This window comes from Musca autumnalis, unplaced genomic scaffold (genome assembly GCF_047663935.1).
Source record: "Musca autumnalis isolate F117 unplaced genomic scaffold, ASM4766393v1 scaffold_2, whole genome shotgun sequence".
Classification (NCBI taxonomy): Eukaryota; Metazoa; Arthropoda; class Insecta; order Diptera; family Muscidae; genus Musca; species Musca autumnalis.
Window position 1 is genome coordinate 181,916,096 of NW_027411755.1, and position 144,179 is coordinate 182,060,274.

General features: G+C 36.4%; 1 long non-coding RNA gene across 1 annotated transcript; it reads left to right on the forward strand.

Moving 5' to 3' along the window:
* The first annotated feature begins 123,605 nt into the window (after positions 1–123,605).
* LOC141393235 (uncharacterized) lies at positions 123,606–125,292 on the forward strand. Its single transcript, XR_012410035.1, has 5 exons — positions 123,606–123,661; positions 123,766–123,931; positions 123,992–124,085; positions 124,154–124,292; positions 125,049–125,292. It is a non-coding gene; the product is annotated as an uncharacterized lncRNA (long non-coding RNA).
* Positions 125,293–144,179: the final 18,887 nt, after the last annotated feature.

The window sequence follows — 144,179 nt, forward strand, 5'->3', positions numbered from 1 at the left end:
ATGTTATTTTTTACATTAATAATGAAAAATTATATCAGTTAAATGAGAACCATTTTCTTTAACGCAAAAATGTGCCACACCAAACGGTAACACGAATTGCGTGTAAAGATTTCTGATGAAGATTTTTGGGATTTTGGGATCCCCAAAATTTGTTGTTTTGTTTATTTACGAAACCGTTCAAGTGAAAATGCTCTTCGTCGGTCATCATTAAATTTGACAAAAAATTTTCATTTTGATCAACGAGATTTAAAACTGCTCTAGCATATTCCAAGCGCAATACGAAGTCCTCAAGATTTAGTTTTTGGACTAGTTGGATTTTGTAAGGGAAGAGGTGCAAATCGTGTTTTAAATTCGCCGAAGAGTGCGGTCAGAAAGCTGCAACTGGGAAGATCGTCTTCTCGTTGATGTCTCCGGATTTTCTTCGACGCTCTGTCGCACAGCATCAATATTTTCGGCCGATCTGCCAGTTCGAGGTCTGCCCGTACGTCTTGAATCTCCGACAGTCCCATATTCAGCAAAATTATTCACCAACGAACGAATAGTTGGATCCGTTGGAGCAGTTCTTACACCATAAAATCTTCTGCATGCACGTTGAGTATTAATTATCGAACGATGATTTTCAATGAATAGAAAAACAATCTTAGTTCTTTGCGCAATTGTATAGCGTTCCATTTTTAAATATTCTCCCAAGTTTAATTTCTGAAATAGGAAAAAAGAAAAAGTTAAATACTCGCAAGCAAAGAAGTTACAATTGTTTTACATCATATAGTAACATTAGCCGCACCCTGTACAAGTAGTTGGTTTTAAAATAGTAGTAAAATTCTCAAAATACCTGAAATTGCGTGGTACTATTATATCTAGGATATATTAAAACATGGACCTAGGTTATTAGACCACACCGGTGCCGCATAGTTTACCACTGACCATGGAGTTATAAAATATTCCAGAAGAGAATTATCTGTATAGGTCCGCTTATATCCCCCACAGAAGCGTCCCACTTAATTTTTGGTATTTTGAAGATTTTAAGGAAATATCGGAGATTAGGTATTTAGTCTTCTTTGAGTCTATAAATTTTCCGCCAGAAATTTTTAGGCATAGATCGAAGTTTTGATATTGCTTCCAGGGAACTGTACCTCCAGAATTTCGGTATTTTGCCACATTGTTTTACCGAACTTGCTGAAATGTGGTATTTAGTCTTCTTTAAACACGAAAGGAAACTAATTGTTCCATTTTACTTCAAGAAGAAGAGTCATAACCCTAATGTACACATCGAGCATTTCTGCCTCGACAGTTCCCTACCATGCGGGATAAGTTTGTGCTGGATTAACTGATGCATAAAGTAGGAATATGGCTAACAAAGCCCACAGATGTTCGTCAACCTGTAGAAGGACGATAGGCTCAAAATGGGTACTTTATCCTGGGATGACACACTGTTTATACAAAACCGTAATTACACCGATCCTAGCGTACGTAGCTGTAGTATGGTGGAAAATGTGAAAATATTACACGAAATCCAAAGTATGTGTTGTTTAAGTATTACCGGGGCGGGGCAGGACAGCACCTACAACGGCTTTAGAAACAATTTATATTTGTGCAAAATGTGGAGATAGGAAAAACATCCAAATCCGATAGGGGAGCCCAGATGAGGACAAAACAAAGAACCTACTTTTAATGAGTAAAATAGATATCAGTAGACTGACAAACATCGTTACTGGACACTTTGTGCTCCATGCGCAACGGTATAAATTGGCTTGTGTAGGAAATAGTGAATGCAGAGCATGCAGAGAGGACGACAAAACGTTGTAACATTCCCGCTGTCATTACCCAGCCTTTGCGACCATCAGAACAAAATCCTGGGAAACGACACAATTCAATAACTTAAACAAGGGTATTTGAGTTCAAAAACTTTAGAAAATTTGTCAGCGGCACAGAATTTCTAGTTGTAACACTCACGTTTGAATTTGGTATCCTCGCAAAGCTGAATTGTGCAGTACCAAAAGAGGTTTCATATGTATAAAGAGACAGGCTTTTATGTGATCTCTGCAACATTCTTCTTTAAACGGTTATACGAGATGCAATCTTCAAAAAAATGACAAAATATTGTTATGAGTGTAACTGATTGATTTAAGTTAATTTAATTTCGTTTCATTTAAGATTTGAATTGTAACGGAAATTTTTATTAAGCATTTAGTTTATTCGAATAATTTTTTCAACAACAACTAGTACTGCAATCATGAAATTATTGCTTAGTCTTAATTTACATTCTTTACTTGGCAACATTGTTTTTGTCCTCCCTCTCTCTCTCACTCTCATTAATTCTGTCTATTCATTTATGCTTCTAGTATGTGTGTATGTGCATCTGGATCTCGTTTGAACATTGGAGAACCTCCCAGATAAAGGATGCTGGAACAGTCTATGCATACGCAAGCGGGTATAAATACGGCTGTGTAGCGGTTGGGAGTTTAGTTGTAAATCTATTCGGGAACTAAGTCGTCAGTGTAATCCAAAGAGTAAAGAAGTAACCTCAATGGAGTAAAGCTGTATGCTTACTAGTTACTTGAGATAAGCTGTGTGCTAGTAGAGTGATAAAGTCCTGCGTGAATAACTGAAGTGAATAACTCTAATAAAGCATTGTAGAATCGTAATCCAGACCGGACCATCGTTTATTTGGTTCAAATAGTATCAAGAAATAAAACAACGTATATACGGGATTAAGTCAAACCCTAATTCCGTAACAATATAAACCAATAGCTACATGTTACGTGCTTATAGTGACGATATTAACATCATAGGTCGATCAGTGAAAAAGTATTTGCTATATTTAAGAAGGTCGATGGAGAATCTGCTAAATTGAGTCAGGCTGAAAACGGCGACAAATCCAAGTCGATGGTATCGATGCGCAACGTGTCCATTAGGCTGGTTTTAACTCAAAAAGGGGAAAAATCAATGTCGGATTATGGTAAAATTTTCTCATCTATTGAACAATAAAAAAATGTTGCCAGTTTTAAAACAAAGCGACATCTCGCCAAACGAAACTGACACTTTACAAAACGCAGATACTATCCGTGCTAATGAATGGTTCTGCGTCGTATGAACCACAAGCTGGACCACGAACAGGACCACTAGGAAAACCTTCGGTAAAAATGTCCAAAAGATTTTCGAACCACACAAAACTGTTGAACATTTGCGTGGGTGGTACCACAAGGATTGGACATATAGGGCCCAAATTTGAACATAAACTAAGTTTCGACAATATTTAGAGATCCAAAGTTTGGACCAATCGGTTGCTATATCTATGAGAAATCGCGTGTAGCATTTTAGCGAGTATTTTCGAACTTTTGTGGGGGAGGTACCGGAAGGAGTGGACCTATAAGCACCACGATCGAATTTCATCTAATATTAGAAGAAATATTACAATATCCAAGGTGTGGACGAACGCAGTATTCGGTTCGAGCTTTCCAGCCACTACATATGGTGCCATATGGGTTTTTACAACTTTCGGGCTGTTTTCTCAAGAAGTATGGACTTGCCCCTGAAAAAACTTTTACTGCCGTAATTGAGGCAGCGAATGCACTTTGCTTCAACAAAACTCAGTGATTCGAGAGCAGGTCTTAAAGTGAATTTATCCAAAATTTTGTGTGGGAGGTACCCGAAGGAGTGTACAAATATAGTCCATATTCGAACCTGAAATATATCTGGTAGAAATATTATGATGTGCAAAGTATGAACCAAATCGGTCACTCCCATCAAGAGTTATCGTGCGCACAATTTTTCCGAACATTTTTGAACTTTTGTGGGGGTTGTACCTGAAGGAGTGGACCGATATGGCATATGTATCTTTGAACTTAAACTAAGTTTGCACAAAATATTACGAAGGCAACATTTGTGGACCCAATCCGTTCGAGTGTTATCTTGGGCCATCTTTTGTAAAGAGCTAACCAGACAACAGTACTAAATTTCTGTACAAGATTAAGCATGATTTGAATTGTTTTAGTGCTCAATAAACTCAAAACACTATTTTGTTGATTTATGCCAAACTCCTAGAAAATAAGTTGTTACTCATTGAGGTTTAGCAATATCACCATGAAAATTTGACACAAGATAAAGTAGAGGTCCTAGAAAAAATACTGACTCCAAAAAAAGCGCATTATTTGAGTATAAATGAGCGACCTGTTCTCTTGTGGGCCAACTAAGTAAATAAATATTGTGCCGTTAATATGGATCTTCAAAGCAAAAATCATAATCAATAGAACAAAAACTCTATGTCCCACTTTTATCTATTCTTCTTACATATACATTATTATTTTTTATTTAACTTCATTTTGTTTTTATCAGTTCATAATGGTTTTTAGCAGAAAACATTTTAACATACTAAAAATGATGATTATGAAAAAAATATAAACAAATTTAATTTATTTTCAAGTGCTCATATGAATGGAGCTGAAAACGCATTTCTGTACATTCTGACAATATGTAATGGTATGGAAGGAAAGTCTCAACTCATTTGTGATGAAAACAAACACATGAAACACTTAACACAGCATTTTACATTTAGAAGTTGCTACTTTTTCATCTAACACAACTACACCCAACGAACATCCATCCGTCACTCACTCGCTGCTTACACGCATCAAATACAAAACAAGAGCTGGTGTTGAAATTGAATTCAAATTCAATTTGAACTTTTCAATTTACTCAGGTCCTATAGATGAAAATACGGACATACATATGAAGGAACATTAATGCCATGACTCCTTCCAGTTAGTGCCTCATTTTCTGCACTTAACTTGTAACAACAAAATTGTAACAACTGGCATTTTGTGGAAAAAAGAACTCGAGAAAACAAGTTCAACTAAAAACATTTACCCTCGCCACTTGGAAAATAAAGTAATAAAACATTAATTTAATTTGTTCAAAATATATATTAAAATGATTTTTAATATTTTTTCAATTCCTGAAAACACTTCAAAGTTTCATTTCAATTTTATGCACTTTTGAGCATTTATATAAAATGAGAACATTGTGGACTGTGAACATGAAACGTTATCAAATAACTGAAAAATGTAAGGTTGTCATCATTCATATTCGTCATTTGTGTGACAACAACACTACCATCACCACTACCGTCATTGCCATTTCCACCATATCCCTTGGCAAGGAAGAAGGTCCTTTTGGCAAACAAACCTAAACCTAATGCGTGTTCATTTTTATTCTTGTCGTTGTTTGTCCACAGTGTTTTTGTATTTCTGCCCCGAGGCATTATGTGACGCCTTGATGACGAATTATATTTACTTTTGAAAAACGTTTTGTGTCGTCAAGTGTCATTTGCAACACCCTTAAATTTTTGAAATTGAAAACAAAACAAAACCTTGCAAAGAACTCATAATGTGAATGTCGTATTTAATATCTGAGTAGAAATGATGATTGCTTAAAGGGATAGGCAGTTGGGAATGATGGGAAAAGTGAAAAGAAAATAAGTAACAAGTAAAAAATTGTTAAGTTCGGCCGGGTCGGGTTTGTCCTCAACCATAAAACATTCTGAACTAATATGGAATAATTAGTTTTCATTCTTGTTCACAATTGTAGATGGAGATATTTATGACCACGGATACCCTAAATGCCAAAATTAAGCCAGCAAATGTATTATGTATGGGGCCTAAATCAAAGTGTGGATCTATGTTGGCAATTTGTGATGCAGAAGTTTTGTAACCACTTTGATCATCAAATGTCAAATTAAAAGTAGTTCGGTCAACAAATGTGTATAAACTTCTCAAAACACATTAAATCGGGAGGTACCGTTAGGTGGGGGCTATACCAAAACATTGAGCTATGTTGATTTTTTGGTGAAGAAGTTAAAAGTTGTAGCTAAAGTCCTCAAAATGTCGAAAGTCGGGATGTACCCTTATATGAGGGCTATAACAAAACATGGACCTATGTTGACAATTTGTTGTGGAGAAGTTTTGTGACCACTGCGAGCCTCAAATATCAAATGACATTCGTCAGTAGGTAGCAATTAGTTTTAAGGTTCAAGGCGATCAGACTTTATCACAGCATAGCCATCCTTCTTGAGGAATGACTGTGATTGTTGGGTCCATGCTTGATGGGTAGAAGACAGACGAAAACCTATAGTCACCAAAGAGTATGTGCCTAGTGTTGTTAACCGTTGGACACTGATATAATTCAATGGTATGTGTCTCATATTCACGTATCCTGCAGTAATCGGCATCGGTTTTATCACATTAACAAATTCTGGATCTTACACCGCGGAAGTTCTACCACTCGATATAACCGGTGAAATATTTCGATGTGTGTAGAAATTGTTGAGCTGTTTGGTGAAATTACTCAGTTAGGATGTACAGATTCTTCAATTGTAATACTAGGAGCATGTGTTGCCACACATGCTAGCTAATCGACAATCACGTTCCAGGTCCCCAATGCATGTTAGTAACCTATCTTGAATAGGCCCAAACTGTAATTAAGCCAAACCATCGTCGAGAGGATACTCCAAGAATTTGTCTGATCTATTTTCCAACTTTATTTATTTTTATACGCTACACAACTATGTGGGGAGGATATTATAAGTTGGTTTTGGCCAAAAAGTTTGTAACACATCGAAATAATTATCGTAGACCCATACTTATATATAATAATGAATATCTCGACGAGTTGAGTGGATCTAGATATGTGTATCCGACCCTTCGTCCGTCTGTCCATCTAAACCTTGTAATCACACTACAGGTGGCAATTGTGATCTGACGATCCGAACACAATTGCAACCTGTAGTGTGATTACAAAGTTTAGATGGACAGACGGACGAAGGGTCGGATACACATATCTAGATCCACTCAACGCCAAATTTTTGGTGTTGATGGGGGTCCCGGAGGGGAAGAAGCCTATTGATTATGGTGAAGGTCGGACAATACTTGTTCGGAAAGGGCAAAAAACTTATTTGGAGAAAAAGTCAACGTTTTCTTCCAAAGCGAATACCTTAGCTTCTATAAAGGTTATACCAAAATCAAAACCTGACAATGAAAGTAGAAAATATCACCTTTCTATCGACGTAAAGTAGGTTATCGTAGGTGGTCAAACAACGAATATATCGCAATAGTCGCAAATAAAATCCATCTTTTTCATTTTTGCGATTTTAATTATAATGACGAATATCACAGCTTTAGTTCGGGACTTTCCAAAAGCAAAGCCTGGATATGAAAGAAGAAAGTCCCATATTTACAATGATGCAAAGTGGGTTGGTGTAGATGGCCAAACAACGAAGATATCGCAATAGTCGATAATACATCCCATTCTTCCATTTTTTTTAAAATCACGCTACAGGTCGCAATTTTGATCGGATCGGAGTGGAAGAAGACTTCGGATTTTGGTGATAGCCGGATAATATTTAGGGGTCGGAATGGTCAAAAAACTCATTTGGAGAAAAAGTTAACGTTTTATTCCAAAGCAAATATCTCAGTGTCTATAAGGGGTATACCAAAAGCAAATACCATTTTCCATTTTTGTTAAATCACGCTACATGTCGCAATTCTGATCGGATCGTTACGAAATTTTGAGGGTTGATGGGGGTCCCATAGAGAAATAAGCTTATTGATTTTGGTCGGATAATATACAGGGATCCGATTATGCAAAAAATGTATGTGAAGAACATTCTCCGCTTCCAGTAGGCGTATTCCAAAAGGAAAGCCCTTCGATGAAAGAAGATAAAATTTCCTTTTCATTGTTGAAAAGTAGGTTGGGAAGCAGGTCAAACAACGGAGATAACGCAAAAGTCGGTAAAACATTCCATACAGGTCGACATTTTGAGAGGAACTTCACGAAATGTTGGTGGGTAATAGAGCTCCCAGAGAGGAAGAAACATATTGAGTTTGGTGACGGTCGGATAATATTCAAAAGTCAGGATGGGCAATAAACTTATGTAGGCAAAAATTTAATTTTTTTCATATGCGAATATCCCCGCTTTCGTAGTCGTAACCCTCAGCATTTATGCTGACGAGTGTATATACACTTTCGCACGGTCAAAATTTGCCTCGTCGAAATAATGGTTTTAGACCCCAAGTATGTTTGGACGAAATCCGTTTCAGACAATTTGGAGTTGATTCAACCATGTCCGTCCGTCTGTCTGTCTGGCTGGTTCGCACGATAACTCTAGAACGGATGAACCGATTTGGTCCTAAATTTGGATTTCGTAATATTTTGTCCAAACTTAGTTTAAGTTCGAAGATGGGCCATATCGGTCTACTCCTTCAGGTACCTCCCCCACAAAAGTTGGAAAATGTTCGGAAAATTTGTGCGCACGAATTTGTTCGCACGATGAAGGGAGTAACCGAGTCCATAATTTACACATCGTGAAATGTGTACCAGACTTAGATAAGGTTTCAATATGGACTCAATCGGTCCACTCCTTCGGGTATCTCCCACAGAAAATTTCGGAAAAGTTCAGTTTAGGGACTGCTCTCGAATCGCTTTGATTTTTGTTGTAGCAACTTATATTCACTGCCCCCCATACGACGGTACAAGTTTCAAGATAACTCTCGAACGGATCTGCAGGTTCGGTCCAAAATTTGGTCTTCGTAATACTTTGTCCAAACATAGTTTAAATTCGAAGATAAGCCATATCTGTCCACTCCTTCAGGTACCTCCCCCACAAAAGTTGAAAAATTGTGCGCACGATAACTTTTGAAGGGAGTGACCGTTGTAATCCATATTTTGCACATCCTAATATATCTACCAGATATAAATCAGGTTCGAATATGTACTATATTTGTCTCCTCCTTTAGGTACCTCTTACACAAAATTTCGGATAAGTTCACATTAAGACCTGCTCTCGAACCACTTTGATTTGTGTTGAAGCGATTTGCATCGCTACCTCCATTAGACTGTAAACGTTTCTTCAGGGGCGAGTCCATATTTCTTGGGAAGACAGCCCGAAAGGTGTAAAAAGCCCCTATGTCACCATATGTGGAGGTCGGAGAGAACGATAACTCTCGAACTGTTCACCCGATTTGGTCCAACATTTCTTCTTCGTCATATTATATCCAAACTTAGTTTCATGGGGCAATACCGGTCCACAACTTCGGGTACTTCTCCCCAATATTTAAAAATGTCACTAAAATGCTAGGACGATATCACTTGAACGGAGCAACCAATTCGGTCCAAACTTTGGATCTCCTAATATTTTTTCAAAATTTAGTTTAACTTCTAAAATGGCCCATATCGCTCCTCCCTAAGGGTACCTCCCCCACAAAAGGTCAACATTTGTGTCTTAGTGCAGTTAATTCCTAATCCACCTTTTTGTCGGCAAGTTCAAATGTCCAAAAAGGGCCACAAAATTCAGAAGAGACCTAAAACATTCACCTACGGACAGACCGAATGTATTGTCTGTCCGTAGGTGAATATTTCACTTCACATTGGCTGAGGGTATATGTATATCTGTCGGCAAAGCCGACTGACACTTTTTTACTTGTTTGAATTGTACTGAAAAGTATCTCAGCTTTGGTTGGATGCGTTTCAACAATGAAGACATTCTGAGCTTTAAAATGTTCCCAATTGCGTTACCAAAATTGGTGAAATGCTTCTGTTGGACATATATCAAGGAGAGAGCTTGATAAGGAAACTAAACCATCTGAGCTTTAAATTAATACAAATTGTAGCATTTATGGTAAAATATCAAAGTTATTGCAAAAGTCGCTAAGCTATCACAATTTTAATATGTATTTTGAAGTTTTTACTTTAAAGACAAAAAACTTCTGCTTCTACTTGTTGTAATAAAGACATGTAAAATGCTAATCAAGAAGACCAGCAAAGCTTTCAATCAGTACCAAACAGATATCTACAGTAGTCAAATATAAAATTAAATAATGAATTATTTTGGTTCAGTTCGCCTTAAGTCATTTGGTATAAAATCCAGATAGGTTAAAACTTTAGTATCTCCCTCAAAAAATGATTACGAGTGAAAAGCTTATTCACAGGGGTAGTGATGTAGGGTATCACATAGTCGGCATCGTACCGACTATAGCCTGTACTCACTTGTTAAGTTTAGACCAATGTTAGCCACTCCCTTAGCGCCCACAAGCCATTTTAGCTGGTCACAGTAGGATTTTTTATAACAAGGATTACCTTCAGTGAAAATTTACAAGCGATCCTCGTACTGCCCTTAAACTACACCTAACGGTCATTTTTGAAATTTTATGACGCGGGTACCCAAAGGGTTGTTCGATAAAGAGCTTGAAGAAATATTACGATTCCATGAAAAAGTGGATAGATATACCCTCTGTAGGCATAAGATTTGGTTTAATATTCAAAAAATAGCTGTAAACGACTGGAAGACTGCTGGTACTCTAAATAATTGGTGAATGTAAATAAATCAAGGTAAGAGGCAAATACATCTACGATGACTACTTTTTTGCAATGTGGTTTTCATTAGCCTGGGAATACCGCAAAAATGTAAAAATATCAAATTTTTCACAAGGTATTGTTTTGACATGTGTTTTTCCAGACAAACTGACGTGACTGTTATTTGTGAATGAAAGGTATACCCCAAAACAGGGACGTACGCAGGATTTCATTTCGCGATGGGGGGGGGGGGGGATGGGGACCAACATGACAAAAAATCATGAAAGTTAAAAATGTTGTGCAGCGTTACGTAAAGCTATTTTGAAGGTTTTTAGTTGGTTTTATGTATATGCAATATTGATACAAGATTGAAATTTGGAACAGAGTTGGATGTTTAGAATTGAAAATTAACTATATCAGACCACGTTCGATGGAGTCCCCATACAAAATATGTTAACCAAATTCTCCAACGGAATTGAAACAATAACTAAAAAATCTTTCAAATGAATGTTACCCATATAGGTTTAAATTTTTGTATATGCTAGAACCACATTAGCTCTTATTTGGCATTTTGTGATCTAAATCCCGCAGAGAATTGATTTCGAAAGATTTTCTATAATTCGCGAAAATATGGATTTGGGAAATCTTTTGCAAAAAGTGGCGAAAACAGATCTCCGTTTGAATACAAGGATTGCATTCGCGAATATATCGAATATGGATAGACAGTGTTTGGAGGATATAAACAGTTCGGCCCGAACATAACGCCTTTTCTTCTTTAAAGTGCATATCCAGATTTCACACACTAATTGCAGTCCCAATAAAAAAGTTTTGTATTATTGTAAGAAGTGATAGTGTCCGTGAAAACCAACTAAAAATTCAGAAAATTACATTAAGAAAAAAACATTTTTATCAGGAATCGTGCGATACAAACTACGACTCATAGACTCCAAATCGTACTCGCAGTACTGTTTGAGACTACGCAAAAATATGGTCCAAAAATATCGCTAAAAAATGCTCGGCAACATTTTAGCTGAGTCCTAAAAAATAGGTTAAGTCAAAAAAAACTCTATCTGATACCTCAATGGTTGTTGTTTTCCCGCTTATTTCTATCTTAATTGTATTTATTTACTCGATGGCATTAAAACAGGACTATACCCAAAAACCAATCACTTTTGTTTTTGGAAAACAAGTAAAAAAGTATCAGCCGAGTTTGCCGACGGAGATATACCCTCTGCCTGTGTGAGTCTGTAGAGAGATCGAATACGGGACACATAACCAAAACAGAAATGCAAAAGAGAAACATAAAAAGACTTTATTTTAGTTGTAAAATACTCGTGCAAAAAACAAGATGACGTATTTGACAGTCGTTAAGAAAAGAATAAGAAAATGTAATTATTGCTAAACATATTTTTGTTTAATCTATATATGGGGATTTCTGAGTGAAATCGGACACTTTTTCAAAGGTATTAAGGAAAAATTGTATTGACAAATTTTTAAAAAATTCAGAAAAAATAGTAATCGTCCGAATCCCATTACCATATAGGACTTAAAATTTTTGTAATTGAACGTAGTTTAATACAAAAAAAAATTAAAGAAAATCGAAGGGGTCGAACATCTTTAAAAATTGATTTTAAATATTAAATCGCGAAAATAGCATCCAAGCCTACTGTGCAAAGTTTTGTGCTATTTTCGATTTAATAGCTGATAAAACAACAAAACATACAAAAAAAGATTTTTTCCATTTGGACCAATATTAAAGAAGTTATGAGTACTTCTTTGCATGTAGTTTTTACAAAATTTAACTTTTTCAGGGCGCGATATCTCTGGAACCATTAGTCAAAAAAAATCTGAAAATATACTAAAATGTTTTGTTAATCAGCAGCATCACCACAGCAAAAAATAACGGAAATCAAAAACCTCATCTTGAAAAAGTGTCCGATTTCACTCAGAAATCCCCATATATATAAAATTCTTCGAGACTGCCATGGTGTTCGAAATTAAAATCCTCCGAAACGGCTGGACCGAATGCGTTGAAATTTTGTATGTGGAGTTTTTAGGTCTGAGAATAGGTTTTTAGCTATTTTTTATACTGGTCAGTGGAGTGACCAGAGTACCTCCCGCACAAAATTTTTTAAGAAAACGTGAAATCAAAGATAATTTTGAACGTATTGTTTAAAAATTGATTGCAATACAATGGTAATAACTGTCCTGATCCTGAGTGGTCATCTCGGAAGTGGAACATCGCGGTCAGCCCAATTTTTTAAAAATGTATAGTTATCGGTAATATCCTTACTTTTAGTAAGCGTGACTACAAAAACGCTACAAACACTGGCTTCAATAATTGGGAAAGCGCGATCAACCCCACATTTTGGAATACAGTACAACCCAAATAACGTTAAATGTCCCTTGACCGAAATTCCACAAAATCGATTGAGAAATCAGGCAAAACATAATTTCAAAGATGGTTAAATAACTAGAACGTCTAAAAAATTTACATTGGTCACTAAAGCGATGGACCAGCAATTCGGTGCATCTATAACCTATCTAAATGTATTTAGGGTTCTTTAAGACTGACATGATTTTCTAAATTAAACTTCCGAATCGGCTGGACCGAATTGGATGAAATTGTGTGTAGGTTTATAGGTGGGAATACCGAAAATGGAGAGTGTGGGGGACCTCTCCAAAAACGGGTTTTAACAAATCGCTAAATATCATAGATTATTAGACGTATTGGTACTTAATACAATTGCAATTGTGGCCTCTGCCGTTAATGGGTGTTTTGGAAGCAGAATACCGCGATTGCGTCCAATTTTTGAAAGCTTTATTCTTACTGATTAGATTTACAAATATAGTAAGTAAGACAGCAAACATGGCATGAACATTGATTTCAGTGCTTGGAATAACTCGATCAAGACCACGTTTTTTAATACAGCAAAGTCTAGATAAACCCAATAGCATTTTGAAGTCATTTTTTATGAATCACAGATGTTTTCATGTTTGGGAGTGCAAAATAATAACGTGTTCAATGAAACATCTCTCTGTTAACAAGAAGTAAAAACGACGTTAAGTTCGACCGGCCCCATCTTTTATGCACACCACCATAAATTATATTGAAATAATGGCTAAAACATTCAAAATCTCCAAAAATTGGTAGGTATCGTTTTATGAATGAAAACATGGACTTATACCGACAATTCTCTGCTAAAATATTTGATACCTCCAAGGAAGGCTAAATACCAAATATAGCCATTTCTGTTGAATAATGCCGCTAAAGCCTTGAAAATATTGAAAATCGGAAGGCTACATAAAACCGTCTACCGAATATTCTATGCGGGAATATTTTATACCCACAATGAACACAACACTCCAAAGTGCCATAGCCATTTCGGTGGGATAATTAGACTAAAACCTCCAAATTATCGAAACTCGGGAGGTACCGTCCTATATGCCGGTAATTCTCTGCAGAATTGGTTTATACCCCCAATTGAGACTAAGTACCAATTATAGCCATTTCGTATGAATAATGTGGCTATAAACTTGAAAATACCGAAGATCGAGAGGTACCGTTCAATGAAGTCTATTTAGAAACCTGGACCTGTACCGAAAATTCTATGTTTTATACCCACACTAAATACTTAATATCAAATTGCAGCCATTTCGGTGGGATAATGAGACTAAAACCTCCAAAATATAGACACTAGGGCGGTACCGTTCTAGGGTAGTTTTATCAAAACGTGGACCTATGCTGATAATCCTTTGTAAAAATTCTTTATGCCTCTAACGGAGACTAAATTCCAAAGTATTGTCATTTCGGTAGGATAAGGCGGCTAAAACCTTGAAGATTCCGAAAATCAACCGCCCGAATCGGTGCTATATCAAAATGTGGACTGATATAACAAATTTTCAATACCAAACATGCTACGAGAAAAAAAACTTCTGTACCAAATTGAAAAGCTCTATGTTAAATATCGCGAGCTGTATCTTGATTTCAACATATAGACGGACATCGTTATATTCACTCATTTTTTATGTTGATCACGAATATATACTTTATAGGTTCTCCGACGAATATTCCGATGTGTTACAAACAGAATCATAAAGTTAATTATACCCTTCATATTATGGTGGAGGCTTTAATTAAAGTAATTTTCTATTTTACATCTGGAGACACCATTGCATGAGGGTTATACCAAAACGTCGATTTATCGTCAATTCGGTTCGGAAATCCAAAACGACGGGCCAGCAACGCGGAACCGGGTCAGCTAGTATTTATATAAAAATTGTTAATTGTTCTTTTAAAGTCAATTTCCCTGATGATGACCTTCGGAGGGGGTCGAAATATTGGAAAAATAAAACTAAAATAAAAAAATCCTATTGTTTCTATTTTCTAACCTAAAGCCAAACGAATCAAGAAGTTAATATAGTCCAAAGGCCAACAATAATTCAAACAAAATCTTTCTCCTAAACATTGTGTAGTCAGGGAGTTTCAGAACTTCGTTATCATTTTTGGACGTATATAATTTCCGACCAAAATATCGAAACATTTAGGATACACAACTTCGCGATTGTGGGCGTTGCGAATAAATGCTCATAATTTTGACTTCGATAAAAGCGCAAAAGTTTTGCACTTTTGTACAGAATATACCTGAAATAAGCTACCGATATAGTCCATTTTAGAAGTGGACCTAATTATGGAAGCATTCCTTTTAATAGTTATGGTGTCAAACCGTAAGATTTAGAGAGATTTGGATCATTCCTGACAAAACCATGGACTTACCGTATTTGAACCTAATATGTGTCTCGAAAAAGTCAATTGGGCTTTCGAGAGTTATTGTGCGCATGATTTTGGGAAACATTTTGAAGTCTTGTGGGGTAAGTGCACAAAGGAGTGGACCGATATGACTTAAAGTTTGGACAAAATATTGCAAGATCCAAAATTTGGACCAAATATGTTGATCTGTTCTAGAGTTATAATGCGCTCGAGCCAGACAGACGGACGAACTGGTCTAAATCGACTCCAAGTTGTTTGAAGCGGATTTCGTCGAAACATATGATTGTCTAAGACCATTATTTCGGTGAGGTAAATTTTTATCGTTAGCCTAACGGCTGGGGTTACAATATACAATACAAATTAAAGCAAATTTTATTTAATATCATATAACCAATGTTTGAGCATTAATTTCGTTTTCGGATATTTTTAGCTACAAATTTGTTACTGATAGGAAAAAATTCAGATGGGTATGATATTTTTAGCAGATTTTATCACTTTATGATGCACAACAATAATTTGTTCTCCATTATTTTCTCCTACTATATAGAAACAAGTTGATATAAAATAGGAATACAAAATTTTGATTTAGGCTGTAAAACAATTTTCTAATTGGTTTTCGAGATATACTCAACGGAAATCCCTTGATATGTCGAACATTTTGTCCAATAGACATTTAATTCCATGTACTTCTAATCCGCACAATACTGAACTTGTACCCTTTTTGAATACAGCATGAGTTTAAAGCCTAGTGTCCCCCCTGCGTACGTCCCTGCCCCAAAAATATACAATATATATCAACATTCATTTGTTTCTAGTTATCACTTGAAATTCTCATCACCCGTCATCAAACACACCCTTCACTAAATCATACATCTAGATTCGAATAGAAAACGTTTATGTGTGCGGCATGGTAATTTAAGTGTTTGATGTATTTTAGTTATTAGATTAAAATTAGCCCAAAAGGCATATTTTGCACAAAAATTCATAAGCGCAAATTATGTAAAACAACAACAGTACTCAATTATACAGTCAGTCAGCCAGTCAGACACTTAGACATTCACTCAGTCGTTTTAATATATTCATAGGAAAATATTTGAATTGCTGTGAATAAACATTTGTCTGGAATTGTATGTCATTTATGTTGTAACAACCATCGTATAGTCAGTCATTCGTTTGTTGGCCAACGACACACCTAAATGAAAACAATTATAAAATTTTCAATTTAGAAATTGTTAAAAATATGCAAACTTAGTTAACAGCTAAACGATAAAACAAATTTTCGTTTGTTGTGTTTTCTCCGAGCACTGAATTAGAGGTTACTGAATTAGAGAAAATAGAACGATCACAGGGGAAATTATAAACGATATGTTTGATATACAATCGAAATTGAAATTAGTGATAGAAAATTGAGATAGTGAGAGATCCAAACAAATGAAGCTAGAATTTTTCTCCTTGCTTCATGATAAGTTGTCAACATCGCAAAAATATAATCGGGGAATAATTCTTTTAATATTTTTAAAATTATACCCGCTATGTACACTTAATGCCCGTGTTCGATTCACAACGGTGGCAATAATACCCCAGCGTTTGTTAGGAAGAATGACCTTGCCACAAAAATAATATCAAATAGATAACCTTGTAAACAGGACAAAAAGTCTATCTTCCGTAAGAGTTTCCTTTGGTTGGGAAATATTCGAAGGACTAATTCGATACTGCCCATCTTCGAACTTAATTTAATTTTAAGAGAAATATTTGGATGTTGAAAGGATGTTCGAATGTCAGTTACTCCTATCGATAATTATAGCGTCACTCAGCCTTTTTCGTTGGTCGTCATCGGATTTTTAGTGTATTCGGACCACTATGGCAGGAAAGATGTGCATGCAACAAAATAAATTATCATGTGTAAATTTAGACTTAGTCTAATCGGGCTATAAGGTCATTTGAGTTATTAATGAATATAAAGACTATTTATTTCATTTTTCATCCGACGTTTCGTTGGGATTTTCCAACATTTTCAGGGATAAAGTTTTATTCAATCTGGTAATGACAACAATAATACATCAAAATAATTATTTTTCATATTTACATTCTGTTTCTCTTAGCACTAAGGAATTGTATACTTACAAATAATCTTACGTCAGTTTTCACATTTAAAAATTGTCAATTGATGGTATTAAAAAAACAACACAACAATTAAAAAAGTGTATAATTGCAAAAATAATAAAAAAATTAAAAATAAATATCACAAAGCTCCTTAACACTAGAAATCACAGACTGTTTAATAAGACTAAATTATTGCTAGACTGCGGAATCCTATGCAAATGCATATATGGTTAGGATGGTCGTAGAGAAAATCTGATTAGACAGAAACTCGTTTTATTACAAAATAAAACGAATTATGCCCAGAAATTTTTGCATATTTTGCATATTCTGCATATCGTGCATATTTTGACATATTTGTACATATCTGCATAAAATGAGCATATGCAAAACCATATGCAAAAATATATTCAAGGGTTTGTGGTCTAAATATCCCACCGAAATGGCTGAAATTTGGTATTAAGTCTTCGTTAGGGGTATGCAACTTTACAACAGAAATCTGTCCGCATAGGTCCACGTCTTCACATAGCCCCCATAGAACGGTACCTACCGATATTCGGTATTTTGAAGGTTGTGCCCTCAATATCCCTCCGAAATGGCTGAAATTTGGTATTAAATCTTCGATGTGGGTATAAAACTTTCCACCTGAAATTTGTCGGTATAGGTCCACGTCTTCATATAGCCCCCATAGAACGGTACCTCCCAAATTCCGAAATTTTGAAGGTTGTGGCCTCAATATTCCACCGAAATGACTGAAATTTGGTATTTAGTTTTCGTTGGGGGTAAAAAACTTCCCAATTGAAATTTCTCGGCATAGGTTCACGCCTTCATATAGCCCCCATAGAACGGTACCTCCGGATTTCTGGTATTTTGAAGGTTGTGGCCTCAATATCCCTCCGAAATGGCTGAAATTTGGTATTAAGTCTTCCCTGGGGGTAAAAATCTTTCCACCTAAAATTTGTCAGTTTGGGTGCAGGTATTTTGAAGGATGTTGCTGTGGTTATACATTTCTCTATTTTATTGACTTGTCTGCAGAGAATTTTAAACAGAAAAATTTTACACACAAACATTTTTGTACCTATTATTGAAATATTTGTTGCATAAGAAAATATGTAAAATGGATAAATTTTGCATATGCAAAAATTTATGCATTTTGCATAATTTTGCATATGTCATATGTTTCGATTGCAATGTAATCAGAAGCCAAAAATATGCCCAGTCTCAAAATTTGACATGAATCGGACCAAAAATAGGGGTTGCATAAAATTCCGCTGTCTAATTATTGCTAATGTATATATTGCGTTGGTGTTGTCTTTGTCTTCTTTTCTGTTGATTGCACTTTCCATTTTCTGTTGTATTCTTAGGCTTTCGAGAGTGTATCTCTTATTTTCTATCCTCTCTTTGTCAAGTATGTACAAGTATATTCCTGTAATCGAAAATAATTTAAAAATGACCATTTAATTTAAACTGTACTTAACCAAAAATGTTGAACTTTTGCGAGAGTGATACTCGAAGGAGTTGTTCGATAAACACCTTCTTAATGGTTGAAGAAAATATTGCGATTTGTCAAGTTTCGAACAGATCGGATACTAAGTTTGTAAGTTGAGTCATTTTAGTTGGTGTCGGTTAAAATTCCAGAATGATTCTAGAGCTAATGAAGCGATCATTTTGAGATACCGAGAGAATCGTACGAGAAGTCCGTGGTCTTCCCCACGATGAGTTTCTGCATTAGATTACATAAAATCGTAATTATAAGTTGATTCTGTGACAAAAAAACTCACGCACAAAATAATTTCAAAATTTGCATTTATCAGAATTATGTGCAATTTTGTGAAGTCACTGTAAGCAGATATATAATTGAAAATAAATTTTAGAGCCGGGGCGACCACAGGAATACAAACAAAACGAATGTATGTGTAAAAGTATGAGCAACAAAAGCAACAACCAAATGATGTTTTCTGTTCGTTTTTGTTCACGCATAGTGTACGTAAGGGGAGAAAAGCAAATGCAAAGACAACTCAGAGGGGTCGCTGAGTATACTGTCTTTTCAAAAATGAGCAGCTCTGCTTTAGAGCCACGTGAGATAAACAAACTGACATTTGTTTCTCACTAATTTTCTTTAATTCTGAGAATCATAAAAATGTCGTAAGCGCTTTTTCTTCAAATATATAATTTTTTTAACAAAAAAAAAATTCAAGATTTTTTCAAAGTGGTTCGTGCATGAAATCTTTCAACATAACATTTGTTTCTCACTAATTTTTAATTCTGAGAATCATAAACATGTCGTAAGTGCTTTTTTCAAATATACAATTTTTATAACAAAAAAAATTCAAAATTTTTTCGAAGTGGTGCATGAATTTTTTTAATATTTCAAGGGAATAAACGTTATTTCAGTTATTAGTAGGCCTAAGTTTATTCATTCGTGCAACGGAAATAATTTTTGAGAATCTTTTTTAATTTCATACAATTTTTCAAAAAAAAATTGTTTTTAAATCGATTTGTACGTGAACCAGTTTTAAATTTCAGTGAAATAAACGTTAGTTTTGTAATTAATGTTACGTACTGCACCGTTGACTTCCCACGTTGTGGATTGTTCTTAGCTTCGGCATTCACCTTCAACCTTATTTTAGAGCGCCAAATTCTCGCCTCGTAAATCAGAGATCTTAGGCACTCGGACATTTACTCCGAGACTCTCCCCCAACTCCGCTGAGCTGTCAGCGACTGCTTACTTGATTTGCAGCTGTACAGTATATCTACTGGGCGTCCCACTATCCACAACCCGTGCTGACGCGTCCGGCAGCACCCAGCTATGCTCCCCGAAGGCGGAATTGGCACTATGCAAAAATAATAAAAGCAATAAATAATAAAATAATTGTGATTAATATGCAAAAGTACATTCATTCCTGTTACAGGAAATCATTTTTGAGAAAAAATGTCGAAAAGTCATAACCCTAACCAACATATACATACATATGTATAACAATCATGTGTACCAGCATAATAGGAAAAATGCGAAAATCGAACATAACTTAAAGAAATTTGACAATAACGTCTACTTTTTGATCAGACCTCGACATGTTTTTTTTTACTATCCCTCACCGAAGTATTAGAATACCAATGCCGATAAAGTACAAGAGAAATATACCAAAGGCTCGTCCGCATGATGTTTCTAGTTAATCAAGTCTTCGATCCTGCGCTTAGCATTCTTTATGCTCTTTAGCAAGCTTTCAGCGCTTCGCTTCGCGTAGCAAGTGATATGGATACGCCAGCTCCAAAATCATTGTCATTTCCCCCGTCAACGTCCCAGAATGAATACTACGAACAGTTAGATGTATCCCGAAATCTACCTTACCGTCAGTAACTACCAGATTGCCTTAACCCAATCCCTACAGTGGTACCGTATGGTATAGAATAACAAATATTGGTATTTTTCGAACTGTAAAGGAATCCCGCTTTCATTTGTTTTTAAGTTTCAGTCATTCGAGTTCTACTTCATGTCCTAAATGGACTATAAAGTAAAAATTTAATTTAAAATTTGTTTCTAAAAATTTCCGCAGGGATTGGGTTAATACTTTCTTTACGACCTTTTAAGCCGAACATTTTCGAACCAAGTCGTATTACAAGATAACCCCCAGAGCAGCCGAACACGTTTGTGCTGGACCTACTCAAACGAAACGCCTATGATACCATATACAAGTCGAACCCAGTCCGATGAAAACATATAAAGTAGCCGATAACTGCGCCGAGATCTATTCCACAGCTGCATGGTCTGAGAGGCCGATTGAGCACTAAAAACATATTGAAATCACCTTGAAATTGTAAAAGCTAGTGTATCACAAATGGCTTGAGGGTCTTTAATTAATATCTCTATCCTAAACAAGAGGATTTCGCCAACAACAAGGTTACCAAGCATACCCCTAACGAAGTACAATCCAAATTATTATGAAACCAAGAGTACGATTTCGATGCCGCTAAAAGAAGTTGTCCATTGAAAACACTGACCCTTTGTGCCAATTGAAAGAATCTCAAGATTCTTAGCTGCCTCTAACTATCCAATTGGATTGAAGCATCCTTTCTTCCAGAAAAGGTATATTGAAGAATCCTTTCATTCAGAAAGTGTCTACCGAAGCACCCCTTCTTTCAGGATGGCTCTATCGACGCACCCTTTCTATCAGAAAAGTCGAATCACCTTTTCGTTCAGCTAGGGTCAGAAAGTGAGTATTGAAGCGCCCTTTTTTCCAGAAAGGGTCTACCGAAGCACCCTTTCTTTCACAAGGGGTATACGGAAGCACCGTTTCTTTCAGAAGGGGTATACGGAAGCACCCTTTCATTCAGAAAGTGTCTACCGAAGCACCCTTTCTTTCAGAAAGGGTCTACCGAAGCACCAGAAAGGGTCTATCGAAGCACCCTTTCTTTCAGGATGGGTCTATCGACGCACCCTTTCTATCAGAGAGGTCGAAGCACCTTTTAGTTCAGCTAGGGTCAGAAAGTGGGTATTGAAGCGCCCTTTTTTCCAGAAAGGGTCTATCGAAGCACCCTTTCGTTCAGGTAGGGTCAGAAAGTGTGTATTGAAGCATCCTTTCTTCCAGAAAGGGTATATCGAAGCACTCTTTCGTTTAGATAGGTTCTACCGAAGCATCCTGTCTTTCAGAAATTGTCTTTCGAAGCACCCTTTCATTGAGAAAGTGTCTATCGAAGCACCCTTTCATTCAGAAAGTGTCTATCGAAGCACCCTGTCTTTTAGGAAGGGTCTACCGAAGCACCCTTTCTTTCAGAAAGGGTCTATCGAAGCACCCTTTCTTTCAGATAGGGTCTATCGAAGCAACTTTTCTTTCAGAAAGGATCTATCGAAGTACCCTTTCTATCCGAAAGTGTCTATTGACGCACCCTTTCGTTCAGAAAGGTCTACTGAAGCACCCTTTCTTTCAGCAAGTGTATTACCCTTTCGTTCAGATAGAGTCTACCGAAGCACCCTTTCTTTCAGAAATTGTCTATCGAAGCACGCTTTCCTGCAGAGAGGGTATCGATGTACCATTTCTTTCTGAAAGGGTATATCAAACAACCCTTTCTTTCCGACAGGGTATATCGAAGCACCCTTTTCTTCAGGTAGGGTCTACCGAAGTTCACTTTTCTCAGAAATTGTATATCGGAGCACTATCTTGTGCGAAAAAAATATATAACAGAACCGCAAAAAACAAGATTTAGTGTATTACCTATGACCATAGACCGGATAATAATACGAATATCCACGTTGTATATGCTGAGGCCTTTAAAACATATTTCATCAATAAATTTGTTAGGAGTTAATTCTTTATATTCCTACATATGGATATTTTACTACGGAATTCTCTAAAACCTTTACACTGCATCTTTCTACACATACAAATCAAATTCCCCTCTGATGAAACCAACCAAATACCGCAATAAAAACAATTTGCATTTCAAACAAATTGCATTTATGAACCTCAGTCCACTCGATTCTGGAGGTAGTGTCGTATGAAGTTTATCCATTATGTTGCAACTTAAATGCAATTGGAATTTAATTGAGTGCAACAGCCTAAACATATGCAATAAAATATGATATTCTAACAGGCTGTTAACATATGCAATGACTTTTTGGGCGGCAGACAGTCAATGGACAAAACATAACGAACAAATTGCAAAAATATTTCAATAAAATGAACAAAGACTGCAAAAAGAGCATTCCTCTATACCCGACAAAATGCATTAACAATGACACGGTCATTTGCATAGATAACTTTCGTAACGACCATATGATATTTTTGTGGTATTTTAATATTGCATTGAACAAATTGACATGAATGCATATCCCGGCAAGAGTGGGTGGAAGTAAGCCTGCAAGGTGATAGAGGCGCTGCAAATTGGCATCAAGTGAAACATTTCATAGGATAATATTTAACAATTGTTTGTATTCTTCTTTCTTTTTGCTTACACAAACGTACTGCATCTGCATGTGGTTGGTTACAATGTGGTGGGTAAACACCACTACCACTGACTGACCACCACCATCCATGATAGTAGGAAAGTCCCTAGTACCTCTTATTTCGGCACTTACTTTGTGAGGCATGAGTGCAGTGACTGAGTGAGTAAGTCCATTGTGTGCAACGACCGTCGAACGACAAGTGCATAATGGCTTATTGCATGCAATTTTGGGCCATCGATATGTATACGTTTTTCTTTGTGTTTGGCTGTTTGTGTGTGTGTGTGTGTGTCGGTGTCTGTCAGTGTGTTCGCTTGCCATTTAATTAATTGTTCAATAAAATTAATAAACATTTAAACGACAGCATTGAACAAACAACAAAGACAAGGAGTACGGCTAACATGCAAGTTGCTCTTGTTTCTGTGAAAAATATGAATAAAAATTGGAACTGCAGTTACCACAAAAATATGCATACAAAAATTTAACAACAAACCTTGTCTTCATCGACCTTTTTTGGTCCACGTTACCATTTGAGACAATTGGGGTGATAGAATATTACACAAAGTTCGCACTATTTGAAGGAGAACTTTGCCATGTATTGGTTGGTTTTTGTAGTGGCGTTAACCTTTTCGATAAACCGGACACTGGTTAATCTGGACAACGCGGTAATTCGGACACTACAAATATATACGCTGTAGACTCTGTAATCCGGACACACTGCAATTTGTTTACCCCAATAATCGGGACACTCATTTTTATACCCTACACTACTATGTAGAAAGGGTATTATAAGTTTGTTTTGGGAAAAATTCATGTAACACCGCGAAATATTCGTCTGAGACCAATCTTCATATCTCGGCGAGATAAAGCGATTTTGAGATGTGTGTCCGTCCGTCCGTCCGTCCGTCCGTCCGTGTGTCCGTCTGTCCATTATAAATTGTAATCAAACTCCAGGCCGCAATTATGGACCGATCGTCACGAAATTTGGTATGGAGGTCGGTTTCACATCAGAATAGATCGCTATTTTAATTGGTGATGATCGTGAAATATTTAGCGGGTGAAATGGACCAAAAACATAATTTTTATCCGATTTTGTAGTTGCTCTGTAGGTCGCAATAATAGTCCGATAGCCTCGAAATTTTAAATAAGATAAGAGTATATGGCAAAGAAGAAGCTTGCGATTTGAGATGGCGATCAGATGATATTTAGAGGGTTAAATGGACCACAACTTTTGTGTGAAAATTGTGAAATTTTTTTATAAACAGCTTATATCTTTATTCCTGAAAGACACATTCCCCACTCGTGAGTTACATTTGGAAGACGATCTCTTGACCTTTCAATTGATGTCAATTATGTTGATGTACGTGATCAGATAACAGAGTTACAGCCTAATATATCCAGTTTTTTGTTTGTAGTATAATTACAAACCCGCTAGAGGTCGCAATTATAGTTCAATAGTCACGAAATTTCGCACGTGGTAAGAGTTTAGGTAGAAGAAAATGCCTATAATTTTGAATGATGATCTGATATTATTTAGCGGGTGACATTGATCATTAATTTTGTATGAAAAATATTCAGATTTTATTTTGGGTTCATGTTTTAATTTCTGGAAGGCATATACCGGCAAAGTAGCCTACATATGGAATAATAACTACTGACCTTTCCCCTGATGCAAATTGCAATAATGTGTCTGCCAGATAACGGGAATAATGCCTAATATGTAATGGGGTTTCTGTAGAGAACCATAATTTCCTCCCATGCTACCAATTGTCTTATATCATGACAGAGAAATTTTCAGTTCCGTTCTTCTGTCTCTCTTACTGTCTAGCTGGCTGGTGCGCACGATAACTCCCGAACAGATCTACCGATTGGAACCAAATTTTGCACTTCGTAATTTTTGCCCAAACTTAGTATAATTTCGAATATGGGCTTCATCGGTTCACTCCTTCAACACCTCCCCCACAAAAGTTCAAAATTTGTCTGAAAAATTGTGTGAACGATAATTGTAGAAGTGCGAAATCGATTTGGTCCAAACTTTCCATATATTAGTATTAATTCCAGATATAGATCCGGTAAGACTATATCATTCCACAACTTCAAGTATCTCCCACACAAAATTTGGAAAGGTGAAATTTAAGAGTCCTATCGAATCGTTTTGATTTTCTTCAGCAGATTGTCCTTGCGGTACCCTTTGCGATGGTACAATTGCAGTGGCAAGTCCATACCTCCAGAGATTATGGCCGAAAAAGTCCAAGAAACCCTGAAAAACAAGCAAGAAACCTAACTAAAATGGCAAATCCGGAAGATAACTCTCAAGGGGATTTTCTGATTGGTCCAAACTTTGCACATCCATCCAGTCATGTATCAGGTTGGAATATGGACTATATCGGTCCCGTTCTTCGAGTACCTCCTACACAAAATTTGGGAAAAGTGCAATTTAAGGACCATTTTCGGATCTATTTGAATTTTTTGAAGAAGGTTCTTTTCACGGTACCTATTGCAGCGGTACAATTTTTCCGGAGTAAGTCCATACTTCCTGAGATAATGGTGCAAAATTTCCAAAAAATAATTCTCAAACTTTTTCAAAAATCAGAAGTTAGATTTGGTAAAGCCTTACATTACGATACCAACAAAATATATATTTTTATACGGCATAATTATTGTGTTTGCTTCTTTTTTGGTCAGATGCTGAGGGTATATCACCGTTAGCGGAGCTGACTTATAAGTACTATCTTACTTAGTGTGTAATTGAATATGAATAATTTTGGGATTTATAAATTTGTTTGCATTCAAATTATTTGAATTTCTTTTCATTATTATTAGTTATTTCTATCGGTATTAAATATGTATATAACCACAATTAACTATTTTCGAAATGCCCTGGAAATCACCATTACCAAGACCGATAGGTCTTCAATAAACCCACAATCAATGTGCATTTTCCAATTTTGGCATATTGTTTAGAAATGTATAATTTAAAAAATTGTTCCACAAAATCCCAGTGGGACAAGGGAGGGAATGAATTCATGTTATGTCATTGATATGTGACGTATTTTTATCGCCGAATCCGAAAGGCGTGTACAAGTTGCCACTTGTAGAGAAGTTTTTCATGGCTGAAATAATCAGGAAATATCGGCAGCATTACAAAGGGGTATTATGCCACCGTTGAAAATTTGATGTGGCCAGGCCTGGGAATCATACCCGGACATTCAGCGTGCAATGCGGTTGCACATAGCTAATTCCTAGAGGTTGTGGTGTAGGGTATCACATGGTCGGCTCCGTCCGACTATAGCCTTTGCTTACTTGTTTTCTTCTACATTCTGTTATTATACCCTCCAGCACAATATGGAGGGTATAATTAAATTTGTCATTTCGTTTGTAACACATCGAAATATCCGTCGGAGACCCTAAAAAGTATACACACAGAAAAAAGGCATATCTAACATATGTCCCAAACATATTTCGCAGCAAACATATATTTGTTTGCAAAAAGTCCCAAACATAACATATGTTTGGGTCCTGCGAACAAATATATGTTTGGGTATTTATAAAGAAGAATGCGCCCTAGTCCATCCATAAAATACTCGAAAAATCTGAGTAAATGGCGTGAACAAAATGCTTGAGGCTTGAAGTGAGAGGTGAAGTGTGTCTCAGAACATACCCGATTCCTCTTGGCTTGCTACGTTGGTTAACAACAACAAAGCACGAAACACAAGTGTTTTACGCATACACATCACAAAACTTCTGCGTCCCTATTACACTATCCACACAGCTCTTTATTATAAACCGGCATTCCGCATCCGCGAGAGCTCTGTTGTCACTGCCTTTGACAAACATCCTCTCTCCACCCATGGAAAATATGTTCTAACATAAAAAATATGTTGGTACCCAAAACAAATAAAATTGAGATATGTTACAAAATGTTGCTAACATATATTTGTTTGCAATCAGTCCCAAACGTGTATATATTCTTGATCAGGGTAAAATTCTAAATCGATATAAACATGTCAAGATACAGCTCGCAATTATTAGCATAGAGCTTTGTAATTTGGTATATAAGTTTCTATTACTCCTAGGATGTTCGGCATTGCAAATGGGCTATAGCGGTCCACGTTTTAATATAACCGCCATAAAACGATACCACCAGGTTTTCGGTATTTTGAAGGTTTTATATTCATTATCCCACCGAAATGGCTGAAATTTGGTACATAGTTTTCTTTTGGGGTACACAACTTTCCCCTAGAATTTTGTTGGTATATATATAGCCCCCATAAAACGCTACCACCCGATTTTCGGTATTTTGAAGGTTGTAGCCTCAATATTCCTCCGAAATTGCTGAAATTCGGTATTTAGTCCTCATTTGAGGTATAAAACACGTTTCGATATAGCCCCCATAGAACGGTACCTCCCGATTTTCTTAATTGTGAAAGATGTGATGTCAGTATACCACTGAAATGACTTAAATTTGTTATTTAGTCTTTAGTCTTTCATGGGGTTATAAAATGTTCCAGAAAAGAATTATCAGTATAGGTCCACGTCTTTCTATATCCCCCACAGAAGTGTAACTCTTGATTTACGGTAGTTTGTAGGTATTAACAACATTATCTTACTGAAATATCGGAAACTTGGTATTTAGTCTTCTTTGAGTCTAAATCTTTACGCCAGAAATTTGTCGGTATAGATCGACGTTTTGATATAGTCCACATATAACAGTACCTCCCGAATTTCCGTATTTTGAAGGTTAGCGATATTGTTTTATCGAAATTGCTGAAATTTGGTATTAAGTCTTTTTCGTAAACCAAAGAAAACCAATTGTTCCATTTTACTTTAATAGCACTCCTGGTGTAGGGTATAACAAATTATAAAGCCGTTCTTACTTGTCTCTTTTGTTTTCGTATGGCGTTATCTACTTTTTTGTTTTTCTCAAGTGTTTTTGGTGAATCGCTAAATATAAGGTGATATTAAAGAAGAATTCTGATAATTCATACATCTTTGACACAATTTTCTTGAAAACGTCGATCCCTTATTATACTGAATAATTTTTACAACACACGTTTGTAGTTTTGACCAAAACTATTCTGAATTCTATCAATGTTTATGGTCCATTTGGCCAAAACTATTATAAATTCTAGCAATAAATATTGTTACTTTTGAAAAACCTCTTATGATTTCTAACCATATTTATTGTCCATTTTTACCAATACTATTTTGCTTTGTTGTTTGAAACAACCTCTTTTGAATCTCTTCTTCTACTAACGTATGTAACTTGTTATGTGTGTGTGCATGTTTTTGTGGAGTCTAATAATTTTTGCAATGCATGCCCAATGAAAACCAAAGAAACTATTACTGCTGACACTTGTTTTTTATTGCATAGTTTTTTGTTTCCTTTTGTGTGTTTGTTATTAACTTACTTCATGTTTCTATTTTTTTAATATAGCGGGTTGATGATTGTTTGGCTTTTTAAATTTATTTAAGAAAACATAAAACTAATCACCGGCAGCTGAAGTGGACATTTTTTATAAGAATTCTCTCTAAAACCAGTTATATTCAGTAATTTGGTACAACAATAGAATTCTTCAGCCGATTTTGTTGTGGACATAAAATTAATTAGTAATTATCTTTTGTTCGTACTTTTTATATACAGTTAATTTTTCTTCTTCTTCTTTTAGCTGCAAATTCTACTAACGACTTGGAATCATAATTTCCCTGACCAAATAAATCAAATAGTTTACCAACATGCTTTAAATGCACATCAAGAGACGACACTTTGTTAAACTAAATAAAACAAGTAAAAAAGTATCAGTCGGCTTGGCCGACAGAGATATACCCTCAGCCTGTGTATATTGAAACAATTTTTTTTCCAAAAAACTTATGTATATATAGGTTTTAAAAATTGTCGGCGTATAAATGGACAACAATGTTGATTAGGATTAAAGAGCAAAAGTTTTGCGGATGAGATACTTAAAGGAATGGATCGACATTGACCATTATGGAAGGGGGTTTTTACACCCTTCGGGCTGTTTGCTCATGAAGTTTGGACTTGCCCCTGACAAAAAAAAAAAAAAAAACGTTTACTATCGTAATTGAGGCAGTGAATATAAGTTGCTTCAACAAAAATCAAAGTGATTCGATAGCAAGTCTTAAAGTGAACTTATCCGAAATTTTGTGTGGGAGGTACCGGATGGAGTGGACAAATATAGTTCGTATTTGAACCTGATCTATATTTGGTAGATATATTGGGATGTGTAAAGTGTGGACCAATTCGGCCACTCCCTTCAAGAGTTAAAGTACGAACAATTTTTCCGAACATTTTTAAACTTTTGTGGGGGAGGTACCTGTAGGAGTGGACCGATATGGCTTATCTTCGAACTTAAAGGATTTGCAAAGTATGGACCTAATCGGTTACTTCCTTCAAGAGTTATCGTACGTACAAATTTTCCGAACATTTTCGAACCTTTGTAGGGGAGGTAGCGGAAGGGGTGGACCGATATAACCCATCTTCGAACTTAAACTAAGTTTGGACAGAATATTACGAAAGCCAAATTTTTGACCGAATCGGTTGATCCGTTCGAGAGTTATCGTGCGCTCCAGCCAGACAGACGGACAGACATTGCTCAATCGACTCCAAATTGTCTGAAACACATTTCGTCCAAACATACTTGGGGTCTAAAACCATTATTTCGATGAGGTACATTTTGCCCATATGAAAGTGTATATACCCTCGTTAGCATAAATGCTTAGGGTACAATTAGCGTCAGTCCAAATTAAAATTATCTTTCAGGTTTTAAATCAGTGTTATTTTATTTTTTAAAAATGATATATGAAATAAATAATAAAATTAATCTTTTATATATGTATAAATTTTTTGTTTAATGTAACACATTAAAAAGGTAGGTATACAATTTTTATTCCAACCATTTCGCATTGCAACAATAAATATTGTTACTTCTGTCAATTGTCAATTGCAAAAATAAATATTGTTACTTCGGACCGAAACTATAGTAAGTTCTAACAATATTTATTTTGCATTTTGCCAAGACTATTGTGAATTGTAACAATAAATATTGTTACTTCTGACCAAAACTATTATAAAATGTAACAATATTTATTGTCCATTTTGAGCAAAACTATTGTGAATTGTTAAAATCAATATTGTTACTTTTTACCAAAACTATTGTTAACAATATTTATATTCTAACAATATTCTAACAATATTTATTGTTCATTTTGACCAAAACTATTGTTAATTGTAAAAATAATTATTGTTACTTCTGACCAAAACTATTGTAAGTTCTAACAATATTTATTGTCCATTTCGACCAAAACTATTGTAAATTGCAACAACAAATATTGTCACCTCTGACAATACACATTTATAACGATTGTTGGATTGACAATACTACATAAGGAATCCAACAATATGTTAACAATATATATTTTGCTCTTGGAATATTGTTGGATCAATCATACATAGGCTATAAAATTCTATGGTTTATGCTGTAAAAAACCTAGGTTTTTGCAAGGTTTAGGACGTTTCTGACGTATGTAATATACGTCTGAAATGTATGTTAGATAAGTCATCATTTTCGACAGACCATCTACGATAAGGAGACGATACAGTCAAAAAATTGTAAAACCTACGTAAAATATCATAAAGGACAATGTTGTAGTTCTTTAGTTCCATTTTGAAAGGCTTTGCGGTTTTCCAGCAAAATCGTGAAAACATAAAAAAAACTAAAAATGTGAACTTTGACTGCGATTTATTTAAAAGGCGCTTCGGCGATTTCTGCTTTGTTTTTTTTTGCTTTTCTCATCTATGAACATTTTAGTTTTAGAATCTACAAAAACCTTCCCAGGTGTAAGCACCTTCCATTTAAAGTTGGTTCAAAAGCACCGTGTGGGGCATGCACGGACGACTTATAATACAAACTATTGAATGTGACCACGGGGTTTGAACTTCATGTTTCTGAATCAAATGATTGGCGTCCACACATATAGTTCGCAATATCTACCCATTATCTAAGCGTCTGGATATCTCTAATCCTGATACACCAGGTGTTTCAACATCACCTTTTAAATTCAGTCACCTCAGTTTCATTTGTAGCATTCGATCAACAAGAATAATGCGGTGGCCAGCAGCATTGCATATCTCTTCGAAACTTCTTTTTGCTAGACGAATATCAGAAGAATTCGGAAAATTTTTGAATCGTTGTTTTTTTTTTTTTTGAATTCTCTGAAACTTTGTCAGTTGGATCCGCCATGATTAAGTGACGTACGGCATTCAGAGGCTATTTAGTCGGGTGGAGTAATAATGACGATGAGTATGTTGATGTGATCAGACGTTATGGAAAAAACAAGAATTTTCAGACCAGGCAAAACGTTGGATATGCCCGTAACCACTAATTTTAGTGGGGGTCTCCTCGTTCACCGTACAAAATGTAGAGCTGTCGAATTACACTGACAGCGCTTTACCCGACATTGAAGTCTCCTTGCACCAAATGGCCATGGTCCTCCAAAAGCCATTTAATGATAAACGAATAACTCGAGTTAAAGCTATTAATTAGCAGGATATACATACAATTTGAGCACATCTAACTCCAGTGTTCAACACTTGTTCGTTATACCCCGTTTGCAATTAAGCGGATTTGGGTTTCAAATGTAAATTCTATAGCGCAAACGTAAAATAAATTCTCATAAAGAAGGTTAACCCGTCAAAAAGCTCTAATGCAAAAGCTGTTTTAGCCCTTTAAACACCAAAATATGATTGCAAGTCCACCACCCCCGCTTTTTCTACGATCATTTGATTTGTGTCCATCACAACCATGACGACTGCAAGTGCTGCTCATCTTCCTTTCGTGGATCGTCGTGACAACAATTTTTCTTCTTCGACTCATACAGTATACAATGTCATTGTCAATGATTGCGAGTGGTACTGATGTAATAGAGTTGCGGAAGAATTTAAAATTCAGGCAACAATGAAAAATTTACTGGGGATCTTATTAGGGGAGCTCAGTGCAATGTCATCCCTGTCGATGGAATAACACAGCCGGTTCAAACCGGATCCTGAAGTGTAGGGGTTTTTCTCAAACCCAGCACGAACCAACAGCACTCGGAACAGGCATTCGGGGACATTCCAATTCCATAGCATAAAAATAGACAACACGAGCATCTTGTTTCTGAGTTGGCACTCCTTGGTCGGCGCGATGAGCCGCCGATGCAATCAGTGAATCATGAATCGATTATCCGGGTACCTCCATTATCCGTGAAAAGAAAACACAGTAGTTTTGTCTATTTTACATCGATTAATCGTGAAAACCTTCATTATCCGTAATATAATTTATTCGACCAATTTTCAGTCGATAAAGACAATGCAACAATTAATTATTTTTGAAAATTTACAGTCTATTCATCTTCACATTAAGTGCATAATCGTTTTAATTTATAAATAATAATAATAACGAATATTTTTGATTAAAAATATATGAGAAATAGTTCTAAACATTAAAATTCCATTATCCGGCAAAATCGATTATCCGTAATGACTCCGGTCCCGACCATCACGGATAATCGAGGTTCGACTGTACTTAAATTTTGTCTAAGTTGATCTGGAGACAGCCATGTATCATTTTATATGTACGTATTGGTCTATTTACTTCATTCCGTTGTTAGATGTTTCATTTTGGAATCTGAATTTGTTGACAGTTGGTCCGAAGATATTCTCCTGTCCAATTGAGACATTTAAAGAGTTTTGGAAAATTGTAATTGGCATTGACAGGACATCAGTCATATGTCTTTCTCGGTGTTTATGTTTAGTCTGTTGATCTCTGTTTTTGATAGGGGCATGGTCGCAGCCAAGACTGATGCTGAAGTGTTTTGGTTTTACCCAAATTGTCGCTGGTCTTTCATTCAACGTGGTGAAACTGGATATCACTCGCTCCCATGATCCACAGAATTTTCCGCGGCTGTTTCTCTAACTTGCCTTACGCTATATGTGGATGCGTCCCTTAGACCCCACCTGCGCATCTCCGAACAATAGATTTTTATTCCCACTTCATACAAACCGACATTTCTCAAGAGTTATTTTTTGTCATTCCAATTGATAATAACAAATTGTTTACCACATTCCAATTCATTGTTGCAGTACTCCGATTATATGCGGACATTTTCATATGAAAAACTCGATGAAACAAACCATCATCATCAGCAGAATCTCCTGCTACAACATATGCGCGACAACGATGCAATTGTGTGCATTATGAACATAAAATGTAATGACTCTCTTTCTCTCTCTCGGTCTTGTGTTCATTTATACTAGATGCACTCCTTTTTTTCTGCAGATGTTTTCGTATGGCGTCATCAGCAGTAGCAGTAGCATGCATTTTCAGGCATTTGCCATAACATAAAATTCAAATTATATTTTTCATTAAATGGCATCTGAATGTTGTCTCTATGGCTGGCAGCAACTTCATCCACATCCGAAAAAATTGGGGTATTTCTTTTTGGTGGTTCGGTTATTGTCTCTTATATCTTCACATAGGCACCCATAAGAGATTGAAGACAAGTTTTTTGCAATTCTGCCCTCCCTCCCGCCTTTGTTGTTGGTCGACAAACAATAACAGCCGTTGCATTTTATGCAATTTTCAATGCATTTTTTCCTGAACCCTTGGGCCAGTAGCCACTAAAAATGGTTATGGCCCCCAGAAGGAAGTCAGACCAATTGTGCCTTCTTGCCACAAATTGAATGCACTTGTATGTCGATGTTGTTGTTTTTGTTGTTATTGCTGTGAAAACGAAAACACGCAAAATGGAAAAACATTTCATAAATGACTTCATAAATATCAATTTTGGAAAATAAAAATTGTTGTTAACAGATTTTACAAATTTTCGTTATTGCATTGGAGTGCAGTTCAGAGTGAGTGCATGCAGTGCAGTGTGGCAATGAAAACCCATTCCAAGAATTGAATTGAACAAATTATAACGACTTTGTTAAATTTGAAATTGTTGTTAGGGTATGTTTGTTAGCGATATTAGAAGTGCATATTGCAATTGCCAGCAAATTGGTGCAGTTTACTTTTATCGATATTGACTTAATTGGTGTATATGGTACACGTTTGGTATAGGGTTTTATATTCAAAGTAAATTTTATTGAAATTCTGGTCCCAAACGATGTTTATTGTTATGAATTATAACGGTTGCCACGTTTTGAAATAGCCCTCATAGAAGAGGTATGTGGGTTCTCGACTGAAGCGACATAGTTTTTCGTATTTTCAACGGATAGAAAACCTCCACGCAGAAAATAATTAATTTAGGTTCATCTTTTAGTATCTATATATATAAAAAAGGATGATGTTAGTTACTACGCTTATAACTCAAGAACGGCTGAACAGATTTTGACAATTCGCACCAATTCGGAATGGTCTCATGGCAGAAAAGGATAAAACCTAAAAAAATCGCGAAAATTTGCGAAAAATTTGCAAAAATATTTTTTCAATAAAGTCAATTTTTCCACAAATTTCTATCGAGCTTCGCGTTTGGAGTAATTCTTGGCACTTATTTGGACAGTTTTTGGCGAAAATAGTATTTGCACCTACTGTGAGGGTCCATTGTACGCCTCTGCTTTGTAAATTTTTGAAAGTAGTTTAGAAATTTTTATTCACAATCAAATCGATTCACATTTATTTTCAAGCGTCTTTATAGGAAATTAACAGCGAAAAATGGTTAAAAGGGCTTAGTTTAGAGTTTGTAAAGATTAGGTCAGATACCGATTGAAAAGACTAAGATGATAATGCCAAAAGTGGTTTCCACAGTTTTGAGGAAAAAGGTACAAATCCAAAAAAATTGTGGGTTAATTGAAACATCAAGAGCTCCGAGGCAATTTCATTGGAAGTGAAGTTGTGGCATATATGTATACTTTTAAACCGTAGGTAAAAACATCTTCGAAAGATAAACTTCCGATGTTTGTGGTATAATATTTTAGCTGTACCAGATATATTTTGATACTGTATAGATTCTGTCAAGATACAAAAAAAATGATGCCCCCACTGTAAAAGGAGTATGAATTCAATCAATTTAGTTCCCGCAGAGCTGGAAGGCAATTACAAACGGGCAAATACAAACACACATATGTACATTGGTACTGTTGGTACACTGTATGTATGTATGTTATTCGAAAAAAGGATGATATTCAAAATTGGAAAAAAAACAAGAAATCGGAGGTACTGGACATTTTTTTGGTCGAATTATCTGACAAATATTTTTTATCGGCGCCATAAATAGGTAAATACTTATTAATCGTTAATTAGTTTGTGATATTAATTTGACTATGTTATTTACGTCGAAATTAAATATAGGGTGACCAAGTAATCGACAACAGTCACGGGTTAGTGTGACAAGACTTCAAGCATCCGAAACACACAAAGAACGCAACTAATAGAAAAGCTCTGTCCCTGTTACCAGAGCCATTGCACCTAATACCGAATTTGCAGTGCAAATACCATTCGGGAGATCACATTAAATAGAGAAGTCAGAAAAAATAAGTAAAAAACCGTTAAGTTCGGCCGGGCCGAACTTTTTATACCCTCCACTATAAAATATTCTGAACTAAAACGGAATAATTATATGCTCTCCTGTCCACAATTTTAGACGAAGATATTTTGTGATCTCTGATACCTAAATAAGGTAAAAAACATAAAAAATGTATTCAATCGGTAATTAACCTTATATGGGGCTATATCAAAGTGAAAATCGGGAGGTACAGTTATATAGGGGCTATACCTAAACATGGACCTATGTTGACAGTTTTTGGTGGAAATATTTTGTGATTACTAGAAACCTCAACGGTATAATTGCAGGTAGTTCGATCAAAAATTTTAGCTAAAATACTCAAAATACCAAAAATCGGGAGGTACCGCTATATGAGGGCTACACTAAAACATGGACCTATGTTGACGGTTTCTGATGGTGATGTTTTGTGACCACTGGGAACCCCAAACGTGAAATTACAGGTAGTTCATCAAAAAATGTAGTTAAAATCCCCAAAATACCGAAAATCGGGAGGTAGCGTTATATGGGGGCTATACCAAAAAGTGTTCCGATATAACCCACCTTCGAACTCGACCTGCCTATGGAAAAAAATACGCTCGGGTGCAAAAATATTGCGCTCTAGCTCAATTATTGCGAACGCTAGAGTGATTACAACAGACGGACAGACAGACGGTCATGGCTAGATCGTCTTAGAATTTTATCCTGATCAAGAATATATGTGCAAATAATTAGTTCGATGTGTTACAAACAGAAAAACAAACTAAATATACCCTCCATACTATGCTGGAGGGTATAAAAACAGACGAAGGTGGTTACCTGATAACGATCGGATCAAATGGGTAAATAGGTTAAAATGGGTTAATTGATTAAAACGCAAATTTAAATAAGCACTATATTCAGCATTAAATTCAAATTCATATTCAATTGCATGAGTGAAATATCGTGTTCAGTGGTGGAAACAAGAATTGCAGAAAACCATCGATTGTGAAACGAGTTATGATATTTTTTTGCTTCAACTGCGCTACAAAATATTTTTAATTACATCGCAAAACGTGTTATTTGCTTAAAAAATATATCTTAGTCCCGATTTAGAGTCACCTAATTTTTTAGCGGCTATTTTCAGCTTATAGAAGAGTGAGTCGAGGAAAATAGAAACATTTTGCCTCTTAGTACCTTCTCTCTTCGTCAAACTGACAATTGTCGAAAGTACAAAACAATGAAATATTTGTCATTGAACAAGGTGATAGCAATAATAGTATTATAGGTTTGAACCAAAGCCATAAAGATCTGTACCTAACAAACTGCGAGACGAAGTTCGCCGGGTCCCCTAGTATCTATATAAATAAAAATCAAATGTCGTTCGTTGGTAATGGTATCAGTTGAGAATGGCTGCACCGATTTCGATAATTCTTTCTTTCGTAAAATGTGCGCCATAACCCGACTTGGGTTTTTGTGCAAAGAAATTTTGACCACACCCACTTTTACGCCCACTTTTTTAAATTTTTGTCATTTCTACAAAACTACTGTACCGATTTTCCTGAAACTGCCAGGGAATGCACAGGGATGGGCCCCGGTTAAAATGGGCTACAAATTTTGTTGAATTTCAGAAGGGGCGGGGTACTTCCTCTATACCCTATTTCTTTAAAAATGCTATATCTTCTATATAAATAAAAATCAAATGTCGTTCGTTGGTAATGGCATCAGTTGAGAACCGCTGTAAAATGTGCGCCATAACCCGACTTGGGTTTTTATGTAACGAAATTTTGACCACGCCCACTTTATTTAATTTTCAATTTTTATCATTTCTACAAAAACTACTGTACCGATTTTCCTGCAATTGCCAGGGAATGTAGAGTGATGACCACGCGTTAAAATAGGCTACAAATTTTGTTGAATTTCAGAGGGGGCGGAGTACTTCCCCTATACCGTATTTCTTTAAAAATCCTATATCTATATAAATAAAAATCATATGTCGTTCGTTGGTAATGACATCAGTTGAGAATGGCTGGACCGATTTCGATAATTCTTTCTGTAAAATGTGCGTCATAACCCGACTTGGGTTTTTATGCAAAGAAATTTTGACCACACCAACTTTTACGCCCACTTTTTTCAATTTTTGTCATTTCTACAAAAACTACTGTACCGATTTTCCTGAAACTGCCAGGGAATGCACGGGGTTGGGCCCCGGTTAAATAAGGCTACAAATTTTGTTGAATTTCAGAAGGGCGCGGGGTACTTCCCCTGTACCTAACCGTACCACATAACCCGACGTGGGTTTTTATGCCAGGAAATTTTGACCACGCCCACTTTTACGCGCATTTTTTTCAATTTTCAATTTTTGTAATTTCTACAAAAACTACCTATTTTTCTGAAATTGCCAGGGAATGTACAGGGATGGGGGTACTTCCCCTGTACCGTAACCGTACCACATAACCCGACGTGGGTTTTTATGCAAAGAAATTTTGACCACACCAACTTTTACGCCCACTTTTTTCAATTTTTGTAATTTCTAAAAAACTACTGAACCTATTTTTCTGAAATTGCCAGGGAATGTACAGGGATGGCCCCCGGTTAAAATAGGCTACAAATTTTGTTGAATTTCGGAAGGGGCTCTAAAAAATGCTCTATCTATGGTGAAAATAGGCTATATATTTTTTTGCCATTCCGTTTGTAACACATCGAAAGATTCGTCGAAGACCCTATAAAGTATATAAATTATTGATCAGCATAAAATTCTATGTTGATTTGACCATGTCCGTCCGTCCGTCAGTCCGTCCGTCTGTCTGTCTGTTGAAAACAAGATACAGCTCACAATTTAAAAGATAGAGAGTCAAAATTTGGTACAGAAGTTTTTATTACTTGCAGGATGGTTGGTATTGAAAATGGGATATATCGGTGTACGTTTTGATATAGACCCCATAGAACGGTACCTCCCGATTTTCGGTATTTTCAACTTTGTGGCCTCAATATTCCACCGAAATGGCTGAAATTTGGTATTTAGACTTCGTTAGGGTACTCAAACTTCCCCTTTAAATTTGTCGGTATACGTTCACACCTTCATATAGCCCCCATAGAAAAGTACCTCCCGATTTTTCGTATTTTGAAGGTTGTGTCTTCATGCGCTTTCATATTGCCCCATTTCTGACTAAAATTCGTCGGTATAGGTCCACGTTTCGATATAGCCCCATAGAACGGTACCTCCCGATTTTGGTAATACTGAAAATTGTGACGTCAATATCCAACCGAAATGGCTGAAATTCGTTATTTCGTCTTCCAAGAGTTATAAAATATTCCAGAAGAGTATTATCAGTATAGGTCCACGTCTTCCTATATCCCCATAAAATCGTACTTCTTGATTTTCGGTATTTTTTAAGTTTTAGCTTCATTATCCTACCAAAATGGCTGAAATGGCGGGTATAAAACTTTCCCCCAGAATTTTGTTGGTATCGGTCTACACCTTCATATAGCCCTCATAGAACGGTACCTCCCGATTTTCCGTATTTTGAAGGTTTTAGATTCATTTTCACACTGAAATGGCTGAAATTTGGTACTTAGTCTACGTTGGTGGTATAAAACTTTCATATAGCCCCCATAGAACGGTACCTCCCGATTTTCGGTATTTTGATTGTTGTTGGCTCAATATTCCACCGAAAGATCGACGTTTTGAAATAGCCCCCATAGAATGGTGCCTCACATTGTTTTACCGAAATTGCTGAAATTTAGTATTAAGTCATATACGAAAGGAAACTAATTATTCCATTTTACTTCAATACAACTTGTTGTAGAGGGTATAACAAGTTCGGCCCGGTGGAACTTAACGCCGTTCTTACTTGTCTTAATTTCGGAGAGGGCGGGGTATCTCCTCCTTGCCCTATTTTTATAAAAACCCTATTTTATCACGCCCACTTTTTAAATACGTTACATACCCAAAACTACTGAACCGATTTTCTTGAAAATTTCAGAGAATGTACAGGGAGGACCCGTGGTCTGTCTGATTTTATAATCACCGTTCCGAACCACCCCGCTCCGAACTTCCACCCTCCGAACCACCCCACCCCGAACTTCCACCTTCCGATCCACCCTGCTTCGACCTTCCACCCTGCTGCGGATTTCCACCCTCGGAACCAACCCGCATTGAACTTCCACCCTCCGATCCACCCCGCTTGGAATTTCCACCCTCCGAACCACACCCTCCCATCCACCCCGCTCCGAACTTCTACATATCGAACCACTCTGCAACGAACAACCCTGCTCCGAACATCCACCCTTCGATTCCACGACCCTAGGTACTCATTTTGGCACCTTAAAACCCGACCACGCCCGAGGGACTTATTTGTGGCTATAAACCCGGCCACGCCCACTTTTTTAAGTGTGTTATATCTTCAAAACTTCTAAACCAATTTCCATGTAATTTTCAGATGATGTACAGGATTGGTCCTTGGTGGAAAAATGCTATAAATTTTGTTAAATTTCGGAGGTGATGGTTATACCCTGCGTCCTACTTTTTTAAATGCGCTGTATATGTAAAATGTACAAACCATAAGACCCGACCACTCCTACTTTCTTAAATATGTTACACATCAATGGAAATACCAGATGTTATGCATAGCGAAGTGTTGGGCTTATTGGAAGCAAGTATTTAAATTAGAAGGCGACATATCGATAGCTATAGCTTCCTCAGGTATATAAGATGTACATTATAAGAAGGTGGAAGGACGACACTGTTGGCCCTTAAGCCACTGAACATTCATGTGAATGAAGGACACATATGCAATATTACATATAAGTTATCGCCTGGAACGAATTTACAATGGCACATAATAATTTAAGATGCAATTCACCTCTAAATTTTAAACAAACACTTCCAGTTATACTATTCCAGCAGATGAAATAAATGCATGCCTCAAGTCATCAGCTTTTTGGCGTTATGTTAAAAGTACATATCGACACAAACAAATCTGAAGATTTTTTATTTATAATCACTTGCAGATCTCGACTAATTAGCGATGCAATACAAATACAATCGCTGACTTAAGGTACAATAAAATTGCTTCCAGGGCCAGCAACGCGGACCGGGTCGGCTAGTTCCAAATATAAATGTATCTCCAGATTTTACGAAGTTTGAAAATTGTACACTAGACTGGACCAAAACATTTTTTTTTGAAACTTCTACAACTCGACTGCAGCCCTTTGGCTCCTGCTGCATTAGTATGCATTAGTCGGTAACTGATGTTTTGATCCCGTCAAAGCTATAACTTAGTGGGGGCTTGGTGCTTTGGTGTCGTCGTCATCGCTACTGCTCGATATCACCAGCTTAGGGAAGTGTTCCTTCCATATCCTGAGCACGGTATGTGTATTTGTTACCAGATAACCTTGCTGATCGCTGCAGGTGGGTAGGTACATTTGTGTAAAAGCCCTAAGTCTGATGTTCCATTTTATTGTATAGCTTTCGGACTTCATACTGATTCCTGTATATTCTGATTTCTTCTTACCATCGCTTTTCCATTTCCCTCTTTTTTCCTGAAGAAAAGACATTTCCAGTTCCTTCTCTTCTCTCAATACTTCTCTCGTATGCTATGTGTTGCTGGTACTTTTAGGTTAACTGTATATGCTGAATTCTTCCATTCGGTACCAGCACAACACTCCTAGACGTACCATAAGTTCTTATATACTGGACAACAATGGAATACTTAGTTTCCTTTCCTGATCACAATTTTAGGTGGAAAAGTTTTTCGACCTAAGATGTCCCAAATGCCAAATGTATCTAAAAAATGTCTTCAATCGCATGGTCATATATTGACTATTGACATAACGTTGACAGAGAGGATCCAAATTTCAAATTACGTGTTGTTCAGTCTAAAAATTTAGCTAAAATATGCGAAATGGGGAGGCTATACCAAAACTTGGACCTATGTTGACAATTTTTATGAAGAAGATAAGAGACTGGCCGAGGTTTCCGAATTTCATATAGCGGGTACTTCCGTCGAAAAATATAGCCAAACCCATCAAAATATCGATAATCGGGAGGTATTGGTATATGATGGCTATATCAAAACATGGGCCTATCGGCACCGGCGGATATTGCGATTTCTCAATTCATCAGGCTTGGATTTAATTGCGAATTTACTACAACGAAATAGCAATCCTTCAACGAGTGGCGTGGTTTTCAAAACGGTGTTTTTTACATACATATTAATTGAGGCTAAAAAGTATAGCCGCCATGTAAGCCAAATAACCAACCTAGGTTTTTGGATCTAATAGGAAAAATTTAGGAGGGAAAGTTCCAAAAAAATTTGTTCTTATTCAGTCTGGTGCACAACCTTCAAACTACATAAATACATTCATTATTGAAATATACCAAAAGATGACCCTAAATTCATCATTTTCTGCGTGGAGGTTTTCTACCCATTAAGAAACCGAAAAACTAAGGAACAGTCGTTACAGTGGCATCGAGCGGTATCGTTGTACCTTCCAATCTGAGAACCCACAATACCTCTTCTATGAGGGCTATATCAAAACGTGGATTAGAATCGATAATTCTCATCGGGAATGGATTATTCGGCTTACGATTGTTCATGTTACTTCCCCTTGGGAGCATAGGATTTCCACAAAGGATTGCCATATTACACGATTAGTTGCGTTTGTTTTTGCATTTTCCCACACAAGGTTGCTTTTTCTTAGTTCCTGCGTTATTGTTCGTCGCCGGGTGTTTCTTCGTCGTGGTTATGTTATACACAAGTTGTTACAATGCTCCCTATATAGAAGATGATGTGGATATATTCAATTGATTGGCCTTAAATCATGGTGTACTGTTATTTTCAATTCTAATTCCAATTCTTGATGTTTTTCTCTAGTCCAAAAAAGGAGACATCCTGGCGTACCTTGCGTCTGCACCGCTTATATTTGATCTGAAACCAACATGTTCATCTCTCAGAGTGTTTTTAATTTGCCTTATGTGGCTCACAAAAAATTTGCTGAGTAAGTACACACACTCCCGCCATTCACTGCGATTTACACATCATAAAATAAAATTGATTGAATTTCATAATTTCGGAACACCATGCAATTCGACGTCAACTACATACAGAAAACCATTATTTTTATTAGGCATCTAAATTTTATACCTGTTCTTCATCTTTGCAGTCCAGTTCATCAACATTACAAAACATGTTTTCACAAGTTTGGTCAACGCTAGACACTCGTTGGTGGTGTTGGGCAAAAACGCATAGCAATACATTTTCATTTCACGAAAAACAACCGTCATTCAGAAAAGTGTCGATTGTTGACTTTGTGTTTGATATTCATTGAGTAGAAGCATCCATTCAAAAAGAAATTGCCTTGATGCAGTGGAAAACACGATGCACAGTGGAGTTTCAGTAAGCAATATTTATTTTGAATGTACATCTGCTGGTGAAATTAAATAGGGAATTGATAACCTACGATAAACGATACATTAATGTACATTACGGTGACCTAAAAAACTGAAATTGATTTTTATACCCTCCACCATATTATGGAGGGTATACATAAGTTTGTCATTCCGTTTGTAACACATCGAAATATTCATCGGGACCCTATAAAGTATATATATTCTTGATCAGGGTAAAATTCTGAGTCGATATAACCATGTCCATCTGTCCGTCCGTCCGTCTGCTGAAATCAATATACAGTTCGCAATTTTGAAGATAGAGCTTTGTAATTTGGTATAGATGTTCCTACTACTCCTTGTAACTTCGGTACTGCCAATGGGCTATATCGGTCCACGTTTTCATATAGCCTCCGTAGAAAGGTATCTCCCTACTTTCGGTATTTTGCAAGTTTTGGCCTCATTTATCCACCGAAATGGCTCAAATTTGGTATTTAGTCTTCATTTGGGGTATACAACTTTCCCCCAAAAATTTGTCGGTACGGGTCGACGCCTTCATGTAGCCACCGTAGAATGGTACCTCTCGATTTTAGGTATTTTGAATGCCTTCGCCTAAATATTCCACCGAAATGGCTCAAATTTGGTATATAGTCTTCGTTGTTGGTAATTCAACTTTCCCCTCTAAATTTGTCGGTATAGGTCCACGCCCTCATATAGTCCCCATAGAACGGTACCTCCAGATGTTGGGTATTTTGGAAGCCTTCGACTCAATATTCCACCGAAATGGCTCATATTTGGTATTTAGTTTTCGCTGTGGGTATAAAAATTTCCCCCAGAAGTTTGTCGGTACAGGTCCACGCCCTGATATAACCCCCACAGAACGGAACCTCCTGATTTTTCGGTATATTGAAGGCCTTGGCCCCAATATTCCACCGAAATGGCTCATATTTGGTATTTAGTCTCGGTTGGGGTATTCAACTTTCCCTCCTAAAATTCTCGGTATAGGTCAACGCCTTCATATAGCTCTCATAGAACGGTACCTCCCAATATTCGGTATTTTGAAGGTTATGGCCTCAATATACCACCGAAATGGCTGAAATGTTTTATTTAGTGGCTGAAATGGCTGTAATTTGGTATTTAGTGTTTGTTGGGGGTATACAACTTTCCCCCAGAAATTTCTCGGTACACGTCCACGCCTTAATATAGCCCCCATAGAACGGTTCCTCCCTATTTCCGGTATTTTGAAGGTTGTGGCTTCAATATTTCTCAGAAATGGTTCAAATTTGGTATTTAGTTTTCGTAGGGGGTATTCAACTTTCCCTATTAAATTTGTCGATTTTAGGTCCACGCCTTCATATAGCCCCCATAGAACGGTACCTCCCAATATTCGGTATTTTGAAGGTTATGACCTTAATATTCCACAGAAATGGCTGAAATTTCGTATTTAGTGTTTGTTGGGGTATACAACATTCCTTAAGAAATTTGCCGGTACGTGTCCACGCCTTCATGTAGCCCCATAGAACGGTACCTCACGATTTTCTGTATTTTGAAGTTTGTGGCCCCAACAACCCACCGAAATGCCTAAAATTTGGTATTTAGTCTAGGTTGGTGGCAAAAACCTTTCCGATTGAAATTCATCAGTATAGGTACACGTTTCAATATAGCCCTCATAGAACGGTACCTCCCGATTTGTATACCCTCCACCATAGTATGGAGGGTATATTAAGTTTTTCATTCCGTTTGTAACACATCGAACTAATCATTTGCGACCCTATAAAGTATATATATTCTTGATCAGGATAAAATTCTAAGATGATCTAGCCATGTCCGTCTGTCCGTCCGTCTGTTGTAATCACTCTAGCGTCTGCAATAATTGAGATAGAGAGCTGAAATTTTGCACCCGAGGGTCTTTTTTCCATAGGCAGGTCAAGTTCGAAGATGGGCTATATCGGTCCACTTTTTGGTGTAGCCCCCATATAACGGTACCTCCGGATTTGAGGTATTTTGACGTTCTTCGCCACATTTGCAGACCGAATTAGCTATAATTTGGCACTTAGAGTTCATAATGATCAACAAACTTATATCCCAAAGGATATGGGGATAGGTCCATGTTTTGGTATAGCCCCCATATAACGGTACCTCCCGATTTTCGGTATTTTGAGAATTTTAGCCACAATTTGTAACCGAACTATCTGCAATTTGACATATGAGGTTCTCAGTGGTCAAGAAAACATCTCCATCAAACATCTTCAACATAGGTCCATGTTTTGGTATAGCCCCCATATAACGGTAACTCCCGATTTTCGGTATTTTGAGCATTTTAGTTACAATTTTTAACCGAACTAGCTGTAATTTGTCATTTGAGATTCTCAGTGGTCATTAAACATCCCCACCAAACATCGTCAACTTAGGTCCATGTTTTGGTATAGCCCCCATATAACGGTACCTCCCAATTTTCGGTATTTTGAGAATTTTAGCTGCAATTTTTAACCGAACTAGCTGTAATGATCGGTATTTTGAGAATTTTAGCTACAATTTTGTCTATTCAAAAATTATCGTCAACTTATGTAGGTCCATGTTTTGGTATATAACTGTACATCCCGATTTTCGGGAATTTTTTTAGTGGTCACGAAATGTCTTCATTAAAATTCGACAACATGGGTCCATTTTTGAGGGTCTACATTGTTTTGATGAAACAACCCTCAATTTGACTCTTGAAGTTAACTGCAGCTATAAAACTTTTCCGCCAAAAAATTTAAAAATAGGTTGACTCTTTGATATAGCCCCGTATGTGGTACCTTTCACCTCGCTGAACACATTTTTTTAGATTAGATTAGATAACACTGTGCAACAAAATGGAGGTGAAAGTCTGGGGCACGGAAAATTCCTCTTGGGGAAGAGGCGTTATGGGGTGATGAAATTTTTATTAGAGACCCTCTGGGCCATCAGGAATTACCGTTATATCTTTTTCACTGTTGCTTAAGTGCTCTACAAAAACAACAAACAAAGATATAATGCTAATTGATGATGGCTTACAGGGTCTCTTGCAAAAACTTCATCACGCCATAACGCTGAAATTCGACTCACGGCGCATCTGTCCTTCGGGGTTTTTAATATACATACACCAAGGGCTTTCATCTCCAAAAGGAATTATCGCTGCCCCAACATTTGTCTTCACAGTGTAATTCAAGCAATAGTGGGAGGCAGTAGGAGTCTATCCATTGTCGAAAAGTTGTTCCACCTAATAATTTTAATTAAGACTATTTTATGGTGGAGGGTATAAAAAGTTCGGCGCGTCCGAACTTAACGACTTTTTACTTGTCATAATTATGAAGGTTGTGGCATCAATATCCCACCGAAATGACTGAAAATTTTTTATTTAGTCTTCCATGGTGCAATAGAATATTCCAAAAGATAATTATGAGTATAGGTCCACATCTTTCTATATCCCCCATAAAAGCGTACCTCTTGATTTTCGGTACTTTGAAGGCACATTATATTACCGAAATATAGGAAATTTGGTATTGAGTCTTCTTCCGCCAGAAATTTGTCGGTATAGATTGTCGTTGTGATATAGCCCCTACAGAGCGGTACCTCCCGAATTTCGGCATTTTGAGTTACCGAAATTGCTGACATTTGGTGTTCAGTCTCATTCATAAACAAAAAGAAACTAATTGTTACATTTTACTGCAACTTCGACCCGGAGGAACTTAACGCCCTTCTTATTTATTTTTTTTTTTTTTGGATTTTCTACCCCCGATCCAATTTTAAATTTTTTTGTAGAAATCGTTTTTTAGCCACAATAATGAGCTGGAAAAATTTTATCATCGATCGGATCATAAATGTGGCATTTAGGGAATTTTGGTGAAAATGCGCCTTTGGCCCCATACAAAGTACCATGGAAACAAAGATTGCTAGGTTGGCATGGGTTAACGTTAACCGATCGCCATAAAATTTCGTATATAAGGTTTTTAGATTAAATGGAAAAAATAAGGGGGTAGGTTAGATTAGGTTTAAGGATGCGCAGCCCTCTATTATAAAATGTGACTGCTTCACTCGGAGACCGTTGGTTCATTGTGTTCATCCTGTATAGGCTATTTGAGATGCTGTAAATGATGATTTAAAGATGATGGTGTATTGCTTAGATCTTTGAAGATTAAGAAGATGATAGAGTGTTGATTCAGCTCGATGCAATGAGGATGATGGATAAAGGTGAAGAGATGATGGTGAGTGTAGGAGGTGTGTCTGGAAAAGTGAAAAAGACATTTTTTATTAAGGGTTGCTAGTGATCTTTGCCAAGCCATGCTATATGTCTGGTAAAGTTGAGTAGGACGATGGGATCTATGTTAGACAGGAAGGTCAGAGTGTCTATCTCATATCTGCCTAATGTACGATATCTCCTTGTTTGCAACATGGGGCACCTACAAAGCAGATGTTCGACAGTCTCTATCTCCTCCGCATCTTCACATAGTCTGCAGTAGTCAATGCCACTGTCGTCCCATTTTGAAGTTAGGGATCTCACTCTGCAGTGACCTGTTATAAATCTAACCGCGATTTTCATCCCTAACTTGACAAGTGAGAGGATGGAAGCCGTTCTTCGACGAGAAACCACAGGCCAGGTTGCCTTGGATACCCTACAACCAGGTTCCAATAGCCATCTTTGATGTGCTTTCTCATTGAAGAACTCCCGAAGTATGCCGATGTAGTGACACATCGGCGACCGGACGGTTTCATCAACTGATAAGTCGATAGACCTAGAGCCACTTCGAGCCAGTTCATCTGCTACCTCGTTTCCCATGACGTTGCTGTGCCCCGGAATCCAACATAGCTTTACGACATCGTGTATATCCTGCAGAGCTCTCCTGCAATCAAGAATAGCTCTTGAATTTGTGGTCCATGACTTGAGAGACTTGAGGGCCGCTTGACTATCGACATATAGAGTCACCGGTCCTGTAAGACTGCTTTCAAGCCCTTTAACCAATTCAGCTGCTTTCCTGATAGCAAGAATTTCCGCCTGAAAAACACTACAATTATCGTCCAGCTTATATAAGTTTTTAATTAGTGGATTCTCGCAGTAGACGCCAGCGCCAGTACCAGTCGAAAGGTTCATTTAGAGGTTTTTGGGTTTTTGGTTGTTTGGTTTTTGGTTGTTTAGTTTTTATACCCTCAGCCTTTAGGCTAAAGAGGGTATTTACACTTTGATACGACCAAAAATGTGCCTCATCGAAATAATGGTTTTAGACCCCAAGTATTTTTGTACGATATCCGTTTCAGACAATTTTGAGTAGATCTACCAATGTCCGTCCGTCTGTCTGTCTGTCTGTCTGTCCGTCTGTCTGGCTGGCTGGTGCGCACGATAACTCTCGAACGGATCAATCGATTCGGTTCAAATTTTGGTTATCGAATTATTTTGCCCAGATTTAAGTTCGATTTAGGTCCATATAGGTCCACTCCTTCAGGTACCTCCCCCACAAATGTTCAAAAATTGTCGCAAAACTTGTGCGCACGATAACTCTTGTAGGGAATAACCGATTTGGTCCATACTTTGCACATCGTGTAATTTCTAACAAACTTAGATGAGGTTTCAATATGGACCCAATCGGTCCACACCTTCGGGTACCTCCCACACAAAATTTCGCAAAAGTTCAGTTTAGGACCTGGTCTCGAATCGCTTTGATTTTTGTTTACGCAAGTTGTATTCGCTGCCCCCAAATACGACGCTGTAAGTTTCATTAGGGGCAAGTCCATACTTCCTGAGGAAATAGCCTGAAAGTTACAGAAAGCCCTATAACACCGTGTGTAATGGTTGGAGCGCAAGATAACCCTCGAACGGTTCTGCCGATTCTGTCCAAAATTTGGCTTTCGTAATATTTTGTCCAAACTTAGTTCAAGTTCAAAAATGGATTATATCGGTCCACTCCTTCCGGTACCTCCCCCACAAAAGTTCGAAAATGTTCTGAAAATTTGTGCGTCAGGTAACTCTTGAAGGAAGTTACCGATTTGGTCATTACTTTGCACATTATGAAATTTCTACCAGACTTAGATGAGGTTCCAATATGGACTCAATCGGTAAACTCCTTAGAGTACCTCCCACACAAAATTTCGGAAAAGTTCGGTTTAGGACCTGCTCACGAATCGCCTTGGTTTTTGTTGTAACATCTTATATTCACTGTCCCCTATACGAAGGTACAAGTTTCCTCAGGGGCAAGTCCATACTTCCTGAAAAATAGCCTGAAAGTTGAAAAACAAAACATGGTTCATACTTTACACATTCTCATAATATCTAGCAGATATAGATCAGGTTCGAATACGGACTATATTTGTCCACTCCATCCCGAACCACCCACACAAAATTTTGGATAGGTTCACTTTAAGGCCTGCTATTGAATCACTTTGATTTTTGTTGAAGCAACTTTCATTCGCTGCCTCAATTACGATGGTAAAAGTTATTTCAGGGGCAAGTCCATACTTCATGAGAAAACAGCCCGAAGGGTGTAAAAACCCCTATGGCACCCCCATGGTCTATGTCGGTCCATTCCTTTAAGTATCTTTTCCGCAAAAATTTTAAACTTTAATTCTAATCAACATTTTTGTCGTTTCAAACAACAAAAAAAAACATTGTTCCACAACATCCCATACTTCTCTCATTTTTGTCGTTTCATACGACCAAAATTTTGAAACCCCCTAACTACATAAGTTTTTTGTGAAAAAAGTGTTTCAATTTGCCCATGCTGAGGGTATATCTCGGTCGGCAAAGCCGACGGATACTTTTTTACTTGTTTTGTTTAAATTTCGAATGTCCATGAGATATTGAGTTCTGGAGGAGCTAAGGTCTACCGCGGCATAGCCTCCTTAACACGGAAAAGACATGACAATTACTCGTTCAGCCGCCCAGGTATCAACGAGGCTCCGTTCAAATACAGTTGGTACACTAACTGCAAACCTTGAGAAAGCCGATGGGCACGTGGTCGCTTAACACTCCGGTGTTAGGGGATCTCAGCAATTTTTATTTGGTAGAAGATCACTACCAAATACGAGGGCAGTTCGGAAACTTTTTAGCCTAGCACAAAAAGCGCGGTATAAACAGAAAAAAGTTAAGTGTTCTGGAAACTTCCATCTCTGTTATGAACACGTGTTAAATTTTGTTTCGATCTGGCAACTCCTTCATATAGAAACAGGTGTTCAAAAAAGACGCATCCGCAATTTTTTTACAATGGAAAATTAGAAATGCATGCTGTCGTTAAATATTTACATAAAAAGGTTTATCGGGACAAGGAATTCATAATGATATGGTGAATGTGTTAGGTGAAAGTGCTCCTTCATATGCAATAGTAAAAAATTGGGTTGCTGAATTTAAACGTGGTCGTACAAGCATAGAAGATGAACCACGTAGGGGACGTCCAAAAACAGCAACAACAACAGAAATTGTAGCCAAAGTGCATGATATGGTATTAAATGATCGACGAATAAAAGTGCGTGATATTGCTAGTATCATGGGCATCTCAAATGATCGAGTCCATTTCATTTTGCATGAAAAACTACAGATGAAAAAGTTTTCTGCAAGATGGGTGCCGCATTTGTTAACAGTAGATCAAAAACGCATAAGAATGAACATTTCTCAAGCTTGTTCGGATCGTTTTAAGCGAAATAAAATGGATTTTAAGCGTCGTTTCATAACTCTTGATGAGACATGGATCCACCACTATACTCCAGAGACAAAAGAACAATCCAAACAATGGACTGAAGCTGGAGGAAGTGCCCCAAAGAAGGCAAAAACAATTCAATCGGCTGGTAAGATTATGGCAACGTTTTTTGGGACTTCTAAGGTATTTTATTGATTGACTATCTGCAAAAGGGTAAAACAATAAATTCAGAGTACTATTGCAACCTTTTGGATTAATTAAATGTAAAAATTCGAGAAGAACGTCCTGGCTTACAACACCAAGAAATAATTTTTCATCAAGACAACGCACCTGCGCACAAGAGTGTTTTAACAATGGCTAAAATCAACGAATTAAAGTACGAGTTGCTTGACCACCCACCTTATTCTCCTGATTTAGCTCCCAGTGATATTTACTTGTTCCCAAATCTAAAAAAATTCCCGGCTGGCAAGCGTTTTACCTCAAATGAAGATGCAATTACAGTTGTAAACCACTTTTTTGAAGACCTTGAGGAAAACTATTTTAATCAAGGGATAGAATTGCTAGAAAAGCGTTGGACTAAGTGTATTGAAGTTTCAGGAGATTATATTGAAAAATAAAAATATTTTTGAATAACTATTCTCTTTCATTGATAGGCTAAGAAGTTTTCGAACCGCCCTCGTATGTTCATATGTACATTCCAGAGATACACTGTGGGTGTTCAGTAGTGCACTGTATTGGTCGGTGAAAACCCCCAAATCAACACTATAAAAAGCTGAGTGAACATTGTGACGTCTAGTCCCCGCATCGCACCAAGATCGTTATCCCCGGAGGCGGTAGGAAACCCAAAAAAAGGAAATGTTGTTTTTTGGGTCACCCTAATTTACATCTATTAATTTTTAACCGGATGTTACTGAATCGTGGTGGAGAAAGTAGCTTATTGTAAGAATTAGCTACGAGGGAATGGAGCTCAAAATTGAAAAATAAAATGTTTTTCCCGCTTTGTAATTTGTAATCTCACGCGGAAATAAACCATTTCAAACCAATGTGCCGCATAAAACATTTAATCAACATTGAGCTGAGATACTTTTAGCTGAATGATTTTTGGCTGATGATGTTCTGGCGCTGACGTTGATTTCGTAGGTAATTTTCATTTATGCGTACATCCAACAACATTTGTTTTTATATTTGTTTAACAATGTGGAACCTGCAACATCGTCCATTTGGACATGTTAACCCCTCCACTTATGCCTTGGTTCTGTGCTACCCATGCAGCTGAGTGAGCAAAATTGCACAAATGGAAGACAAAGCAGCAACAAAAACAACAGAAAAATACGCGTACATAACGTCGTTGTGAGTCCACTCAATAGTAGCAGATTTCGGAACAAAAGTGTTGAAACGTTAAAAGTCGCAGCAATATAGCTGAGTGGTAATAACCACGAGCTGGTTGGTACTACCAATGATTATGACTACATTGACGATGTTCTTTTTCGGGTGATGTTGATGTATATTGACGATGTTTTTACAACATTTTCATGTTTTCTTCTTTTTTTGGTTATGTCGTGCTATCGCGATTTCCAACAGGATGTAGTATGTTCTCGTCATATTAATAGCATCCTTTTTGGGGAGAAAGGGATGGAATAAGTGAACCCCACCGAATGAAGGTAAACTTAAACGATGATGTTCGCATGGTCAGCTAATGGTGATGATGAGGTACAATTGTAAATGACTTTTGATGTCCAGAACAGAATATTTGCTGATGTCAACGAAATGTAAAAGGAAATGAAAGTGTGCGCGAGTTTTCATAATGAAAATTGACTGCCTTTCTTTAAAGGTGGGCAACAGAAAGAGTCACAGCCACTACTTCGGCTCATGAATGAGGATGTTATTACAACATAATCATTGCGATGATTTGACTTCGTTTCAGAAATATTGCGTGTATAGCCGCATACAATGAATGACTATACTGGTGTTCATAACAGCAATTTACCGGTTACCGGGGCTATGCACCGGATGGACTCGAAGGAATTTTCGCCTCAACAATTATGTGTTTGTGTTCGAATATTTTGTTCACCGGAATGCCTACTCCGAGCACTTTTGGTACGTGCCGGGATAGAAGAGAACCCCGTGTCATGGATCTGTTCCCATATGTCAAGTTCGGTGAGATTTAATGGATGTAGGGAACGGGTGCACTTCCAGACCATCTTCCAACGTTTCTCCAATTTCGTCGTCGTCGGAATACGAGAAAACCCCGCAGTCTCCCAACATAGTGCCGCCCAAGAAGAGAGCGCAAAAAATGTGAACGTATTCAAAATTTTGGAAACTGTTGGCAGTATGTTAAAAGTGTGCATGTGCGAATTATCGAAAAACTTCGAAACCAGACAACCGTATGTTCGGCACTAATCTAACACAACATGTTGTTGTTCAGCCCCCTCTCGTCACACGGCGCATCATTTCTGCTATTCAACTGCAATGGCCTACGCAACACATTAAAATATGAATCAGAGGAACATCATGATCGCCGAGATGCAGGAAACGAAGTTCACCGTCACCGGTAGCTCGCAACGATGCAATGGTTTCAACGTTTTCCGGAAGGATCGTACAAGAAACGGAGGAGGAAGACTTACTTATACACCAGTCTGTCCAGTACAAACCTATCTCGCTAGTCCTTGACTCTAGTAGCCATATATAGAATGTATGGGGGTAGCATTAAAGTGTAGGACTGTCGAGGTAGAGTTGCTGAATGTGTTCATACCGCTGATCTGCTTATCTTATATGCCCGGCATTAATTCGCTTTTTGGAGGTCAATAATCATCTGGTGCTAGAGAACTTCAATGCTCATAATAAACTTCAGCATTCCTTCCTAGCCAATGAACAATTTGATTCCTTGACACGGTGAGCGAAAATGCTCCCACGAGGATAAGAGTAGATTGCCACATATCACCAGACATCTCCATTGTGACATCCTCGGCACAGACCATATTCCGATCATCGTCTCCGTAAACAGACGACCCGACTTAATAACCTTTGATCGCCGTGTTTTTGTGATCGATGGAAAAGCAGATTGGCAAGGGTTCAGAGAATTTACAAATCACCGTTTCAGATAACTGTCCATTTCCTCAGATCCTCTGGTAGATGGGAGAACTTTCCAGGACATCATCATTGTTGCAGCAGCTCGCTACATACCAGTACCACTACCACAATAGTTACTGGGTCTTTAGAAGCACCCTTTTTTCAGAAAAGGGATAAAGAAACCAGAAAGAGTATATAGAAGCATCCTTTCTTTCAGAAAGGGCATGTATAATTACTTTCTCTTTCAAAAATGGTCTACAGAAGCACCCTTTATTTAATGAAGGGTCTATAGAAGCACCCTTTATTTAAAGAAGGGTCTATAGAAGCACCCTTTATTTGAAGAAGGGTCTAAAGAAGCACCCTTTATTTAAAGAAGGGTCTATAGAAGCACCCTTTATTTAAAGAAGGGTCTAAAGAAGCACCCTTTATTTAAAGAAGGGTCTAAAGAAGCACCCTTTATTTAAAGAAGGGTCTATAGAATAAACCTATATTTAAACAAGTAAGAACAGACTATAGTCGGACGGGGCCGACCATGTGATACCCTATACCACTATCCCTGTGCACTAGCTTTCCGGGCTAGCTGTTATAAGATGTGCATTAGAAATTTTACCAATTTTCACACAAAAGTTTTGATCAATTTAACCCGCTAAATATTATCCGATCATACCGTTGACTTGCACGCTACTTCTTCATCTCAAACCAAAACTACGTTTAAAGTTTCGCGCCGATCGGACTATTATTGCGACCTACAGAGCGGCTACAAAATCGAGCAAAAATTTTGTTTTTGGTCCATTTCATCCCTTTAACATTTCACGATCATCGCCAAAAACTAATCAGTTCTATTCTGGTCCAAACCCGACCTCCATACTAAATTTCGTGACAATCGGTCCATAATTGCGGCCTCTAGCTTGATTACAATTTTTAATGGACGGACAGACGGACGGACGGACGGACGGACACACATCGCTAAATCGCTTTATCTCGTCGAGATATGAAGTTTGGTATACCACATGAGGGGTCTACGACGAATATTTCGCGGCGTTACATGAATTTTTGGGAAAACAAACTTATTATACCCTTTTCCACATTGTGGTATAGGGTATAAAAAGGGTCTATAGAAGCACCCTTTATTTAAAGAAGGGTCTATAGAAGCACCCTTTATTTACGAAAGGGTCTATAGAAGCACCCTTTATTTAAAAAAGGGTTTATAGAAGCACCCTTTATTTCAGAAAGCGTCTATAGAAGCACCCTTTATTTCAGAAAGGGTCTATAGAAGCACCCTTTATTTCAGAAAGGGTCTATAGAAGCACCCTTTATTTCAGAAAGGGTCTATAGAAGCACCCTTTATTTCAGAAAGGGTCTATTGAAGCACCCTTTATTTCAGAAAGGGTCTATAGAAGCACCCTCTATTTCAGAAAGGGTCTATAGAAGCACCCTCTATTTCAGAAAGGGTCTATAGAAGCACCCTTTATTTCAGAAAGGGTCTATAGAAGCACCCTTTATTTCAGAGAGGGTCTATAGAAGCACCCTTTATTTCAGAAAGGGTCTATAGAAGCACCCTTTTATTTCAGAAAGGGTCTATAGAAGCACCCTTTATTTCAGAGAGGGTCTATAGAAGCATCCTTTATTTCAGAAACGGTCTATAGAAGCACCCTTTATTTCAGAAAGGGTCTATAGAAGCACCCTTTATTTCAGAAAGGGTCTATAGAAGCACCCTTTATTTCAGAAAGGGTCTATAGAAGCACCCTTTATTTTAGAAAGGGTCTATAGAAGCACCCTTTATTTCAGAAAGGGTCTATAGAAGCACCCTTTATTTCAGAAAGGGTCTATAGAAGCACCCTTTATTTCAGAAAGGGTCTATAGAAGCACCCTTTATTTCAGAAAGGGTCTATAGAAGCACCCTTTATTTCAGAAAGGGTCTATAGAAGCACCCTTTATTTCAGAAAGGGTCTATAGAAGCACCCTTTATTTCAGAAAGGGTCTACAGAAGCACCCTTTATTTCAGAAAGGGTCTATAGAAGCACCCTTTATTTCAGAAAGGGTCTATAGAAGCACCCTTTATTTCAGAAAGGGTCTATAGAAGCACCCTTTATTTCAGAAAGAGTCTATAGAAGCACCCTTTATTTCAGAAAGGGTCTATAGAAGCACCCTTTATTTCAGAAAGGGTCTATAGAAGCACCCTTTATTTCAGAAAGGGTCTATAGAAGCACCCTTTATTTCAGAAAGGGTCTATAGAAGCACCCTTTATTTCAGAAAGGGTCTATAGAAGCACCCTTTATTTCAGAAAGGGTCTATAGAAGCACCCTTTATTTCAGAAAGGGTCTATAGAAGCACCCTTTATTCCAGATAGGGTCTATAGAAGCACCCTTTATTCCAGAAAGGGTCTATAGAAGCACCCTTTATTTCAGAAAGGGTCTATAGAAGCACCCTTTATTTCAGAAAGGGTCTATAGAAGCACCCTTTATTTCAGAAAGGGTCTATAGAAGCACCCTTTATTTCAGAAAGGGTCTATAGAAGCACCCTTTATTTCAGAAAGGGTCTATAGAAGCACCCTTTATTTCAGAAAGGGTCTATAGAAGCACCCTTTATTTCAGAAAGGGTTTATAGAAGCACACTTTATTTCAGAAACGGTTTATAGAAGCACACTTTATTTCAGAAAGGGTCTATAGAAGCACCCTTTATTTCAGAAAGGGTTTATAGAGGCACCTTTTAATTCAGAAAGGGTCTATAGAAGCACCCTTTATTTCAGAAAGGGTCTATAGAAGCACCCTTTATTTCAGAAAGGGTCTATAGAAGCACCCTTTATTTCAGAAAGGGTCTATAGAAGCACCCTTTATTTCAGAAAGGGTCTATAGAAGCACCCTTTATTTCAGAAAGGGTCTATAGAAGCACCCTTTATTTCAGAAAGGGTCTATAGAAGCACCCTTTATTTCAGAAAGGGTTTATAGAAGCACACTTTATTTCAGTAAGGGTCTATAGAAGCACCCTTTATTTCAGAAAGGGTTTATAGAAGCACCCTTTATTTCAGAAAGGGTCTATAGAAGCACCCTTTATTTCAGAAAGGGTCTATAGAGGCACCCTCTAATTCAGAAAGGGTCTATAGAAGCACCCTTTATTTCAGAAAGGGTCTATAGAAGCACCCTTTATTTCAGAAAGGGTCTATAGAAGCACCCTTTATTTCAGAAAGGGTCTATAGAAGCACCCTTTATTTCAGAAAGGGTCTATAGAAGCACCCTTTATTTCAGAAAGGGTCTATAGAAGCACCCTTTATTTCAGAGAGGGTCTATAGAAGCACCCTTTATTTCAGAAAGGGTCTATAGAAGCACCCTTTATTTCAGAAAGGGTCTATAGAAGCACCCTTTATTTCAGAAAGGGTCTATAGAAGCACCCTTTATTTCAGAAAGGGTCTATAGAAGCACCCTTTATTTCAGAAAGGGTCTATAGAAGAACCCTTTATTTCAGAAAGGGTCTATAGAAGCACCCTTTATTTCAGAAAGCACCAGAAAGGGTCTATAGAAGCACCCTTTATTTCAGAAAGGGTCTATAGAAGCACCCTTTATTTCAGAAAGGGTCTATAGAAGCACCCTTTATTTCAGAAAGGGTCTATAGAAGCACCCTTTATTTCAGAAAGGGTCTACAGAAGCACGCTTTATTTCAGAAAGGGTCTATAGAGCACCCTTTATTTCAGAAAGGGTCTATAGAAGCACCCTTTATTTCAGAAAGGGTCTATAGAAGCACCCTTTATTTCAGAAAGGGTCTATAGAAGCACCCTTTATTTCAGAAAGGGTCTATAGAAGCACCCTTTATTTCAGAATGGGTCTATAGAAGCACCCTTTATTTCAGAAAGGGTCTATAGAAGCACCCTTTATTTCATAAAGGGTCTATAGAAGCACCCTTTATTTCAGAAAGGGTCTATAGAAGCACCCTTTATTTCAGAAAGGGTCTATAGAAGCACCCTTTATTTCAGAAAGGGTCTATAGAAGCACCCTTTATTTCAGAAAGGGTCTATAGAAGCCCCCTTTATTTCAGAAAGGGTCTATAGAAGCACCCTTTATTTCAAAAAGGGTCTATAGAAGCCCCCTTTATTTCAGAAAGGGTCTATAGAAGCCCCCTTTATTTCAGAAAGGGTCTATAGAAGCACCCTTTATTTCAGAAAGGGTCTATAGAAGCACCCTTTATTTCAGAAAGGGTCTATAGAAGCACCCTTTATTTCAGAAAGTATCTCTAGAAGCACCCTTTATTTCAGAAAGGGTCTATAGAAGCACCCTTTATTTCAGAAAGAGTCTATAGAAGCACCCTTTATTTCAGAAAGGGTCTATAGAAGCACCCTTTATTTCAGAAAGGGTCTATAGAAGCACCCTTTATTTCAGAAAGGGTCTATAGAAGCACCCTTTATTTCAGAAAGGGTCTATAGAAGCACCCTTTATTTCAGAAAGGGTCTATAGAAGCACCCTTTATTTCAGAAAGGGTCTACAGAAGTACCCTTTATTTCAGAAAGGGTCTTTAGAAGCACCCTTTATTTCAGAAAGGGTCTATAGAAGCACCCTTTATTTCAGAAAGGGTCTATAGAAGCATCCTTTATTTCAGAAAGTGTCTATAGAAGCATCCTTTATTTCAGAAAGTGTCTATAGAAGCACCCTTTATTTTAGAAAGGGTCTATAGAAGCACCCTCTATTTCAGAAAGGGTCTATAGAAGCATCCTTTATTTCAGAAAGTGTCTATAGAAGCATCCTTTATTTCAGAAAGGGTCTATAGAAGCACCCTTTATTTCAGAAAGGGTCTATAGAAGCCCCCTTTATTTCAGAAAGGGTCTATAGAAGCCCCCTTTATTTCAGAAAGGGTCTATAGAAGCACCCTTTATTTCAAAAAGGGTCTATAGAAGCCCCCTTTATTTCAGAAAGGGTCTATAGAAGCACCCTTTATTTAAGAAAGGGTCTATAGAAGCACCCTTTATTTCAGAAAGGGTCTATAGAAGCACCCTTTATTTCAGAAAGGGTCTATAGAAGCACCCTTTATTTCAGAAAGGGTCTATAGAAGCACCCTTTATTTCAGAAAGGGTTTATAGAAGCACCCTTTATTTCAGAAAGGGTCTATAGAAGCACCCTTTATTTCAGAAAGGGACTATAGAAGCACCCTTTATTTCAGAAAGGGTCTATAGAAGCACCCTTTATTTCAGAAAGGGTCTATAGAAGTACCCTTTATTTCAGAAAGGGTCTATAGAAGCACCCTTTATTTCAGAAAGGGTCTATAGAAGCACCATTTATTTCAGAAAGGGTCTATAGAAGCACCCTTTATTTCAGAAAGGGTCTATAGAAGCACCCTTTATTTAAGAAAGGGTCTATAGAAGCACCCTTTATTTCAGAAAGGGTCTATAGAAGCACACCTTATTTCAGAAAGGGTCTATAGAAGCACCATTTCTTTTAGAAAGGGTCTATAGAAGCACCCTTTCTTTTAGAAAGGGTCTATAGAAGCACCCTTTATTTCAGAAAGTGTCTCTAGAAGCACCCTTTATTTCAGAAAGGGTCTATAGAAGCACCCTTTATTTCAGAAAGGGTCTATAGAAGCACCCTTTATTTCAGAAAGGGTCTATAGAAGCACCCTTTATTTCAGAAAGGGTCTATAGAAGCATACTTTATTTCAGAAAGTGTCTATAGAAGCATCCTTTATTTCAGAAAGTGTCTATAGAAGCACCCTTTATTTCAGAAAGGGTCTATAGAAGCACCCTTTATTTCAGAAAGTGTCTCTAGAAGCACCCTTTCATTCAGAAAGGGTCTATAGAGACACCCTTTATTTCAGAAAGGGTCTATAGAATCATCCTTTATTTAAGAAAAGGTCTATAAAATCAGCCTTTTTTAAGAAAGGACCTATAGAAGCAACACTTGATTCAGAAAAGGTCTATAGAAGCACCCTTTCTTTCAGAAAGGACCTATAGAAGCACCCTTTCAGATTTTTTGTTGGCGACAAACCAAGTTTTGAAACTTTTTAGGCATTTGTGGGTTAAGTATCATAAACGGTGGACCTTATTATCCCTCTGAAAGCGGCGTTATTTCAGGAAGGGTATAAAGAAATACCCCTTCTTCAGACAGGGTCTATAGATGCACCCTTTCAGATTTTTTGTAGGGGACAAACGAAGTTTTGAGAGTTTTTAGGCATTTGTAGGTTAGGTATCATAAACAGTAGACCTTATTATGCCTCTGATGGCAGCTACTGGAGGTATTCGTGTGTTATAAACATTAGTCCCGACTTCGTCATTCGAATCCTTAAATCAAATACACTGCAAATTGGCTTAGTGTTCAATGACAGCAAAATATAAAACAAACACCTGTGGGGCTTTTAAACTTTGACAATAAAAAGGGCACCAGTAGCAGGCAGCAAAAACAACAAGGAAAATAATGCCAAAACAACAACAGCTCGCGGAATGACATACTGGATGAGAGAGACAAAATAAAACAACTTCTACGAAACACGCAAAACAATTATTCTTAAGGTATCTCAACGGAAACATTAAAAACCAATTCAAGTTGATGACAAAACATTGCCACAACGCTAAAAAGGAAGCTACTTACGGTGGCACTTCAACCACCCAACGATAACAAATGCCTATCGACACACTTGAAAATCCCATCTCTCCAATTTTCTCGGAAAAAAGAAGAAGGAAATATTCCCACCATGGAATAGTAGAACCAAGCTAATGCACACTCCGCGTCTCGCGTCTTGCTCACCCTCTTAGCAAGGAACACCCTTGAGAAGTCCAAAATGAGGGGAATGAGGAGAATCCAATGCCGTAAGATAAAGCGATGGGAGGTGGTTATAAAACAAATAAATAGATGGAATTGTAACTTACACCTGCCCTCAGGTTATGACAAACAACACAAAACAATTTTACATAAATTCTAAAATAAAACAAAAAACTTCGTAAAGCAAGAGCAACAACAAAAAACGCAAGGCATGTTCGTCTACCAAACCCAAGCGTATGTCAAGCAGTCGCATAGAGTGTGACAAACCCACTTGAAAGACAATCAACTGAATAAACAATTGAAATTGCAATGAAAATACTTGGGCAAAGGACACTGTTTGATATTTTAAAGTCACCAAAGGCTCCACAGTTCCTGCTTCCCATGGCAGTGAAATGTTTGTGGCGGAGAAAATGACGAGAAAAAAATGTGAACAACAAACAACAAAAACATTGACATAAAAAATAATGTCACCCCTTGGAGCTTCCTTGCATGGTAAGCTGTCATCGTCACAAATGTTGTTGTTGCAGCAGGTATTTGTTTTGTAACTTAGAAAAGAAAAAAAACAAAAAAGACTATAGCAAGGAAAGATAATTTTACATTTATTTGTCATGTTTTAGCGGCGGATGCCAACAATTGCGCGGTTATGTTATGGAATTATTTGGTACAAGCAAAATGGTGTAGAATGAAGGATGCAGAAACTAACTCAGATTATATTCCATGTTACAAGTTTCGAGGAGTATCTCAATAAGGCGTTTAGTTCACTAGAGCCTTAAAATGAGATTTGGGTCATTTATAGTAAAAACTAACTGCATATAATTCATCTTAAAATATAAAGATTCACAAGGTCTAGGGGAAATCGAGACACAGATGTGTCAGTTCGGTTCTCTTTCTTGTACCACTGGGGCCTAAAATTATCTATAGTAATTTGTATGGGTCCAAAGGCGAATTTTCGCGAAATAGCTCTACAGATCACGTTTATTGTCCAATCTATGACAAAATTTTACCAGTTCTTTGTTGTGACCAAAAGACTATTCCTACAAAAATTGTGAAAATCGGCTCGGATTTTAATAAAAGCTATATATAGGAACAATGGAAATTTTGAGGCCCCAGTGACACGTGTTAACATATTCCGATTGTACTCAAACTTTGACAATCTTAAAATCTAACAAAACTAAACACTTAAGGGGGGTGCCGACTAAAAGACATCCGACATCAATTGACACCTCCATTAAATTGTCATCTCTACCAATTCACAGTGGTTCCGCCCGTGGACAAAAATCGAAAAATTGATGGCGACAAATTTTATTGCGATTAAAATAAATATTCTCTAAACATATCAAATTTTTAACATTCAGCCTTATTTTTGTAAATGTACAGCGGTTAAGTCGAAGAACTTGTGATTTGTATGTGAGGCCTTAAAAACGAAAAATACATCCGCAAAGCATTCGTATGTTATGAGTAAAAATATAAAACAATTGGAGAGGTAAATGTGCAATTTTCAAAATGAAACTTATAGGTGATGGTATTGGCAATGTTTTAACGAAAAAACAAATTCATAATTCGTTTTCTAACATCATTAAAAATAAATTCTTAATGAATGACTTTTCTGCTATTTTTAATATAATTACTATTAATTTATGTTGAGTTTTACTAGTGTTGTGAGCACTAGTGAGTCACGACATTTTTTTTTAAATGCAGGGGAAAGTCTCTATTTTACGACTAAAAAAAGTCCAGCTGCCCCCATCTGCCACCCGCTAAGTTATTCCTCTTACACCACGCCCGTAAAATCGTCAAAATTCCGAAAATCGGGAGGTACGTTTATATGGGAGCTATGCCTAAACTTGGACCTATACTGAACATTTTTGGCAAGGAGGTATTTTGCTCCCACATAACTCAAAATGCCCAATTACAGCCAAATGGGTTGGCAAATGTGGGTAAAATCGTCAAAATTTCGAAAATCGGGAGGTACGTTTAATGGGGGCTATACCTAAACGTAGACCAATATTGAACATTTTTGGCATAGAGGTATTTGGTTCACTCAGAACGCAAAATGCCAAATTACAGACAAATCAGTTGGGAAATGTCGCTAAAATTGTCAAAATACCGAAAATCTGAGGGCACATTTATATGGTGGCTATACCTAAACTTGGACCTATATTGAATAATTTTTGCAAGGAGGTAGTTTATTCACTCAGAACTCAAAATGCAAAATAACATCCGAATCGGTTGGTTAATTTGGCCAAATTCGTCAAAACACCACAAATCGGGCGGTACCTTTCTATGGGAGCTATACCCAAATATGGACCCACATCCACTAAAAATGGTTTTCTATCTTTTTGGCTTGTTATAAACCTACGTTTAAAATTTGGAGGCGGTAGCTTGATTAGAACTATTTTTGGCACTCTTTTCCATACAAGCGGGACCACTGTGCAATTGTCTAATTGTCACCATAAACCACCATGGACTTATATGGATTTTCATCGAACTTAAACTAAGTTTAGACAAAATATTACGAATCGGCAGATCCGTTCGAGTGTTATCTTGGGCTCTACATATGGTGCCATAGGGTTTTTTGCAACTTTCAGGCTATTTTCTCAGGAAGTATGGACTTGCCCCTGATGAAACTTGTACCATCGTGTAGGGGACAGTGAATACAAGTTGTTATACCAAAAATCAAAGCGAAACTGAACTTTTCCGAAATTTTGTGTGGGAGGTACCCGAAGGAGTGGACAGATTGAGTCCATATTAGAAATTTATCTAAGTCTGGTAGAAATTTCACGATGTGTAAAGTATGGAACAAATCGGTTACTTCCTTCCAGATTTATCGTGCGCACAAATTTTCCGAACATTTTTGAACTTTTGTGGGGGAGGTACCGGAAGGAGTGGACCGATATAACCCATCTTCGAACTAAGTTTGGAAAAAATATTACGAAAGCTAAATTTTGGACCGAATTGGTTGATCCGTTCGACAGTTATCGTGCGTACCAGCCAGCTAGACAGACGGAGGACATGGTTAAATCAACTCCAAATTGTCTGAAACGTATTTCGTCCAAAATAAATAATAAACAAGTAAGAACAGACTATAGTCGGACGGGGCCGACCATGTGATACCCTATACCACTATCCCTGTGCACTAGCTTTCCGGGCTAGCTGTTATAAGATGTGCATTAGAAATTTTACCAATTTTCACACAAAAGTTTTGATCAATTTAACCCGCTAAATATTATCCGATCATACCGTTGACTTGCACGCTACTTCTTCATCTCAAACCAAAACTACGTTTAAAATTTCGCGCCGATCGGACTATTATTGCGACCTACAGAGCGGCTACAAAATCGAGCAAAAATTTTGTTTTTGGTCCATTTCATCCCTTTAACATTTCACGATCATCGCCAAAAACTAATCAGTTCTATTCTGGTCCAAACCCGACCTCCATACTAAATTTCGTGACAATCGGTCCATAATTGCGGCCTCTAGCTTGATTACAATTTTTAATGGACGGACAGACGGACGGACGGACGGACGGACACACATCGCTAAATCGCTTTATCTCGTCGAGATATGAAGTTTGGTATACCACATGAGGGGTCTACGACGAATATTTCGCGGCGTTACATGAATTTTTGGGAAAACAAACTTATTATACCCTTTTCCACATTGTGGTATCTATATATATAAAATTGAAATTTGTTTGTCTGTCTGTTTGTTTGTTTGTTTGTGCCTTATAGACTCGAAAACCGCTGAACAGATCTTACTGAAATGTTTAGCGTACATTGCTACATAGCCTGGAATGAAAATAGGCTATATCATTTTTTAAAATTTCGCGTTGATCTGGAGATATAGCATCAAAACCGGAGGTACCTCCAAAAAATTTAGATTTTGTATGCAAATATCTTTAGAACTGTTACAGATACAATCTCCAAATTTTGTATGCGTGACAAAGTTTGATGTAGAAATAAATTTACCAAATTATATTCAAATCGGTTCAGATTTGGATATAGCTCCCACATACATATATTTTCGGCCGATTTCCTTATTTTATGTACCAACCATGCCAATTTTTCCAATTTCGATGAAATTTGGAATGTATGACGGAACTTGGTCTGGAAATAAACGTGCCAATTTATATTAAAATCGGTTCAGATTTGGATATAGCTCCCATACACATATGTTTTCGGCCGACTTCCTTATTTTATGCACCAAACACGCTATATATGTCCAATTACGCTGAAATTTTGAATTTCTCACGGAATTTGTTCTAGAAATAAATGTGCCAGATTATATTGAGATTGATTCAGATTTGGATATAGCTCCCATACACATATATTTTCGGCCGATTTCCTTATTTTATGCACCAAACACGCTGTATATGTTCAATTTCGCTGAAATTTGGAGGGTCTGACGGAATTTGCTCCAGAAATAAATGTGCTAACTTATATAGAGATCGGTTCAGATTTGAATATAGCTCCCATATATATTTTCGTCCGATTTTCTGTAGTTTATGCACCAAGCACGCTATATATGTCCAATTTCGCTGAAATTTGGAATGTGTTACAGAACTTGGTCTAGAAATAAATGTGCCAAATTATATCGAAATCGGTTCAGATTTGGATATAGCTCCTGTATATATTTTCGGCCGATTTCCTGTATTTTATGAACCAAACTCGCTATTTATGTCCAATTTCTGTGAAATTTGGAATGTGTAACGGGATTTGGTCTAGACATAAATGTGCCAAATCATATCGAAATCGGTTCAGATTTGGATATTGCTCCTATCTATATTTTAGGCCGATTTTCTGTATTTGATGCTCTAAACACGCTATATGTGTCCAATGTCGCTGAAATTTGGGATGTCTGACGGAATTTGTTCTAAATATAAATGTGCCAAATTCTATCGAGACCGGTTCAGATTTGGACACACTACATATGTCCAATTTCACTGAAATTTGGAAAGCGTGACGCAATTCGTTCTAGAAATAAATGGGACAAATTATACCGAAATCGGTTCAGATTAGAATATAACTCCCATATACATATATTTTCGCTGATTTTCCGTATTTTATGCACAAAATGTGAATGTAAGACGGGATTTTGTCTAAAAATAAATATGACAAATTATATCGAGAGCAGTTCATATAGGAATATAGCTACCCATATATATTTTCGGTCGATTTAATGTTTTTGTTACGTATGTTCAATTTCAATGAAATTTTGAAGACTTAGCAGTCAGTGAATGTCAACATTATTTACAGAAGTACTTATAGTTAGGAAGGAGTTGACCAAGGCTGTTAAGTATCATATCTTTGAGAGACTTCTTAAGATTTATGTTTTATTATGATATATCTAAATCATTAGGAATACTTATAGGCGGAAAGGCTTTCGAAACTTAAAAAAATACCATAGTAGCTCCATAACAACGCTGAATAGGTATATAACTCCTTCATATCTCCTATATTTATTCGTTTAAATATTAAAAACGTTAATATAATTATGGCATTCCATTATATTTTATCGTAGTCGGGGCAGCAAAGCGCGCCGGGTTCAGCTAGTAGGGTATAAAAATGAAAGTGTATATCAAGCTTTTTGTAGAAAATTAACTTATGTTGAAACTGAGGTATGGGGTATTGTAACTCGCGATCAGTTTCACTAAACCATAACTTTTGACCGCATTTCGGTAAAATAAACTGTTTTAGCCCGATTCACCGAGGGGTTTCTTAAAATAATAATTTGAGCGGAAGCTGTGGTCATATTAATGTAAAAAAAGAGGAAAAAATCGTTGAAATAAACGAGTTTCATTATGTTATTTTCCAATTAGCGGTTTTACAACACAATGTAGAGCTTAATGCTCAAAGGAGAAGTTAAAGAGTACACTTCAGAGTTGAAGTTTCTAATGTATGATTTTTTAATATATCCACTGTATCTACCTCAAACGGATGCTGACATTTTGAAACCTAAAAAATGGGGTTTTTTGAATTTTTGCTCTAATCGGGACGCGCAGCTGGATTTCTCTAAAAGCTTATTATTTGATTGTAGTGCTCTCGATTTCGCATTTTTTAATGTATAGCATGAGGGTGTAGCCCTCACAGGATCACAGTAATCTGCGCCCAAACACGAAATTTTTGTGCGTAAATTTTTCTCAAAAACCTATTTTTTTGGTTTAAAATTTACAAACGTCATTCGATTTCCGTGGAAACCCGCGTAAATTTAGTTTTTTTACGTTCTGAACCTAACAAGCCACGACGCGTAAAAATCCACCCACTAGATCGGCGGATATCATACCCCTCAAATTTCGGAAATTTGCAAAAAATTGTTTTGAAAATATCGCATATTAAAACGCGCTTTGGATATGTCAGTGCTACTTAAATAAATAGATCTATACGCGTGTTTAAACTGCGCGAAAACAGATATTTAAAAACTCTCGTAAATCCAGAGATATAATAGATTTTTTCTAAAAATTGAGTGCGATGCTACATCCACGGTTCTTGATGGATCGCATTAAAACGGCATAGAATGATGTATTTTTTAATGGTGATTATTGAAATCGGATGCGCATAAAATGTAAATGAACTTCGCGGAAATTATGACCATTTTACTGTATTTTGCACCCTTATATGTAGCAGATGCTACATCGTGGCCGCCAAATAGAATTTGACAAACTGTACATCAAATAAAAGGGATTGATTCGCTGTGTTGTAAAATCGGATGCGCATCATGTCATTTTCATAATTACGCGGTTTATATGCGTCTCAAATGTTGTAATATTCAATATAACATTATTTTAACGTTATGCCACAGTTGGAATTCCTTCTGATTTAATATAAGGTTCTAATAATATTATCCAATAGGAAAACTATAAGCGACAAATTTTTTACAACGGAATATCATCATTATTGCGTGAAATTTTGACGAAAATGCCGAAGAACTCAAACATTTTTTCTCCAACTTTTCCTATAAAACCACAAAAAAATAAAATTAGAATATCTTAATAAACAAGAAACATTTAAAATTAGAATAATATGATTTTAATTTTTTTCGTAATATTTTCTTCGTATTTTTGCAAATAACATGAATACTATAGCTCCAACCTTCACAACTTAGGTTTCATTTTATTCCTCAAAATGTCTGGATGCTGTTATAATTTTTTTATATATTTTTCGTAAGTATGAGCGCTATTGTTTCAAAAATATGTTTGTAAATACGTGAAATTATTTAACAAATTTGATTTTTCGCGAATCTATTGAGACTTTGCGATTATTTTTTGCTTCATCGCAAAGGTTACGAATTCAGTTAACGATAATAGGATATAACAGCTAACTATATTAAGCTGCGATTTTTTTAGAATTTTTTCTAATTATCATAATTAAAACGGTCATATCTTTTGCGCGCAACGATCAAAGTTATTAACGAAAACAGATTTGGAATGCTGATTTTTTTCTTAATCTATGTACCAAAAATCATTGATGTAGTATCAAAATTTTTTTTTGATTTTTTTGAAATGGAAAAAACAATTTTAGACATTTTTCCTGATATACCCTCGTTAGCATAAATGCTGAGGGTATAACAATTGTTAACCTAGCTCCACGGGCCCCTAGGTATTTTGAGGGTTTTAGCCAAAGTTTTTGACTGAATTAAGCTTAATTTGACATTTGAGGGTCCGTCCCTGCAGTGCCGAAACTTCTCATCCAAAAACTTCTAAACCATAATTGATCCACAAAGGTTCATATTTAGGTATACCCTACAGTTGTCAAACTAGGTCCATGTTTCTGTGTAGACCCCACATAAAAATACTTCCCGATTTTAGGTATTTCGAGTATTTTAGCTACAGCGTTTGACTGAATCAGTCTTAATTCTACATTTGTGGTTCTAAGGGGACACTAAACTATAGCCCTATATAACGGTACCTCCCGATTTTCGGTTTTTTGAAGGGTTTACCTACATTTTTTGACCTAACTATTAGGATTTGACATTTGAGGTTCCCTGCAGTCACGAAACTGCTCCACCAAAAATTGTCAACATAGACCCATATTTAGGGATAGCCCCCATATAACGGTACTACTCGATTTTATGTATTTTCAGAATTTTACTGAAAATACATAAAATAGGTAATTTGCCCTGTTTTGAGGCGACAATGAATAACAGCGGAATTAAAGGATTTTTTAACTTTTTAACGAACAAAGATATTTCTTCCAATGTCATTTTTATTACTTTTCTTATACACAACAAACTGTTGAAAACGATCACGGTAGTAAGTAACAAAAATGTTGTACCCGCGAATAGATTTTCAAATTATATATATTTTTTTAACACACGTTAATAAAGAAGAGTTTTGTACTCCTTTAAACCGTATCAATGACTAATATTTAAAACAGAGATAAAATAAAGCTTACTGCTGCTCACCGTTGTAAATGTAAATTGATGTAAATACGAAGCCTTGAAAAATAAGTTAATTTCTGCCTTTACGGAATCTAACGAAAAAAAGCTCCGCAGGCTCTTGGTAGGTCATGCAATTGGTGATCAGAAACAAAGTCATTACTTGCAATTAATGCGCAATACAGGACTGGAACAAGTAAGTTATTCTGTTTTTTAAGTCATTGTTTTTGGAGCAGATGCCCGAAAATGTGCCTATTATCCTTATTGGTAACAAAGGTACATTGGATGAAATAGCGGCACAAGCAGACAATATCATGGAGCAATTATCTCCTTCTATTTCGACGATATCAAATAGCTTTGTTTCCCTAAACGCAATTTTGGACAAAATAGATGCTCTGGAGAAACGTTTTGGGGATATGCGATCTCAATCGCCCGTTTCAAGATTTAACCGAAGCACGCGAAGCAGATATAGAAGCCGCAACAAAAAAACTAACTTTGTATTCGGACGTCGCGGCAACCGAATCTATGATCAACACTTCATGCCACCTTTTAATTAGAGATCGATGTTCCAAATATGACTTTTTGGTGGAAACGGGGGCTGATATTTCTGTCGTTCCAAAATCATTCCTCAAGAAGTCAATGCCCATCATAAACAATAATAACGTTGCTGTCAGTCTTTTCGCTGCAAATGCTACGCCAATTAAAACTTTCGGAACCAGCATTGTATCATTGGACCTAGGACTCCGGCGCAGTTTCAAATGGAGATTTGTTATAGCAGATATAACCAAACCAATAATCGGTTCCGACTTCCTTACACATTTCCATATCCTTCCAGATTTAAAAAATAAACAGCTAGTTGACGGCAAAACCTTTATGAAGTCTCAAGCAAAGCTTTCAAATATATCGTGGAATAGTATTACTGCAACACGCACGGATAATTCTCCATACTCTGCATTACTTTCAGAATTTCCAGATATTTATAACATGTCAAATGTCTTACAAGGCCTCCCTCAGCATACTGTGTATAATATAATTGTTCCACAAACATCCCAGATGGGACAAGGGAGACTTCTCTCATATCAATGAGTGCACGCCGATTCATATTGGCTCAATGATATGGGACCTACTTTTTATTGCCGAGTCCGAACGGCGTGCCTTACGACACCACTTGTAGAGAAGTTTTTCATGGCTTAAATACTCAGGAAATGTCGCCAGCATTACTGAGGGGGAATTTTGCCACCGTTGAAAATTTGATGTTGCTTGGCCTGGGATTCGAACCGCAGACCTTCTGAGTGCAAGGCGGACGTGCTAACCATTGCACCACGGTGGCCCCCAATACTGCATACTGTGTATCATCATATTGAAATCAATGGTCCCCCGTGTCATGCTAAAGCTCGTCGTCTAGATTCGGAGAAGTTAGAGGCCGCAAAGAAGGAATTTGAATACATGCTGGAGAATGAATAATTCGTCCTTCAAATTCAGAGTGGTCCAGTTCATTGCATATGGTACCTAAAAAGGACGGAACGTGGAGATGCTGTGGAGACTATAGAAGTCTTAACAAAAATACTATTCCAGATCGATACAACATTCCGTTTTTGTAGGACTGCAACCAAAAGCTTAACGAATGTACTGTTTCTTAACGTTGGATTTAGTCCGCGCATATCATCAGATCGACGTTCACCCTGATGATATTAAGAAGACGGCTGTTGTAAGACCCTTCGGTTTGTATGAATATTTGAAAATGCCTTTTGGATTAAGAAATGCCGCTCAAAGTTTTCAACGCTTAATGGATAGTGTTCTTCGGGATTAGATTTTGTGTTCTGCTATTTGGATGATGTACTGATAGCATCTAAAAATCAGGAGGAACATTTAGAACACCTGAGAATTGTTTTCCAGCGGTTTAAAGATCACGGCATCGTTTTAAGCCAATTAAAATGCAAGTTCAGACAATCCGAGGTACATTTTCTTGGATTTAAAGTAAATTCTTAAGGCATTATGCCAATGGATTGTAAAGTTGAAAAATTCTACAATTTCCCAAACCGAAGACTATTCAGGACCTACAGCAGTTTTTAGCTAGGATTAATTTTTATCGAAGATTTTTACCGAACGCTGCAGAAATTCAAATACCACTTAATGCTTATCTTCAACGTGCACGAAAAAAGGATAATCGACCAGTAGTGTGGACAAAACAGTCAGAAGAAGCTTTCGATCGGTGCAAGTCACTACTCGCTAATGCTACTGTACTATCACATCTCATTTCTAATGCCACACTAGCCCTTAAGGTGGATGCTTCAAATTTTGGCATTGGTGCGGTGGTCGAATAACTGGTGGACAACAATTGGCAACCATTGGCATTTTACTCTAGAAAGTTAAGCCCTTCTCAAATGAAATACACTGCTTACGATCGAGAAAAGCTTGCTGCTTATGGAGCAATCCGCCATTTTCGATACATGTTAGCAGGACGCCGATTCATATTGTTCACCGACCACAAACCGTTGTGCTTTGCTTTCAATAAAAATCCAGATAAATCCAGCCCGAGACAGTGGCGACATCTGGATTTGATTGGTCAATTTACTACAGACATTCGTGACATTTCCGGTCGAGACAATATCGTTGCGGATACGTTGCCTAGAATTTCAGATATATCCACAATTGACTACACAAGTCTACATTTGGCGCAAAAGAATGATGAGGAACTTCGTCAATTGTTATCATCGAAATCAAGTCTGGAAATTAAACCTTTTCAAATTCCGGGCAGCAAAGCTGAAATCTATTGCGACACCTCAGCTGGCAAGATTAGTCCTTACATACCTAAAGAAATGCGTAGGTCAATATTCGATTCAGTTCATGGTCTTTCACATCCGGGGTACCGGTCTACTCGAAAACTTTTATCTCAACGTTTTGTGTGGCCCTCAATGAATCAAAATGTTGGTAGGTGGACCAAAGCCTGTCTAGCATGACAATCAAGCAAAGTTACTCGTCATACAAAATCCCCTTTGTGGCGGTTTGAAATATCGACCAGAAGATTTGCTGATATCCATGTTGACATTGTTGGTCCCTTACCTCAATGGGAAGGGTTTCGTTACATTCTTACCATTGTTGATGGCCAGAAGCTTTCCCAATTAAAGATATTACATCGGCTACAATTTGTGAGAACTTATTCTCCGCGTGGGTTTCAAGGTTTGGCTGTCCACACAATTTTTTTACAGATAGAGGAGCTCAGTTTACATCCGCTAATTTCGAAAGTATGGCAAAATTTCTTGGGTCAAAAGTACATCACACTACGTCATACCATCCACAATCTAACGGCATGGCCGAATGTCTTCATCGTACTTTGAAAGCTACCTTAGTGTGCCATCAAAAAGCCCAATGGACAAAAGCTTTCCCATCTGTTATGCTCGGATTAAGGACAACGTTAAAAGAGGATATTGGCGCGTCTAGTGCCGAAATGGTTTATGGAGAAACAATACATCTACCATGCGAATTTTTTCAACCAACAATTTGTACACCTTGTGAACATATGAAAACACTGAATAAGTTAAGGAATCAGTTTTCAAAGTTACAGTACGTAACTTGTACCCTCCACCATATGGAGGGTATAATTAAATTTGTCATTCCGTTTGTAACACATCGAAATATTCGTCGGAAACCCTATAAAGTATATATATTATTGATCAGCATAAAATTCTTTGTGGATTTGACCATGTCCGTCTGTCCGTCCGTCCGTCTGTCTGTTGAAATCAAGATACAGCTCGCAATTTTAAAGATAGAGAGTCAAAATTTGGTACAGAAGTTTTTATTACTTGCAGGATGGTTGGTATTGAAAATGGGATATATCGGTCCACGTTTTGATATAGCCCCCATAGAACGGTACCTCCCGATTTTCGGTATTTTTATGGTTTTAGCTTCATTATCCTACAAAAATGGCTGAAATTTGGTACGTAGTCTTCTTTAGGGCTATAAAACTTTCGCCCATAATTTTGTCGGTATCGGTTTACACCTTTATATAGCCCACATAGAACGGTACCTCCCGATTTTCGGTATTTTTAAGGTTTTAGCTTCATTATTCTACCAAAATGGCTGAAATTTGGTTCGTAGTCTTCTTTAGGGGTATACAACTTTCCTCCAGAATTTTGTCGGTATCGGTCCACACCTTCATATAGCCCCCATAGAACGGTACCTCCCGATTTTCGGCATTTTGAAGGTTTTAGCTTCATTGTCCTACCAAAATGGCTGAAATTTGGTACGTAGTCTTCTTTAGGGGTACAAAACTTTCTCCCAGAATTTTGTCGGTATCGGTCTACACCTTCATATAGCCCCCATAGAACGGTACCTCCCGATTTTCGGTATTTTGAAGGTTTTTGCTTCATTATCACACCGAAACGGCTGAAATTTGGTACTTAGTCTACGTTGGTGGTATAAAACTTTCCCCCAGAACTTTGTCGGTATCGGTCCATGCCTTCATATAGCCCCCATAGAACGGTAGCTCCCGATTTTCGGTATTTTGAACGTTGTGGCCTCAATATTCCACCGAAATTGATGAAATTTGGTATTTAGACTTCGTTGGGGGTACTTAATCTTCCCCTTTATTTTTTTCGGTATAAGTCCACGCCATCATATAGCCCCCATGGAAAGGTACCTTCCGATTTTTCGTATTTTGAAGGTTGTGTCTTCAATATTCCACCAAAATTACTGAAATTTGGTATTTAGTCTTCAATGTGATATAAAACTGTTCGCCAGAAATATGTCTGTACAGGTCCACGCTTTCATATTGCCCCATTTCTGACTAAAAATCGTCGGTATAGGTCCACGTTTCGATATAGACCCCATAGAACGGTGCCTCCGGATTTTCGTTATACTGAAGATTGTGACGTCAATATCCAACTGAAATGTGTTATTAAATATTCCAGAAGAGTATTATCAGCATAGGTCCATATATCCCCATAGAAGCTTACTTCTTGATTTTCGGTATTTTTTTAGTTTTAGCCACATTCTCTTACCGAATGACTTTTATCACATTCTCTTACCGAATAGCCTAAAAGCTTTCCGTCAGAAATTTGTCGGATAGATCGAAGTTTTGAAATAGCCCCCATAAAATGGTACCTCACATTGTTTTACCGAAATTGCTGAAATTTAGTATTAAGTCTTCTTCATACACGAAAGGAAACTAATTATTCCATTTTACTTCAATACAACTTGTGGTGGAGGGTATAACAAGTTCGGCCCGGCCGAACTGAACGCCGTTCTTACTTGTTTTGTTTTGCGTTTTGTGTGGTGGAGGGTATAACAAGTTCGGCCCGGCCGAACTTAACGCCGTTCTTACTTGTTTTGTTTTGCGTTTTGTCAAATAACTTTTCCACCGAAAATTGTGGACAGGAAAGCAAACCAATTACTTCATTTTAGTTCAGAATATTTTTTATGGTGGAAGGTATAAAAAGTTCGGCTGGCCGAACTTACATATGTATATTGGATATTATTTTAAGACGAAAGCAAACATAAACACGATTATGCCGTAAAATTTTGTGAATTTTAAAGTTCATTGCTTCTACTTTTTTGTGAAAAGTTAAAATAACATTTTATCCCGAAAAAGCCTATATCAAAGCTTTTGGTGTTAATGGTTTTGCATAATTTTCATTTAATTTTACATTTTATAAATTCCCAATTCCCTTGTTTCGTTCGTGTTGGCTGTTGAAATCCAATATTTTCGTTATTTCGTTTGGTTTTCTATGCCTTGAAGGCATTCTGTTTTTTAATGTGTGTTTTTATTTTGTGTCCTTTTTTGTTTTGGTCCGGTCAAATTGTCACCAAGGGTGTCTGCCTATCGGGTATTTAGTGGTGGCTGTTTTGTGTAAAAAAATGTTTGTCCGATTCGAGTTCATTTGATAAGTTGTTGAATAAACATTTAGCTGTTGTTTGTTTTTTATTCAACCATAAATTGGTCAATTAGTTTTTGCTTTGGGGGATTTCATGCTAACGTTAACGTTGTTGTTGCTGTTTTTTATCGTCATATTCAAAGTGTCAATTAATTGCATTTATTATCAATGTTTTTTCTCCTAAAAATTTACTAAGGGAAGGGAAGGAAAAATTTACTAGGAATAATTCACATTACTATTTGCCTTATACTATATTGTTAGTGCTGCAAGCATAATTGGACGGTTTGGCTGCCAGTCCATTTTTAAAATAAAATAAACAAGTAACAAGTAAAAACGCGTTAAGTTCGGCCGGGCCGAACTTTTCATACCCTCCACCATAGAATATTCTGAACTGAAATGGAATAATTAGTTTTCATTCCTGTCCCCAACTTTATGTGGGTACGTTAAAATTCGGGAGGCCCTTTTTTATGGTGCCTATATCTAACTACGAGTATGTATGTTGACAATTTTTGGTAGGCTAGAAATTGGGAGTTGCCGTTATATAGAGGTTATAATAAAACATGGACCTATGTTGACAGTTTTTGATGGGAGCCTTTAATGTCAAATAACTCCTAATTCGGTTAAAAATTGTAGCTAGAATCCTCAAAATACCGAAAATCGGTACATAACGTGGGAGCTTCAAATGTCCTTAAAAGCTAGTTCGGAGGTATATGGGCTATACGAAAATATTAACTTAAATGAACAATTGCTGTTGCAGACTTTTTGGCTTTTAAATTTCAAATTACAGAATGGTCATCCAAAAAATAACGCTAAGGTACGGAAAATCGGGAGGTTTGTTTTGGGGCTATACCAAAACATGGACCTACGTTGGTTAAACATTTTGAGTAAAATCCTCAAAGTACCGAAAATCGGGAAGTATCGTTATATTGGGACTATGTTGAAAGTTGTTGATGCAGATGTGTGGTGACCACTACAACCTTCAAATGTCAAATTACAGTTAGTTCGGTTAAAAATTGTAGCTAAAATTGCAAAATTACTGCAAATTGGGTGGTACCGTTATATGGGAGCTATATCCGAACATGGACCTATGTTGACAATTTTTGATGGAGAGGTGTTGTGACCATTAATAACTTCAAATGTCAAATTACTGCTAGTTCGGTTTAATATTGTAGATAAAATCATCAAATTACTGAAAATCGGGAGGTACCGTTATATGGGGGCTTTATCAATTCATCGACCTTTCTTGACAATTTTTGGTGGAGAGGTGTGGTGACCGCTAGGAATTTCAAATGCCAAATGTTCAAATTACAGATAATTCGTTTAAAACTTTTATGTAAAATTCTCGAAATACCGAAAATCGGGAGGTACCGTTATATGGGGCTATACGAAAACATGGACCTATGTTCATAATTTTTTTGAATATAAGTTTTTTTGGTCACTAAGAACCCTAAATATCAAATTATAGCTAATTCGGTCTAGAAATGTGACTTAAAACGTCAAAATACCTGATATCAGGCGGTAACGTTATATGGGGGCTATTCCAAAACATGAACCTATGTCCACTAGTTATATACATAAGTTTATTGACATTTAAGAACCCTAAATGTCAATTTATAGCTAAATCGGTCTGAAGATGTAGCTAAAAACGTCAAATGTCGTAAATTGTGGGGTACCGTTTTATGGGGGCTATACCAAAACGTGGACCTATGTCTAAAAGTTTTGTTATATAAGTTTATTAACATTTAAGAACCCGAAATGTCAAATTATAGCCACATCGGTCTGAAAATATAGCTAAAAACGTCAAAATACCGTAAATGGGGGGGGGGGGGTACCGTTATATGGGGGCTATACCAAAACGTGAACCGATATAGCCCATCATTGAACTTGACCTGCCTGCAAACAAAAGACGCGTTTTCCCAAAAAATTCAGAGAATTTTGGTGGAGAGGTGTGGTGACCACTAAGAACTTCAAATGTCAAATGTTCAAATTACAGCTAATTCGGTTAAAACTTGTAGATAAAAATCTCAAAATACCGAAAATCGGGAGGTACCGTTATATGGGGCTATACCAAAATACATATGTACCTATGTTCATAATTTTTTCGAATGTAAGTTTTTTGGTCACTAAGAACCCTAAATATCAAATTATAACTAAATCGGTCTGAAAATGTAGCTAACAACGTCAAAATACCTGAAATCAGTCGGTAACGTTATATGGGGGCTATTCCAAAACATGGACCTATGTCCACTAGTTTTGCTATATAAGTTTATTGACACTTAAGAACCCTAAATGTCAATTTATAGCTAAAACGTCAAAATACCGTAAATCGGTGGTTCCGTTATATGGGGGCTACACCAAAACGTGGACCTATGTCCACAAGTTTTCTTTTATAAGTTTATTGGCACTTAAGAACCTTAAATGTCACATTATAGATAAATCGGTCTGAAAATGTAGCTAAAATCGTCAAAATACCGTAAATCGGGGGGTACCGTTATATGGGGGCTATACCAAAACTTGGAACTATGTCCACAACTTTTGTTATATAAACTTATTTACATTTAAGAACCCTAAATGTTAAATTATAGGTACATCGGTCTGAAAATGTAGCTAAAAACGGCAAAATACCGTAAATCGGGGGTACCCTTATATGGGGGCTATACCAAAATGTGTACCTATATCCACAACTTTTGTTATATAAGTTTATTTACACTTAAGAACCCTAAATATCAAATTACAGCTAAATCGGTCTGAAAATGTAGCCAAAAACGTCAAAATACCGTAAATCGGGGGGTACCGTTATATGGGGGCTATACCAAAACGTGGACCTATGTCCACATGTTTTGTTATATAAGTTTATTGGCATTTAAGAACCCTAAATGTCAAATTATAGCTAAATCGGTCTAAAAATGTAGCTAAAAACGTCAAAATACCGTAAATCGGGGGGTACCGTTATATGGGGGCTATACCAAAACGTGGACCGATATAGCCCATCATCGAACTTGACCTGCCTGCAAACAAAAGACGCACTTTCCCAAAATTTCAGCGTTCTATCTCCATTTTTGTGGATGCTAGAGTGATTACCACAGACGGACGGACGGACGGACGGACGGACGGACGGACGGACGGACGTGCACAGATCGACTCAGAATTTTACCCTGATCAAGAATATATATACTTTATAGGGTCGCAAATGAGTATTTCAATGCGTTACAAACGGAAAAACAAACTTAATATACCCTCCATACTATGGTGGAGGGTATAAAAAAGCATTAAGTTCGGCCGTGCCGAACTTTTCATACCCTCCACCATAAAATATTCATTCCTGTCCCCAACTTTAAGTGAGTACGTTAAAATGTCAGATAATGTACATAAAATGCTTCATTCGGGAGGCCTTTTTTATGGTGCCTATATCTAACTGTTGACAATTTTTGGTGGGCTAGAAATTGGGAGGTACTGTTATATAGGGGTTATAATAAAACATGGGTCTATGTTGAGAGTTTTTGATGGGAGCCTTTAATGTCAAATAACTCCTAATTCGGTTAAAAAATTTAGCTAGAATCCTCAAAATATCGAAAATCGGTACATAACGTGGGAACTTCAAATGTCATTAACAGCTAGTTCGGAGGTATCTGGGCTATACGAAAATATGAACTCAAATGAACAATTTTTGTTGCAGAATTTTTGTTGACTTTTAAATTTCAAATTACAGGAAGTTCGTCCAAAGATAAAGCTACGTTCGGTTAAACATTTTAAGTAAAATCCTCAAAGTACCGAAAACCGGGAAGTATCGTTATATTGGGGCTATGTTGAAAATTGTTGATGCAGATGCGTGGTGACCACTACAACCTTCAAATGTCAAATTACAGTTAGTTCTGTTAAAAATTGTAGCTAAAATGGCCAAATTACTGAAAATTGGGAGGTACCGTTACATGGGAGCTATATCCGAACATGGACCTATGTTGAAAATTTTTGATGGAGAGGTGTTGTGACCACTAAGAACTTCAAATGTCAAATTACTGCTAGTTCGGTTTAATATTGTAGCTAAAATCATCAAATTACTGAAAATCGGGAGGTACAGTTATAATTTTTGGTGGAGAGGTGTGGTGACCACTAAGAATTTCAAATGTCAAATATTCAAATTACAGATAATTCGGTTAAAACTTGTTGGTAAAATTCTCAAAATACCTGAAATCGGGCGTACCGTTATATGGGGGCTATACCAAAACGTGGACCTATGTCCACAACTTTTGTTATATAAGTTTATTGACACTTAAGAACCCTAAATGTCAAATTATAGCCAAATCGGTCTGAAAATGTAGCTAAAACCGTCAAAATACCGTAAATCGGGGGTACCGTTATATGGGGTTATACCAAAACGTGGACCTATGTCCACAACTTTTGTTATATAAATTTATTGACACTTAAGAACCCTAAATGTCAAATTATAGCTACATCGGTCTGAAAATGTAGCTAAAAACGTCAAAATACCGCAAATCGGGGGGTACCATTATATGGGGGCTATACCAAAACGTGGACCTATGTCCACAACTTCTAATATATAAGTTTATTAACACTTAAGAACCCTGAATGTCAAATTATAGCTACATCGGTCTGATAATGTAGCTAAAAACGTCAAAATACCGTATATCTGGGGGTACCGTTATATGGGGGCTATACCAAAACGTGGACCTATGTCCACAACTTTTGTTATATAAGTTTATTGATACTTAAGAACCCTAAATGTTAAATTATAGCTAAATCGGTCTAAAAATGTAGCTAAAAACGTCAAAATACCGCAAATCGGGGGGTACCGTTATATGGGGGCTATACCAAAACGTGGACCTATGTCCACAAGTTTTGTTATATATGTTTATTGATATTTAAGAACCCTAAATGTCAAATTATAGCCAAATCGGTCTGAAAATGTAGCTAAAAACGTCAAAATTTCGTAAATCGGGGGGTACCGTTATATGGGGGCTATACCAAAACGTGGACCGATATAGCCCATCATCGAACTTGACCTGCCTGCAAACATAAGACGCATTTTCCCAAAATTTCAGCGTCCTATCTCCATTTTTGTGGATGCTAGAGTGATTACCACAGACGGACGGACGGACGGACGGACGGACGGACGGACGGACGGACGGACGGACGTGCTCAGATCGACTTAGAATTTTACCCTGATCAAGAATATATATACCTTATAGGGTCGCAAATGAGTATTTCAATGCGTTACAAACGGAAAAACAAACTTAATATACCCTCCAAACTATGGTGGAGGGTATAAAAATTGAAAATATTACTAAATAACGAAGCTGATTCTTCTGCATTCTAAATTGAATTAATGTCACAACCTAAATTGTCACTCAAAAAACTATTGATTGAATGAAGAAAAAACTATAATTTAATGGTGTTGTTAAAAATATCATTTCCCAAGCGTTTATTTAATTTAATAAATAACTAAAAAGCAAGCAAAGCAATAAGTTATTTAGAAATGCATATGGCTCTGCTCCATTTCCTTTGCTCTATTCGGAACTCAGCAATGTCATTAGACTGGTCATTTGGGTATTTTTATATTGCATGATAAAATTGAAAATAATTGAGTTATATGAGTAATTTAATTTCATTTAAATGTAGGCAACATATAGAGAAAATAAAGCAGAATAGCAAATAAAATAAACACCTTGATTGTAGGTAACCGTATGAATTCATGTTCAGAAAATATGTAAGAGACACTTATGAGAAGGAAATGACATAAAATTTATGTACAGTGATTGGCCCCTTATATTTTAGAACACAGTTTTCACGACAGTGAATTAAAATATTTTGGATGACGTAGAAATGGAAGATACCAAGGAACGGTCCTGACCGGCTGTAACATGGCAAAGCCCAGGATTTATCTAGGTCCCTGTTTCATCTCAAGTGGACACTGACTTCCCCGTGGTTTCACCTGGGGAACTGCCTTTAACACCCGTTAAAGGTAGTGAGCTAACATGTGCCGCGCGTTCACCCATAAGAACGCTAAAACTTGGGTTTGGGCGTCGGGTTAGTAACCTTCCCCTAGAAAAAAATGCCTACTATGAAAAAACCAAAGAAAAGAAAAACAAACACCTCTAAAGTTGATGAACCCCGCAAACGTTTTAAGGAACTTGATCTGCGAATCTGCACCTGGAAGTTTCGGATTCTTTATAGAGAAAGTGCAGTTTACGCATTGGCAGATGTACTTGAAAAGTACAAGACCGACATTACTGCCATACAGGAAATACGATGGAACGGGAAAGGCGTCTCAACAACACCTAAAGGTGACGCCCTGTATTAAAGCTGCCATGACACAAAGCATGGGTTTGGTTGCGGATTTGTAGTTGGTCGGAGGTATAAACATCTGGTCTCCAGCTTCACCCCAGTGAATGAAAGACTTGCTGCAATTCGATTAAAAGCAATATTCGTCAACATCAGCTTTATTTGCGCTCATGCTCCCATTGAAGAAAAGGACGAACAGGCCAAAGATATATTTTACGAGCGTCTAGAAGGAACTTATGACCGTTGCCCTGCCCATGACATTAAAATCATTCTAGGCGATTTTAATGCCAAAATTGGAAAGGAGAATATCTTTGGCCCAACAGTCGGGAAATTCAGTCTCCACAGTGAAACATCTGACAATGGTATGAGGCTGATAGACTTTGCAGCTGCAAAAAACATGGTAGTTAGCAGTACCAGATTTAAGCATCTCGATATTCATAAGGGCACCTGGCTGTCGCCAAATCAAAGACCCAGAAATCAAATTGATCACGTTGTGATAGATGGAAGACATGCATCAAGCGTGTTGGATGTACGATCGTTCCGGACCACTACCTTGTTGCACCAAAGGTACGTACCAGATTCAACGTAGCAAACAAAGTGCGAACAGACACAGCACGGAAGTTGGACATCGGTAAGCTGCAATCACAACAAATAGCCACAGCATATTCCACTCAACTGGCCCAACTGCTTAATAAAATCACTCCTCGTCCCGATAACATATCAAGACAATGGCAAAACATTGCCCACTCCATGCAAACAGCCGCAAAATCAGTACTTGGATACCAGAGACCTCCACCAAGGAATCCATGGTATGACCAGGAATGTCGTGCTGCTACCGAAGAGAAAAATGCGGCATATAGGGCTACTTTACAACCAGTAGCAACGCGTAGCGCACGAGAGAGGTATCGGGAGAAAAGGAGAGAGGAGAAACGTCTTTTCCGCAGGAAAAAGAGAGAGATGGAAAAGCGGGAGTGTGAACAAATTGAGATGTACAGGGGACAGAATGAAGTCGGAAAATTCTACCAAAGAGTGAAACATAAAACAGATGGCTTTGGAACTGGCACATCCTCCTGTAGAGACCAGCAAGGTAATCTGGTAACTGATACAGATAGTGTGCTAAGGATATGGAAAGAGCATTTTTTCAAACTGTTGGTATCCAATAGTAGCGAAGTCGACGAAGATACCACAGATCCAATCCCAGAAGGTGGTATTGAATGTATACCACTCGGCCAAGATGAGGTAAAGACAGCAATAAACCGGATGAAGAATAATAAGGCAGCAGGAGCCGATGGCCAAAGAGCCGAGCTGTTTAAAACCGGAGGCGACACGCTGATAAGGTGTATGCATCAGCTAGTTAGCTCCATCTGGCAGGAAGAACGCGTACCCGACCATTGGATCCTGAGCATCCTGTGTCCCGTCCATAAGAAAGGAGATAAGACTTTATGCTCCAACTATAGGGGCATAAGTCTTCTCCCTATCGCCTACAAGATAGCGTCAGGGATATTGTGCGAACGACTAAAGCCCATGGTCGACGAAATTATTGGACCATACCAATACGACTTTAGACCTGGCAAGTCCACCATTGACTTGATATTTACCCTGCGGCAAATCCTGGAGAAGACCCAAGAGATGCAGATCGATACCTACCACCTTTTTGTCGATTATAAAGCAGCCTTCGACATCCCTATACGTTCAAAGGTATTCCATGCCATGTCTGAATTTGGTATCCCCGCAAAGCTCATTCGGCTTTGTATAATAACTTTAACTGACACAAGATCTTGAGTTAAAATAGGAAAGAACATCTCCGAAGAGTTTTGTACCAAAATATGTTTCAGGCAAGGAGACAGCCTTTCGTGTGCTGTTTTCAACATCCTGCAAGAAAAGGTTAAAAAGGAGCGAAGATGAACCCCCTAAAAAGGCGTATAAATTCGGGCCACATGGCGGTACACGCAGAATTGGCAGGCCAAAGAATAGATGACGCAAACAAGTGGGTGAAGAGACGACAAGGCGCGGTATTCCAGAAAGCGAAGCACAAAACAGAGAGAATTGGAGATCTTTTCTTACTTCGGTCTATGGAACAAATGTTCTGTAATGGGCCAGCTAAGTAAGTAAGTAAGATTTAAAATATTAGCAATAGACATTTATGTCTACATATGTATTTTTACAAATGTCTTAGTTAAACTTTTCATTAAACCAACCCTATATCCGTAATTAATTTTTTATTAAATTACCACTTCTACTCCTCCCTCATACTCCCACTTCTACCAAAGAAAAGAAACAACAAGAAAAGAGTTTTGATAAATCAAAAGTTAAACAAATACCCTTAAGAATGAAAACGATGCGTGAAATAAGCAGCACAAACACAACAGTCAGGCATAAAAACCATAATCCGTGGAAAATTCTTAAGTTTACTTATTATTACACACAGCTTCATATGTATGAATATAACTCATGCATATGTCCTTATTCTCACATTCAAATTATATACATACATGTATGTTTATTTAGTGGACAATACACAATTTGAATGTGTGAGTGTGTCTAAACTTGTTATAAATGAAAATGAATTTTTGGGAAATCCCATCTCATGGGAGATATAAAACAAGTTTTTCTTAAGAAATCCAGGGTACTCACTTAAAAAGGGTTGTTTTCATTTACAGTTTCAAGATACAAATCACAAATTCATAAGTATGATTATGTGTGTATTCTAATAAAATACAATTACTTGTGGAAACACATGTTTAAGAAATTTATCTTCAAACATTTTATTAAGATTTTTCCTGGCCCAACGGAATAATAATTGTAATAAAATGTATTTTTTAGTGTAATAAAGAAGAGCCAGTGAAAATACCCTCAGCTTGTGTAAATCGAAACTTTCATCTATGGATAGATCAAATACCGGCTACAAAACCAAAATCCTTTCCCCAAAAAATGGGTATTCAGAATTTTGCGACGAAAATTTGGATTTGGATTAATGCTCAAAGTTGTTGCGCAGAAGGCACCTAAAGGAATGGACTGCGTTGTCAATTTTGTAAGTAGATCTCGCTTTAGGTGTCATAAATTTCGATAGATATTGCGTCATCCAGTGATTTCGTTTGGCCACTGTATAATATAGAGCTCACATCATGAAAAATGGACTACCACCGAAAATACAATGTAGCGGTAAAAAGGAACAAAGTTAGCAATGAATTAGTTGATCCGTTCGAGAGTTATCGTGCGCACCATCCTACCATGGCTAAATCGACTCGAAATTATCTGAAACGGTTTTGATACAAACCTACTTGGGGTCTTAAACCATTATTTCGATGAGGCACATTTTTATTCGTATCAAACGAAGTGTATATATACACTCGTTAGCCTTAAGACTGAGGGTATAAACATGAGTAAAGCGCGTTTTATACACTATCGTTTTTAAATAGTTTGCTTGATACGTTGATTTATGACATTTCTTGCGTATTTCATATTTATTGATGAGTATACAAATTTATTTGTGAGAATTGATAGTAAACATTTCAATTTGAAGGAATTTGAGTTATGGTATTGATTTGTCAAGTAGATTTTTCCATGTGAAGGTTCAAATCCGATAATTGTTGGAAATATGTATTTTTATGCTTATTTTACTAAAATTAATAAATTTTATTACGCTCCAATAATTTAGTATTTAAAGTAATTTATCATACCAAAATAAATTTTTACAGTAGTTTTGGATGTAATAAACATGAATTAAATTTTGTTTAGAATGGAATAGATCATATGGTGTTCACAGCTACCCAAGTCTGTGGTACTTAGTACACCGATTTTGTGAACCAAATTTTAAAATTAGTGGAGTGGGGGAAAATATTGTATAAAAGTGTATATCGATATTATTTTCTGTTTGAGTTGTGAAAAGTGAGTATTTTAATGGCCTGTTTCACTAAGACGATTCGAATTCAAATTCTTTCGAATTACTACCAAACTCCTATTATTTCAATTAATTTTTGTTTTATTGAAAACAAAAATCCATGATATATTTTTAAAAGACATAAGTTTAGTAGTATTTCGAACGAATTTGAATTCGAATCGTCTTAGTGAAACAGGCCATAAATGTATAAAGGTTCCAGCTGCAGAGGTTTGCAGACAAACATGTTATTTCGCTTTTTCCTTGACCACATCAGTCAGGGGTTACTCCCTTTTTAAAAGAGCGTTTTGCGGTGTTTGCTATAGCTCGAAAACGAATGGACCGATCATCATATATTTCTGTGAGCTTATTAAGTACGTAATTATCTTGCATTTGAAAGAGAGACTTTTAAAAATATCAATTTAAAAAAAAGGGTGAACAGCGAAAATCAAAATTAGATTTTTTACAACAAATGGGACGTTATTGACCATAAATTGGTCAAAAAACGCTTTTAAAAGAAAATTCTCATATTTAAAGACAAGAGTTTGATGTATTCAATAAGTTCACAAAAAATATGAAGACCAAATTTCAGTAATTTCGGGTGGGTATTGAGATCACAACCTTCAAAATACCGAAAATGGGGAGGTACGGTTCTATGGAGGCTAAATGAAGACGAGGACCTAAGCCGACAGAATTCAGGTGGAAAGCTACAAACCACCAACGAAGACTAAACACCAATTTTCAGCCATTTCGGTGTGATAATGAGGCTGATACCTTCAAAATACCGAAAATCGGGAGGTACCGTCCTATGGGGGCTATATGAAGGCGTGGACCTATACCGACAAACTTCAAGGTGAAAGTTTTATACCCCTAATGAAGACTAAATACCAAATTTCAGCAATTTCAAGAGTGGGTCTAGGAGGGTATTGAGATCATAACCTTCAACATACCGAAAATGGGGAGGTATGGTTCTATGGAGGACCTAAGCCGACAGAATTCAGGTGGAAAGCTACAAACCACCAACGAAGACTATATACCAATTTTCAGCAATTTCGGTGTAATAATGAGGCTAAAAGCTTCAAAATACCGAAAATCGGGAGGTACCGTTCTATGGGGCTATGTTAAAACGTGGACCTACTGTAGCTGTATCTGCTATACAACGACATCAATATAGTTAAGCGTATCGAGATGCAGCGATTGCGTTGGCTAGGCCATATAATAAGAATGAGCGATGATGAACCCGCTGAAAAGGCGTATAAATTCGAGCCACATGGCGGTGCACGCAGAATTGGCAGGCCAAAGAATAGAGAGAATTGGAGATATTTTCTTAGTTTGGTCTATGGAACAAATGTTCTGTATTGGGCCAGCTAAGTAAGTATAAAAATTTCGGGCCAGAACTTAACGATCTTTGCATGTTGTTTTATAAAATAGTTGTTGTTTTCATATTTTATTGAATCAACCTATTAATTAATACAATTTGGCATTATTCGGAAAATGTAGGTAAAGTCCTCAAAGTATTTAAGATCGTGGGCTAACGTAATATGTGGATATGGTAATACCAAATGATATGGTAATGCAAATTTTTCGTAGAGAAATTTTCTGACCCTTTGGAACCTGAAATGACGAATTGCTGAAATTTTTGTTATTATTAAAAAATTCTCAAAATAGCCGAAACAACCAAAAAAATGGCGAAAACAATTTTCTGTAGGAATGCTATGTTCCCATATCGAAGAGTTAATTCCAAATTTCAGTCTATTCGGTTAGATAAAGAAGCTAAAATCTTAAAAATACCGAAAATCGGCAGGGGTTGTTCTGTGGGGGCTATATCAAAACGTAGACCGATATAGCCTATTTTCAGTACCAAATATCCAAGGAGCTATAGAAAATTATGTATTTAATTATTAAGCTCTATCTTAAATATTGCGAGCTGCATCTTGCTTTCAACAGACGGACGGACGTTATATTGACATAGAATGCTGATCAAGAATACATACATATGTTTTATAGGGTCGAATATTTCGATGTGTTACAAACGGAATGACAAATTTATGTTGGAGGTTATTAAAAAATTTTTAAAAAGTGTAGAACAATATCGACGCCTCCAAACAATAGTATGCTAAGTCGACTTAGCATGTTTTCAAGTTCTTTACATTTTTATATTTAACGTCCTTTAACTTAAATTCTGTCAAATTTTGGTAATAATCGGACAATCCGAACAGAAGTTATAAACAAATATTTACTTAGCATAGTACTGAAGGTCAAAGAAATTTCCAAAGTTTTAGAGCTTGTCCTGCAAAACTCACTGTTCAGAATTAGCAAACTATTATTTGGAGGTGTCGAACGTCCTTTAACTTAAATTCTGTCAAATTTTGGTAATGATCGGTCAATCCGAACAGAAGTTATAAACAAATATTGACTTAGCATAGTACTGAAGTTCAAAAAAATTTCCACACTTTGAGAGCTTCTCCTGCAAAACTCACTTTTTTCAACACTCCGGCTCCAACAACATTTGCTAAACTTCGGCTCCAGACTTTAACCCATATTATTTTCTAGTCAAAAACAAGCAAATGTTATACACACAGAAGGGTATTGTAGCTCTTATCTCGTTTTCTTTTTGGGGGTTGTTATTTATTTGTAACATAAATGTTATGATGCGCATTAATAATATCTGAAAAGAAATTGTATATCTGGTAAGGATTTAAACTTAAATTAATGTTTTTAACACCTTTTGAAAATTTAATGAGCATTGGCCAGAACCACTTCCACCACCGCCGCCAATATTTAGTTCCTTTTCTATAATGTAATTTCAAAGCGCACACACACACGTTACGGCAGCACACCTTAAATCCTTTGAGTCATCTTCACACATATCAAACAAGGAAAAACCACTTCTTCCTAGTACCCAGACGGGGGGTGAGAAAATAAGACTTGTGAAAATGGGTTTTAAACTCACTGAGCGATGATGCTCATTTAAATACCACTTTTTAAAAATTCAAATCCATATGTGTTCATGTGTAACATTTCATTTGATTGTATGAATTTGTGTAAGGATGTATATTGTTTCATGTTTTTACGATAATCAGGGGAAAATCCCTGAACTTTTGTTCGTTCAGCATTCGAATGTGGTTAAATTTTCCTCATAAACACATTTAAATGAGCAAAAGTTTTCTTTCATTTAATCTTAATTAAAAACCAGTTTTCCGTATGCATTATTTTCCGGTATGAAGCTCATTTTTCAGAGGCCCTTGGTAACTGCTACCAAACGAAAGGAAAGACGAACAATGAATAATTTTTATGGCAGTAAGTGCCATAGTGAGGGCACATAAATGGGTCAAGATTCAGAAATTGTTTACATTATTTATTTTCAAAAATAAATTAGATGTCTTTTAAGATACACTCGAGGATTATCTTTTGTACATACATATGTAAAAAAGCCAAACATATTTTTTGAATCATTCTTTATTCATTCCACGACCTATATTATATGGATTTTAAAACTTAATAGTTGCATACCCATTTCTATAAAAACAAAACGGAAATACCATTCCAGAATATGCAAAATATGATTTATAAACAATCCTTTGATATTGAAATTTTGTTGCAACTTGTTGAAGTTCTAAACAACTTTTTCCTGTTATTAGAATAATTTACATCACATATTTTTTTCTATTTCGACTGGCGTTTGGTCAAAATATGCTTTTGATCAGCATCTAACCCAGTTACAAATGCCAGGATAGGGTTGTTCATACGCAGCGTGGTTGTATTATCAACATCATAATCAGTTTTGTTGATAACCACATTTAACCACCAATAATATTCAAATTAGTGCTAAAAACTCTACCCTACCTAAACCAATGTTCCGAAATTACAACATTTTGTGTTAAATTACCAGTTCATGAACTTGTTTTTTCGTAGAATACGTCAGTGTATTTGTGGGTGGGTTTAGCACATTTGCATATAAATTGGTTTTCAATATTTGAAGCAAATAAAAAAATTCATAATGAAATTTTCACAATTCGTAAATTTTGTATTTGTCTGGTTTTTATCATAATTTCATCACTATGACCTTTTTTCTATATTTGTTGAAGTAATTAAAGCCAAGGAAGTAAATAAAAAATATATAGATAAATATAGATTGAAAAAACCACTAACGTTAAAAAATATGCAGAGAAATAATAAATAACTAGAGATTTTCCCGATAATTTTTTGTCAATGGTGGTATAAATGGTTTGAACCGGACAAACGTACCTTTAAAGTAAACCCTCAGCCTTATGACTAAAGAGGATATACACACAGTGCTGCTCAAAACATTTGCAACTCAGATGCCTATATCACATTCAATGTATTTTTTTCGAGACATTTTGAGTTTTGAAATATATTTGCTTTGTTGTTTTTTATTGACCATATTTTCAAGATTTAAAAATTATTATTCAGTAATGAACACTTACGTTACAAAAATGTGTGACATATTGGAAGAACACATGTTTAATCCTGCTCAAAATATTTGCAACTCCGTGGTACGAATATCTATTACTTAATTTTTGACGAGTTTTTCTCATGAGGAGTACATTTTATGCCACCTTTATTAACCTTTGACAGACAAGTATGCCGAAAACAAGCCATGTCTATTTTATTTAAGAAAAACTTAAATTATGAGCAGAAATTTTTATCAAAGCTTTGCTAAAATTGTAATTTTTGAAAAATGGGATCCAACGAGGTCCAAAAATAAACATTGGAAGAGCACAATATCTAAAACAGATCTGAATACCGCGTAAAAAGATCTAAAATCGTCATAAGATTGGAAGGAGATGTAAGGACAACAACATCTCTTGCAGGGGATGATTAAATAATTATACGAATTATTAACCAGATATCTCAGAGGTCATCAACAGATGTTAAAATAAGACTTAACATCGATAAATCTATACAAACCCCTCCGATAAATACCAAGGATGCTGGTATACCAAAACAGGCAAATTTTGCAAAAACAGTAATTTAAAATGGAACTTTTCATAGAAATCCTGCAAAAAATGTGTGGTATTGCTTTTGGAGTAGTGAAACCGAGTATTTGTCTTCGATTTAAATCAATATTTAAGTTATGTATATGACTTGAAAAAGTGTGCTTATCGGTCCCAATCAGCTTAAGTAATCTAAATTCATAAAGCAAGTTCCAGAAATCTAATCTGGACTCTAGACTATTAAATAGCGAATAAAACCTTGGTATTTAACAATTATCCTTAGAGCACAGGATTCCAAAGGATATATAAATTTACTAGCAAATACCCGCTACTTCGTATGCGGAAAGGGAATAAAATATAAATAAATAATATTTTATATGAAAAAAATATTTCAAAATGGAAATTTTATCTTAACCTTTCACAACAATAGCGTACATTCAAAATTCAAGGTTCTACTTTCAGAGATTTCGAACGCGAATAGGCGCGTAAAATTTTCGGTATTCAAAATGGCCATAGAAATCCACGTTTTCTATATCTACATATCGACTTTAGGATTTTAGAAATATAACAAAGCTATAGTGTCCCATTTTTATGTTTTAAATTTAAATTCTCCCACATTTATTAGGACGGACATTTTGATGATTTAGAGCATTTTGAAGATTTTATGCATATTTTGCATGCGAAGTAGATGTATTTTCGGAATTTGCACAATGAAAGTTTTGAAACCGTGTTTCAAAAAATTTGCTTAATGTGCATGCCTTGACATATACCTAAATGACTGTAATTTTTTATGCATTTTTAGGCCTCTTTGTTCCCCCTGACAACATAAAATGTTCGCATAGATGTGGTCCTTGAATTAACTTCCTAAACGTTTAAAACAAAAAAAAAAACTTTTTGTTGAAAAGATACCTCATGTTTGACTAATTGATTTCAGTACATTATTTAGAAACCCCCTTCGGTAAACATAAAATCAATGGAACAATATTCATTTTTCAAACTCAGGACTTTATCTCAGCGACGTCCTTACATAATTTAATATTTTGTACGCATTTAAAAATTCCTTACCTAAACAAAAACATTGACCCCTATACAAAAATTTGGAATTCAAATTCAATCCGATTATACAATACCAAAGTGGTACCAAATGTAATACTTTTCCTACACATAGGTTTAAGTTTCAAAAAAGAACATATTTTTATCCCAACTATATCCCAATCGTACTTTACTATTCGAGCTTTATCTGTTCCCCTAAAACAAATTATTGAACTATTTAGAACTTCTCGTATAAATAAAAATCAAAAACTACTAACAACTCTATCCGTTCTCTCAAACTCAAATTGTACTAAATTTTGCAGCAAACATATATATGTTTGCAACAGTCCCAAACATAATATATGTTTGGGTCTGCAAACAAATATATGTTTGGGTGGAAACAAATATATGTTTGGGTGGAAACAAATATATGTTTGGGTGCAAACATATATATGTTTGGGTGCAAACATATTTATGTTTGGGTGCAAAGATATTTATGTTTGGGTGCAAAGATATTTATGTTTGGGTGCAAAGATATATATGTTTGGGTGCAAACAAAGACATGTTTGGGTGGAAACAATTTTATGTTTGGGTGCAAACATTTTATATGTTTGGGTGCACAAAAATACAAACCCAAAAGGCGCAAAAAGAAAAAAAACAAACACATGCACCAGTGGGCGCTTACTGAGAGCAAGGGAGCGTAAAATTCAATGTAAAACACTTTAAAATGTGTGCTCACTTGCTTTCAGTAAGAACTCACTGGCTATCTCTATAGTATACACACAAATGTTGTGGTTTTTTATTTAAAGGCAAAAGAACAACAAACACATAGGTGTACATACAGAATTCCAAAGAAATACATAACACACTTTAATAAAAGAAAAACTGATTGAAATAATTTGTAAATAGTCACACTTTTAAAAAGGAAAAATATATAGAAACGTAGTTGAACGCTTCTCCTTAGTTGTGAAATAAAGCAAATGGTCCTCATAGTTGAAATCATCAGCGGGGAATCGGCATCTAGAATCAAATGATTATGTAATGTAATAAATATGGATATGCCATATTTCAAATATACATAAGTATGTATGTAATTACCAATATTAAATGCGATTTCTTCCGTGTCCAATAAAATAATTCCATTCAACTTTCCGATTCAATTATAAAATGTATTGGGCATTTAATTTACTAAAAAGCACAATTTCTTTAAGGAAACACTCAAGCAATCGAAAAACACAAAACACTGATTTATTCACTCACTTTACCGTCTTGACTCTACAAAGGCAACTAAAACACTGAAGAAAGAAAAAACAAAATAATTCATACCATTTCTTCTTATCCTCTTCGCCTGCTGTTAACAACAACAAAACAAGAAACACACGAGTTTGACGCATACACGCCATCAAAGCAAATGTGTTCTTCTTTGGCACGGCGGTGTCGATGATTTTCGGCAATTTACACACACACGACCCGAATGCACAGAAAGAGCGTACAAAAGAGAACAAATGTTTTGATTTGTTATTGTTTTATAGCTTGCGTGAATACAAACTTACTAACACACTGTTATAAGTTGCCAATATTTTGAATTTTCTCCGTTCTCTTTTTGGTCATGTCTGCATCAAAGCACCAAAGCCCCCTTCTTCGCTTCTACGTCTTCTATTATACAATACACACAACTCTTTATTATAAAACAGCATTCCGAAGCTGCGAGAGCACTGTTGTTACTCTCATTGACAAACATCCTCTCTCCACCCATGAAAAAAATGTTCTAACATAAAAAATATGTTTTACCCAAACATATCAAATTGAAATATGTTACAAAATGTTGCAAACATATATTTGTTTGCAACCGGTCCCAAACATAAATTTGTTTGGATCCAAACATATTTCAAACATAAATTTTTCTGCGTGCATAATACACTTCGTAAACTTATGATTCGAATTTCCAAAAAACCCTTTGGAACATCTTTCTTACTCTTCATTAATAACCCTCATTCCAAACTTCAGGATTCCAGCTCGAATTCAATATGTCCTAAATTTAGTACTTTTCGTAAACTTATGGTTTGAATGTACAAAAACATATTTGTTGCTCTTCATCAGAGACCCTCTTCCCAAATGTCAGGATTCCAGCTCTATCCGTTAACCCAAATCCAAATTGTACTAAATTTAGTACTATTTAGTAATTTTCGACCTTTGGTCCATCTTTGTTACTTTTCATCAATGAGCGCATTCCAAATTTCAGGATTCCACCTCTATCCGATCACGCAAATCCAAATTGTACAACATTTAGTACCATTTAGTTCTTTCGACTTTTAGTCTATCGTAGTCTCTCTCCATCAGCGGCCCTCATTTAAAATTCAGGACTCCAGCTCTATCCGTTCACCCAAATCCAAATTGTACTAAATTTAGTACCATTTAGTACTTTTCGACCTTTGGTCCATCCTTGATACTCTTCAGGAGTGACTGTTATTACAAATTACACGGTTCCAGCTATTCGTCCACTCAAATCCAAATTGTACCAAATTTTAGTACCTATCGTACACTTATAGTTCGAATTTTCAAAAACCCTACGGTAATTCTTTGTTATTCTTCATCAATGACCCTAACTTCAATTTTCAGAATTCCAGCTCTATCCGTTCGCCCAAATCCACTTTTTACTAAATTTAGTACCATTTAGTACACATTAGTACGAGTTCCCAAACCTCCATATTTTAATCCTACACTCCAACAGTAACCTGATCCCAAATTTCAGGGATCCTACTCTATCCTTTCACACAAATCCAAGTTGTTCTAAATTTAGTACCATTTAGTATTTGTCGTACCCGTAAGTACAATTATCCAAAACTTCCTCTATCCTACAATTCAACAGTAATCTTAATTCAATATTTCTGCATTCCACCTGCCCCGTTCATTGAAATCTAAATTGTACCAAATTTAGTACCATTTCGTACTTTTCGTACCCATAAGTACTAATATCTAAAACTTCCTCAATCCGACAATCCAAAAGTAATCTTATTTCCAAATTTCTGCATTCCACGTGTCTCCGTTCACCCAAATCCAAATTGTACCAAATTTAGTACCACTTTGTACTTTTCCTACCAATAAGTACGAGTATACAAAACTTCCTCTATTCTACAATCCAACAGTAATCTTAATTCTAAATTTTTGCATTCCACGTGTCTCCGTTCACCCAAATATAAATTGTGCCAAATTTAGTACCATTTCGTACTTTTCGTACCCATAAGTACTAATATCTAAAACTTTATTTATCCTACAATCCAACAGTAATCTTAATTCCAAATTTCAGTATTCCACCTGTCTCTGTCCACCCAAATCCAAATTGTACCCAGCTTAGTACCATTTAGTACTTTTTGTACTCATAAGTACGATTTTCCGAAACTACCTTAATCCTACAATCTAAGAGTAATCTTAATTCCAAATTTCAGGTTTCCAGCTATATCTGTTTACCCAAATCCATGTTGTATTATATTTAGTACCATTTAGTACTTTTCGTACGAATTTCCAAAACCATTTCCTTATATCAACACCACCACCCAACCTTGATTCCCATACCAAATTTCAAGATTCTAGCTGTATCCATTCAAAATATACAATTGGTACTAAATTTACACTTGTAGTTCGAATTTCCCAAAATCCTTTGGTACACCTTTCTAGGTCTCCATCAGTTACCCTCATTCCCAATTTCAGAATTCTAGCTCTTACCGTTTGCCTGATACAAAGGGTACCATATTTAGTACCATTTAGTACTTTTCGTACACATAAGTACGATTTTCCAAAACGACCCACATTCCTTTTCAACAGTAGTCTGAATTCCAAATTTCAGGTTTCCAGCTCTATCCGTTCACCCAAATAAAAATTGTACTAAATTTAGTACCATTTAGTAATTTTCGTACGAGTGAATATTCCCCAAACCATTTGCGTTTTTAAACAACACTTTCCAACCTTGTTTTCCATACCAAATTTCAAGATTCTAGCTATACCCGATCAAAATATACAATTGGTACTAAATTTTGTAACTTTCAGTACACTTAGACGTCGAATTTCCATAAACCTAACTTTTCATCAGTGACCCTCATGCAAAATTTCAGAATTCTAGCTCTTCCCGTTTGCCTAATATAAAGGGTACCATATTTAGTACCTTTTAGTACTTTTCGTACACTTCTAGGTCGAATTTCCAAAAACCCAGCCTTATCTCACCCCTACACACCAACAGCAACCTACACCCAAAATGTCAACTTTCTAGGTTCAGCGGTTTCGTCTGGGCGGTGATGAATCAGTCAGTCAGTGAATACCTCTGGTTTGCTTTACGTTGTCTCCAGATGATAAAATGCTTAAAGCATAATACACACGGTCCAACAAAACTGACAGTCAACGTACTTTTGCGGCAATTTTCTGGCAAATAAAAACTTTTTGTTAGCTAAAAATGATTGAAATACAACATTTAAGGTATAATTTAGTGATTAGTAGACATCGGATTTTAGCATGTTTTTTATTTCTTATCCGATTGGACTCAACTTTTGGATGTAGACGTTTTGAAGGTCAATTATTCGATATGCAAAAAATATGCAAAATATATGCAAAAAATATGAAAATATGCAAAAAATATGCTAAATATGCAAGTGTTTTTTTGACAAAAATCGTCAATTAAATTTGGAAAATCATCAAAAAAGCATTCTAAATTAAGTTTTTTGCCGTTTAACATAGTTTTTGCAGGTTATTATGTTATTGAGACTCCCCAGATATTCCGCCACAGCAATAAATCTAGAATAACAAGACTTAAATCAGTTTCACAAGGTGAGAAAATGTCAAATAACCCAGCATTCCTATTATAGATAGATAATGGAAAAATTTCAAAAAACTCAATCAGAAATGTCAAATAAACGGTCCAAATATGGTGATAGTTTCTAATCGGCCAAAATTGTCTAGCAGAAAAACAAAGGAGCTAGAGTTAGTCATCGCTATTTTTGTTTAGATAAAAACGCAAATTTTTCTAGTTTTTGGAAAAAGGTTTCGTTTTTTTTGCGCAAAATGGGAAAAAGTACTAGAGCACCATTTACGATTCCAGGTTCTGGAATATAACTATAATTAGAAGTATACGTTTTGAATATCCACATATTGGATTTGAATATATTTTATAGTGTTTAGTCCTTTATTCAGTATATACAGACATAAATTGGCAATTTTTGTTCTTTGTGGTCAAAAAGCTTATTTGGAAAAAAGCTCTAACTGCCGCTTTAATATTGATGACATGGTTTTAGTTTAATGCACTAAAAATACATAATTTTATAATATCGATCTATATTGTACGCATACAACCGCTTAATGCAGAATTGGAAAATGTTCACTCCTCGGCGAAAAGTAATGCATTATTAAATTAATTCTCTTTCGAGTTGAGCTGTTAGGCCTTTAGAGATACATTGAAAAATGTATCTCTAAAGGCCTAACAGCTCAACTCGAAAGAGAATTAATTAAATATCACTATAAATGGCCTTCGCCTTAATAAGGCAAAAATAAAAAAGTAATGCATTATTGTTATACCCATCCACGATGAATAATAAGCGAAATGAAGAACGCCCAATGATTAGTGCAAAATAACATCACTTAGAAAACCCACACAATAGAGTGGTAGTGGTAAAATAAGTCAAAAACCTTGGAAATGTCTTTAAAATGGCAAAGCCACTCACATATTTCTGTTGGAAAAGTATTTGGAATGCTAAAAAATATAGTTTATTCATTCCTGCTACAGGAAAATAATTTTGATAACACAGTCGAAAAGTCATAACCCTTTTGTATACTCAATTAATTAATTTATACCTGTCCGTGTACTCGATAATTTGTACTAATTATTACCAATGCTTCGAATTTTGACAGTTGTTGAATGGAGAAGTTGGTGAAAAAATTGTTTCACCAACATTTAGTAAAAATTATCGAGTACAAGGACAAACCTTTCATGACACATTAGTCTTGTTGTATAGGATATAAATAAATATATTAAGAAACATATTGCCATTAAAGTTGAGAAATGCACTATACACCTAAAAGGCAAAGATTTCAAGGAATATTAATTTACAAAACGATGAAATTCCACATCTGTCTCTAGGTTTGCTTACATCCTGATGTAAACTTTAAAAACGCCATATTTCTAGCACTACTTTCACAATAGGATTGGGTTTTTCTGGAACAAATACGGGCAATGCCAATAAAAATGTCCGGATTGTCGAGTAGAAAAATCTCACTATTTTTTACACGTAGATCACTTTCATTTAAGTATATTATGTAACTTCCACGAGTGATTTAATTATATAAAATAATTTATTTTCCTTACAATTCGTTAATACGAACAATTTGATAATTCGGACACCGCCGAAACCTGTGGTGTAGGGATTATCGCGAATGTACTGTATATATGGGAGCAATATCCAACTCTGAATCGATTCTTACCAAAATAAGGATCGCCCTAGGGCCAAAAAAACCCCCAATTTTTATGCGAATTGGTCTATAAATGTGACCTGTGCTTTGTTTTCAAAAAGACATGGCGAGATGGTTAGTGCGAATCTATGCAGATCATCAAAAGGAACTGTGGGTCTATTTCGTTTCATTTTGCATGTTGCAAATTCATTAACTAAGACATAATATTAGGATATTAAAATATAGTTATCAGTGCAATCATGAATAAAAATTCCGTGTAGAATTTGTTTCCTTTCCCCAATTTCACAATTTTTTATTTCCGTATTTATGCCCAAAAAGGGAATATTTTTGTCGATTCGACTAGAATACGCCATAATGAAGCGAATCTAGTAGTTTTCAACTTTTAACAAACATTGATTTTAAAAGAATTTCACTTTTTAAAATTATTTTCCGTGTGGAAAATTCAGAGGGAAATATTCATGATGCACCGTATATATTTTTTATATGTTTTTAATAAAGTATGAAAGATTTTATGTAATATTTAATATTTTCTTAGTTTTAATTTCTAGCTCATTTGTTATTCTGTCAGACAATTTTGGCCGAGCAGAAACTATCAACATATTTGGATACGTACATTTTGACATTTCTGATTGATTTTTGAACAAATTTGTATTAGAAAGCAACTTATGTTGTAATAACAAGGCTGTGTTATAGGAAATTTTCTAAGTCTTTTAGTCCAGATTTATTGCTGTGGCGGAATAATAATTAATAAGATGATAATCTGCTAAGAAATCGACGTTTAACGGCAATAAACTTAATTTAGAACACTTTTTGATGAATTTCCAAATTTAATTTGATGATTTTTGTCAAAAAAATGACTTGCTTATTTTGCATATTTTGCATATTTTTTGCATAACAACAACACAAACATTGTTCCACAACATCCCATACGGGACAAGGGAGACTTCTCTCATATCAATGAGTGCACCCCGATTCATATTTAGCTCAATGATATGGGACCTACTGTTTATCGCCGAGTCCGAACGGCGTGTCTTAAGACACCACTTGTGGAGAAGTTTTTCAAGGCTGAAATACTCAGGAAATGTCGCCAACATTACTGAGGGGTATTTTGCCACCGTTGAAAAATGTTTGATGTTGCTTGGCCGGGGAATCGAACCCCCGACCTTCTGCGTGCAAGGCGGGCGTGCATACCATTGCACCACGGTGGCATATTTTGCATATTTTTTGCATATTTTTTGCATATTTTGTGCATATGCAAATATGCAAAAAAAATAAAAAATATGAGCCTGTCATTGCATTCAGTTTTCTTCAAAACGAATTTTGGTCCAATCAGAATTTTCGTATCTTTATTAATAAAAAATATGCAAATATGCAAAATCCGATGTCTAGTGATTAGGAAAGTAATTATTCAGCTAGGCTTTGATATTAACGAAAAAGACCTCGATGACTGTCAGTTTTGTTGGACCGTGTGTACTATGCTTTACTCACAATATATTATCAAAACAAAAATAATTTCTTCAGATTTTGAATCAAATTCTCTCAGTTGCAAATGTTTTGAACAGAACCAAAATCTTTAAAAAGGACCCAACGAACAATCAATCTACAAAAATGTTTGCATTTCAAATCCACAAACTACCTGAAATATATAAAATATGAACTAGTCATTACAATTGCAAATGTTTTGAGCAGCACTGTACATAGATGGGATACAAATATGTCTCCATTGAACTTTTCCGATTCCAATAAACTTCCCCGATCTGCTTGCGTGGTTGTTAACTCCCTTTGAGAGTCATGGTGTTCAACAAAGAGTATATCGTAATATTGCATATACCTACATATGTATGTACACCCAGTTCTAAGTTCCATACATCTTCTCTAAAGTTTAAAATTTCGCTAAGTGCTGTTGAATATAACATCACATTCATACCACCACACAAAGCAATTCAAAACATGCCTACATTAATGGCACATCTGTGGAAACAGCACTATACGTAGTGGTCGGTTACATTGGATATACATAGCATAGACAATTCAAACTTTGCTTTGGCCGCCTTTTAACACATAGAAAGAGCTTCCAATAATGTAAAACTAGAATCAATTCATTCTTAAACTCCGTAACGTTAGTACGCCAAAACAAAAATCAACAAATGGAAAGCAGACTCATTGGGATAACCACGATTAGAAAAAAGCAGTGACGAGAGTCACTCCCTAAAGAGGTGTTTTCTCACCGTTTGATACCTACGAACACATAATACAGAAAAATCTTATAGAGAATTTTCACCGCTACAAATTTTTTTTAATTCCATTTCGATAGGGCTTGCGGTTTCCATGCAAAATCGTGAAAACCTAAAACTCCTAAAAATGTGAACTTTGACCGCAAAAACTTCCCTGGTGTAAGCACATTTCATTTAAATTTAGTTACAACTTAGTTTAGTTCTAGAATAAACAAAACGAAACACGAGTCAAGTTAAGCCGATTTTTTTATACCCTGCACCACGAGTTGTATTGAAGTAAAATATAACAATTAGTTTCCTTTCGTTTATGGAAGTACCAAGCTCTTCCGCTACGCTAACTGACGAATATCACTCTCTCTTAAACAAAGTGTAATACCAATATGACATCGATGTTTTCTAACCATTCAGAATCCGAAATACCAAGTTACAGTCATTACAATAGACATATCGTTTAGAACACTTCACATCACTTCATCATCACTCTGAGAACCCGCAATACCTCTCCAATGGAAACTCTATTAAAACTTAAATACATATCAGGAAAAATGTCTAAAATTGTTTTTTCCATTTCAAAAAAATCAAAAAAAAATTTTGATACTACATCAATGATTTTTGGTACATAGATTAAGAAAAAAATCAGCATTCCAAATCTGTTTTCGTTAATAACATTGATCGTTGCGCGCAAAAGATATGACCATTTTAATTATGATAATTAGAAAAAATTCTAAAAAAATCGCAGCTTAATATAGTTAGTTGTTATATCCTATTATCGTTAACTGAATTCGTAACCTTTGCGATGAAGCAAAAAATAATCGCAAAGTCTCAATGGATTCGCGAAAAATCAAATTTGTTAAATAATTTCACGTATTTACAAACGTATTTTTGAAACAATAGCGCTCATACTTACGAAAAATATATAAAAAAATTATAACAGCATCCAGACATTTTGAGGAATAAAATGAAACCTAAGTTGTGAAGGTTGGAGCTATAGTATTCATGTTTTTTGCAAAAATACGAAGAAAATATTACGAAAAAATTAAAATCATATTATTCTAATTTTATTTTTTTGTGGTTTTATAGGAAAAGTTGGAGAAAAAAAGTTTGAGTTCTTCGGCATTTTCGTCAAAATTTCACGCAATAATGATGATATTCCGTTGTAACAAATTTTTCGCTTATAGTTTTCCTATTGGATAATATTATTACAACCTTATATTAAATCAGAAGGAATTCCAACTGTGGCGTAACTTTAAAATAATGTTATATTGAATATTACAACATTTGAGACGCATATAAACCGCGTAATTATGAAAATGACATGATGCGCATCCGATTTTACAACACAGCGAATCAATCCCTTTTATTTGATGTACAGTTTGTCAAATTCTATTTGGCGGCCACGATGTAGCATCTGCTGCATTTAAGGGTGCAAAATACAGTAAAATGGTCATAATTTCCGCGAAGTTCATTTACATTTTATGCGCATCCGATTTCAATAATCACCATTAAAAAATACATCATTCTATGCAGTTTCAATGCGATCCATCAAGAACCGTGGATGTAGCATCGCACTCAATTTTAAGAAAAAATCTATTATATCTCTGGATTTACGAGAGTTTTTAAATATCTGTTTTCGCGCAGTTTAAACACGCGTATAGATCTATTTATTTAAGTAGAACTGACATATCCAAAGCGCGTTTTAATATGCGATATTTTGAAAACAATTTTTTGCAAATTTTCGAAATTTGAGGGGTATCATATCCGCCGATCAAGTGGGTGGATTTTTACGCGTCGTGGCTTGTTAGATTCAGAACGTAAAAAAACTAAATTTACGCGGGTTTCCACGGAAATCGAATGACGTTTGTAAATTTTAAACCAAAAAAAATAGGTTTTTGAGAAAAATTTACGCACAAAAATTTCGTGTTTGGGCGCAGATTACTGTGATCCTGTGAGGGCTACACCCTCATGCTATACATTAAAAAATGCGAAATCGAGAGTACTACAATCAAATAATAAGCTTGTAGGGAAATCCAGCTGCGCGTCCCGATTAGAGCAAAAATTCAAAAAACCCCATTTTTTAGGTTTCAAAATGTCAGCATCCGTTTGAGGTAGATACAGTGGATATATTAAAAAATCATACATTAGAAACTTCAACTCTAAAGTGTACTCTTTAACTTCTCCTTTGAGCATTAAGCTCTACATTGTGTTGTAAAACCACTAATTGGAAAATAACATAATGAAACTCGTTTATTTCAACGATTTTTTCCGATTTTTTTACATTAGCAAGACCACAGCTTCCGCTCAAATTATTATTTTAAGAAACCCCTCGGTGAATCGGGCTAAAACAGTTTATTTTACCGAAATGCGGTCAAAAGTTATAGTTTAGTGAAACTGATCACGAGTTACAATACCCCATACCTCAGTTTCAACATAAGTTAATTTTCTACAAAAAGCTTGATATATACCCACATTACTCTGTAGGTTTCTTTTAAGCCCATTTCGAACACTACATACCAAATATCCAACATTTCCGTTGCATAATTTTTTAAAAACCTGCAAAATACCGAAAACCGTTCTATGGGGGCTATATCAAAACGTGGGCCTTTAACGACAATTCTCTGCTGGAATGTGGCATATATCCATCGAAGACAATAAACTGAATTTTACTTATTGATAGAGAAAATGTGGCTAAGACTTTGAAAATACCGAAAATCGGGTGCTACCGTTTTATGGGGGCTATACCAAACGTGATTTTTTTGCCGATAAAAGTAATGTTCATATTGACAATCGTCGATAAAAAAGAAATGTTGTTTTCATTAGAAATTAATTTGATAAAACAATTCTCATATCAACTAAGGATTTTGTTGAATTTTATTTTTTTCAAGCAATAAAATATTTTTCATATTAACAAACTGGTTTATCGACTTTTTAATTTTTATTTGATAAAAAAATTTTCATATATACAATAAGGTTTGTTAAATATCAAAGTAAATATCGATAAAAATATGTTCATATTAAAATGAACATAACAACCACACACACAAACACAGCACATTACTGTAGCGGAAAATCTCTCTATGCCATTAAAAGTTATTTTTTCTCGCTCTTGAGAGCGAGAACATGTGACAAACGTTGAAAACTATTATAACAACAAATATTGGTTAAAAAACTTAAAGAAATTTCAATGAATTATTTGTTTGAACTCGTTTATCGGTCTCTTTTTAGTAACATTTTAATGTTTTCCCAATATGTTCGAAATATTTTATCGGCATTCAACGAAAATATGGTGATGAAGCTTTTAATCAAAATTTTCGGGGTGTCTTTTTTCTGTGTATCGATAATTCATTGCAGGGATGCTGTATATCCCCAACGAAAATCAAATACCGAATTTTAACCTTCAAAATACCGAAAATCGGGTTGTACCGAGCTATGGCGGCTACACTGACAATTTTTTGCGGAGGTATTTGTAGCTCCGCATAAAAAAATCCATTATCTATTTTTTAAAACCACCCTAATATACATACCGTATAGGGTCTCCGACAAATATTTCGATGTGTTGCAAGTGGAGTGACAAATTTAATTATGGTGGAGAATATGGAGAATATAAAAACGTTGAGTAGGGAATGAACAGAGGTATAATTTCAGTCGACTGTATCGACACTGGGATAGCTACCGAGGGCAAGGCTTAAGGTAAGATCAATTTAGGCAAATATTTGCTCCAGGGACCGGTTGAAAACAAGTGAGCACAAATTTCAATGCATTATTTACGCTCACTTGCTCCCAGTAAGCGCACACTGCATGTCGCTGGAGCAAATGTTTGCCTAATGTGACCTTACTTTTAGCCACAGAAATTTGTAATGGAAAGCGTCAGAGAGAGTAATAACACAGATGTTTTTGGTCTTTAGTCAATGGATGGCTTTTATTTTGAGATTTTCTAAAAGAGATGTACAGTTCGTAGAATTATGTGATGTTTGGGGAGTACACTACACAGCTGCGCCCTCCACTCTCGGTCCTTTTTCCACAAGGAGTCTTCCTTTCACTCTGACGGGTCTTCACGTTGGTTTGGTATTAACGCTATGCCTATCGGGGCGACCTGTTTAAGTTCTCCCTTAACCTGGCTATGTTCATCCTAGAGTATTTTCTTTCAACAAGCCTGATGTCCCGGAACTCTGAATAAGTTCTCACACCTAGCTTGGTTCAACCCATTCTGAGAAAAGGCTGGGACACGAGTAACCCAAGGATTGCGAACACCTCAAGGGGGCTGGGGCACGAGTAACCCAAGGGTTGCTGGCACCTCAGGGGCTAGGACACGAGTAACCTAAGGATTAGGACACCTCAAGAGCTGGGACACCTGTAGCCCAAGAATTCCGAACACCTCAAGAGGCGGACACGAGCAATCCGAGGATTGCGAACACCTCAAGGGCTAGAACAGAAGTAACCCAAGGGTTGCGGACACCTCAGGGGCTAGACTACGAGTAACCCAAGGGTTGCGGACACCTCAAGGGCTGGTACGCGGGTAACCCAAGGGTTGCGAAAAACTCAAGGCTGGGACTTTGGAAAGACGCTAAACTTCAATGGATCTTCGAGTACGTACCTCTCGGGGGAACACTGTAGGATTTTGGCCGCCGCTTACAGTCTACGATATACCACTCTGACAAAGACATTCGTTTGGAACAATTACGGGGTGTGGATCAAACTTGGTCATAAAAACCTGGATCTGGTCTAGAATATCCAGAGGTTTGATAGAGAGTTTTTTACTGATCCAGTAATGAGAATTGTCGCAGCGCTTTGCACAGTTGACAGTTTGAACTCGGGAAGTGTGTGTTTTCCCGTAAATAGGATGACTTATCTGGGAAGACTCCATAGCAAATCATTGTCTTGTGATCAGCATGGGTTGGTAAAAATTTGCCACGTATCAGCACTACTACATCATCAGCACAAGCAGGGACCATAGTTTTCAGCTGGCCGAAACACACAATCCTCTATATCGAGAAAGGCCAACAGGGTAAAAATTGAGTTTTCCATATTCTTCTCTACGTGTCCAACCAATTCTGCCCTAATTTTAAGATCCAGTAGCTCATTGTATTTTATAGAAAGAAAGAAAATCTAATTGCTTAGGGGGATATAACCTTCCAGTCAGGCCGTAAAAAACCTCCGTCAGGATATTTAACTACAATACATCCCCAAGCATAGCTGGTATTATACCATCTGTATTGGGATTCTCCATCGCATTTTATGGTTATCGGCAAAACTCCTTAAAAATAAAATGCTTTTGGTAATTAACGAAATTTGTCTGCAAGTTAGCAACCAAAATAAAGTTGTCGCTGAATCTTACAGATAGCAACAGTGTTGCCAAGTTTTATTCATAACTTTTAGTTCTAATTTTAACGATTTCTGTCGATAAACAAAAAATGCGTTAGACAATCCCATCTACAGGTCCCGTCGACTTGTAAGAATGAAATCTGTTAATACCTATTAAATTCTTTGGGACACTAGTTAATCTATTTATCAGGTGTTAATTCTGGGTTTGACTATGGCATTGTAGACAAGACATCATCAAGGTCCGTTCAACCGGGGGTATTAACCCCTGATAGTAAATCCAAGGTCTGTGGTTCAGTTAATCCTTAAATAGAATCTTGCTTTTAAATATGAGTAAACAGGTAATTTTTGTAGTGGCAGGATTCATTGCCAGGCACTGCAGTATAGAAGCATTTACCAGCAAATGAAACAGTGACAATGTTGAGTAATACAGGCTCTGCCGAGATGAAGAAGAGACCAAAACGATATTACATCATCATCTCGCTACACATCCCAATCCTAACCCATATTTGGTATATCAAGAACATACCGACACCTGTGGATTTCAAATATCAAGCTCTGTAGGCCTGATATCTGAACATTTCAGCTACATTCAGCTAAGCTGTAATTAGACATTTTCTGACTAAAACTGGTGGCATAAGTGTGCTTCAATTAAATTAAATAAAAACCATCTTTAACTGAACAATGTAGCCATGATTTGAAAACGCTTCCTTCACGACGACATTAATGTGCCTAAAATTTTCCATTAACATTTGCAATTTGTTATGCTTTATTGATTGTTTGGTTTAAAATTACCACCACTACGCGCCGTACAATGGTCATAATGCGGAAAACTAAAACTGGAATTAAATAAAATTTAAACAAAAAGAAACCGGAATACACTCTGTAATGAGGTTTTTGGTTACAATTCATAAACAAATGTAAATGGAAATTTTTGGGAAGGTCTTCGGCCATAGGAAATAAAGGAAACAAATGGCATTACGCCAACTAAAACAACAAAACCTTGCCCCACCGTGTACACACATTCTTTCATAGACAGGCACTTTTCTCAAAATTATATTTGAACAATGTCAAAAATAATTACAAGGTCTTAAATGCCGAAAATTATGATTTTAATTATTACTTTTCGTTTTAGTCACACGCACAGACACTCATTCACACACAGACGGAATAATAAACTACCCTGCATTCCCCAATCAAAGAACGAACTCAAATCATCTAAAATTTCATGGACGCCAAAAGCAATGAAATCCTTATTATGATTACGTCAAGGGAAGAAATGGAGGGGAGGGATGGTTGTTTTTCACAGCACTCTGAATACTTAGAATTTGCTTTAATGTGTGATTATTTAAGGCCATATAACATGAAAAACCAATGAATAGAAGTAATAAAATAATGTTAAAAGAAATAAGAAAAAATAATTAAAATTGAACAATAAATAATATTTGATGGGTTATCAGAAATATGACCCGTTGAGTATCTGTAACAATTGTCTATAAAACAGTACAATACCATAGAAAAAGATAACCGGAGTCCACTTTTTGTCCACAGCCATGTCTCTTCATATGGACCTCCAAAAATTTGGGGTTCATTTTTGAAAAAAAAATAGTACCGACACACAGAGGGGAAATTTGTGTTAAAAATTGATCAAAAGCCCTAGAAAGCTCATTTATAGTCCGATTGATATAAAATTTTGCACAAAGCATATCTTCTGTACAAGGATTAATCCTATAGAAAATAATGAAAATCGGTCCAGATTTGGATGCAGCTTCCATATATATTCGCATCTGATATGAGATAAAAATGCACCAAAATCACTGAAATTTGACACATGCAACCTTAACTAGCCTGAAAAAACATTGAGCCAATTTTCAAACAAATCAGTACAGATGTAATATGGTCCCATACACATATATTTCATTCCAAATTTTATTTTTTGAAACTTACTTAAATTAAATTTTTCTCAATTCACATGAGAAAAGCCGTGAATGTTTCTGAATAATGCAAACATATTTGATAGGTGTTGGTTTAGTCTGATAAATAAGAGCCCCGGTTATAAGGCGGAGCAAAATTTAGTGTGAGTAAACCTTGCAATTCCATATAAAAATATTTCATATTTTAGTTGAGAAAAATTAGATTTTTTCGGAATGGCGCAAATATGCGCAATTTTTTATGATTGAATCTGATATTTGAGACTCAAGCGCATAAAACATTAGAAGAAACTATGGTCGGGAAACGACGGGGAAATAGACTTTTTCACCATTGAAATTGTAGTAATCTTAAAAATTATCATAAAAAATTTTCATCAAGAGGATATGTATCACCATTATTAAAGAGCAAAGATGTAAAATCAATCTGAAAATTTTAAATGCTAACCTTGTTCGGAGACTGTACAAAAACAATAAATCTTGAAAAACATAAATTTTCGCGAAAATAATGTCATTTAAATGTTCACCTAATTTCATAGTTTTCGAAAATTTAATTTTTGTTTTCAGTATGGCTGAGTTCAATCGACTGCTGCATTGGATTGGTTAATCTTACAAAGTCGAGGATGGTTACAGCAAATGTAGAAAAGAGTCTGGTTGCCGTTTATCAACATTTTTTCATAAAAAAACGATTTTCATATTTTGAGTTTTGAGCAGCTTTAGGCCTATGTTTCCCCTCTGTGCGACAGCTAAAAACCTTCAGCTTATGACTGTACAAAACGAATAACAGGAGTAGTGGTGTCCTCTGTCGCATTGTACTTATCTCTTCATTGGTATGGCCCAATTAATTTATTGATTTTGGGCTTTAGTTGTTCACACAATATCCCAGACACTATCTTATATGCAACAGAGAGCAGACTGGATACTTACATTTCAATCATCGGACACGCGTTTCCTATTCAGTGTGTCGCCTCTAATCTTGTACAGCCAACAAACCATCGGCTCCAGTGGCCTTATTAGTACTAACCCTGTTTATTGTCGACTTTACCTCATATTGGTTGTCGGTTAATACTCAATAATATCATCTGAGATTGGCTCTCCTACCTGAATAAATTAATGGTCACGACTTCTCATAACATTTACAGGCAACATTTGTGATTTTTTTAACTTGACCGTCAACTTCCGTCTCCGTGTGAAGTTCTGGAATTTCACACTGCGTTGAAAAAACTAGAGAGCCGAATTCCTCCCACTTGGCCCTCCTGGGGTTGCTATGAGACAATTGCCTTTTACTTCTAAGCGAGACTTGAATGTGTATCACCCTATGATCCGAAAATGAGCATTCTTACGATACCCTCCACTCTGCAATAAAAGTATACTCCATATTTGTTTGTCGAGGCTAGTACCAAGGCCTATTCGAGCCTACTTCCAAACTCACTACCGGCTTACCGCTATCACTGTCATTGAAGATTTGAATAAGAATTAGACTTTTCTTCGCTACAAGACAAGTCCTATTTGAAGTATAGAACATGGCCCATCGTTTATTCCACAAACCCTATTTTTGTAAAAATAGGGTTCCTGGACCAAAACGATGTCTATCTCGGATCTTGTAAGGGAGAGAGGAAGTTCCATCGCTTTGCAATGATTTAGGTTGATATGCACCAAGCAAAGAACTTGGTGCCTAAACCCCTTCCCGCGGCTGTGGGGAACCGAGGCCAACCTAACCCGAAGTTCAGCTCTCTCCTACAAGCCTTAATAAAGTTCGCGCTGGCACTTTCCATTGTAAACTTCATAACCATTCCAGCTATCGGTCTAGAGGCCCCTGTTCTGCTTTCGGATTAGCTTCAACACCTGGTTGCCCCCACATCCGTATCGGGTAGTGGCAGCCATATCGTAGCTGTAACTCTGTATGGGATCCAACCGTCCCAAAATGCGTCAGAACCATTCACTGTCTGGGTAAGGATATGTCGCGATTCTTATCTGTTGATGACCTTGATGTCTTTATAAACAGATGCCCTGCCAAAGCCGGCCTTTCTCTCATCCACATCATCAGAAGTTATGTTATTATCTTCCTCAGAATACCTTCTACCAGCAACAAATTATCATTACTTATCCTGCCTTCAGGATCACACTTATTAATGTTTGCTATCAGAAGGTCATCTATAGCGATCGACCTCTCAGGTGTGGGTGTCTCATGAAGCTTTTCTCCAGAAGGTTTTGGGGGTTTTTGGCCTGGAAGCAGGTTGACTGCTCGACGGGCGCTCCACCATCATGTTGGGGCCAGGTGTCTTCTGACCACTAGCTAGTTTTGAGGTTGTTGGACCGTCGCACAGTGGTTCAGAATCGTTTTTTCCTGGTCAAAATTCTGTAACTTTTGAACGGATAGAGATATATTCATAATTCTTTTTTTGTTAGACAGATAAGACAATCAGCTTTCAGACGAATTATAAGCGGTCAAGTTCGTTCTGGTAGTTGCAGAGAAATTCTAGGTCAAAAATAAACTTTTGAGTTTTTTAACTATTTTTCATCAAAATATGAGTGTTTTTGTGGTTTTTATATCTTCCTATGTATTAAAGATGGCCAAACACCAACAAATAAACAAAATAATTACCAAAAAAACTAAAAAAAAAAATTCGAAAAAATGTCGAAATTTTTTTTTTCAAAAATTAGTAAAATTAAAATTTACAAAAAAAATTAATTTTTTTCAAAAATTAAAAAAATCTAATTGGGTTTTAATAAAACTTATATAACTCGTATAAAAACTCATATACTCAAAAAAAGTTGTAATTTGTGTCAAAAAACTGTAATTCATATGGAAACAGTATAGAAAAACACACATTTTTACCCATGTAATTTCAATAAATTGAAAAAAGTGTTAAACGGACGGAACGGGACGGGTACAAAAGTATATATGGGCTGGAAGAGGAGACTTTCGGGCATCTTTCTGTGAAAACATAACTTTGTTCCATGTTGTTCCACAAAAAATTTGATATTTCGTTAAATTTAGTACCCGAGGAAAAATAAAATAGATCATGTTGCGTAAACGCTACGGTAATTTACTAAAACGATTTTTAAAGGCCACAATCCTACCTACCTTACAAAAAAACAATGAACACAATAACTGTTTCGTTATTCTCCAGAAATTTGCAAAAATGACGTATTTCCCAAAAATGGGGAAAAGGCTCGTCTTTAGGGGCCCACACCTTCCAATATTTGGGCCTAATTTTTTGGTTTCCTTAGTTTCAATATGTTTACTATCGAATCCCATATAGAAATTAAATATCTTTGACAAAACAAAGTTTTGATTTTTGGCCAGGAAAATCGATTCCTAAACCATTGTCAACTGATTTCCCACAGCTCCATTCTTTCTCCTCGAACCGGCATTAATTTTCCACAAGGGGCAGGATTTGTTCGTTTTTACCGAGTATGTAGATACATGTTTTCCAGATTTCTCCAAATTTGGAACTCCGTAACCCTTCCAGCTCCTGTTTTCTCCAACATTTTTATCAGACGAAGCTGTCACACTGGCTGGGGTCTCGTGTGGCTGCTTCGCATGTGCCTGCGCTTTTGGCTTCTCCGACTTCAGGGGAAACCACCTTGGATGGGTCCGACCTTGTCGTTGGTTGCGACGGATATCAAGATGACCGGGCCTGCAGCCTACACCTTCCGCAAGGCATTCTTGTAGCTTGAGGCGTGGTGGCTTCCTCTGGGCCAGGGAGCGGAATCCGGTCAACAGGTAGCGAACGCTTGTTGACACGAAGGTACTTAATTTCAAAGCGCTTCACGAAGCGAAGCTTTAACCTTATCTCAGCCTGTGTGATTTCTGCAGGTGATTTGTCGACAAAACGGGAGTAATATATTACAGCTCTTTTGTAACAGTGCTTGTCCTTGTTCTCCCGGCCTTTACTAATCATGGTGGTAGAGAATGTGAGAGAATGATCCAAAATGATGTTCAGAGACAGTACAGACGTACGTACCTTCCCGAAGGAGAATTCCCCTTTCTTGTAATAATGGAGTCACTTACGGTGCCCAGAGTCGGTTTGGAGCAGTCGTCCCCGCCCAAATGTATGTCTACTGCACCATATGCAGCATTGTCTATTGTCATAGCAGGGTCTTTATCAGGGGGGTTTTGTTTTCATTTAGTTTGTTTTTGTGTTCTTCATATTTCATCCATAGAGAGAGTTATGAGAGAGTTAGAACTGAGGACGATCATGGCCTAGACCTCCACTATCATGATAAGAGATTGATATCTAAGCCTACTACTCGTTGTATAAGTGGTCGCTTAACACCCCGGATCCCAAAATTTTGGTAGGACATCACTACCCGATATATGTCGTTCTTCCCAAAAAAGTACTATGAGATATTTAGTTGTTTTTGTTGTAGCAAAATATATATGTTCGTTCGTGTTGGGTATCGTGGCGTCAATTGGGGCCCACTACGAATTGGAGCGGCTGCATCGTCCTAAACTTAACTGGGCCACAAATTTGCCTTATCGAAATACTGGTTATAGACCCCAAGGATGTTTGGAGAAAATCCGTTTCAGACAATTTAAAGTCGATTTATGCATGTCGGTTCGTCTGTCTGGCCGATTTGGTCCCAAATTTGGCTTTCGTAATACTTCGTCCTAACTTAGTTTATGTTCGAAGATGGGCCACTCTGTCGGGTGCAACCCCCACAAAAGTTCCTTTTTTTTATCAAAAATTGTGCGCACTATAACTCTCGGAGGAAGTAACCGATTTGGTCCATACTTTGTACATCGTAATATATCCATTCACTCCTTCGGGTACCTCCCACACTAAATTTAAGAAAAGTGCAGTTTAAGACCTCCTCTCAAATCATTTCGATTGTATTCGCTGCCCCCATTAAGACGGTGCAAGCTTTTTCAGGGCAAGTCCATACTTCCTGAAGAAATGACTTAAAACCCCGTTATGCCACCATGTGTTGTTGTGCGCGGTAGCTCTCGAACGGATAAACCGATTCGATCCATAAATTGGCAATCGAAATGCTTTGCCCAAAATTAAATCAAGTTCTAAGATGGGCTTTATCGGTCCACTCCTTTGGGTATCTGCCCCAAAAATTCAAAACTTTTCGCGCACGATAACTTTCGAAGGCAGTAACCAATTCGGATGCCTCCACACTAAATTTTGAAAAAGTGCAGGTTAGGACCTTCTCTCGAATCATTGTTTTCTTCTTGCAACAGTTTGCACTCAAGGCCCCTATTATGATGATACAAGTTTTCACAGTGACAAGTCCTTACTTCTTGAGAAAATTACCCGAAAACTGTAAAAAAAGAACCCTACGGCCAGCATGTGCAGTGCCTGGTGCGCACGACAACTCCCGAACCGAATACTGCGTTGGTCCACACTTTGCATATCGTAATATTTCTTCGAATTTTATAGGAAATTTGGAGATGATACTTATAGGTCTTCTCCTTCCGGTACCTCCCCCACAAAAGTTCGCAAATATTTGCTAAAATGGTAAGCGCAACATCTCATAAACGGAATTGGTCTAAACTTTAGTTCTCGAAATATTTTGTCCAAACTTAGTTTATGTTCAAAAGTGGGCCCTATCGATCAATTTCTAAGGGTACCACCCACACAAATGATCAACATTTTTGTATAAGTGCAGTTAAGGGTCTATACGGGAATCCTTTGGAAATGTTTACCGAAGGTACTTCCAGTTACCCTATTTACAGCAATATGATGTTTTTCGTGAGCAATTCTATCCTGATATAATGGTCCTATCAAGGGGAATGTCTCCCAAACTAAGACAACTTCCAAAATGGACTATGTCAGTCTATTCCTTTAGGTACCTCGTCCGTAAAACTTTTGAGACTTTATCCTAATTTATATCTTTGTCGGCAAGTTCATACGCCCAAAATTCTGAGGACCCCCTTGATACATACGTCTTTTGGGAAAAAAGTGTTTCACTTCACACAGGCTGAGGGTATACTTCTACACCGAAATTGTCAACATATGTCCATGTTTTAGTATAGCCTCCATATAAAGGTACCGCCGCTTTTTATAACCTCAACCTTTAGGCTAGAAATAACGGTTTTAGACCGCAAGTATGTTTGGACAATATTCGTTTTAGACAATTTGGAGTCGATTTAGCCATGTCCGTCCGTCTGTCTGACTAGTCCGCACGATAACTCTCGAACGAAAGTTCTAAATTTTTCTATAAAATGGTGTGAACCATAACTCTCGAAGGGAGCAATCGCTTTGGTCCAAACTTTGAACATCGTATTATTCCTTCCGGGCATCGATAGGGTTCGAATATGGACTATATCAGTCGACTCCTTCGGGTACCTCCCACACAAAATTCGGATAAAGTGAAGTTTAACAGCACCTCGGGGGTAGTTCCTGTACTAGTTCCATACTTCCTGAGATTTTGGCCTAAAAGCTCCAAGAAACCCTAACGGTACCAATTAAAATGGCAAATTCGCAAGATAATTCTCACAGGGAGTTTCTGATTGATCCAAACTTTGCAAATAGTATCATTTCATCCAGTCATGTATCAGGTTGGAATATGGGCTATATCGGTCCACTCCTTCCACTCCCCCCACACAAAATTCGGATTGAGTTAAGTGTGTGAGCTCCTCTGGGATCGTTTCGAATTTTTTTCAGTAGGTTGCCCTTGCGGCTCCCTTTACGACGGTACAATTTTTTCTTGCGCAAGTCCATACTTCCTGTGATATTGGCCTAAATGCTCCAAGAAACCCTGACGACATCAACCAAAATTTCAAATCCGCAAGATTATTCTCGGAAAATCGAAGCTCCTCTTGGATCCTTTTGAATCTTATTTCACTGAACCCATTTACAACGGTACAATATTTGCGGGAGTAAGACCATACTTCCTGATATAATGACCCAAATGCTAAAAGAACCCTGCCAGCACATACTAAAATGGTTATTGTGCAAGATAACTCTAAAACTTTTTCAAAAATTTCTTCCAAACTTAGTTTAGCGTAATTTAATATGTACTTCGAGTTTTCTATGAATCAGACTGCTTACTAAAATTGATTTGGTATTGCCCCACATTACGGTACCAATAGATTCCACGTATTTTAAAGCAAATTCGTGATTGCTGTGATTGAGGCTGAGGGTATATCTCCGTCAGCACAGCTGACTGATATCTTCTTACTTGTTTTAGATACATTTAGATACATATTCTGTCGTATTTGATTTGGAGTAAAAGTGTTTCAAAAACTTATCCACCTAAAATTGTGTTCAGGAAAGAAAACTAATTATTCCATTTTAGTTTAGAATATTTACTGTGGAGGTTATAAAAATTTCGGCCCGGGCGGACATAACGGTTTTTTACTCGTAATCATTCGTATGAGAGAAAACGATGAACATGTTAGCTCACTTTCCTCAACACCTGTTAGTTCCACAGGTGATACCACGGAAAGGTCGGTCTTCACTTGTGATGAAAGAAGGGACGAGATACATCCAAGACTTTCCTATATTAGGGCCGCTCAGAACGTCACCACGTCAAATTTTACTTAGAAATATCGTTTTTAGCAAACCTAGTACACCCTTCATTCCATGATGCTACGACGATTGCCGTCATAACAATCACCTAATCTCTGACAACTCATCTGACATTCGTAGTCATAAATCCTTAAATGGCCAAATGTCATCGGCAATAAAACGATTGCATTTATGAAAGTGTGAAAAACTCACATTGTTCGTCTTCTTCTCTACGTTTTATGGTTGCGACGAAAGGAAAAAGAAAACAAAAGTTACTTTCATTAAAGACCAACAGTAATAAATTGTCCAAAGTTATGTTGGCTCTAGGACATGAAAATATAAAGTGAAGATAACTTTTATTTGTGCAGTGGACAGCGGAAAAATAAACGCTTCCCTTTACTTTTTTCCGGAATTTCTTCACCAAAAATGAAAAAATATTATGGCATTTTGTCTGTTTGCGAAATGATAACCGTTTCATTATTGTCGGTGAGTGTGTGTGTGTTTTCAGACAGATTACAATTCTCTGACAAGAAATTTATTAACTGCAAGTAATTTCATGATTTCCTTCCTTTTTGACATCCCCATCCCCACTTCCCATAAGCACATCATGGCAATTGTAAGGATACAAATGAAATAAATGTCCCTTTGAGTTGTACGGGAAGTGTGGTGATACACATTTAAGGCCAACAAGTGCCAAGTTCCTTTTTCATGGTCATATTTTGCAATTCACACGCACGTATTGCTGTTTGCCTGGGTATGTGCGTTTGTGTTTCTTGATCCTGTTGAATGACCACAGAAAAAGTATCCTTCAACACATGGATTCTAGTTAAAACACTTGTGTTTATTAATGTCTGTCCAAAATCATAATAATTTTCGTAATGTTAGCAACATTTATTATTTTCGTTGACCTTTTTCGTTTCTTTTCGTTTTGCTGCTTTCATGACCATCAGAGTTTGTTGTGTCCAACTGGTCCTTTGAGTGATCCAGTATTTTGCGTGTGCTTGTGTGTGTGCGTTTAAATAAGGTATGAATATTGTAATACCCAGTTCTTAAGTTGTTTGTGACAGTTTTTGTACTGTTGTCCAGGCCTCCGATTGTCGACCTTTCGTTGCTGCCACCAGAATGTAATTGCCATTGCTTATTTTTGCTGTTGATGTTGTTGATTAGGCTGATGACAACACTAACAATAATGACGATGATGGACAAAGTTAAATTGGTATTTGTTTCATTAAATGTTAATGAATGTAATTGAGAGAGAGAAAGAGAGTCGTTATAGGGACTATAAGGCATATGGGACCAAAGTAAAATCATCAAACAAATCAACACTGAGTCTGTAATTTCAATATGTAATTATGAAATTGTTGTAGTTATTACATGAAACATGAACGTCTGTAATGACAAAATTAAGGATTGAACATAAAAGAGTATAAGAAAGAAATGGGTAATAACAGAAAACCGATAAATAAAAAAGATACACGTAAAGTGTCTATTATGATTATTACATATGGTTGACAAGTAAAGAAGGCTTAAAAGTCCTCGACATTGGAGATGGGGTGTATCACCTTTGTAGTTCCTGGTGTTGCTTATGAAGCTCATGCTGATGATCGGCACCTGGATAGCTCGGGAGGAGAAGGCTCAAGAAGGCTCATCATTGATGTCATCCTTGCTTGGCTTCAGAACTATACTACATGACTCATTTTCGACATTTCGGCCTATAGTGGTTAGCAACAGGTAGAAAACTTTAATAAAATACTAAGCTCCCGGCTCATCCAATTGCGAATTCTGTCAAGGTCATTTGCTACATTATTTATTGTAAATTGTTGTTGTTTCTTCTCGACAGGGAGAGGTATCATGCGAAGTAGTACTCTTCAGATCGGACAGCGTAACTTCGCCCAGGGTTCGATAATGACTTAACTTTTGCCCACAATTCATTTATTCCAGCTCCAATTTTGCAACTCGTCATATGATCTATCTACGGTCCAAGCTGTTACCTTGTACTGTCAACTTCTTTACTTTGTGGTCACTGGGCTTGGCTCGATTAAGCTCCGTCGCCTATATTGGGGAATTTGCTGGTAACGCACTAAAGTAATAATTTGCGAAACTATAAAGTATAGTATGATCAGGATCAAATTCTGAGTCGATATAGTCATGTCCGCCTATTGTAATCAATCCAACGTTCAAAGTAATTGAAACAGAACGCTATATTTTTGCACCAGAGTGTCTTTTTTTGGCATAGACAGGTCAAGTTCGAAGATGTGCTATATCGGACCATATCGTTTAGGTATAGCCCTTATATAACGATACCTCCCAGTATCCGCGGTATTTTGAAGAATTTAGCTTCAATTGTTAACCAAACTAGCAGTAGTTTCACCTTTGAAGTTCTCTGTGATCACGAAACTTCTCCAACAAAAATTGTCAACATAAGTCCATGTTGTCATATAGCCCCCATATAACGTTACCTCTCGATTTTCGGTATTGTGAGGATTTTAACTACAATATTTAACAAAGCTTGCAATAAGTTGACATTTGAGGTTTTCAGTGGTCACAGCACTTCGTTTCTTTTCTTTCTCCATCAAAAATCGTCAACATATGTCCATGTCTTGTTATATCCCCCATATAACAGTACCTCTGATTTTCGGTATTTTAAGGATTTTAGCTACAATTTTTAACCGAACTAGGTGTAATTTGACATTTGAGGTTCTTAGTGGTTCTTCTTCACTAAAAATCGTCAACATAGGTCCATGTTTTGGTATAGGATTTTAGCTACAATTTTCACCAACTTAGCTGTAATTTGACATTTGAGGTTATTAGTGGTCACAAACCATCGCCTCAAAAAATTGTCAGCGTTGGACCACGTTTTGGCATAGCCCCCATGTAACGGTATCTCCCGATTTAAGTGTGTTTGGTGGATTTTAGCTACAATTTTTAACCCCACTAATGGTAATTTCACAGTTGAGATTCCTGGTGATCTCAAAACATCTTCACTAAAATCTGTAAAACAAAGGCCCATGTTTTGGTATATCCTTCATACAATGGTACCTCCCGATTTTCTGTATTTTGAGGATTTTACCTACAATGTTTAACAGAAATAGGTGTAATTTGAAATTTGGTCACAAAATATCTTCACTTAAAACCGTCCACATTGTTTTGGTATAGCCCTCACATAACGGTACCTCCCGATTTTCGGTATTATGAGGATCTTAGCTACAATTTTTTTACCAAACTAGCTGTAATTTGACATTTTAGGTTTTAGGTCAACATAGGTCCACATTTTGATGTAGCCCCCATATAACGATACCTCCCGATTTTCGGTATTTTGAGTGTTTACTATTTTTAACCATTTTTAACCAAACTAGCTACCATTTTTAACCAAACTAGCCGTAATTTGGCGTTTGAGGTTATCAATGGTATCTCCCGTTTTTCGGTATTTCGTGGGTCTTAGGGAGGGAACTACCCCTAATTTGACGTTTGAGTTTTCTTGCAGTTACAAAACTTTTCCACCAACTATATTTAAAATACGTCCACACTTTGATATAGACCCGATATGAAGGTACCACCTGGTTAAACCCATTTTTTAGATTAGATTAGATAATTTAGGCATGGTCGAAAAACGTTGGCACCTAAAATTGTGAACAGTAAAAGAAACTAATTATTCCACTAATGTTAAGAATATTTTATGGTGGAGGGTATAAAAAGTTTGACCCGGCCGAACTTAACGACTTTTTACTTGTTCTGCTTAAGCTGGATCTGGACCCATCTCCAATTCTACAAATGTGGCTGTTCCTACAGAACTACTGCAGTTAATTAAGTAGGTTTGACAGGACAGTTGAAAAGATGCAGTGTGTCGTGCGGGCTTGTGCCTATGCTGGGCAGATGTTTTGCAGGGTGTCATCGATCCTTGCCCTATAAGAATTCAGACGGCTGCACCATCTCGAGAGTAGTTGAGCCAAAGCTACTCTGGTTTGTCGTAGCAGCTGACGCTTCTCAGCTGCGATAGATGGGGTATGTTCTCCGAGGACCGCATTCACACAATAGTTGTTTATAGCATCTGCGCCTGCATCCGTGTGAATGCTATTTAAATCTGCTAGGTAGGCTTGTTAATCCAGGAGTTCCCTCTTGTAACGTTGGACCTCTGCTTCAAGATCATGAAAATCCCTTCTGACATTCCGTGGTGGGAGAGTCCTATCCACCATAAGGTGATTAGGATGGCTAGGACGGTAACACCAGATCAGGAAGTGCAAGGAAAGCATGCCATTGCGTTGGTGTACCGAAAGAATTTTTGTCTCCTCATGTAGATAATCCACTGAAGACATGAGGAGGCACCCTGTTGCAGTTTTTAGGCGACATTCTGACAGGATTGAGTATTTTCTCATCGCGTTACACTTATATTGTCGGACCAAACTGGCGCCTCATAGCTTACCACCCACCGAAATATCGCGTAATATGTGGTCAACAGGGTTTCTTTATCTACACCCCAAGTGCTGCCGGCTATGGACTTGAGTAAGTTGGCATGCGTGAACGACATGAACATACTGTCGATAGTGACCCTTAGAATTTAGGGGTTGTTTGTGGTTGGAATTCTGCTATCATCGACCATGACACTTCTGCCGTCCATGTGGAGAGTGGCCGTGGATTTATTTAGTGGAGGATATTTGCATATTCCTAGGAACATGGTGATAAATTAGAAGTTTTGCCTTTCACAAATCCACAAATATTTGTAGATTACGTACAGCGCTGTTGTCGTGCTGTGCTGCTTACGGAATCCATGCTGATGATCGGAAACTGGATACCTATTTCTGATGCTAGATAGGACTAAACCTCAAGGGTCTTAGCTACGGGCGACAAAAGCGATATCGTTCAATACGATTCACCTTTGCTGAGATCCTTGCATAGCTTCAGTAGCGGGACCACCCTGCGCCCTAGCGACGGATTGAGAACTTAAGTGAGATATACGACTCCCGGCACATACATCTATTTCAACATTACAATGGGGAATCCATCAGGGCCCAACGCTTCGAATGATATTTTTCATCAAGAAAAAAAGTCGAAAAGTCGTCTGCTGGCTGTATACACCGCATCACAACGACGCCTCCATTTTTCAACAGTTCGACAAGTAACCCATTGGCTTCCGTTGCCTTATTATAGTTCAGCCGACCTACTGATTCTTACCCGAGAGTGTTTGTCAGTTAATTACCGGTCGCGTAGGGAGAGACATAATAACATAATCATACTTATTTGTTCTAATCTAGAGAAATCATCTGTGATAAGACCTGTTCGGTACAAATTAGTGTAATCACCTCCCTTAGGGAATTTCTTAAACAAAGTAAAGCAATTACGGTGAAGGGCTTAAATTAACCAGTACCCTATGGGAGCTGTTGTTATTAATCGTCGCATCTGTGGTCGAAGGTACTGCGACAAGCGCACAGCCTAAGAGCAAATACAGGGAGGAGGAGACTGTGGAACTACGGGGAAGCTCATGCTCGACCTAACCTTCAAATACAGGCAGCACTCGGACTCCGAATCCGATAGCGACAGCAAATCAGATGTAATCGCCATGGAAATCCAATTTAAGGTGGTAGATGGTAGATGAAGAAATCGAGAGCATTGCAAAGCTCACAACACATAGGAAACAGCTCAGCGACGCAAGTTCAGGAAGCACCAGGAAAGTAATAGCCTTTTTGTAGCAATAGGATAATGGGGGAAGGGGTCAAATCTCCCGAGTAGCCGAACACTAAAAAAGAGCACCACACCTCCTAATGTTTCGGGCGAACGGCGCACAATAGTTCAAGAATTGATTTTCCTGGCCAAAAATCAAAATTTTGTTTTGTCACAGATATTTAATTTCTATATGGGATTCGATAGTAAACATACTGAAACTAAGGAAACAAAAAATTAGGTAAAACTATTGGAAGGTGCGGGCGTGGGGTGCCCCTAAAACGAACATTTTTCCCATGTTTGAGAAATATGTAAATTTTGAAAACTTCTGGAAAAAGAAATAACTATTTCTCGGAAACTATAACATATATTGCGTTCGCTGTTTTTTGTTTGGTAGGTAGGCTTGTGGCCTTTAAAAGCAGGTTTAATAAATTACAGTAGCGTTTACACAACATGAGCTATTTTATTTTTACTCAGGTACTAAATTTTATGAAATTCCAAATTCAGTGGACTAGAACTTTTGTGGAACAACATGGAACAATGTTCTGTTTTCACAGAAATATGTCCGAGAGTCTCCTCTTTCAGCCCATATATGCTTTTATTCCCGTCCCGTTCCGTCCGTTTAACACTTTTTTAAATTTATTGAAATTACACGGGTAAAAATGTGTGTTTTTCCATACCATTTCCACATCAATTACAGCTTTTTTACACAAATTAAAATTTTTTTGAGTATATGAGTTTTTATTTGAGTTATATAAGTTTTATGAAAACCCAAGAAGCATTTTATTTGAATTTTCGAAAAAAATTAAATTTTGTGTACTTTTTTGCTCGTGAAAAATTTGTGAAAACAATTTTTAAATATTTTTTTCGAATTTTTTTAGTTTTTTTGGTATTTTTATAGTTTATTAATTGGCTTAATATATAAGAAGATATAAAAAACACAAAAAACACTGATATTTTGATGAAAAATAGTAAAAAAAATTCAAAAGTTTAATTTTGACCTTAAATTCCTCTGCAACTAACAGACCTAATTTGACTGCTTATAGTTCACCGGAGAGCTGATTATGTTATCTGTCTAACAAAAAAAGAAATGTGAAAATATCTCTATCCGTTCAAAAGTTACAGAATTTTGGCCAGGAAAAAACGATTCTGAACCACTGTGCGGCGTTAAGAACCACGAGACATAGCGAGCTTGAAGGTGAAGAAGGTGTGCCGGCCACAAAATCGACTGCTGAACCTATGGATTCTGCAAAGAAATCCCGGACCCATACCAAGAAACGCTGTTATGCTGTGATCGATACCAAAAGAGGTTGCAGCAAGCTACCCACTGATCATCCTTCAGCCATTGTGGAAATGCACAAAAGTGACAAAAAGAGAAGGAGTTGACCAAGGTCGAAAAATTTTGCACAAGTACTTATGATGGCATAGGAATGAAATATTTCAACGTTGGTCCATATCGTTTCAGATTTTGCTATAACTCGGTGAATTTTGGTCGAATAGCCTTCAAATGTTATAAGTTATATTTCATTAGGCCCCTGAGTTGTTTCAACGATTTTCGCAAATTTCGGTTCAGATTTGGAAATAGCTCCCATATATATCTTTCCCCGACTTTGCTATAAATCGCTCAATTTTTGATGAATAGCCTTTAAATTTAACATGGGATGTTTCCTCAGGCCCCTGTTCAGTTTTACCGATTTTGATTTGATTTCGCAAAAGTCGGTACAGATTTATATATAGCCCCCATATATATATTTCACCGATTTTGCTATAAATCGGTTAATTTTTGAAAAAAAAATTCTTGAAATTTAAAATGGGTGTTTTCTTAGGCCCTTTTTTAGTTTCACCGATTTTGACAAAATTCGATTTAGATTTGGATATAGCTCTCATCTACATTTTTGCCGATTTTATGCATTCGATGCACTAAACACGCAATGTGTGTGAAATATTGATTAAATTAGGAAAATGTGACGTAATTATTCGTAATTGAGTTACATCGGGCAAAATTATATGTGGAAGCTATATTCAAACCTGAACCGCTATGAACCAAAGTTGCTATTTTTCATTCCTGTGGCCTAATAAGTACTTCTGCAAAAATTCATCAAACCACGTCAACGGTAAAATTGAGCAGGGGCCTGAGGAAACTCCCATGTTAAATTTGAAGGGAAATATATATATGGGGCCTATATATATATATTAGGGGCCTAAGAAAATATCACATATTAAATATGAAGGCTATTCGATCAAAATTGAACGAGTTGTAGCAAAATCGGTAAAATATATATGGAGGCTATATCCAAATCAGAATCGATATATCTTACAAGGTTGCAGGGATAGGCAGAATGTTTTTACACATTTCGCTTCGGAAAAGAGGTCCACTTAACGTAGATCAAGATCCAAGGTGGCTATAGGTGGCAATCAAAAGATATACTCTACTGCTACTCTACTCTCGAAATATTAAGAATTTACACTGAAAGAAAAATGCTTCGTTGTATCAATGAACGGGTTTCATTGATTATTTTTCATTGATGCTATGAAATGTTATATTAATACAATGAAATGTTTAGTTAATGCTATGAAACCATACGTTAACTAAAATTTAATGATTTTTTGTTTCATTGAATAAATGAAACGGATTTGATTGCTGTAATGAAACTTTTTATTTTTTTAAATTTAAAAAAATATGTGAGTATTGAAACTATGCTAAATAGTATGTGCTTAAAAAACTAGTATTCAAACATCTTTTAAGAAAATAGTGGAAAATTGGATATATTTGATGTTTTTAGTTGGCTCCAAAACTAAATGATATAGTTTCATTAAATAAATGAAATAGTTTCATTAAATATATAAAACAGTTTGATTGAATAAATGAAACATTTTCATTAAATAAATGCAACAGTTTCATTATATAAATGAAACATTTCTGAAGTTTCCAATACTATTTTGCGGAATGAAAAATGAAAAAAGGATCTGTAATATTGAAATCTTATCTTTATTATGACCCTTAATTATCATTTTTCTTCCAATTATTTTTCTTTATTAAACAAATGTTTTAAATTTTCCACAATCATAAACAGAACACATTTATAAATCTGCGATGTACATACATATGTGTGTATATAATCACATACATCAAACATACATATGTGGTCTGTTCCTTTACTTTTAAAAATGGTAAAACCGGCAATAGTAGTAAAAGTTGTAAATTGATCCCATATGAATTGTATGGTGCCTGAAGTAAAGGAACGCTTTTCGAGTAAAAATGGTAAAACTTGAAGATTCTTGCACGTAAAGGAACATAGCTATGTATGTACGAATATTTGCAGAAGCGTCACTAACAGCGTAACTGTACAAAATACCTTACTTGCTTTACTAGCGATTGGCTTTGATATATGTACATACATATTCATTCTCATTAAAATGTTTGTCTCATTTTTTCTACTTGTGTATCAAGACTTATTCTCTCGGTATGTTATTCTCTGTTATTCCTTGTTATGTATTTCATTGTTGTTATGAAGTAAATTCCAGCTGTGCGTGTGTGCGTTTAACAAGCAGAAAACACGATTAGGCAAAACAACAATAAGCGCTTAAGTTGATCAGCAAATTTTCAACAACGTTGTTTTAGTTGGCATTACAACGCCGCCAAGTGCGGATGAAAAAAATTTACGATTTGTGTTTTTAACTTAGAAAAGTAAGTATGTAATACTTGGGTAAACTATTTCTGTTAAGTTTTATGTATTCATTTGTTTATTTAGCTGAATTTTCATTTATTTGTTTTTTCTTTCTTTGTAAAAGATGTAAGCAATAGAAAATCTAAAGAAGAGTGGAATGACGGAAAAAATGCCAAGAGCTAGGTGTCCAGCGACAAAAGACAAATAAATTACTAAATTTTTTTATGATTCTCAACTTTACTTACTGGTGACACAACACCCAATAGGATCATAAACTTCGTTGAAAGTAGGTATGAAGTGTTTAATGTGAAAACAAAATACAAATATTAAACTAAAACTATTTCATGTAGTTTTTATGTGTACAGTTGTTTTATGTGAATTTTGTATGTTGTATCCCAACATTATGGACGTGCACAGGGGATGACTCAGCGGCAAAATATGAAGGTAAGTTATTGTGTAAAAAAACAGTTATTTAGTTAGCAAATTGTTTATTCTTTCAATTTTACTTACAGATGACAACGACCAATGATTTCATTAATGTATGTAGTTAATACTTAAGGAATTAAAAATGACGTCTTGTACCCAGGTCAAAACTAATTGCAATAAACTGAATTAAACATATTTAGCATTGGCTTAATTTTTATTCATTGTGTGAGTATGAAATGGCATCATAACATAAATGAAATTTTACGTTACATCAATGAAATGTACCATTGATTTTGAACCAACGTAATTCTTCATTTCATTAATGAAAGTATTTCTTTACATCGATGAAAGTATTTCATTACACTAATGAAAATATTTCATTATATAAATGGAAGTATTTCATGGCATTAATGAAGAAATTTCATTGCATTAATGAAGAGGTTTCATTGCATCAATGAAGAAGTTTCCTTGCATTAATGAAAAGGTTTCATTGCATCAATGAAGAAGTTTCATTGCATTAATGAACAAATTCGTTAATTTTACTTCAACGAAACTCAATGAAACTTTTTTCGTTTATTCAATGAAGCTCTACGTTGGCTCAAAATCAATGACAAATTTCATTAATGGAACGTAAGATTTCGTTTATATTATGAAGGTTTTTCTTTCAGTGTATATTTTTTAACAAATTTAAATTTTTTTTAAAGTTGATGTCAACTTATTATACTAAAATTGTATACTTATAGCCCACTCATTAAAGCCCCATTCAAAACTTTTAATATTATCAACAAAATTTTCAGAAATAATTTTTTTAGTGGTCGTATCGACAAAATTCTTTCTGATTCATCGTATCTGATGTGTTTACTGTAAGAAAGAAATGTAAACATGTATAAAAGTTAAAATGTTATCGGGATAAAGAGTGCTTTCATTAAGCCATTGGGTATGCTGAGTAGAATTTATTGAGGTTGTCTGTTATCTTTGCAGGTGGACATTGGCATCTTCCGTATTGTGCATGTTGGTACAGTATTCACTACGTTTAAGCGTGCATGAACCTATACTGCTACTAGATAGTGGTCCGTGTCGACCACTTTATATGGGCCTCGAAAATTAAGGCATGGTTACCTTTACACGTATACGATAGGGCTTTCTTACAGTCTTCAAAGAGATTGTAATAATGGAACAGGTTTTTTTCATTCATCTCCATAATTTGTCATAACATGGTCATATAACAATTTGATGGTATTGCTGTAAAATGGATAAACATGCTATATCATCGTTCGAAGAAATCGTTTTCTCTTCTTTTCCGAAATTTATAAATGTATTTGCCGCAATTTATTCGGAAACGTCTTGCATTTGCTTTGCTTATGTCTCGTGTGTCATATTGTATTGAGATAGTTTCTGGCACTTGCCAGGACAATTTAAGAAAGATTGAGAGGTTGTATAACATGATTTTGCATTTTGTTTTTAAGTTAAAGCGTTATGATCATGTCTCCAGCTACTCACTGCATTTTTTGGGAGTTCCCTTTAACATATATGTTGAACAACGTTTATTGAAAATGTTTTATTCTATAGTCCGCACTAATTGCCCTGAGTTGTTGCGCATCAAGTTCATTTTTTCGCTTTCAAATCGCCAAACACAACTTATATTTTCTCACTTTTCTTCCATGATTTTCGAGCAGTCGTTCATTGTAAGGGTAGCACGGATATGGAACCAACTTCCCGTGCTATTACGTACTGTCGCAATTCCTGTCCATGTATTTGCAAGAAAATATGCTGAATTTGCCCTTAATCGAATTTAATTTGCTGTTTGATTAACAGTGTTACCAGAGTAGTTCTTATAATATAAGATAAAATTCATTGAATTTTTTATTACGTTGTAATAATCATTCTAATATTACTTATGCATTTGGGGAACCACTATTTATGCCTTTTACATTGTTTTTAGGTTTATAATTAATTTTGTATTACGAATTTAATATTCTTATAGTAGTTGCTATTTAAATGGTTAAGTATATTGTAATGTAAATTATGTTGGCTATGTTTAGCTTATGCATTACTATGTATGAAATAAATGAAATGAAATGATCCTTAATCACTCAAAAAATTAATTGTAAAATGAAGCTGAGATCAAATTGACTTTACTTTTAATTAAAATATAAACACAAACATCTCGAAAAAGTAAACACGAAAATGAAAAGTTCAAGACACTTGGTCCCTTTTTCTTCGTTGGGTAAAAGGAAGAAATAGAAAAGGACGAGTGTTTAAAAAGAGATAACTTAACATATTAATCGAAAACACATATCTGATTGAATGAATGGTTTTCATTGAATTGTAACATATTTGGTCTATTAAAAAAATACTTCTTATCTAAAAAAACAGCAACAACAACATATTCTACTAAACTTGCGTTCAACATATGTAAATGACTTCCCTTCCTTTTTTTATAAAACAAGAGAGAAAAAAGATCAACTCTATTCAAATCCAATGTTTTATCAACACGATGGAGGTTACGCATATGCTAATACCCCACCACCAACAACAACAACATACCAACAAAAGAACAAAGTTAAATACAACAATTACGAATGTATCGCGCACCACGACCACTCACTCATTCCCCCCGTTTCTCACCCTTAACGACATATCAGCATCAACCATTAAATTGTTTTCCTCTTCCGTTGACATGCTTGCATACACACAGAGATTTCTAAGGTTCCCTTAAAAAACAAGCAGGGATATGAAATAAACAACGCAGCACAGCAAGGACACAGCATGAAATCGAATGTAAAAGAAAAATAGGTATGTATGTGAACAAAAAAACCTACAACACAATATTAATATCTGGCATACTTGCCATGCAAAAGAAGGGGATGGATGGATGATAAGCTCACTTGGCTTAGATCGGGAAAAATCCACCCACAAAATATGAATCGAAAATAAACCAAACGGAACATAAATATTTTATTCTACTTTTGTGTGTTTCTTTGTAAGGCTCTAAGGATGATTGTATCAATGTTCGAAAATATTATATTCTGGTAGAACGAATTTTATGGTTTTTCAATAGACATTATGAGATTTGGTTTATTTGTGGAATGAGATTTTTCGGTGTTCACTTTCAATGGTGTTTTACGGTTATGAATTTATATTTGAAGAATATGGGGGAAGGATATGTGTTGCAGGCCTAGATAAATTTCCTACTGTGAATTTCCTCTCAGGACTTGTACACTGGGGACTTCCATTGACAAAGTAATTTCTTCTGAGGACTTCATTTGATTTCCAACTAATAAAATTTCCTTCTGGCCTATTCACCTGACCTATAGAAATTTCTAAGGGCTTCAACTGACCTGTAGCAGACATTTGAGGTCTTCTGAGGACCTCCTCTTTTGGGGACTTTAAATGAAATATAGAAGTCTCAGGTTGACTGCAACTGGCCTATATGAGTCTTCGAAGGATTTCAACTGACCTAAATATGTCTTCCTTCAATGACCCTACATAAGTCCTCTTATGACCTATTGAAGTCCTCGGATGATTTCAACTGATTTATAGAGGTCCTCGAAAGACTTAACTGACCCATAGAAGTCCCCGGCTGACTGCAACTGGCCTATGGATGTCTTCGAATGAATTCCACTGATCTATAGATGTCTTCTTAAAACTTCGACTGACCTATATACGTCATCGAATGGCTTTAACTGACCTATATAAGTCCTGGGAGGACGTCTACTGACCTACAGAGGTCCTCGGAGGACTTGAGGTTAACCGCAACCGGTCTATAGGTCTTCGAAGAATTTCCACTGACCTAAAGATGTCTTCTTTCTGAAGACATCAACTGATCCAAAGAAGTCTTCTGATTACATCAACTTCCTCTGAGGACTTCAACTGACCTATAAAAGTCCTCTGATGACTTCAACTGACCCATAGAAGTCCTCTGAAGACTTCAACTATGGGTCAGAGGTCTACTGAGGACTTCAAATGACCCATAGCAATCCTCTGGGGACATCAACTGGCCTATACATATTCTCTGAGAGCATCAACTGACCTATAGTAGTCCTCTGAAAACTTCAACTGACCTATGTCCTCCAAGGACTTCAAATGATCTATAGAAGTTATCTGAGGACATGAATTGATTTAAATAAGTCCAGCCAGACTTCGACTAACATTTATACCTCCTCGAAGGACTTCAACTGACACATTGGAGTAGTCTGATCCGATCTATAAACGTCATAATTAACTGTGATGATCCGATCTACAAAAGTCATAATTAACTGTAGAAGTCCTCTGAAGAATTCTATTATCCTACAGAGGTTCTCTTATGATATAGAAAACCTCTCAGAATTACACCTCACCTATAGAAGAACTCTGAGCACTTCACCTTAGAGGGCTTCTATAGGCCTCTGAGGATTTCACCTGACCTAGATAAGTCCTCCGAGGTCTACAACTGACTTATGGAAGTCTTCTTCTAAGGTCTGAGAACCTCAACTGTGCTAAAAAATTTCTCTGAGAACTTCAGCTGACTTATTGAAGTCCCAGATTGGCTGCAACTTCCCTATATAAGTCTTCGAAGAATTTCAACAGACCTAAAGTGAGAATATAGAAAACCTCTTAGGATTTCACCTGACCTATAGAAGACCTCTGAGGACTTCACCTTACTCTCTGAGGACTTAGGAGCCCTCTGAGGATTTTACCTGACCTATATAAGTCCTCCGAGGTTTACAACTGACATATGGAAATCTTCTAAGGGCTCAATGTGACTTGTGAAAGTGCTTAGAGTGCTCGTGTACTTCAACTGACACATATAAGTCCTCTGAGGATTTCGATTGACTTATAGAAGTCCTTTGGGGACTTCAAATGATGTATAAAATTCCCGGGTTGACTGCCTCTCCTTTATATAAGTCTTCGAAGAATTTCAACTGGCCTAAAGATGTCTTCTGAAAACTTCAACTGACCCTCTGAGGATTTAAACTAACCTACATAAGTCCTTCATAAGACTTCAAGTGACCTGGCCTATAGAAGTCTTCGAAGGGCTTCCACTGACCGTAGATGTCTTCTTAAGACTTCAACTAATCCATAGAAGTCATCGGATGACTTGAACCGATCTCTAAAAGTCCTCGTAGGACTTCAACTGACGTAGGACTTCAAAATCAGCTGACCTATAGGAGTCATGTATGGGCTTTGGCTGACCTATAGAAGTATTCGGAGCACTTGAGGTTGACTGCAACTGAGCTATAGAAGTCTTTGAAGAAGTCCACTGATGACTTTAAAGATTTCAACGGTCCCATAGTAGTCCACTGATGACTTCTACCGACCTATAGAAGTCGTCTAAAGGTTTCATTTGATCCATAGAAGTCTTCTGAAGATGTCAACTGACCCACAGAAGTCCTCTGAGGACTTCAAATGACCCATAGAAACCCTCTGAGGAATTCAAATGACCCATAGAAATCCTCTGGGGACTTCAAGTGGGCTATACATGTCCTCTGAAGACAAGTAAAATCCTATAGCCATACATGTCCTCTGAGAACAGGTAAAGTCCGATAGTTATACATGCCTTCTGACGTCTACAACTGACCTGCTAAAGTCCTATGGACAATTGAACTAACATATAGAAGTCATGTGGGGGCATAAACTGACCTATAAAAGCCCTGTGGGGACTTCAACTGACATATAGAAATCATATGGGGGCATCTACTGATCTATTAAAGTCCTTTGAAGATTTCATCTGACCTATTGAAGCCCTTCAAATACTCTTTTGAGGACTTCAACAGACCTAAAAATCCTCCTACAAAGTTCTCTGGGTGCTTCAAGTGGCCTAAAGAAGTTCTATGGAGATTTCTTCGGAGCTATAGAAGTCGTCTCAGTAATTATACATATCTATAAATGTCCTTTGGTAACTTCAACTGACCTATAGAAGTCCTCTGAGAGCTATAACTGACCTACTGAAATCTGTTAGGACTTCAACAGAGCTATGGGTATTAAGGACTCCAACTGACCTGTAGAAGTCCTCTGAGGATTTCAACTGAAAAAAAAATTTCATCAGCTACTAATAGTAGGCTACTATAGAATTTAGCTGAGCACTTATACTGATGTATAGAAGTCATCCGAAAACTTCAACTGACGATTGGAAATCATGTAAGGACTTGAACTGACTTGTGTCCTCCGAGGACGTCATCTGATTTATAGAAGTCCTCTGAGAACTTAAACTGACCTATAGAGTACTCTGAGGATTTCACATGATCTATAGAAGTCATCATTAGTTATAGAAGTCCTCTGAGGACTTCTCTTAACCTATAGAGGTCCTCTGATGATATATAAAGCCTCTGAGGATTTCAACTGACTTATAGAAGTCCTCCGAGCACTTCATCTGACCTATAGAAGACCTATGAGGACTTCACCTGACCTATATGAGTTCTCCGAGATCTACAACTGACTTATGGAGCGCAATATGAGAAAAAAATATCATTGGCCCAACAATGTTCAAAGAGTATTGCAAAGATATTGTTAGATTCCGCATGTAGTATTGTGATTCCAACAATCGTTTTTGTAAACAATTGTTGCAGTTTTTGTGTATCTTGATTTCAACAGACGGACGGACAGACGGATATGGTTATATCGACTTAGAATTTTACCTTGAGCAAGAATAAATATACATTATAGGGTCTCCGATGAATGTTTCGAGGTGTTACAAATAGAATGGCAAATTTAATTTAACCCTCCATAGGAGGGTATAAAGATGATAATTGTATCTGTCTCATTTAACGGGTGGAGGTTTCACTCACAGTGAGAGGTAATTTTTTCTAAGTATATAGTTTTCCTCATGCATAAAATTATGTAAGTATAATGAAATCTTATGAATTCCAATTACATACATCAAAAACAATAGAATCATATCTACCCCAGAAGTCTCGTATAACCATAAAAACATATCGCATGTAAACTTTCTATTGACGAAATCCTCTTTCGATTAGCAATATTTGAAATTCTTTTCATTTCATGCTAAATTAAAAATTGTAAAATGGAAATGAATAAAAATATGACTGAATCGAAAAGGAAAAGAACAAACGAAAAAAATCCTAATCGAATTTCTTGCTTAAAATAAAAAAAAAAAAACAAACAACAAACAGATAAAAACACATAATAGGAAAAACAAGCGAGAGAAGCACAAACAGCAAAGGAGCATCCTCTCACAGCTTTATCCAGCAATACGAGTACGAAGAAAATATTAATGGTGGAAATTTCCAACTCATTGATTTTTCTTATTATTTCCTAATTCTGTCCATGACGATTGAACTACTATAGGACTGATGTTTACGATTAGAACAGGCGAGGTGGTTGTTTCATTCGGGTTTGATATGACCAAATGTATGCTGCGAGTATTGTTATTGGTTTTTAGATAAAAAGTTAACTTCACTTCTTCGTCTTCTCTTCTTTTTAATGCAGCAAATAATAAACAACGCCTTAGGACGGGCAACAAATATTGAAATAAATAAACGCCTGATTGCATACAATGCGATAACGTAAAAAAGAAAAAAAAAACAATTAAAATATAACGGAAGTATATTGAAAAAATGATATGGTGAGAACATTTCAAAACGGGGGGCTTTTACATTTTATCGTTTTATGAAAATTCTGCACATTAGGTCCGTTAAAGTCAGAGGAATAATATAGTTCAGTGACAGTGCTCGCAAGACGTTATAGGTCTGTCAATGTCTTTAGAGGACTTAAACAGTTCAATATCCTGTTGAAGTCATCACAGGAATTATACAAGTCGGTCGAAATCTTCAGAGAAGTTTCAATGACGAGTTGGTGTCCTCAGAGGACGCAGAGATCAGTTGGCGTCCTCAGAGGACTTCTTTAGGACAGCTGAAGTCCTCATAGGACTTTATGCGACAGTTGAAGACCTCAGAGGACTTCCATATAGTAGTGGAAGTCCACAGAGGACTTCTGTAGGTTATTTGAAGCTTCAGAAAGTTTCTATAAGCCAATCGAAGCACACTGAACGGTTCCGCAAGTCAGAGGAAGCTCTTAGAAGACTTCCATAAGCCAGTTGTAGATCTCGGAGAACTCATATAGGTCAGGTGAAGTCCTCATAGGTCTTCTATAGGTCAGATGAAGTGCTCGGAGGACTTCTATAAGTCAGTTGAAATCCTCAGAGGCTTTATATATCATCAGAGGACCTCTATAGGTTAAGAGAAGTCCTCAGAGGACGCATGGTGCGATAGCGGGTTTTTAGAGCTTTCGGGCCATTTACTCAGGACGTATAGACTTGCCCCTGATTGCTTGGCCCCTTCGAGAATTATCGAATTATCAAACTAAGTTTAGGCAAAATATTACGAAAGTCAAATTTTGGATAAAATCGGTTAATCCGTCCAGACAGACAGACGGGCGGACATTGCTAAATCGACTTCAAATTGTCTGAAACGTCCAAACATACTTGGGGTCTAAAACCATTATTTCTATGGGGCACATTTCGCCATTATGAAAGTGTATATCGTCACCATAGATGCCAAATTTCGTAACTAACAAAATCATAATTTTACAGGAGAAGCAAAAAACGTTATAAAATGAAAAACTGTTTTATGGAATATTAATCTTATGAAGGCGAGTATATGGGATATTATTAAGCATATACGAATGGGAGTAAGCCATGAAACCAAAACCGTGGAAACACCTGGTATTGGGATCCGTCATTACCAAAAAATCTGCAATGTTATCCCATTTTCCGAAATGCCTTTTCTTGAATAGGACCGTAAGTTTTGAACGTAGAAGCTTGAAATTTAGCAAGAGCATGTATTTTAGTCTTATGTATTAGATTCAATTAAAAAACTAATTGGGGACTTTTTTGGAGCTACGATTTCCGGCATTTATGGTGGCGATATCCCTTGTTAGCATAAATGCTGAGGGTATAAGAATATATGTTTTCGCTTACCGTCTTCCATATTACGTAATTATAGCTTATTTACATAAATTAAAAAAAAAATAAATATATGAGTTTTTTTGAAATTTTTGAAAAAAAAATATTTTAAAATTTAATTAATTTAATTAAAAACAATTAATTAATCTAATTAATTTTTATATCCTCAGCATTTATGCTAACGAAGGTATATACACTTTCATACGGAAAAAATGTGCCTCATCGAAATAAAGGTTTTAGACCCCAAGTATGTTTGGACAAAATGTGTTTCGGACAATTTGGAGTCGATTTAGCAATGTCCGTCCGGCTGGTGCGTACGATAAAAATTTTGGGTATCGTAATATTTTGCCTAAACTCAGTTTAAGTTCGAAGATGGGCCATATCGGTTCCACTCCTTCGTGTACCTCCCCACAAAAGTTCGGATAAGTTCATTTTAAGGCCTGCTCTCGAATCACTTTGATTTTTGTAGAAGTTACTTGCGTTCGCTGCCTCAATTACGACGGTACAATTTTTTCAGGGGCAAGTCCATACTTCTTGAGAAAACAGTTCGAAAGTGTAAAAAAAACCCGTATGGCACCATATGTAGTGGCTGGAGAGAACGATAACTCTCGTACTGATCAACCGATTTTGTCATATTTTGTCCAAACGTAGTTTCACTTCGAAGATGGGCAATACATTTCTACAACTTCCGGTACTTCCCTCCAATATTTAAAAATGTCACTAAAATGGTATGCACGATATCTCTTGAACGGGCAACCAATTTGGTTATGACATGACTTCCAAAATAAGATCCACATCCGCAACACTTTTGAAGTTCAGATGTCCAAAAAGGGCCACAAAATTCTGAAAAGACCCTAAACACATTCGATCCGTCCGATGTTGATGAATGTTTCAATTCACACAGGCTCAGGGTATATCTATCTATATATATATCCGTATTAATGAAGACATTCAGAGCAAAGGCGCTAAGCTATCCTAATTTTAATATTTTGAATTTTACCAGTCAAAAGCTTATGCACAGGGGAAGTGGGGTAGGGTATCACATAGTCGGCCCCGACCCGACTATAGCCTTGGTTCACTTGTTATTCTTATAGTTTATTTATTGGGGTCAATTTAATTAGATAGGAAGATATAAAACACACAAACAATTTTAAAGAACTCAAAATTTTAACTTTGACCTTGAATTCCTCTGCAACTACTGTACCGAATTTGATCGTTTTTAATTCACCGGGAAAAATATGAAAATACCTCTATCCGCTCAAAAAAGACAGCATTTTGACAAAGGAAAAACTATTCTAAACCACTGTGCGCGTATTGATGCAACCCGTTGCACAGTAGCTAACTTTGGCATGTTCGAATTATTACATACTAGCAAATGCCCGCTACTTCGTATGCGGAAAGGGAACAAAATATATATAAACAATATTTAATGCGGGAATGGTAAATGCTGGAGATTCTGTTGTACTAAGACCTATTTTTATTACCAATATTTTTTTCGATTGTAGTCAGAATTTACAAAACAAATCTGAAGTATCGCATCCCTACACAACTACCATATTTTTTATTTCGAATTTCCAAAACTACGTATCATATTGCAAATTTCAGATTTGACTCCTGGGTTTAACCCTTCACTAACACAGCATTCCCTTCCAGTACGAAATTCCAAACACTAAACTTTATCTCACGCCTTCACAACAACAATCACGCACGGTTCTAGCTTTAGCGGTTTCGCCCAGAACCCGAATAGGTCCGTTAAATTTTCGGCATTCAAAATGGCCATAAAAATCCACGTTTTCGCATATCCCCATATAACGGTACCTCTCGACTTAGTGTATTTTAAAAGATTACTTCTTTATATTCAACATATATCCTAACCCCAATTCACTTTTCCAGCTTTATCTGTTCTCCTGAAACCCATTATAGTACTATTTACTACTTTTTGTATAAATAAGTACGAATTTTCAAAACCTCCTCCCTACCTCCACTCTAAACACCAATTGCTAATCTAGTAACGAATTTCAAAATTCCAGTTCTACCCTTTACAAAGTCACAAATTGTACAAAATTCTCTACCATATAGCAAATACCAAAAGGTACCAAATTTTGTACCATTTAGCACTTTTCTTACACGATTTTCCAAAATGTACTTTCATATCTCAGCTCTATCCGTTCACCAAACCCCAATTTATAGCCAATGTAGTTCCATTTAGCACTTTTCCATAAGTATGAATTTCCAAAACTACCTCAAACCTCACTCCAACTGTAATCTGTTCACGCAAATACAGCGAATTCCGTACCAGTTAGTACTGCTTCGTTCACATTAGTACCATTTTCTAAAGCTTCCTCCATATCTCAATTCTATATTCTAACAGTAATCTTAATTCCAAATTTCAGGATTCCAGCTCTTCAAATCCAAATCCAAATCATACTAAACTCACTACCATTTAGGACTTTTCGACCTTTGGTACATCTTTCTTACTTTTAATCAGTGACCCCCATTCCAAATTTCAGGATTCGTTAACCCATATCTAAATTGTACTATATTTAGTACTATTTAGTACTTTTCGTATAAGTTTAGTTCGAATTCCAAAAACCTTTCATTTTTACTTTTCAACAGTGATTCTCATTCCAAATTTCAGGATTCCAGATCTATCCGTTCACCCAAATCCAAATTGTACTAAATTTAGTATAATTTAGTACTTTTCGTGCACTTATAGCTCGAATTTCTAAAAACCTTTCTTTGTTACTCTCCATCAGTGACCCTCATTACAAATTTCAGGATTCAAGCTCAATCCGTTCACCCAAATCCAAATTGTACTAAATTTAGTACCATTTAGAACTTTTCGTGCACTTATAGTTCGAATTTACAAAAACATTTCTTTGTTACTCTCCACCACTGACCCTAATTTCAAATTTCAGGATTCCAGCTCTATCCGTTCACCCAAATCCAAATTGTACTAAATTTAGTACCATTTAGTACTTTTACCCTTATAGTTCGAATTCACAAAAACCTTTCATTGTTACTCTTCATCGGTAACCCCCATTCCAAATGTCTGTATTCCAGCTCAATCCGTTCACCCAAATCAAAATTGTACTAAATTTAGTACCATTTAGTACTTTTCGTACCCTTATAGTTGGAATTTCCAAAAACCTTTCATTGTTACTCTTTATCAGTGACCCTCATTCCAAATGTCTGTATTCCAGCTCTATCCATTCACCCTAATCCAAATTGTACAAAATTTAGTACCATTTAGTACTATTCGTGCACTTATAGTTCGAATTTCCAAAAAGTTTTCTTCGTTACTCTCCACAATTGACCGCAATTTTAAATTTCAGGATTCCAGCTCCATCCGTTCACACAAATCCAAATTGTACTAAATTTAGTAATTTTCGTACACATAAGTACGAATTTCCAAAATCACCCTCATGTCTCAATCATACACTTCAACAGTAATCTTAATTCCAAATTTCAGGATTCCAGTTCTATCCGTTCACCCAAATATAATTTGTACTAAATTTAGTATCATTTAGTACTTTTCGTACACATTAGTACGATTTTCCAAAAACATTTAATTACATCAACGCCACTTCCCAACCTTGATTTCCATACCAAATTCCAGGATTCTAGCTATATCCGTTCAAAATATACAATTGGTACTAAATTTTGTAAATTTTAGTACTTTTCGTACACTTAGAGGCCGATTTTCCAAAAACCCTTTGGTACATCTTTCTAGATCTCCATCAGTTACCCTCATTCCAAATTTCAGAATTCTAGCTCTTACCGTTTCCCTAATACAAAGGGTACCATATTTAGAACCTTTTAGTACTTTTCGTACACTTCTGGGTCGAATTTCCAAAAACGCAGCCTTATCTCACCCCTACAACCCAACAGCAACCTACACCCAAAATTTCAACTTTCTAGCTTCAGCGGTTTCGTCTGGGCGGTGATGAATCAGTCAGTCAGTCAGTCAGTCAGTGAATACCTCACCTCACTGCTCTTTTATATATATATAGATTATAACAGATCAATGTCCTTTACAGCTAGTGAATTGCATGCGGTTTGGGACCCCAGAGACCTCAGTGCTAAGAGGAATATAGCGGAATTAAGCACATAAAAACGCACATATAAACGCATTTCATAAAAATTTGATGAACTTTTGTGGGGATACCTGAATGAGTAGATCACAATTTACAAAAGTTTGGATCAAATAGATTACTCCGTTCGGGAGTTATCATGCTATCCACCCAGCAAGACAGACGAACGTCGGACATATGTTGATAGATCGTTTGATTCTGATTTGGTCTTAACATACGTGGTCTCTAAAATCAGAATTTTGATGGGTCACAATTCTGATCGGGACAAAGTGAAAATAGTATAGCCTCTGCAGTAAAGCTGTCAAACTATCAATAGTTTGACTATCGTTTTGATTGCTGTCTTAAAGCTAAAGTTAGGTCGGCCAACAAAACAAGTTGTTTGGGTTATCTCCATAGATGGTCAAAATTACTCTTAAATATTTTTAAGGGAAAAATAAAACAGCGTTTTTGTTAGAATTGTTTTACTTTTTTAATATTTTTAACACACAGACGACTTCTAAACAATTACAAAAAACGATTTTATTAAAAATAAAATAACAAAACAACCAGTAAATGTTTATTTATGTTGTAACAACGAAAAAGAGAAACAAACCACAGCAACGCTGGCGTGCGAGAAAGCCCATCTATGGTTATCTCTCACGAATTATTTAAAACAAAATTGCTTCTGATTTCGATATAAACACAGGTTTGAGACAGTGATCCAAACATGCACTAAGTAGACGAATACAATATCAATATTCCATAATGCTAAACCAATAAAGTTATTCTTGTGACTACTTACAAGTAACTTATTTGCAAACGTCAATAGCTTCAACAGATAAAACAAACAACAACTTTATTTTTTAACACGTTCGCGGACGTGAATGCTATAGCATTCCGATGCAAAACGACGTGAATGCTATAGCATTCACATTGTCAGTCAATTTTTGTTCATTTACTTGTATACAATCTTAAGATTTGGTGATTAATATACATAATACGATTTATTTCAACAAGATACATTCTATAATAAATAAAAAATAATAATAATAATCAATTATTAATAAATAAAAACAAAAAAACTAATTTCGACAATAATTGGGTGTCATTTTTTTCACGTCTCTGAATTTGCTTGCGTCCGCGAACGTGTTAATAATTATATTCTTTCTTTCTCCCCTTCCCAATTTAACTGAGAAATAACACGATGCACATATGTATTTAAACTTCACCACAAAACCAAACAACTGTTCCGCTCGAATAAATGATTGAATACTTATTAGCTCGTTGTACTGCCAATCATCAAATTGAATTGTTATTGAAAGAACATCTGAAGTTTACGTTTTGTGGAAGTAATAATTAATTTCCCATTTAATGTTTGCTTCAGCATTTAAATAACAGAGTTGCAACCCTATGCTAACCAATTCTGTCATTGGGCTCATCAACATGATGACTTAACACAAAAACTTCATTGGCTAAATGTGGTTAAAAATAAAAGTATTTTTTTTTTGTCATATTTACATATCAATGGAAATTCTAAAGCTAAAATATAACGTTATGAATTCCCCTCCCTTAATTTAATGTAGATCTCATTCTCCTTTTCAGACATTTGTCCATGTCATGTGATTGTGGTAATATTTAATTCCGTTGAAATTGTTATTTTGAAATCATATAATTATTTCTTTACTTTTGCCAATTGGTGTCCAATGACTCTACGAGGAGGTAGAAGAAGAAGGGAAGGGGCGATTCTCTGCCATAATGACTTATTTCCTTTGTCATATTACAACAATGAAGTCTGTATGTTCAACTCCCAAATGATATGCAAATTTCAGGACAATTTTCTCATTTTTTGAATTCAGTGGTTGATGGTTTATTGAGTTGTCATCATGACATTGTAAAAACGTTTAAACTTTTGACCTTTCAATTATGTTGTATGGAAATCCATTTGATTCGTCAATTGAGCTAATGACATTTTTTTAAAGAAGTAAAATTGAATATTAGGCGGACGGTCAGGGGATGCAAACAGGCTAAAAATTACGAGGTCCAACATGTAGAACCCTATATTCTTCCCTAAATAACGAAATTTTAAATATACCTAGTGAACACTGCTTTCAAACTGGTTTTAGATTTTCCCGAAAACTCAGTCTTATAGTTAAAAGTTTTAAATTGTTATTACAGTTTAATATCGAATTCAAAATGCCGAATTATATTTCATTCAAAACACAACTTTTCATCAACATCAATTGTAATTGAATTCAGCTGCTGTTCGCTTCACTACAAATATAAAATTGTTTTTTTTTTCTTTCTGGTCATCCTTTCATGTCCATTTCACATTTCATACTATCGTGTTGTGAACGAAACCCCAGTTAACCAGCAACAAATTATAGACCACATATCCTTTCGTATGTTATGTCTTAAGGCAATTCGGGGATGTGAAGCAATATTTTGCCAATTGAAATTGGAAATGTTTTGCCAAACATATCGGACTCTGTAATTTAAATTGATTTGAAATTGAGTTTTTATTTTCGATTAAGACAGCAATATTTGTTGGATTTAGACCAACAGCAATTGATTTGTTAATGTCCATATGGATTGAAAATTATCCTTAAGGCATGAAGAGAAATGAAATGTTAGGCAAGCGTGAAAAATTATGGAGGAAAAAGAAAAAAGAAATATGATGAACGGCCATTATTGTAAAATATTGTTGAATCAAAGTGTTGCACAGTGCGAAATTTGGGAAGTTTAGTGGAACTTTAAGGGATTTTCAAAGTACATGAAATTAATTAAACTTTTATTGAATTCGTTAGCTAAGTACTCCACTGCAAATGGTCCATACTCAGTTTGCCGATTTACTCCACGAAACGACTAAAAAATGCACTTAAAGTTACACTTTTGTTTAATAATTTTTTTTTGTAAGAAATGTATTTTTGATTCATTAAAAAAATGGAGTGGCGCGGACAAATGGTAATTCAGTATGCCATGATTTATTTTTCTTAATATTTTACAAAAGAATTATGATATTTTACACTTTAAAACAATGCAAAAAATCCTTATTGTTTTCGTGCAATTTTAGTCGGAAAGAAGTGATTTTTTGAAGTTTTCAAAATTATAATTTTTTATTTTCCGTGGACATTTCAAAAGTGAGTTCCGTACATTCACGTGTTAAGATATATATAATCTGAAAGACTGGATTCTCCTCTGTTCGCAAAGCTATAAATCTGCTGCGGTATCGCGCGGTCTTTGGAGATATTCAAGATTTTCTAAAAAGACTTTGGGAATTTCATTCAGTTGCATTTTCCTAAAGTGGAAGGTAAACGCGACAATGAACGCCATTGTTGACTGTATTTTGAAGAAACGGACTCACTAATTCTAACAATGATAATTTCTGTAAAATTAAGAAACCTCTCGCAATGTTTCATAGTTTTGACCTCTAAATGTTGGTGATTTACATATAGCGCAACATTTTTAGATGCTGCGGTGCAAATACCAAAATACGTTAAAAATTGTAATGCAGTGCAGACCTGAACTTGATCTGAAAGACATTATTAACACAACTAATGGTACAGACCTGCTGAATGGACCAATAAACATTATAGATACAAATGAAAACAAAAAATATTGACATTTTACTCCTTAATATATGTGTAGGGTTGTGGGGCTTCACCCACAACTGGACCTATGTTGACAGCTTATGTATGAGGAGGTTTTTTATTCGCTAACATCTTAAAATTTACATTTGCATCAAAATCGGCTGCAATTTTTGTCTTTAACCTTTGAAATACCCAATATGAGGGAACCCGGCATTTGGGGGCTATTTCAAAACGCGAACCTATATTGAAAATATTTTGTACATAAGTTTTCTATCCGCTGAAAACTCAATATACCAATTTGCATCAAAATCGATTGAAACATGAATGTAAAACGTATAAACGGCAGCCACCGTTACATGAGCGCTACAGGAAACCGCGGGTCTATGTGGCCCAATTTGAGCCCCACACTGTCCACTAATATAAGAAACATTTGTGCAAAATTTTAGGAATCTACACCTTTTCCTTTAAAAGTTATTAGTAAAGTTCCGCTAAAGTGCTCATATTTTGCACTGTGTGTTGGTAGGGTTATGTTAGGTTGAACAGAGGGGTAATGAAATCACCACTTGTCCTATACCACTATAGACTGAGAAGAGGCTGGGTATATACACTTTGATACGATCAAAAAAGCCACTCATAGAATTTATAGTTTAGTACCCAGAGTTTGTTTGGACAAAGTCCGCTTCAGATAATTTGAAGTTGATTTAGCCCTCTTCGTCATTCTATTTGACTACAAACTGAATGGTGTGCACGGTATCAATCAAACGAATCAACTGATTCAAAGTTTGCACGAAGGTGGGTTTTCCGAGACCCTCTACTTCTGTTCCACCTTTATTTGATTTTATTAAAAATGGTGGCCTGGTTTCCTATGGTAAAGGTGGAGATACATATCTTCCCATACACATGCCCGAAAGGACACGGGAGACTTCTCTCATATCAATGAATGCACTCATATTAGCTCAATGATATGGGACCTACTTTTTTGCCGAGTCCGAACGGCCCACAGAGGCCTAAAGTTGCTCAAAACTCAAAATATGAAAATCGTTTTTTTATTAAAAGAAAATGTTGATAAACGGCAATCAGACTCTTTTCTACATTTGCTATAACCATCAACGACTTTGTAAGATTAACCAATCCAATGCAGCAGTCGATTGAACTCAGCCATACAGAAAACAAAAAGTAAATTTTCGAAAACTAAGAAATTAGGTGAACATTAAAATTACATTATTTTCGCGAAAATTTATATTCTTCAAGATTTATTGTTTTTGTACAGTCTTCGAACAAGATTAGCATTTAAAATTTTCAGATTGATTTTACATCTTTGCTCTTTAATAATGGTGATACATAACCTCTTTATGAAAATTTTTTATGATAATTTTTAAGATTACTACAATTTCAATAGTGAAAAAGTCTATTTCCCCGCCGTTTCCCGACCATAGTTTCTACTAATGTTTTATGCGCTTGATTCTCAAATATCAGATTCAATCATAAAAAAATGCGCTTATTTGCGCCATTCCGAAAAAAATCTAATTTTTCTTAACTAAAATATGAAATATTTTTATATGGAATTGCAAGGTTTACTCACACTAAATTTTGTTCCGCCTTATAACCGGGGCTCTTATTTATCAGACTAAACCAACATCTATCAAATATGTTTGCATTATTCAGAAACATTCACGGCTTTTCTCATGTGAATTGAGAAAAATTTAATTTATGTAAGTTTCAAAAAATAAAATTTGTATAATATACATATGTATATGAGACTATTTATACATCTGTACCGATTTGTTTGAAAATTGGCACAATATTTTTTTAGGCTAGTTCAGGTTGCATGTGTCAAATTTCAGTGATTTTGGGGCATTTTTATCTCATATCAGATACGAATATATATGGAAGCTGCATCCAAATCTGGACCGATTTTCATAATTTTCTATAGGATTAATCCTTGTACAGAAGATATGCTTCGTGCAAAATTTTATATCAATCCGACTGTAAATGAGCTTTCTAGGGCTTTTGATCAACTTTTAACACACATTTCCCCTCTGTGCGGCGTGTCTTACTACAGAAGTTTTACATGGCTGGAATACTCAGGATATGTCATTTACATTACACTGAGTGGTATTTTCCCGCCATTGGATTGTAAGGCGGGCGTTCTTACTATAGCACCACTCTGAAATTGCCGGAACTTCAGTCAAAAAATGTAGCTAAAATCCTTAAAATACCGCAATTCGGGAGGTACCATTATATGAGGTATACCAAAACGTGGGCCGGTTTAGTCCATTTTCGAACTTGACCAGCCTACGGATAAACACTCGGGTCCAAAAATATAGCGTTATAGCTTATTTATTGTGGACGCTAGAGTGCTTACAACAGACGAACATGGCTAGATCGACTCAGAATTTTACCCTGTTCCAGAATATCTATTCTTTATAGGGTTGCAAACGATTATTTCAATGCGTTAAAAACGGAAAAACAAACTTAATAAACCCTCCATACTATTGTGTTCTGACATTTATTCTTATATTATGGCGGCTTCTAACCGCAACCTACAGCCATCTTGCTCTTCTGAAGGTCAAGGATTTTCTCTTAGAATCGCTAGGCTCTCAGTATATTCAGCGGTCAGACTCGTCTTCTTTATGACCAATCTCACTATGTAATCCTTTGCCAAGGGATTTTTGGAGTTCCTACCTGTCTCGGTAGATTCGGAGCTCCACTTTCAGTCATCTATAAACACACACTTCCAGTAGCCTATAAAGACGCCTTTCAGTCGTCTATAAAGACGCCTTTCAGTCGTCTATAAAGACGCCTTTCAGTCGTCTATAAAGACGCCTTTCAGTCGTCTATAAAGACGCCTTTCAGTCGTCTATAAAGACGCCTTTCAGTCGTCTATAAAGACGCCTTTCAGTCGTCTATAAAGACGCCTTTCAGTCGTCTATAAAGACGCATTTCAGTCGTCTATAAAGACGCCTTTCAGTCGTCTATAGAGACGCCTTTCAAGTCGTCTATAGAGACGCCTTTCAAGTCGTCTACAGAGACGCCTTTCAAGTCGTCTATAGAGACGCCTTTCAAGTCGTCTATAGAGACGCCTTTCAAGTCGTCTATAAAGACGCCGTTTCAGTAGTATATAAAGACGCCGTTACAGTCGTCTATAAAGACGCCCTTTCAGTCGTCTATAAACACGCCTTTCACTCGTCTGTAAAGACGCCGTTACAGTCGTTTATAAAGACGCCCTTTCAGTCGTCTATAGAGACGCCTTTCAAGACGTCTATAGAGACGCCTTTCAAGTCGTCTATAGAGACGCCTTTCATGTCGTCTATAGAGACGCCTTTCATGTCGTCTATAGAGACGCCTTTCAAGTCGTCTATATAGACGCCTTTCAAGTCGTCAATAGAGACGCCTATCAATTCGTCTATAGAGACGCCTTTCAAGTCGTCTATAGAGACGCCTTTCAAGTCGTCTATAGAGACGCCTTTCAAGTCGTCTATAGAGACGCCTTTCAAGTCGTCTATAGAGACGCCTTTCAGTCGTCTATAAAGACGCCTTTCAGTCGTCT